The sequence below is a fragment of the Ovis canadensis genome, chromosome 9 (genome assembly GCF_042477335.2).
Source record: "Ovis canadensis isolate MfBH-ARS-UI-01 breed Bighorn chromosome 9, ARS-UI_OviCan_v2, whole genome shotgun sequence".
In the NCBI taxonomy this organism is placed as follows: Eukaryota; Metazoa; Chordata; class Mammalia; order Artiodactyla; family Bovidae; genus Ovis; species Ovis canadensis.
Genome location: NC_091253.1, coordinates 88,903,833 through 89,017,746, shown reverse-complemented (window position 1 = coordinate 89,017,746; position 113,914 = coordinate 88,903,833). Strand labels below are relative to the sequence as shown.

General features: G+C 43.9%; 1 protein-coding gene across 2 annotated transcripts; it reads right to left on the bottom strand.

Annotated features, from left to right (window-relative positions):
* Window positions 1–27,464: 27,464 nt before the first annotated feature.
* On the bottom strand, window positions 27,465–113,560 carry NIPAL2 (NIPA like domain containing 2). Of its 2 annotated transcripts, XM_069600535.1 has the most exons (11): window positions 113,128–113,560; window positions 89,381–89,449; window positions 88,163–88,334; window positions 72,469–72,528; window positions 61,576–61,697; window positions 49,366–49,462; window positions 42,888–43,023; window positions 40,866–40,954; window positions 34,126–34,189; window positions 32,905–32,999; window positions 27,465–30,939 (listed from the first exon to the last, which is right to left on the bottom strand). In XM_069600535.1, the coding sequence occupies exons 1-11, from the start codon at window positions 113,260–113,262 to the stop codon at window positions 30,827–30,829; spliced, it is 1,152 nt and encodes a 383-aa protein (XP_069456636.1). In that variant the 5' UTR covers window positions 113,263–113,560; the 3' UTR covers window positions 27,465–30,826. The 2 variants fall into 2 exon arrangements, with proteins under 2 accessions (XP_069456636.1, XP_069456637.1); XM_069600536.1 differs by lacking the exons at window positions 40,866–40,954; window positions 42,888–43,023 and having other exon boundaries at window positions 113,128–113,551.
* Between the last annotated feature and the right edge of the window lie 354 nt (window positions 113,561–113,914).

Genomic DNA, 113,914 nt, shown 5'->3' with positions numbered 1-113,914 from the left:
GAGTCTAGGTTCGAGCCCTGGGGCTCTTTCATGGGAAGGGGCGGGAGGGGTCTGATTTTCCAGTTGGTATTTCGTTTCCATAAATACTGGATACATAGCTCAAAGTCCACAGTCCGGCCCAAGATGGAGTCCTGCTTTCAAGATGGAGCCTGTTCTGTCTGTTTCCTCCTTCATTACGAGCTCCCAGGCCATTTTGATATGTGACTTGGGTTGAGCCTTTGGCTTCAGGAGTCTGGAGCCCCTGCTCCTTGAGGAACCACAGACCCATTGGTGTGGCAACAGGGCAACCTAAAACCCACTTCCCTTACCAAGCATGTGGTTAATCTCATTTCCCTAGACTTTGTTCCCTTGCTTGTCTCTTCTGACTTCAATCTCTCTTTCTTTCTTTTTTTGGCTACACTGGTCTTTCATTCAGTGCATGGGAATGTGGGATCTTCTCAGACCAGGGACCGAACCCTTGTCCCCTGCATTGGAAGGTGGATTCTTAAACACTGGACCACCAAAGAAGTCCCCTCAATCCCTTTCTTGACTCTTCTGACCTCAGTCCTGAACACTAAGCAACCGGTCAGATGACTGAGGTTGTTATGACTACAATTGCTGCGTTGATAACATAATGGATAACGTCATTAACATACAAACTCTCCAGCTGTGTCTCCCCCGGTCAAGATGAGCTCACAGGCCCCCTAGCCATGGGCCACCTGGTTAGAGAATGTAAACCAGAAACATCCTGAGCCCTGAGGCTGCAGTTGAGAAACTTCGAAAGAAATGACTAATCCTAGCCTCTTTGTTCTTCCCCTTTGAAAATAGCCCTAACGGCAGAGCCCGCAAGGGAGTGGGTCTGAGGCTTGACTTCTACCCCCTTGCTTGGCTGCCGTGCAAATAAAACTCTTGCTGCTGCTGCTAAGTTGCGTCAGTCGTGTCCAACTCTGTGCGACCCCATAGATGGAAGCCCACCAGATTCCCCCATCCCTGGGATTCTCCAGGCAAGAACACTGGAGTGGGTTGCCATTTCCTTCTCCAATGCATGAAAGTGAAAAGTGAAAGGGAAGTCGCTCAGTCGTGTCCGACTCTTCGAGACCCCATGGACTGCAGCCTACCAGCCTCCTCCGTCCATGGAATTTCCCAGGCAAGAGTACTGGAGTGGGGTGCCATTGCCTTCTCCAAAGCTCTTACTTTGCAGCAAACTCCCACCGCCCCAGAGTTCAGCTTTCTGTGCCTCGCACACCAGCCTTTGCTCAGTTAACCAAGTCTTACAACTCTCCTGCCTGTAACTGGCCCAGCTCACAGGTCTGTCTGCCTGTGAAACAGCCAGGTGGGACCTGAAGCCGAGCGGACTGTCGAGGGCTGGGGCCCCAGAGAGGGGGCTTCTGCCTGGGGAGGAGGCTTCCTTGCAAGGAAGAAAACAGCCTGCTTGCTTGTATCAATATAACCTTCACTGCTTGGGGGGCTTCCCTGGGAGCTCTGCTGGTAAAGAATCTGCCTGCAGTACAGGAAACCCCAGTTCAAATCCTGGGTTGGGAAGATCTCCTGGAGAAGGGATAGGCTACCTACTCCAGTATTCTTGGGCTTTCCTGGTGGCTCAGCTGGTAAGGAATCCACCTGCAATGCAGGAGACCTGGGTTTGATCCCTGGGTCGGGATGATACCCTGGAGAAGGGAATAGCTACCCACTCCAGTATTCTGGCCTGGAGAAATCTATGGACAGAGGATCCTGGCAGGCTAAGAGTTGCAAAGAGTCGAACACAATTGAGTGACTTCCACTATCATTAATTGGGAGTCATTTTTCTTTTTTTCTTGGGGCGATCAGATCAGCTGTCCTCAGCCTTGGCTGAGCATTGAAATCACCCAGGGGCTTTCGAAACCCTGGTGCCTGCACCCACCCGCAGACCTGCCAACTTCCCGAGTTGGGGGTGCGGTCTGACTTTGGGATTCTCAGAAGCTCCAGGTGACTTGCAGGCAGGGTTGAGACCCTTGCCCTAGACTTTAATATGCAGTTCAGTGCAGTTATCCCAGGACGCAGAAGCTGCTCAGCTTGTCACGCGGGGTTGGAGCAGATGGCTGTAGGCTGTCTTGAGCGGCGTGTGCACCTGTCCCTGATGGCCCTGGAAGCTGTCCTGCTGCACTGGAACAAATGGCCAAGTTCACATGGTGGCGTTTCCTTTCTTTTTATTTTTCGGGGCTGTGCTGGGTCTCCGATGAGGTGCACGGACTTCTCTTGTTGAGGCAAGGGGGCTTAGCTGACTCGAAGCATAAATCTTAAGTCCCCGACCAGGGATCAAACCGCGATCAAACTGGACCACCAGGGAATTTTTTAAGAATTAAAATTCAACCAGGTACTGTTCTGGAAGAACCCACCCTAAGCACCTGTGTGCTTACGCGGAGGGAAGGGTTTATACACGGAGACCGCTCCTAGGTCCTCTCCCCAGCCTCATCGCACCCCGCTTCGTCCTCCTCACTTCGCAGTGAAGACACTGACCCGTGGGATCCTTGAGGGGCCGGGCTGGCGATGTCACCAGGCATGCGCTGCGCTCTGTCTCCTTGGGATGTTCTCACCTCTCCCCCACGCTCCCTGAACCCCGAACCCGCTCACCCCATCCCGCCAAGCTCGGAAGGTTTCTCAGGGAGGCCTCCTCCTGCCTGGGTGGTTTTCGATCACTCAATGGATTTATTTTCCGATGACATTCCGATGCACGTTGGTGATAATGTACAACGATGCGTTTTGCTGTTTACTCGTTTGCTGTCTATGCCCTTAGGCTGTGAGCCTCATGAAGAACAGCCCACGTCTTCTTCGCTAACTGTTGCACCTCAGATTCTAGCACAGTCCCTCATCCACATCTTTAATTTACTTTTATCGAATTGATGCCTGAATCAAGAGGGTTCAGCTACATTTTATCTTCAATGTATGTTGTAGTGGACGAATGAGCCACTAGGTGGCGCCAAGACCTCAGGAGAAAAAGGTCTGCTCTGGGAAAACACCAGAACTAAAAGACAATTCTAGTCGTGTGTGTGTGTGTGTGTGTGTGTGTGTGTGTGTGTGTGTGCGCGTGCGTGCGTGTGTGTGGTGTGTTGTCGGACTGGGGGAGTTTATGAGGTAACAGATCGATTAATATCCCCTCGTTTGGGGTTGATTCCCTATTCCCACGATCCTAGTTTGAAAAGTTCGTGGTTTTTAAAGAGGGGACTAGAGAAGAAACGGGGCTTCCCTGGTGGCTCAGCTGGTAAAGAATCCGCCTGCAATGCAGGAGACCCCTGTTCATTTCCTGGGCCGGGAAGATCCCCTGGAGAAGGGATAGGCTACCCACTCCAGTATTCTTCCCCGGAGAATCTCCACGGACAGCGGAGCGTGGCGGGCTGTAGTCCACGGGGTCACAAAGAGTGGGTCACAACTGAGTGACTAAGCGCAACACAGCACAGAGAAGAAACAACTTTAAAAGCTCTCATCTGAAGAATAAATCCCATCCATATTCCGCAGTAGGTTTGTCCCCTGCCATGAGCTGAATGCCTTCAATGACGGGCAGTTCATTACTTCACCCGGAGATGACGTTTCTCCACTGGCCACGTGCTGATGGGTGGACTGCCCCCTAACCCCCCTTTCAGCCTGTCTTCCCTCCTCTTTGCTTCTGTCACCTAAAAACTGGGAGTATGTATGTTAGCCTCTCAGTCGTGTCCAGCTCTTTGTGATCCTATGGACTGTAGCTCTCCAGGCTCCTCTGTCCATGGAATTCTTTAGGCAAGAATACTGTAGGAAATGGGTAGCCATTCCCTTCTCCAGGGGATACTCCCCACCCAGGGATTGAACCTGGGTCTCACACACTGCAGGCAGATTCTTTACCATCTGAGCCACCAAAAAGCCAGCCCTTAATTTTTAGGAAGTCAGCGATTTGCTTCCTCTTCTCCAGGCTAAACACGCCTCATTTCTTTCAGCTTCTTTGCTCTTGTTCACCATACCTCACAGAGGACTTTATTTTTTGAACAAGACATAATTTGTTCTCAGAGCACCCCTGCACAGCTGCATGAGCCTCAGGCAGGGGTGCTGGCTTCAGGGAGCACCTCGAACGTCCTGGGTCACTCTGGGCCCTCCCTGCAGTCTCCAGCCTTCTACTCCCTTGCCTGGCAGGATTTAGTTGCTACTGCTGGAGGCGTGTGTGAGCGTGGTTTTCCTCAAAAGCAGAGCCTGGATGGCTTCCATGCAGGTAGTTTATTTTAGGAAGTGACCTAAGGGAACAGGAACACAGAGATGGGGGTCAGGGAAGGCGTGAGAGCCATTAGAAGCTTGCATTATTTAGCTGGTCACACGGGGTTGGGGGGCAAGTGAGGGTGCCCTGCACTGCCCACGGGAGGCCCAGGAGAGGGCAATTTCTTTACCAGCTCTCATTCCTCCTGGGCAAGGGCTGTCCCAGGGAGTCTTCATGTACTCGTGCCTCCGGGTTTGCACAAGGGCTAGAAGGGCCGAGTTTGTGGGCCCTCCAGGAAGGCCAGGGAGAAGCCTGGAGGCAGAAGAGGTGCAAAGAAGTCAGGGCTGCAACCAGCGCTGAACAGAAGCTGAGCCCAGGGGTAGAGCTCTCAGGACAGGGGACTCACTTGTGCTGCCACTTTTGCGAAGCCCAGTTGTGTGTGTGTGTGTGTGTGTGTGTGTGTGTATGTGTGCGTGCGTGCACACACACGCATACTTGTATGGGGGGGGGTGTGGGTGCTGGATGAGCTTTCTGGAATAAGTGAAGCTGATCTTGCCAAGGTGGGGGCAGCTGCAGTCCAGCCTTGCCAGCTCTCAGACGTTGGGAAAGGTGTTCCTGCAAGAGCCTTTCTCCTTTCTTGAGCCCGCCTGGCACGGTTCTGAATATTCTCCATCGTATGCCTGCAACCATCATTAGGCAACAAGTCCCAGGAGTGTTGTCTGGTAAGAAATCTCCCAGCGGAGGTGTTCTGCTGGCTCAAGGGCCACTCTCCCATCATTTTTGCTGAAAGGGCTTCCAGCCTCCTTCTGCTTCATCCCTACCCACTTCATTTTTTTCCCCTAACTCAGTGGTTCCCCTCTCAGCCTCCCCCTATGCCTAGAGCTCAGTTTTTGGGGGACAGAGAAAAGGGCCAAAGTAGGTGGTTAAATAGTTCATCCCGCTAGGGAATGGTAAGTAGATGGCCATATATGGGAGACCCTGTAAGTGAATGATCACTCAAGAAGCAGGCTTGCTTAGCAACCAAACCAAGCAGGCTTGTTTAGCAACAAAACACACAACAGAAGCGTGAAACAGGCACCAAAGCAACAAAACAATGGTAAAATGAGACCCTCGTCCTGCCCAGCGAGATCAGGAAGCCCAGGATTCCTACGACAAGCTCCTCTGCGGACACAAAAAAGAAAATACAAGGAAAGGTGCATTGTACTGAAGTGAAAGTCACTCAGTCGTGTCCAACTCTTAGTGACCCCATAGACTATACGGTCCATGGACTTCTCCAGGCCAGAATACTGCAGTGTGTAGCCTTTCCCTTCTCCAGGGGATCTTCCCAACCCAGGGATCAAACCCAGGTCTCCCACATTGCAGGCGGATTCTTTACCAGCTGAGCCACAAGGGAATCCAAAGAATACCAGAGTGGGTAGCCTATTCCTTCTCCAGCGGATCTTCCCGACCCAGGAATTGAACCAGGGTCTCCTGCACTGCAGGTGGATTCTTTACTAGCTGAGCTCCGATGGAGGCCTGAAATGATTTGAGGTCTTAGTATATGTTAATGCCTTTCAGCTCATTTCCGTTGCATCACGACAGTCCCATTTTGACCCTGTGGGGACAAGAAAACTCCCCCATCCGACATGGAGGAGGAACTGATGATGGAAGTGTGATGTCTACACAGGAATGAGGCGGAAGGTGGTCTTCTTCTTGCTCCCAATTTCCCTGTGATTATAAAACTGCAGCCCAGGACTGCCCTGGTGGTCCAGCGGTTAAGAATCTGCCTTCCAGTGCAGGGGACATGGGTTCCATCCAGGGACACAGGTTTGCTCTCCCATCAAGAAACTAAGACTCCACATGCCTAGGGGCGGCTAAGCCCTCATGCCGCAACTACTGAGCCTGTGAGCTACAACTAGAGAAGCCCGTGAGCCGCAGAAAGAGCCAGGGCATCCAACAAATTAAAATCAAAGCTGTAGCACACGACGTTCTCGGGGCGGAACTCTCGCCTGCCGGCTTCTCCTATACTAACAAACTCTTTCCTTACCTGTCACTCCGCCTCTCACTGAAGTCTTCCTGTACCAAGACGGAAGAACCTGTGTTCTAGCCCCCAGATGTATTCCACCAGTTTCAATAGAGGGGAGGTTGCAAAGAGACCTCTTACTACTTAGAACATGGTCATAAGACCAACAGCATCAACATTAGAAATGCAGGGTTTCAGGCCACACCCCAGACCTCCTGAAACAAGTCTGCGTGTGAACAAGGTTGCTAGGGGATTCGTGTCCACAGGAAAGTTGCAAGAGTGGAGGATCAAAGTGGTTTCTAAACCTGGTTGTCATCAGAAGCATTTGGGCACTTTGATAAAAGCACATGTTTCTGAGCATTGGTGATCCTAAAATCAGTCATTTTTGCTAAGCTCCCTTTGTGATTCCAACACAGGCAGTTTGTGGGATCACGTCTGGGAATCACCAGAACAGGCATCTTTTGGGTCTTTTCCACTTCCAGGATTCTGTTTTTGCCACTCACTGACTTATCACAGATTTGAATGTCACTCTTTCGGGTGTTACAAATTAATGGGGCCTAAGGTTTTTGGTTTGTGTGTATATGTTTTCAACAGGCCTGGTTTCTAATTTCTGAATATTCTGGTCAGGAACTTGTTTTTCTTCCAACATCTAATAGAGGTCCCTTCATAGGTACTTTGCCAGGCCCTGCAAGCTTCCCCTGAGGACACTCCAGTGGTGCCTGGGATGGCATTTTGCCCCAGCTCCCCAGGCGTTAAGTGCTGGATGCTGTGTCTGAGATGCCAAGTCCTGACTGCCTGGTGATGCTGTTGAGAGATGGAGACTGGAGCGGCTACGGAGAGAAGTGAGAGTGTCTGTTTGCATTTGGGCTCATCTCGAATGTCCCGAGTCGGTCCTGTCCACCCACATCACGCCCTTGCAAGCCTGAGCGGCCTTTGACAGGCAGCTGCAGTCCCTCTCCCTGGGCGCCCTGGCGGGGGCATCTGGGTGGCACCCCCAGTGGAGAGGGACTGGTGCTAGCTGGCTGCCCCCAGGGCGCAGAGGAGGAGAAGGCTGAAGACCTCGGGGTACCCCAGCCAGGCTGAGATGCTACAAGGTGGCAGGAAACGCCAAACCCAAAGGAAGATTTCCTTCAAAGGTCCTCCTGGAACTTGGGCTCTCATTTGAAGCCCGAATATCTCATCCCATTACCTTTCCTTTCTGAGCCATTCATGGTTTTCTGCCTCTCTGGGGGCAGGCAGAGCTAACCCTTTGGAACAGAAAGGAGAGAAGGTAGGAATTTTTTTTTTTCCTAAGGGCAGAGGCTGGCTCCCCCCCAAAACTTGCCATTTGTTCAGCTGAGCACACTGGGGGGTGGGGTACCCCGAGAGAGGAGTGGGTGGCTGTTAATGGGGAGCTAGCCTTTTAGCCTAGGGTGAGTGAGGGTTGGGGTCTCGGGTTTGTTTCTCCCGGGCCAGCATCTTCAGAGAGTGCTCTGCCCACCCCGCCCTCCCAGAGGCTGGAGGAAAGGGTGGCAAGGGCTATATGTCTGCCAGTTGGCAGCCTGAATCAGGGGATACCTCCCCAAGCCTGAAGGGGAGTGGAAAGAGGAGGGAGGGGAGGAGGGATGGCCAGGCAACCCCCAACCCTAGCCTGATGCCTCCCTCATCACTGTCACCCCTGGTTCCTCAGCCTGCATCTCCCTGAAGAGGGAAAAAAATTAATCCCACCAGCGTGGCATGTGGGATGGATTTTCAGTTTCCAGTTACTTCCTTCAGTCATTAGCAGCCACAAATCGGGGCTCCAACAGGCTGTGCACTAGATTCTGTGTGCAGTATTTCAGTCACAACTCACGAGCACACCCTTAGCGTGTGGCCGACTCTTTGTGACCCCAAGGACCGTCGCCTGCCAGGCTCCTCTGTCCATGGGATTCTCCAGGCAAGAAGACTGGAGGTTTGCCATGCCCATCTCCACACACTCTTAGTACTGGCTCCATTTTACAGATCAGGAAACTGAGGCTTAGATAAGGTCAGTACGTTGCTGGAAAGACACAGATTTGGGTCAGCTAACTCACAGCCACACTCCAGGCTGGGCAGACCCCCATCCCGCACTCATTTAGACCATCAGGGTTGTGTCTGTTTTGTGGAGGGCACCAGCGGGGTCAGATGCAAGCGTGGATCAGACATGGATCAGATGAAGCCATTTGAGGTCAAAGAATTGCTCCTTTGGTGCCACGTGAGGAGTGTTCAGAATTCTGGCCCTCGGTCTGGCACAAGAATCAAGCCTTTCTCCTCCTGATGTTTTCCTAGAAAGGGTGGCCCCGGAGTCCCAATAGATTTATTTCACTTGCTTTCCTCTCTTTCCTTTTGCCCTGTACGCCACTGTTATTTACGATTCAAGCACCACCCAGACCATTCATCTTGCCATTGATAGGCATGTATGTAAGGCCTGTGATTACGTCTCCCAGTTGGCCCACTCGTATTTGAAACATCAGCCAAAGGCAAAGCAATTAAAAAAAAGGAAAAAACACACAGCCACCCCTCTACCCACAAAGAAGTGGGTACCCAGCATAGCATTGTCTTCTGAACCCAGGGGATGGGGGGGTGGTCTCCAAGTGCTGGCCTCTCCTCCCATTTGGCCCAGTGTGGGTCTTCGAAGCCTCAGCGCATTTAATTCTTTTCATCTTGCCTCCGAGTCGCTGGGCCCAGCTCCCCCCGCCCGCCTCCCTCACAGCCTCCTGCTCCCCTGGCTGCCTGGGTGGGCCTCCTCGGGCCCAGCGCTGCGGGCCCGGCGAGGATTAATGTTAATCTCCTGTTCACGAGAGTGACATGAGTTATTCTTTCCATCTGTCAGCCCCCAGGGCCAGAGTGCTGTGTCCTTTCTTCCTTCCACCCGAGGTCTCAGGGCCATCGGTGACGACTCCCCCATCCTGGACACGTGCAGGGCTGGCAGCATCAGGACAGGCTGGGGGCTGAGAGGCTCAGAGGGGCGTCTTGGCCGACCCCCCTGGCTCATCTTGCCAAGGAGGGGAATTCGCAACGTGGCCCAGTCACAACTGCTGGGTAACGGCCGAGACCAGAGCCCAGGCCTCCTGACGTGGCCAGGTGCTTCTCAGGACCGGGTTTGAAATGAAAACTTCCTCTAGCCAGACTGCAGCATCCAGAAGGAGACGGAGCAGGGCTGCGCTGTGCTCCAGTTCTGAGTTATCTGCTTTCTCCCTCTCCTGCCATCTCCTGACTTGTCTTCAGCAGCTCTGCCCTACTCATCTCTTCTTTCGAGGAGCCGCCTGGGATGCTGCTGGGAGAACAAGAAGGCTTGGGTTCAAGTCCTAACTTCCCTCCCAGAAAGGCCCCAGGCAGGTCCCTTGGGCCAGCAGTCCCCAACCTTTTATTGGCACCAGGACTGGTTTTGTGGAAGACGATTTTTCCACCCACCAGGGTGGGGTGGGGAGTGGTTTTCAGGATGACTCATGTGCATTGCACTTTTTGTGCACTTTATTTCTGTTATTATTACATCAGCTCCCCTGCAGATCATCAGGGGACTTAGATCCAGGGGACCGGGGATCCCGGGCCTAAGTGATCGGAACTTCAGTGCTCCTGTCAACAAAATGGAAAAAATACGAATGTCCACCTCACCGCCTCGAAGGGAGACTCAGGTGGAGTAACAGAAATGCGGTGCTTTGTGTTTATATGTCGAGCCCGTGCCCGCCATAGAGCCTGAGCTCACTTTTTATGGCTTATGGTCTTTAGTCCTTGCAGCCAGCCGTTCTGTGAGCTGTATAATCTGCATTTGATAGAGAGGTAAGCTGAGGCTCGGTGAGGTGAGGCAGTGCCCAGAGTCACACAGCTAGTTGGGATTAGAGCCACTTCTGTTGGCAGCCTTAACGGGGTTGTCACGGCCCCCTCTTAGTGAACAAGGACTTCAGGTATCAAGGGACAAAATAACCCAGGTCAACACTGCCTGTCCGTTCTCAGAGACTTCATAGGGGGAAGGAGGTGGGCCGGAGGATGACCAGCTCAGAAACCCTATTTCCCTCAAAACGGGGGCGGGAGAGAGGGGGCGTGTGGGATGAAGATGACCCTACCAATAAGAGAGAGGACGGAGCCTGTGGTCCGAGACGATGCAGTTCCCAGGCCTGGCCACAGGGTGGCGCCGTGGACCGACACAGACTCCCCCAGGTCCCCGGGAGAGGAAGCTAACACCACCTCTTGAGAGTCCCTTGGACTGCAAGGAGATCCGTCCATCCTAAAGGAAATCAGTCCTGAATACTCATTGGAAGGACTGATGCTGAAGCTGAAACTCCAATACTTTGGCCACCTGATGCAAAGAACTGACTCATTTCAAAAGACCCTGATGCTGGGAAAGATTGAAGGCAGGAGGAGAAGGGGACGACAGAGGATGAGATGGTTGGATGGCATCACCAACTCAATGGACATGAGTTTGAGTAAACTCCGGGAGTTGGCGATGGACATGGAGGCCTGACATGCTGCAGTCCATGGGGTCGCAAAGAGTCAGACATGACTGAGTGACTGAAATGAACTGAACTGAACTGACATCACCAATACCACCCTCACGGAGATTCAGGAAAGCGGACCCTGGAGGGGCATTCCATTTTGCTGTTCAGCTCTGCAGTTCCTTTGGATTCAACAGGGCTTTGAGGAGCTCTGGCTGCAGACCAGGCCCTGGGCTTTGGGGACCCAGTGGCATGTGCGACCAGGCCTGTCCTCGTCCCCTGGGAGCTCACAATCTACCTGCGGAGGCAGACGCAGATGCCATTGGTCCCTTCAATACGAACACAAAGAAAACGGGACAGTTTTCACGGCCTTAAATTTTCTTTCCCACGAATGAATGAGAACTTCATGTGTCCCAGACCCCACACCAGCCCTGCTTGCTCACTGGGAGTGACCCATCCCCATAGGAAGTGGAATCTGGGCTTCCTGGGGCTTAGATGACTCTTCTAGAGACCCGTCAATGGCCCTCCTGTCTAAGCACGTTCTGATCAGGCCCCATCTCACCTGGGGCGGGGCCTCTGTCTCCTCTCTCCTGGCAAGCTCTGGTTCTTCCTCAAATCTTTACCCATCTATCCTTTTGGTGTCATTTTCCCTGAATTCTCCAGAATTAAGCACTGTTTCCTGGGTATTGCATACCCTCCAATAATTGGACATTTGCCACTTAATAGCAGACAGAGGAGCCTGGCAGACTGCAATCCATGGGGTCGCCCAGAGTCGGGCAGGGCTGAAGTGACTGAGTCTGTCTGTTCACAGATCTGCGCTGCTGGACTAACATGGCCCTGAGAGCTGGGTCCCTGGGCTTGCCTTCCTTACACCCAACGCAGCGCCAGGCAGGTAGAATGTGCTCCTTAGGCACTTGCTGAATTTAATTGAGTTACCCGAGAGAGAATGCAGGCAGGATTTTTTTTAACAGTGATTACCTGTTCAGGCCTAATAACACCCTGTGAACTTGCTTTTTTTTCTGCATTATTTTAGAAACGAAGGGATCCTACTTGCTGCAACAGGTCAGCCCTGAAATCTCAAGGCCCAACACACCAGAAGTATCACATCATAGCTACAGTCGTCTTCAACCTCAAAGCTACTTCCTCTAGAATATATCTCCCCAAGACTGCTGCTCGGGTTGCTGTGACAATATATCATAGACGGAGTGGCTTTTACCATAAACATTTATATTTTCAGTTCTGGAGGATGGGAAGCCCAGGATCAAGGTGCCAGGAGACTTGGTTCCTGGTGAGGACTCTTTCTGACTTGCAGAAGGCCACCTTCTTGCTTGCGTCTTCCTATGGCAGAGAGAGATATTAATGAGAATGCTCTGGTCTCTCTTCCTCTTCTTAGAGCACTAACCCCATCATGGGGGCCCTATTCTCATGACTGCATCTAATCCTAATCACCTCCCAAAGGCCCCACCTCCAAATACTATCGTACTCGGGATTAGGGCTTCAACTAGGAGTCGGGGGGTAGAATACAAACGTTTGATTAGTAACAGCCTCCACCACATGGACACATAGGCTGCCTTGGCCCAGAAGTCACTCCTCTTCACAATTCATTGGTCAAAACTAGCATATGACCCCAAAGTACAGCAAGGGGAGCTGAGAAATGGGAGGAGCACATGTGTATATGGTGAGGCTATCGAACTGCTACAAGACCACGCTGTGTAGCTGGGTATGTGCTCACAGAGCGGACTACACATGTGCCCACATTCAGATGCGCATACAGGAATGCACACACCTCTGAATCGTGCCGTGACTCAAGTCCCAGCAGAGCACCTCTACAGACACAGAGAGCCTGCAGAACAGCATGCATGCCCCAAAGAAAGGACTTAAAAGAGTCTGCAAGCTGGAAAACCAAAAGGGCTGCATTTCTTAAAGAAGCCATCTTTCTCACCATTATTTGCTGGCTCAGTTGCTTCCGTCATGTCAGACTCTTTGCCATCCTCTGAAATGTAGCTCTCCTCTTGCCCGTGGGAGTCTCCCGGCAAGAATCCCGGAGTGGGTTGCCATGACCTTCTCCAGGGGATCTTCCTGACCCAGCGATGGAACCCGCATCACCATTATTTAGCAAAGTGTTACACTTACGATGGAAAAGAAAAAGAACTTGGGGAGAAAATTTACAGTGCAGCAGATGAGTGGGTGAAAGCAAGGAGGATGCTGAAAGACGAGGCTGGTCTCTGTGTTTTGAGGATAACAGAGCTCTGGAGACAAGCCTTCCTGCGTGGCTTAAGGAGGGAGCAGAAGGACATCATCTTTGCAAGATTTAGCTTGAGCACCAGAGACAGTGGTCTTATTTCTAACTGTTTCGTGTATATATAGAAACAGGAGAGACGGGAAGACAGGCTAACTACACCACCCCCTCCCAGCGGCTTTGGGCTGTGCCTGCCCCGCAGGTGTTGATGGCTGATGCCAAGGTTAAGAGTGACTTGGGTAGATTACCCGATGACATTTTGACATTATAGAGACTGGGGGTGACATGTCTTTGTGGGAATTAAGATTTTGGAGCAGATTATAACAAGAAACATGGCTTAAAGGGGAAATTTTAAAAAGCCAAGGTTTTAAGTCCACAGTGTTGATTTATCTCTCCTTTCCACTCTCCGAGGAGGCCTGGAGTGAGTGTTTGGGACACAGAGACCTTCCTTCACCCAGGCATTTCTGGCCCTGCTCAGGCGATAATGAGATTCCCTGAGAGCTTTGGATTTCACTCCAACAGCTCAATCCAGTTTGATAAACATTCCTGGAGTGAACGCCAGGGGAGCCTGGCGCATCCCTGGATGCTCAGAACATGATGTTCTCTTAGATTCTGCCTGCAGGGAGCTTGCAGTTTGGTGAGAGAAAGAACACACGTATTCCGGTGACTGGTAGACAAAGAGGAAGGTGGAGACCCCCTGGGGAAGGTGGTGGTGGATGTGTTGGGGGAACCGGGTGATCTGGGGAGTCTTCACACCAGCTCTTGGAATGAGGTTCCACTTAGCTCTGACGGGAAAGGAGCACAGACTCAGGCATGCCGGAGCTCGCTCAGCACCACCCGAGAGGCCGACCCCTGATGGGAAGTGCATGGAAAGGGTGGGGAGGAGGCTGGAGCCCAGCCAAGGCTACGTGCCAGAGCCCTGACTTCCTTGGGTGGCCTGAAGTCCCCACGTCAGCCCCAGTGGAAGAAGCTTTGTCTTGCAGTTGGGCTGCAACTGATGGGAGTGAGGGAAGGTAGAAGGTGACACCACAGTTTGCAGGGGTGGGCACGGCTCAGGGACAGGGGCTTGTCCCTGGGAGATGTCCCTCCATGCCCTTGCAACAGCAGCTGCGTGGCTGCCTGAGAAGGAAACAGTGGTCCCCAGCATTGGCAGCACTTTGCCTGAGTGTCCCGTTCTGTGTCTCTCTGCCGTGTGCTGGGAGCCCACCGAGGCCTCTCCACGTGGACCCTGGAGTCGAGGAACCCGGACGGATGGCCCAGCTCACCTCTCGGGCAAGTTTCTTGTCTTCTTTCAATTCAGTTACCTTATCCATAAACCCCGTGGATGGAGTCAGACACTGAGCAACTTCACGTTATCCATAAAGTAGAGCAAGTGATGGCAAATCAGGGCTGGCCTGCTCTGCGTGTCAGGCAGGTAGTTTCTGAGCAGGGCTGTTAGCCAGGAAGCTGGGCTTTAAGGAGGGTCGAGGGAGGTCATGAGGGTCAGGGATCAGCATTTGGCTCTCAGGGACTCCTCAGTGTACATTACTGCTGTGGACGGAAAGCTTTTTTCCTGCCCCCAACTCTCTCATTAGTATGTTGAAGCCCTAACCCCCGAAATGTGATGGTATTTGGAGATGAGGCCTTTGGGCATTAATTAGGGTTAGATGCAGTCACAAGGGTGGGCCCTTATGATAGGATTGGTGCCCCTCCAAGGAGAGACACTAGAGAGCTTGCTTGATGCTCTCTCTCTCCATGCTCACACAAAGAGCACCAGCAGGATGATGCTACCTACATGCCAAGAGAAGCCTTAGAATAAAACCCACCTCACTGACATCCTGATCTCAGACTCTCCCACCTCTGCAACTATGAGAAATAAGTATTTGTTGTTTAAGTCACCTGAGCAATGATATTTTGTGACGGCAGCCCAAGCCAACAAAGACAGTTACCTAAACTAATCCTTGAATCCCCACGACAGCATCATTAGATCCACATTCCAGATGAGAAACGGAGGCAGAGGAAATTTAAGTGATGATCTGTGGGCTACACAGCTCCAATTCTAACTCAGTCTTGAAACCAGAGGCCCATTTTCTTCAACTCAGGGAGATGACTTGATGTCACAGAAGGCTCACTGGCTTCTGAGAAACTGTGCTCACAGTGTGCTCGCTGGCTTCCGAGAAAGCTCCCAATGACCTTTGCCTTCAGGTATCCGTACCTTGTGTAGCCCCTCTACACTGGATCAGGGCTGGCCTGTGTGAGGACCGGTCCATGGTAGAAATGATGACGGGTGACTTTCAAGGCTATGTCAGAAAGGCATTGCAGCTTCTGCTCTGGCCCTTGGATAGCCTGCTCTGGAGCAAGCCGGCCTCTGTGCCAGGAGGCTCCTGTGCTCCTGTGGAGAGGCCCACATGGCAGGAACAGAGGCTCTAGGCCAACAGCCCAGCACCAGTTTGCCATGTGTGTGGACTGCTTTGGAAGTGGATCCTCCATTCCCAGCCAAGCCTGTAGGTAGCTGCCGCCTTAAAGGGAACCCACTTATAACTTCATGAGAGACTCTGAGACAGAACCGTCTGGCCAAGCTGCTCCTAGATTCCCGATGCACAGAAAGGATAAGAGATAACTGATGGATGTTGGTATTTCTTTCTTTAACAAATAATTAACTCTTTGGCCACCCTGTGCTAGGTCTCCATTGCTGTGCTCGGGCCCTCTCTAGCTGTGGCGAGTGGGGCTGCTCTTGGTTGTGGAGCTGGAGATTCTTGTTGCAGACCTCAGGCTCTAGGGTGTGTGGGTTCAGTTGTGACGCACGGGGTTAGTTGCTCAGCAGCAGGTGGAATCTTCTCGGACCAGGGATTGAAGGTGTGTCCCCTGCACTGGCAGGCTGATTCTTATCCTCTGCACCACCAAGGAAGTCCTACTGGTGTTTGCCTAAGTTTTAGAGTGATTTGTTACACAGCATTAACTAACCAATACAAACAGGGCTGGGCTTCCAATGTGGCTCAGCTAGTAAAGAATCCGCCTGCAATGCAGGAGGCCTGGGTTCAATCCCCGGGTTGGGAAGATCCCCCTGGAGTAAGGAAAAGGCGACCCACTCCAGTATTCTGGCCTGGAGAATTCCATGGACTGTAGAGTCCATGGGGTCACGAAGAGTCGGACACGGCTGAGCGACTTTCACTTTCACAGACAAGACTCAAAGGGTAGGATTTCAGACATGAAGACCCTTTCTAGAACTGAGCTGCCTACTCCTGGAGCGAGGCTGTGGCCACGTGGCCTGGAAGCATTTTAAAGTCGCACGGCGGCCGCATGTGCTCCACGTTGTCGCCCCGCCAGCCCTGCCCTTCACAGCCTCGGTGTTGCTCTGTGATCCCCCCGCCTGGGTGTCGCCAGCATTCCTCAGCGGCTGCCCCCGCGCTCAGCACCACCGGCACGCTGGCTCTGCTTGCTGTCAGCCTTCTACCCCAGCCCCAGGCTGGCTGGTTTGGGCAAAAACCACAAGAGAGCAGACGACTTTCCTCCTGAGTCCTTCAGTGTTTTCATCATGGGCCACAGCTGTTTTGGAATAAAGGGCTGAGATCAATGGGATTTTCTGCCTGGAATCTGGAGGCCAGGGCTGCAAATGCCGACACAGTTTTAAACATCTTACGCGAGAAATGAGCTTATGTTGCTCCTGGAAGGTGGCTCCTGGGTCCTGTTCTCCCCTGTAGGTCCTTCTTGTTCCTCAGCTCCTACCAGCGGACCTGGTGGACCTTCAATTTAACGTTTAATTGAATGTTTGATCTCGGAGTCACAGAATAGGTGCTTGGTCGCTTTTGACATAGCCCGAGACAAATTTGTTGGATCATCATAAACACACTGGGTGTTCTCTTTGTGTGTTTGTGGTTTGCACATCATCCACGGATCTCGATGACAACCCTTTCCTGAGCAATTTTCAGGCTGGGCTGTTATCTTTGTGGCTCTGGTCTTGTTGCCATTGTTTTCTTCTTTATTCCTCGGCCCTCATCTGAGATAAATCTTCAAGCTTTCCACCCCTCCCTGAGATGGTTTATGACTCACCAAGTCCCATCCTTGGGAACAAACAGCCTGTCCCCGCTCGCCCGCCCCCGCCCTCCGTGACCCAGCACTCTCTCCAGCGATCATGGACCTTTACTGGAGCGATGGGTCAGGGTTTGGTCCTGGGTTGGCGACGTTATTAAAACCAGATTTAGTAATGGTCCAAGCAGCGAGTCCCCCTGTCCAGTAACGGTTCATCATAGTCATAAAGCTAAACGGGATGATTAGGGGTCAACTAATCTCTGCTTTTAAAAAGCATGACCACACCTACGTCATTCCAGAGAGAAGGCATTATCTTTTATTTGTTGTTAGTTTTTAAAGACCTCCAGAGAGAGCTCAGCCTCCTTCGGAAACCACTCAGTGATCCAGTGTTTCCTAGGCCACGTTGAACCAAGTGTGTGTGTGAGATGTGCCGGTGCCAGGGTTTTGGCGACCGTTCGGTTCCCAGCACTCCCCCCTGCCCCCTTCTGCAGGCACAAGGTCTGAGACGAGGCGGCCATGGAGCGCAGAGGACAGAGAAGGTGGGAGCAGCTGGGTGTGTGAAAAGTCTGCAGAGTTTGGTGCCTGGATTCAATTCCACCTACCTCTGATTTGCTCTGTGACCTAAGTAAGGCGAGGCTGGTTAGAATCCCTGAGCTTCAGTCCCGCCATTTGTGATGGGAGAGGAATCACAGGTCCTTTGCAAAGCTGTGAGGCTTGGAAGTAATATATACATCAAGTGCTAATCCATAGTAGCTGCTCCATAAATGCCTGCTGGTATCGGGGATAGAGACAAATGATGCCCGGGCAAGGCAGTGGGGACATCTGGAATGTGTGATCTGCGTGGGCACATTTTAGGCAGGGGTGAGTCCTCCCTGGAGTCTCCACTGCTCACAGCACGGGGCTCCCCCCCACCCCCCCAGGGAAATCCCGAGGCCACCCGCTGAGCGGGGTGGGTGCTGGTCCCAGGGGCCATCCTGGGGACCTCCAGCTGACCGGCCACAGTAGCCAAGCCCCTGATTGTGAAGGGCATGGGCACACATCTGTGGGTTCTCTGGGGGGTGATACACGTTGCCTGACTTGATGAGAAGCAACCTGTCCCTGGGCTGTTGGTTTCCATGGCAGCGTAGGGAAGAGCAGCCAAGCAACCAGGCAGTTATGCTTTAAAAAAAAAAAAAAAAGGTAGCATGGTTTGGGATCCTAGTGACTGTCATAGCTCTGTGTGTGCAAAATACAGAGATTCGTTTATGAAACAAATATTTATTCAGCATCTACCACGTACCAGGCACATGGGGTGTATTGGTAAGCATAACAGACATTCTGTTCCCGAGGCACTCACGACGTGGCAGGTGGGGTGGAGAGGTAGGCAATGAAGACGAAGTGTGATCAACACATACATTATACAGTGTTTTAGGAGGCAAGCCATGGTATAAAGAGAAAGAGGTAATGGGAACTATGAGAGCTGGGTGGAGGTGGGGTGGGTTACGAAGGAAATCATGTGGTCAGAGAAGGCCTCCTTGTGGAGGGAACATTTGAGCAAGAGTTAGAGAAGTTTCCAGAACTAGCCTGGCAGAGAGAGAACAGCAGCATGTGCAAAGGCCCTGAGGCAAGAGTGTGCATGTTGTGTTCGAGGAGCAGGGAGGAGGCTGTGAGGCTGGGGAGATGAGAGAAGAAGGCAGGTGGGGCCCTTGGGACATCAGACCACATCCAGTCATCTGACTTGGGCTCTCCTATGGGCTTCCCTGGTAGCTCAGTTGGTAAAGAATCCACCTGTAATGTAGGAGATGAGGGTTCGATCCCTGGGTGGGGAAGATCGCCTGGAGAAGAAAATCACAAGCCACTCTAGTATCCTTGTCTGGGAAATCCCATGGACAGAGGAGCCCGGTGGGCTGCAGTCCATGGGGTCACACGATTTGCACACGGCTTAGCAACAAAACCACCACCATTGCATGACCAGTTACAAGTCTGCGGCCCTCATCCAGTGGGAAATGATGGTGGTGGCACTGGAGACAAGTCCAGGGCAAGCTGCATTCCACAAAAAGCTGACGTTGAATACCAGAAGTCAGATGAGCACAAAGATGACCGTGACTCAAAGTGGAACAATCCAAGTTGCAAACGCACAAAAATAAAAAAATAATGATAAAATGTAGAAGAGAGGGAAGGAGCATATCTGGCTGATGAAAGCATGGAAGTCTTCAAGTGTTCAGGATGGGCTTTGGAGGATGGATAGATTCCAACCAGGAGTAGGGCCGGGAGGGCGATGAGGGCAGGTGTGGCATCCGGGCAAAGTGTGAAGGTGGGAGAGGTAGGGACAGAATCAGGCCTTCTCCATCTATCCTTCGTCTCGGGCTTCCCCCAGCCCACAGTGTGCACCAAGCATGCGGGGCAGCAGAAAAAGTGGAGACAGCTGGGCCGGGCTGACTAGTGGGGAAGCTTAGGCGGGGGGTACTTCAGGTGGGAGGTCAGGAGGATGTGGAACAAAGTCTGCAGCTGGGGGGCCTGGGGAGATGGGGAAGGTGGGATGCTGGCTGTCGGCCAAGGTTGGAGTTGGAGACCGCCCTGAGGCCCAGCCAGGGGTGGGGAGCACAGGGGTACCACTAAGACGGGTTACTGGCAGAAAACAGGAGAGGAGAAAGGCAAAGGCTTTGCCTTTGAACACATTGAGAGCAAGCTGTCAGGAGGCAGCGGTCAGGCAGGAATTGAAACGCCAGTCAAGGAGTTGTGGCACACTTGGCTCTCGGTTGCTTTGCACTAATCTGCTGGGCGCTCCCAGGGTCAGTGGAGAGCCTGCAGGGTCAGGATGGGAAAAAGACAGAATCCCAATGAAACCAAGAGGCCAAGGTCAGGCCTCCGGCAAATGCTGGGTAGAGTCACTGGCACCTTCACAACTGGACGTTGGATGCCACTCCTGCTGGTGGCAAAAAAAGACATTTTTAACAGGCCCTTGCTTTAGACCCAATGTTCTGGAGGAAGTGTCAACTGCCAGAGGTGGGGGACAGGGGGTCTTGCCTTTCAGCTTCCATGGTGGAAGGGTGGGAGGGGTCTGCTCCCCAGCTCTCTCCGTGGTCGATTCCCCAGTCGCAGGGCACAGGGCATGTGCTGGAGGCTGAAGGAGATGAAAGTCCCCGTGTTGGTTTACCAGGGCTGCTGTAACGAGGGACCGCGGGCCAGGGGCGTATGCATCATCTCATAGTCCTGGGGTCTAGGAGTCTGAGGTCAGAGCATGGGGAGAGTTGGCTGCTTCTGAGGGCCCTGAGGAAGGCTCTGGTCTTCGCGTCTCTCCCAGCTCCTGGTGGCTTCAGGCTTTCACTCCTAGGCATGTAGATGGCTGTCTTCTCCCATCTGTGTCTTCACAGTCTTCCTCTGTGTGTCTTCCCTCTTTGTGTCTAAATCCCCTGTTCTTCTAAGGACACCGGTCATATCAGATCAGTGAAAGAAACGTGAAAGTTTAGTCGCTCAGTCGTGTCTGACTCTTTGCAACCCCATGGACTGTATCCCACCAGGCTCCTCCATCCATGGGATTTTCCAGGCAAGAGTACTGGAGTGGGTTGCCATTTCCTTCTCCAGGGGATCTTCCCCAGGTAGGGATCAAGCCTGGGTCTCCCACATTGTAGGCAGATACTTTACCATCTGGGTCACCAGGGAAGTCTATATCAGATCAGGGCCTACCCTAATGACCTCATTTTTAACTTGACTGCCTCTGTCAAGACCTTATTTCTGGGACTTCCCTGGTGGTCCAGGGGTTAAGACTCTGTGCTCCCAATGCAGGGGACCTGGTTTCAACCCCTGGTCAGGGAACTAGATCCCTCATGCTATATCCAAGACCGAGCATGGACAAATAAATTAAAAAATAGACCCTACTTCTAAATGCAGTTCCATTCTGAGATAGTGGGGTGTAGAACTTGAGTGCATTTTCCAGGGGTGACTAGTGTTGGTCGCTCAGTCCTGTCCAACTCTTTGCCACCCCATGGACTGTAGCCCGCCAGGCTCCTCTGTCCATGGGGATTCTCCAGGCAAGAATACTAGAGTGGGTTTTCATGCCCTCCTCCAGGGGATCTTCCCAACCCAGGGATTGAACTCAGGTCTCACGCATTGCAGGTAGATTCTTTCCCATCTGAGCCACCAGGGAATCCCTGGTGGGGCAGTAGGGGGACACAATTCAGCCCATGATGATAGCATGTTGGTTTAGCTTTTTGTAACTTCAATTTACTTCTCCAGAAGCAGATGATTTTTATTCTGATGGTTTTAGGAAGATAAATGTATAATTGTCAATTTTTAAATTATGGAAATGAAATAAATCTGCTCTGCTGTTTCAATCATTCACGAAAGTTGGTTAACAAGCTTGGGTTTGCCTGGAGCAATTTCTGTTGATAGGTTGGAGGGCCAAGGTGCTGCTTGCAGAGCGTCTCTGGCCGTGGGATAGATATTTTTCTGTGATTTTTATTGTGGTGGTGCAGAAACGAAGGAAGTGGAGTTGTTCCATTGCTTTTGGACTGAGAAAACATGTTCAGCATGTGGGCTGTGTCTAGGGGCCAAACACCAGTCGGCGGCAGAGACCTGTCACCCCCGCCCACCTGGGGCAGCTGCCTCGCCAGTCAGACCATCTCCCCACACGTACTTGATGTCCCCATGGTTTCCAGAAAAAACTCAAGTCGCACATGTGTTAGACCCGACGTCTGGGCGCTTCTGCTCAGTCCGTCTGGAAGAGCTTCTCCCATCTTGTCACCTGAGCTGTTGCCATCCACTCCACTCTCTCTCAGGAGCATTTTCCTGAAGGAAGCTATGAGGCCTTGGTGGTGGCAGGCCTCAAGTCCCTTCTTTCTGCCATCCCTTTAGCATCCCTGCTGGTTAAGACAGTAAAGAATCCACCTGCAATTCAGGAGACTCGGGTTCAATCCTTGGAGAAGGGAAGACCTCCTGGAGAAGGGACCAGAAGAATCCCATGAACAGAGAAGCCTGGTGGGCTACAGTCCATGGGGTCGCAAAGAGTCGGACACGACTGAGCAACTAACACTTTGACTTTCTCTGCCATCCGTTTATGTGTCACCTGCTTTTCCTTCCACATCTTCCTTCTAGGCCCAGCAGGCCAGGGAACACGAGCTCTGCTCTGTAGACAGGAAAATGGGGTGTCAGAGGCAGGCAAACACCCAACAGCTCGTTGTTGTTCAGTCGCTCAGTAGTGTCCTACTCTTTGCGACCCCATGGACTGCAGCATGCCAGGCTCCCCTATCCTTCACCATCTCTCAGTTTGCTCAAATGCATTTCCACTGAGTCGGTGATGCCCTCCCAGCATCTCGTCCCAGCAACCGGCATGCCTCTAAACAGGGAGAGAGATGGGAGGTTTGGGACTTAAGCCAGCAGAACCCCCCCCCCCACCAACCCCCCGCCAAAAGAACCCACCTGCCACCAGAGGAAGGCGAATAGAAATATGGGAAGAAAGTTCTCCTCTTTCCAGGGCTTTCTTGAGGGGGGCGCCGGCCGATCGGTCCTAGCGGGCCTCCTGGCCCAGGGCCCAGAGCAGCAGTGCTGAGTAAACAGGAAACACCAGGAATCTGTTTTACTTGGGGCAGTCTTTACTTTCCCTCCTTTCAGTGGAAAATGAGTCTGCATTCCACAGACTCCTGAGTGAACAGCAAATAGACGGGGAGGCAGTGCCAAGGCTGTGGTTCCTCCGCGGTGGTTTTGGAGCCGGTTCTCCTGTGTGGGGAGACCTTGGCCGGCCGGGCGGCCGGGAAGCAGGTGGCTCGCTTTAGAGGAGACTGAGGGGGGCAGACGTCGGTGCTCTGCGGCCGCCTGCTTCCCATCGGTCAGCCGCTGACGGGGGGTCAGCACTGCTCCTGGTCCCACACCAGTCAACTGAGCGGGGGACGAGGTGGGAGGCGCCGTGGGGAAAGGATGCCCGTGGCCGCCTGGTCTGTAAGGAATCCCAAGCCTTCCTGGAGGCCACAAACTTGGCCTAAGGATGCGGCCAGAGGCTGGGCTAGGGTGGGCTGGGGTGTGTGTGATGTGTGGCCAGTTTTGCCCTAAGGCCCACCGGCTCAGATCCGCCTGCCCTGGTGACAGGGTCGAGGAATGAGATAGTTACAGGGCTCTTTTGTGGTCGAGCGCCTCAGCTTTTTTCCTGTCTGTGTGACTTCTCTCTACATTGAGAAGCCTCCACCTACGTCTCCCCTCAGCACCTCTTTTCATCTTCCCCTCTCTCACTCAGTAGATGCCTTGGCCATCCCTTGGTCACCATCTTTCAGGATTACTACACATTTGAAAAAAGAACAAGGTTATGATGGAGAAGACTCTTGAGAGTCCTTCGGACTGCAAGGAGATCCAACCAGTCCATCCTAAAGGAAATCAGTCCTGAATATTCATTGGAAGGACTGATGTTGAAGCTGAAACTCCAATACTTTGGCCACCTGATGCGAAGAACTGACTCATTGGAAAGGACCCTGATGCTGGGAAAGATTGAAGGCAGGAGGAGAAGGGGACGACAGAGGATGAGATGGTTTTTGGCATCACCGATGCGATGGACATGAGTTTGAGCAAATTCCAGGAGTTGGTGATGAATCGGGAGGCCTGGAGTGCTGCGGTTCATGGGGTCACAAAGAGTCGGACACGACTGAGCGACTGAACTGAACTGAAGATGTCATCAAGCCTGGTTGTTTTCTTGGGCCCACCTTCTTCCGCCTCTGGTTTGAAGACTGTACCCTGCCTGCTATGGACTCCCGCGAACAGGTCAGCATTATCATTCGAATACTTGAAAGAATGTTCTCTTGCTTTTAATGAAGTGTTTCTCCAGTGGGCTCACCTTTTCTCTTTCTGTGCTGCAGCAACATCCAATGCACGTCCAGAAGGAAACCCAGCGAGCCCCGGGGAAGTCAGGCTCTGGGAGCAGCCGGCACACGTGTTCTCTGCAGCCAGCTGTGAAGGGCTTGGCTGGTGTTGTAAGTGTGCCCATGAGCACAGGTGGTGAGCCTCACATACCTGGGCCTTCCCAACACAGGTCTGGGCCTCTCCTGGTCGGCCTCTCAGCCTCTAAGTCTTTGCTTCGCTTGTCAGACCCGCTTGACTGCCCTTCCTCTGCTAACAGATTTGGCTCTTAGCTCTTTTACTCTGATGATCCCTTCTCTGCTATAATTTTAATTGGTAACAAGCATGGCTTGCTCATGGCCCTTAGCTGTCTTTTTACCTTTATATCTTTCGAGAAAGTCTTTTTTTTTAATGTATTTATTTTTCATTGAAGGATAATTGCTTTATGGTATTGTGTTGGTTTCTGCCATACTCTAGGAAGCCTTCCAGCTTCAGCTCCCACTCCTGACTCCTCACCTCTCTCCAGGACTTCCAGTTCAGCTTCTGGAGTGCCTGGCTCTGGTTGGCCCAGTTCACCCTCCTCTGGGTACAGCTTTCTTTGCCCCCAGGCCCTCTCAGTGGTCACTGTCCAGCCTACAGCCCTGCTTCACTTGGTCATGTCTCATAAGACCTAAGTGAGTGAGTGAGTGACTCAGTGAAAGTCACTCAGTCGTGTCCAGCTCTTTGCAACTCCATGGACTATATAGTCCATGGAATCCTCCAGGCCAGAATACTGGAGTGGGCAGCCTTTCCCTTCTCCAGGGGATCTTCCCAACCCAGGGATCAAACCCAGGTCTCCCGTATTGCAGGCGGATTCTTTACCAGCTGAGCCACAAGGGAATAAGACCTGGTGTACCACAATTATACCATCTGATATTGCTCACAAGTGACTAAGAAAGATACAGGGAAGATGTCCTCAAATTCTGACAGGTGAGTTTTTGAAGAGACACCAGTGACGTCTACAGGTCCAGCCCACACCTCCCGGAATGAAGGCTAACGACATCGGGTGTCTCCCAAATCGAGTGCAGATTCTCAAGTCTCTGTCAGAGCTGGCCACCAGAGGCTCTCTTAGCTGCCTTTCGAGTCCTGTGGAGCCATCTTCCTCTTCACATGAGCCACGTTCCAGACATTTCCCAAGCTTGCCGTGAGTTAATCAGCTTCTTTTATAGGGCTTCTTGTAACGTCCACTTTCCGCCTGTGCCTCAAAAGCTAGTTCAATGCCTATGTTCCCTTCCTATGGCTGCTGCAACAAACTGCCGTGAATTTGGCGGCTTAAAATGACAGAACTTTCTTCTCCAGCGGTTCCGGAGGCCTGAGCTGAAGTCAAGGTGTCAGCAGGGCTGTGCTCCCTCCAAAGGCTTCAGGGGAGAGCCCTTCCTCGACACTTCAGACTTTTGGAGGCTCTGCGCATTTCTCTGTCTCCGTCTCCAAGTGGCCTCCTGTTCCGTGTGTTTGTGTCTTTTCTGTTTCTTATGAGGATCTATGTCATTAGATTTAGGGACTGTCCAGGAAATCCAGAATGATAGCATCTCATGATTAATTTAATTCCATCTACAAAGGCCCCTTCTTCCAAATAAGGTCCTATTCATAGGTTCTAGGAGTTAGGAGGAGGACATATCTCTTTTAGGGTGTGGGGCATCCTTTAATCTACCACAGTCCCCCGTTCCCTCGAAGACTGTTGCCTGGCCATAAGTGACCCTTTTCACTTTTGGGTTCCAAAGCCCTTTATTCAAGAACCTCAAAGACCCTTTGACATTCTACCATGCAATTTAGATACTTTGGTACTAGTGGTAAGAGTGTGGGTTGCAGAGTTGTCCTGGGTTCAGATCCCAGCTGGGCCACCTGCCAGCTGAATGGCTCGTCAAGTCGTTTAACGTCCTCTAGCCAGGGCCAGGACACAGAGAGGCCCCTAGCGCACACGGCTGAAGGGGGCCTTCCTCTGCAGGCCTGCGGGTGCAGAGTCGGCCCTCTATCCTGGGAGGCAGATTTCCATACGCCTCCTTACATGTTGTGCCCCAGGTGTCTCTCTTGTCTTACCCTTGCCCCTGCCCTGCCTCTCGCCCTGGTCTTTTAATCTGTAAGCTAGGGATAGTGACCTCCCTGAGAGAGAGAGGATAAGGACTAAATGAAGGGCCAAAGTCAAAGACTCACACAGTAAGGGCTCCAGAGATGGGGGCTGTTTGTTCTCAGACCTAAGCTCCCCAAGTCTTCATATCTAATTCGTTTTTATGTTTCTAATAACTTTAAACACATTACACTGAAAGGAGCATGTGATCAATTATGTGTGAGTACATTAATGCGGGTTTGCTGTCTGAGGCATGTAATTTGGGTTAGCATCTATCACCAGGCAGACAAGTCCAGCTCTGAGGGCCTGGATCAAGACTTCTTGAACTGATTCATTTCCTTGTTCATGTTCAGTGTTTAGCAGATATAGGTGAGGTGCTCTGGACAGCGGGAGTAGAGCCCAAAGCCTCAGAAAACCGCTGAGGCTGGTTTTCAAATTAGAGCCTTGAGGGAAGAGGCTCCCAGAGAGGGAAGCTTGCGCCCTGGGAGGATTAGCTCGTGTCTGCAGAGAGGCGGCTCAAACGTGCGAAGTGGCGTGGGTCCATGCGTGCCAGTCGGTCAGGGACGGATGGGCTCCTGCCTCGTCACACACGCTTGCCAGCTCCCTGGGAAGCGGATTCTTTCCTGGAACTCAGAGTCTATCTTGCATCTTGCCTGGAACCCTGTGAAACTCTTGGCGGCATCTGCCCCGGCTGCGTGCCCCCCACACCCCCAAAGCATCACATTTATTTGATATTGGGATTGATATTCCTCTTTTTACACTGTGGTTGGTCCTCATTAACTCAATAAGGACCAGCGTGGAAGGCTGAGTTTCCTTCTCTTCTAGGGAAAAAAAAAAGTTTCTTTGGGCCACAGCTCCTGTAACTGACTTGATCTGCTGGCATGGGACAGCATGTTGTGTGGTACCCTGAGGCTGGTGAGAAAGGGGACAGAGTCAAGAATTCCTGGGTGGAAGGCTCTACCCTGTATTTACCACAATTACTAAAACACCACATTTAATAGTTCAAGACTGGTCTGTATTTGCATGGAAACCGCATATATGTGGAATTCTATTTTATTTTTTAACTTCAAGATGGCCATAATAGGAGCCAGACTGTTGATGAGAGTAACAATTAGAAGCAGCTTCTAAATTTCCCAACATAGTCATCTTGGGTTCAATTCTGAGATCTTGTTCTAAAAGTTCGAACTGTGTGGTGTTTATCTAGCAGCCTCCCTAAAGCACTCACATTGGTTGGTGCCAGACATGTGTATTTGGCTTGCTATTGCCCAGTTCAAGGACGGCTCTATAACCAGCCCTGGAATTTAAATCAAGCAGTCTGGAAGGGTGTTGGAAAGTTTCATTTTAATAACTGGTTGTATTCACATCCATAATATCACTATTAAATTGGCAAGTAGGAGGCAGCCTTCGGTGTGGGCGAGCCTGTATAGTCACCACCCCTGGATGATCTGTGTGCTTTGAAACAGGGAGTGTAAAGAGGGTTCTTGGCTTCAGGAATTTGGCTCAATGGTTCTATCCATCTGAGCCATGTCCACCATTGCACCTGCTTCTTCTGGAGCCAGATGTACATATCACCATCACTCATTCAATAGTCCTGAAATGACATCAGCCTATGAAATCTGTCTTTTTCCTTTCTTTCTCTGCCACAAAACAGAATCTCCAGGAGCTTGTGGGGATGGGTTGAGGGATTGAAAACTACATTCTCAAGTCACTGCTTGAGACAGTTTTTTATTATTTCAAGTGACTCTGGTGACGAAAGTAGTATTGTCCCAGGACAAGCAAACATTTAAACTGAAAACAATCAGATGGTAAGGATCTCTGCTTTAATCCACTACATGAGAGGTGACTGCTACTCGTTTATGAAGCAATTATCCACTTGGAGTATGGGACTGGAGCGCTTCCTCCAGGGCAGTTAGTGGTGCTCACAAAAGAACCACTGCCTTCGAGAGAGAAAAACTCGGGCACCAGTGATGAATTCATTGCTTCTGTTTGTATCTTACACAGGAAACAAGATCCTAATGTAAATATCAACACACGGCTAACACTCCCATTGTACCCAATTTGTTTTTCAAAGTCTTGAATGCTCAAGGAGTAAGAAAGAAGCTGCACAGCAAGGGCAGAGCAGTCTAGACTGAGGGTTGGAAAACAATAGTGCATGAACTAGCCACTTGCTTTTGTCGATAAAGTTTTACTGACACCAGCCATGCTCATTTGTTTATGTCTTGTCTATGGCTGTTTCTGTGCTACAATGAGAGAGCTCAGTGGTTGCAACGGACACCGTATGGCCAACAAAACTCCCAAATATTTACTCTCTGTGTTGCTACAGGAAGAGTTCACAGACCCCTGGTCTAGACAGTCAGTTGAGCCAAGTGTTGGCTAAAGGTCCCCAACTCGCAATGCCAAGAGAAGGACTGGACTGGCTCTGGTTATTGTCACGCAGTGCGTAATTAAAAAAATCTTTACAAGCTGGTACAAGTAAAACTCCTATTCACCTAACTTTAGAGAAGCAATATGGAAAGTAAAATTAAGTCTGACTATATTTTATACGTTACCTAACTATATTTTATATGTTACCTAAACTTCTAAAGCATTTCTGGGTTGCCCAACTGTGCATAAGTCAATGTCATTTCTTACAACTTTTAAAAGATACAAATGTTGGCGACCACTAAGTATTGGCATTAATGCTTGTCTCTGTGCAAAATTCTACAATGTGCAAACCACGTGCTGTAGCTATAAATACAGTCCCACTTCAAGTCAAACTCTTCTGTCTAATTATTTTCCAAATCTTTGAAACCAGTCGTAAGAGTCACCAGAAAGCTGTAGTTTAAGACACCAGACACATTTCTTAGCTGAGCCTTCCAATGCTGACATGCTGGACCAATTCAATGAAGCATGCCATAAATTATATGACTATGTTATTTGAATTAATGGGACACTTTCTACAACGGCAGGAATTGTCACCAGGAGTTCAGAAGCCAGACATGGGCTCTAGGTTATTATTCATACTTCAGTGATAGATTTGAATCTCACCTTTGTGGCCAGGTTTGGTTGGTCTGGTCAGGAGTGTAGGTCGTGACAAAGAACAAAGATTAAAGACCTAAAGCAGCTGAGACTACAGTTTCAATAGCCCTGAGTTAAACAACCAAACAAATGCAAGACAACTGGCTGGACCAGTATTGGCCTGGCGTGTGATCTGAAGGTTTTGAAGTGTCATTAAGGATGGGCCTTATTATTTGATGTTGCTGACAATGAAGGCTAGCTCTTTTTGCCTCATTTCAATATTCGGAGATCATAAATAATCACAGATACAGTTACGGACTCTACCTGCAAATGTGTCTTAGTAGACCTGTGTCTACAGCAGCAGAAGAGCCATTCAGGGTATAGGAGACTCAGGCTGGACCACCTGGCTGTGTGCTATGTCTGCGGATTGAAAATGGCTGAAATTCAGTTCTCTAATGATAACAGTTCTTTCACCTAGAAGGATTTTATTCTAAAACTTGAAGTAATGACTTGAGGAAAAGATGGAGTGTTCGTGAAAATATCACAAAAAATTTAAATCTGATTTTTGAGACAACGTTGAAAGTTAAAAACATTAAAAACCCACTTGATGAATTATAAGATCTAAACAAATAAAGGCATAGGATATGAAGTTTCTCTTCAGTTTCAAGTATAATAGGATCATACGCTGAAGAAAACATCACTGCTCTACACTCTTACTTTAAAAAAATTGATACTGATTCATTTTTTGGTACTAATTCTTAAGTTTTTCCTTTCTTAAGCTTAAAAAGTTCACCAGCCAAGGTCTTCCGGTTTTGGTATACCCCATCATCAAATGGGGTATAAACTGGATCTTGAATCTGTCATACAGAGGGAAGTAAGTCAGGAAAAGGAAAAGAAGTATAGTGCATTAACGCATATATGTGGAATCTAGAAAATGGTACAGACGAAACTATTTCCAGGATAGGAAAGATGCAGATGTAAAGAACAGACATGTGGACCTGGGGCAGGATGGAGGGGAAGAGAAAAGTGGGCTGAACTGGGAGGTTAGGACCAACATAGACATAAAATAGACAGCTGGTGCAAACATGCTGTAAAGCACAGGAAGCTCAGCTTGGTGCTCCGCGATGACCCAGAGGGGTGGGATGGCAGGGTAGGAGTGAGACTCAGGAGGGAGGGGATATATGTATACATATAGTTGGTAAAGAATCCGCCTGCAATGCAGGAGACCCCGGTTCGATTCCCGGGTTGGGAAGATTCCCTGGAGAAGGGAACGGCTACCCACTCCAGTATTCTGGCCTGGAGAATTTCATGGACTGTATAGTCCATGGGGTCACAGAGAGTTGGACACGGCTGAGCGACTTCCACTTTTATAGCTGATTCACTTCATTGTACGGCAGAAGCTAACACATCACTGTATAGCAGTTATACTCCAATAAAAAAAAGGAAACATGAAAATGAAAGAGTGACCCAAGTGTAGTCAAAACACAGATGCTTAATTATGAAAAAAAAAAAAAAAGAACTTTACTGTTCAAAGGATAAATACGATAGGGCTAGTTTTCAGAAAAGATGATTCACCACTCTCATCTGGGAACAGAAAGGTGAAATCTTTATGGGAAGGTTCCTAAAAGATGTCTAAACAAAAATGAATGCTTTCAAATCTTTGGTTTAGGGAGGAGGTTGTGGGACTAAAGTGTCTCTTTAAAGTAAAGCAACTGACCTTGCAAGCTGTATGGGAAAAGCAACCTACGCGTTCTGCAGCCAAATCGTGAAGGCACATTTCTGTGTGACATTCCTGCCTGGGCAGCCAGGCTCTAATTAAGATCTAGTCAGTTAGATGATCACCAGGGAGAGAGGTCCAGGGTGTGGGGAACACTTCAAATTACATTCCATGAAAACCTTAGACTGTCAAAGCTTAGGAAGGCCCTGATCATCCATAGACATGGAGTTGGGGTCAGGGACTGAAACGAAGGTGAGCACATGTCAGCATAAACTAACTGCTGACATAAATTAAACATGTGCAATTTTTTAAAAGGTGGTATTGAATAACAGGCCCGCAGCCATCCCTCTCGGCATCTCAGACCCCTTTCTTCTCTTTACTCGGGCTCTTTATGGAGTCACTTCCATCAGGCAGAGTTCCATAGGATAAGCCGCTTGAATCTGGTTGTATTTTATCCAATATTTGTTTCCCTGTGGAGATAATAATCACAAAGAATCTTTTGAGCTCTTGTAGAATAATAAGTCTTAATAATTTCTCCTCTATCTAGGCCACATTTTATTCCTTTTTTAAAAAGGACAATGTAGTCGCCGTATAAATAGAAGAGAGAAACGTCAGGGAAGAAAGGCCCACAGAGCTCCGTGCCCCTGATGTAAGATCGTGGCTGTCCGCATGAGCAAACTGTCTTCCCACCCGCGGAGCATGTGCTGTCCCCGTGACCGTGCTGGGGACAGAAATCAGGCTGGATCAGTCAGGAGACTAACACGAAGCGTGTACGCATCTCCAAACCTCTCTCCCCATTCTGTCTCCTGGTCCATGTTTAGTCTAATGCATCTAACAACAGAGGAAAACAGACTTTCAGAATGGCTTCTAAAGCTCTTACTGATTCTACATATAGAACTGTGTGAAATGAAAGAGTTAAAAGGAAGTAAACTTCACTTCCTACCAAAGAACCCCTGACCTTAGAAGGCCTCTCTAAGGCACATCCTTGCCACGCATGCCGATTCTTGCGCTGAGTGTTCTTAGCTGATAAGATGGTTCAAATGGGAAAGAGAACACAGAACTCATGGACCATATTTTCTCAGTCATAGGCACAAGGTTTTAATGGTTTTTTGCTTCAAAGACTTGGTCCTAACTGCATGGTGGAGGAAGCTGTGAGAACATAACTACTCCTCGTCTAGAAGCCTATAGGTCACCCCAAACCCCTAGCAAAGCCAGAGATTGTTGGGGGTGGTGAGCAAGGAAGGAAGTGAGGACACAGAAACCTGTTTCCTTTGTTCTGGATATCACTTCTGTTGGGTCTACATGAAACTGAAAGTGTTAGTCGCTCAGTTTTATCTAACTCTTTGTGACCCCATGGACTGTAGCCCACCAGGCTTCTCTGTCCATGCGAGTCTCCAGGCAAGAATACTGGAGTGGATTGCTATGCCCTCCTCCAGGGGACCTCCCGACCCAGGGATTGAACCCAGGTTTCCTGCATTGCAGCTGGATTCTTTACCATCTGAGATACCAGGGAAGCCCAAGAATACTGGAGTAGGCAGCCTATCCCTCTTCCTCCAGGCGATCTTCCTGACCCAGGAATCAAACTGGGGTCTCCTGCATTGCAGGTGGATTCTTTACCACATGAGCTACCAGGGAACACTCCCCCCTCACACAGAGTAGGTAGCCTTCCTCATCTCCAGGGGATCTTCCCAACCCAGAGATCGAGCCTGGGTCTCCTGCATTGCAGGCAGATTCGTTACCACCCGAGACACCAGGGAAGCCCCAAGTCTGCGTCACGGGAGTGGTATTCTCAGTGGGAGTGGAGAGCTGGGATGACGATGCACGTTAAACCCCTCTGGATGAATGAGGGGAGGAACAGGGGAAGAAGCTCTTCATGTTCAGGTGACCAAGAAGAACGTCACTCTTGGGCCCAGTGCAAGGGCCACTTCACGCTTCCCAAGGAATGATGTTCCTAAGCTTCTGCTCTTAGGTGTAGAATCCCCCTCAAAGGTTCTCCAAGCAACAAGGGTCTATGCCTGCCATTCCCACTCCTTTCCCTACCCTTTTCCAATTTGAAAGTGAAAGTGAAAGTGAAGTCGCTCAGTCGTGTCCGACTCTTTGCAACCCCGTGGACTGTAGCCTACCAGGCTTCTCTGTCCGTGGGATTCTCTAGGCAAGAATACTGGAGTGGGTGACCATTTCCTTCTCCAGGAAATCTAAAACAGAAATTCTCACTACCACCCAAATCAAGAAAACAGGGTCAGTTCTTTTCTATCCCCAGTGTTTTGTGCAAAACTGATAATCAAATGATTATTAACATTTACAGTTAAACTATCACCTCTGCTTTCATCATTAAATGTACATTTTCTGAGGGTAAGAATTACATTTTATATTAATTTAACTCCAGAAATCATACCAAAAAATATCTATTATAAATTAAGGAATATACATCTTACCAGGAACATTTCCAAAATCAATGTAAGACTGTGGCAGGTGTTCCTTTTCTCTATTTCTTGTGACCAAAACCACACCAAGGAATGACAGAAAACACCTGTAAGAATAATGTTAATAAAGAACACAAGGTCACTGTATTAAATAACTGAACGCATGGGATTAAGTAACTGAACTCCACCTTCTACATGATGACATACATTCCACTGGTTTTGTTCTTTCTGTTTCTCATGGTAAGCTGCCTAGAAATTGTCTTAATTGCTGCAGCCAATAATATTTGTCCCCAGAACCAAGACCTGGGCTGCTTCCAGTAAGTCTCTGCCCCAGGTTTTTACCATCTGGAGGTTAATTCAGGCTCTAAACCCTTTGGGTAGACACTAAGTCTCATTTTCTATCCATGCATGCTCAGACCCATTACTGGCATGCAACACAAGCAAAAAAATAATTTATTCTTTAATTTTCTAAGAAATTTCGTTGTCCTTGGCCATAAGCATAATCATAGCTTCCAGACCCCAGAAGTTTAGCTTCGCCCAAAAATCTCACAAAAATGAATTTTCAAGATAGATAGCTTTCTATGTTGAAAATAGTCTGGGCTCAAGTTTGCATAACAATGGTCATGCAGAATACCACATCAAGAAGCAACTAAGCATTCAGAGAGTTCCAGGTGGGAGCCAACGGAAAAATCAATACATCGGTGACATTCTGTCAAGGTTCTACTCTCCGTCTGCCGGAACACCAGAAGTAATTGTCCAGCAAATTCCGAGGCAGAGTTAAAGCTGGGCACCTAGACCCAGGAGAGGGATGGCACCAATCTGATGTTAGTAGGTCTCAAGGCAGAGATCTGCCCCAGTCTTGGCCTTGCATCCTAGGTGATTCTAGAGGCATCTGTGGTTCCCAACTGAGATCTAACCTAAGGGTTCCTAAGGCTGGGATAGGTCTGATTGAGCATAAAAAGGTGGAGTAGCTAGAAGGGCCTTTGATTTACCTTGATTTTGGCTGGAACTGAAAATCTCCAGTGTTTCAGATCCCTCACACAGATATTTAAATCACAAAGACACTGAGCTCTGGGTAGGGTGTTAAGTTGAAAAATATGCTTCTTTTAAGAGCTCGGGAAACTGATGTTTCTTATATTATTTTCCAATTTTCCATGCCTCAGGTCCAATGCCAAAAGTCTCACATAAAAGTAATAGTATTTCACATACCTTACCTCTGAGACATTTACTCACCCAAAAAGATATATAAATATAGTGAGAAAAGCTGCACCAAGAAACTCCTGATAAAATATGATACCTACAATAGTAAAGATAAAATTAATTTTAGGGTAAGAATATTTACAATAGCTACATATTGATTTTCAAATTACTGCATTACTTTTTTCGAAGTAAATAGTTACCCTTAAAATGCACATCCAGTCGCTGGTTAGTTGCTAAGTCATGTCCTACTCTTTGCGACCCCATGGGCTGTAGCCCGCCAGGCTTCTCTGTCCATAGAATTCTCCCAGGCAAGAATACTGGAGTGGGTTGCCATTTCCTTCTCCAGGGGACTTTACTCATCCAGGGATCAAACCCACATCTCCTGCCTTGGCAGGTGGGTTCTTTACCACTGAGCTACCAGAGAAGCCCTAAAAAGGCACATTCAGTAGCTTAGTTTAAAAAATATTTGCATGCGATACTAATGCTTTCAATGATTCCAAAGAACACAGATTTGTAGACTTTACATAATGTATGTATCATTATAATAAAATCAGCACAAGTAACATAGCTTTGGCCAACAGAAACTTTTTTGTCCAGTGCAAGATTTGTACCACTGGAACGTGCAAGCAGAGCGACATTTCCCACCCCCAGTTGTTTAAGCCAGGGGTCAGCAAGCCTGGCCTGAGCGTCTGGGTGGACGCTGGGCCTTTCACATAGCACTGGCACTTCAGGCCAGCTGCTCCCCACGCTGTCGGCCTGGGCCTAACCCTGCAGTCTGCGGGTCTGGTCACAGGCTGATGTGTGCACTGGAGCATGCTAACGTGCTGTCCGAGCTCCATTTCTCACTGCCAACCCCTCTCCCATCTCCCTCCGCTGGTCTTTCCTTTCAGGTGAAGGGCAATGTGCATCTGTCCTTTATTCCAGAGAGCCCTCCTTCTTTCCTTCTTAGTATCAATGATTCCCTTTTGGGAATCAAAGCCTTCACAGACTTTTTTTTTTTTTTTTACTAAATAAGTTACCTTTTATGTTTGTTTTAAATTTTATGTATTTATGGTTGCGTGTGGGCTTTCTCAGGTTGTGGTGCACGGGCTTCTCACTGCGGTGGCTGCTCTTGTCGGTGAGCACAGGCGCTAGAGCATGTGGGCTCAGCAGTCGTAGCACGTGGGCCTCGTTGCCCTGTGGAATCTTCCCAGACTAGGGATTGAACCTGTGTCCTCTGCATTGCCAGGTGGATTCTTAATCACAAGACCACCAGGGAAGTCCTAAATAAGTTACCTTGTAATTATCTATTACCTGGAATCACATCTGTGTGTGTGTGTGTGTGGTGTTAGCCTTGCTATCCTGTTGACAAGTATTTACTGAGAGTTGTGAGTGCCGGCTGCTGCTTAGGTGTTGCCGGTGCCAGAGACCAGTCTGAGGTCTGTTGCCTCACTTTCTGCGGGAACAAGCCATGTCCCATTCTGGTGAATATTTGTTGAGTGAATAATGTTGCTGAAGCATTTTCCCCTGTGATTACACACGTCCTTGGAGTCATTTGAATGTTTTCTTGTTATTCTAAGCTGGTGCCCCATAATATTCATTTCTCGAAGGACATTTTAAATTGCTTCAAACGCTTTTGCTTTTGTGATGTTAATAAACTTCTTTGCACACGTTTCTTCCTGGTATTTTAGGATTTTTTTTTTTGTTGTCATCGCTTAAAGAGGAATTTCTGTCTTCAAGAGTAAAAAGTTTTGTAAAATACACATAATACCCACAATAATAGTGGCTTCCCAGGTCATGCAGTGGTAAAGAATCCACCTGCCAATGCAGGAGGTACAAAAGACGCAGGTTCGATCCCTGGGTCAGGAAGATCCCTTGGAGAAGGAAATGGCTACCCACTCCAGTATTCTTCCCTGGAAAATTCCATGGACAGAGAAGCCTGGGAGGGTAGAGTCCATGGAGTCACAAAGAGTTGGACATGACTGAGCATGCAAGCGTGCATGCATATATAGCATAAAATTTACCATCCTAAACATTTTAGAGCATACAGTTCAGTTGTGTTAAGTATACAGTCATCACTCAGTATACAGAGAACTTGGTTGTAGGACTCCTCAGTGGATACTAAAATCTGTATCATTAGTGGATACTAATGCCCAAGTCCCTTATATAAAGTGGCATAATATTTACATGTAACTTATATACATTCTCCAATACCACAGTTCAAAAGCATCCATTCTTCAGCACTCAGCTTTCTTCACAGTCCAACTCACATTCATACATGACCACTGGAAAAACCATAGCCTTGACTAGATGGAACTTTGTTGGCAAAAGAATGGCTCTGCTTTTGAATATGCTATCTAGGTTGGTCATAAATTTCCTTCCAAGGAGTAAGCGTCTTTTAATTTCATGTAATCACCATCTGCAGTGATTTTGGAGCTCAGAAAAATAAAGTCACCCACTGTTTCCCCATCTATTTGCCATGAAGTGATGGGACCAGATGCCATGATCTTTGTTTTCTGAATGTTGAGCTTTAAGTCAACTTTTTCACTCTCCCTTTTTACTTTCATCAAGAGGCTCTTTAGTTCTTCACTTTCTGCCATAAGGGTGGTGTCATCTGCATATCTGAGGTTATTGATATTTCTCCTGGCAATCTTGATTCCAGCGTGTGCTTCTTCCAGCCCAGCATTTCTCATGATGTACTCTGTATATAAGTTAAATAAGCAGGGTGACAATATACAGCCTTGATGTACTCCTTTTCCTATTTGGAACCAGTCTGTTGTTCCATGTCCAGTTCTAACTGTTGCTTCCTGACCTGCATACAGATTTCTCAGGAGGCAGGTCAGATGGTCTGGTATTCCCATCTCTTTCAGAATTTTCCACAGTTTATTGTGATCCACACAGTCAAAGGCTTTGGCATAGTCAATAAAGCAGAAATAGATGTTTTTCTGGAACTCTCTTGCTTTTTCCATGATCCAGCGGATGTTGGCAACTTGATCTCTGGTTCCTCTGCCTTTTCTAAAACCACCTTGAACACCTGGAATTTCACGGTTCATGTATTGCTGAAGCCTGGCTTGGAGAAATTTTGAGCATTACTTTACTAGCATGTGAGATGAGTGCAATTGTGCGGTAGTTTGAGCATTCTTTGGCATTGCCTTTCTTTGGGATTGGAATGAAAACTGACCTTTCCCAGTCCTGCGGCCACTGCTGAGTTTTCCAAATTTGCTGGCATACTGAGTGCAGCACGTTGACAGCATCATCTTTCAGGATTTGAAATAGCTCAACTAGAATTCCATCACCTCCACTAGCTTTGTTTGTAGTGAAGCTTTCTAAGGCCTACTTGACTTCACATTCCAGGATGTCTGGCTTTAGGTGAGTGAGCACACCATCGTGATTATCTGGGTGATGAAGATCTTTTTTGTACAGTTCTGTGTATTTGTGCCACCTCTTCTTAATATCTTCTGCTTCTGTTAGGTCCCTACCAATTCTGTCCTTTATTGAGCCCATCTTTGCATGAAATGTTCCCTTGGTATTTCTAATTATCTTGAAGAGATCTCTAGTCTTTCCCATTCTATTGTTTCCTCTATTTCTTTGTATTGATCACTGAGGAAGGCTTTCTTATCTCTCCTTGCTATTCTTTGGAACTCTGCATTCAAATGGGTATATCTTTCCTTTTCTCCTTTGCTTTTTGCTTCCCTTCTTTTCACAGCTATTTGTAAGGCCTCCTCAACAGCCATTTTGCTGTTTTGCATTTCTTTTTCTTGGGAATGGTCTTGACTCCTATCTCCTGTACAATGTCATGAACCTCCATCCATAGTTCATCAGGCACTCTGTCTGTCAGATCTAGTCCCTTAAATCTATTTCTCATTTCCACTGTGAAGAATTGATGCTTTTCAACTGTGGTGTTGGAGAAGATTCTTGAGAGTCCCTTGGACTGCAAGGAGATCCAACCAGTCCATCCTAAAGGAGATCAGTCCTGGGTGTTCATTGGTAGGACTGATTTTGAAGCTGAATCTCCAATACTTTGGCCACCTGATGAGAAGAGCTGACTCATTTGAAAAGACCCTGATGCTGGGAAAGATTGAGGGCAGGAGGAGAAGGGGATAACAGAGGATGAGATGGTTGGATGGCATCACCAACTCAATGAACATGGGTTTGGGTGAACTCCAGGAGCTGGTGATGGACAGGGAGGCCTGGTGTGCTGCAATTCATGGGGTCACAAAGAGTCGGACATGACTGAGTGAATGAACTGAACTATACAGATTCTCCACAAATATTTTAAATCATCTCTAGATCACTTATAATACCTGATACAATATAAATGCTACGCAAATAGTTGCTATCACTTGGCAAATTAAATTTTTGCTTTCTGGAATATTCTGGAATTTGGGGGGGAGGGGATATAGTCTATCTACTATTGGTGGTATCCACAGATGCAGAAATGTGGATATAGAGGGCCAACTGTATTCACACTGGAGTGCAGCCAATTTTCAGAACTTTTTAATCTTATAAAACAAACTCTATACTCATTAAACAGATCCCCCTCCCCCAGCCCTTGGCAATCACCACTCCACTTTCCATTTCCGTAAGTTTGACTGCTCTGGACACCTCATATAAGTAGAATCATACAGCATTTGGCATTTCATGACTGGCTTGTTTCAGTTAGATAATGTCCTTTTTAAGGTTCACCTGCGTTGTGGCATGTATCAAAGTCCCTTCCTTTCTGATGGCCAAATAATATTCCTCTGTATGTATATACCACATTTTCTTTATCCATGCATTTGTCAATTTAGGTTGCTTCTGCCATCTGGCTACTGTGAATAATGCTGTTATGAACCTAGGTGTACAAATATCTGTTTGAGTCCCTGCTTTCGATTCTTTTGGACATACACCCAGCGGTAGACTTGTTGGATCACATGGTAATTCCATATTTAATTTTTTGAGGGACTGCCACCGAGTCTCCCATAGTGGCTGCACCATGCTACGTTCCCACTAACAGTGTACAAGGGTTCCGATTTCTTCATGTGCTTGCCAACACTTGCTATTTTATGTTTTTGTTTTGTTTTTGCTAGTAGCCATCCTAATGGATGTGTGGTGATTTGTGGTTTCCATTTGAATTTCCCTAATGATTAGGGATGTTGAGCATTTTTCCATGTACTTGTCGGCCAGTTGGACATCTCTGAAGAAATGTCTCAAGTCCTTTGCCCATTTTTTAATTGGGTTGTTTTTTGTTTTTGAGTTGCAGGATCAAAGAGGAGAGACATTTTTAAGGCTCTTGACAAAAACTATGAAACTCAGTTCTAGGAAGGTGGTACCCTGGTACCCGACTCCACAAGAGTGCCTGCAACACTTTAGCCGTGCCAGCATTGCTTATTGTAATAAAAAGAACGAAACAAAAGCTTTACTAATTTAGCAGACAAAAATACGGCATCTCACTTTAATTTTAAGCTATACTTTTTGACGGAGGCAAAGAGGAGAAGTAAGTCAAGAAGCTTCACCTCCATTTCGTACTTTAGTAACATCAGATGAACTGTTATTACTCCTGGAAAGTTCCAGCTTCCTTGACTCATCGATTGTGTGAGTGTGTGCTAAGTACTCATCGGTGTGCTATGTATTCAGATTCTGCCCTGTTGATCCTCTCACAAAACTTTCCTTTCAGGGGTACTATATGTTTTACACATCTTTAGCACAGTAATTTTAACTATTATGTTGTATGTCATGCTTCTAACTGTTTTTGGCCTTGCTTTTTTCCTTTATCAATAATTCCAGGGCACATAAATATACAGTCTTTTGTTACTTTCTTTTGTCAAAAATGCAAAAAAAAATTAGACGTCTTCAGATGTCTTATAACCTTTCTCTTTAAAAGTAAGGTTCAATTTTGGGAAATGAAAAGTTAATTACATTTAAAATTTTCCCATTGGCAGGAACACTGTTTGCCATGAAATAAAAAGGACATATCCATTAGGTAAAAATAATCCCTCATTACCTCCAAAATGCATAAATTTTGCATGAGGAAATGAAGTCCCAATACAACCAGGTAGAAAATACAGCCAATAAGCTAAAGAGCTAGGGCATACTAGTGCCAAACTTAGGAGTGACATTCCTGAATCTACTGTATTTTTGTTTGGACCAAGTTTCGGACTTATGTTTTTGTAATAGTATTGTGTCTAACATATTTAGACATTTCTATGGACATTCTTGTCCATAGAAAGAAAAGAAGTGCAATAGTAGAAAAACAGAGGCCATAACTGCATAGGCAATAGCTCCTGCTCTCATCTGTCTGGCCTTCTGGGCAGCACTGGATTTACTTTAGGACCCCACTCTGATTCAGGAGGTGAGGGCCAGGGAGAGAAGAGTCATGGAACTGGGGATGTCTGACCCAGAGACAGGACACAAGAGGACCTTTCTGCTGCTCTGATTATCAGAAGGACTGACAGAGAAAACTCCAGAAAGCAGGACTAAGAGGAGCATCTTGAATTCACAGGGAGGCTAATTTCAGCCCCAATACAAGGTGATATTTCTAATGATTAGAGCTCTCCAAATAATTCAAGTGATTCACACTGGGACTGAGCTGCCTCCGGGGGGCAGAGAGCTCTGGGGAACATTCACGCAAGTAGGATAACCTCTCCTAGAAGATGCTGTGAAAGAAAGTCAGACACTGGGTGGTGGCTAGGAGGATTTGGGCTATTTATCCCCTCTAACCAAAGATTCTTTGATCTCCTTATTACTCTGAGCAAGACTTCATTTACCCTTGTTGTAGGGGTAGAGTCACCTAAGTGTAGAAGGCCCAAACTCACCTGCGATAATGGCACTGATGGTAAAGAAAATGTGGTTAACAGGCACCACCATTGCTGTGTTGTAGAGTTTTGTGGCTTGATTCAGGAGCCTAGAGCAGAAGACACGTACTGAAGCTCTGTCTTTATGAGATGCTCAACAATAAGTTAACAATAACAATGAGAAATGCATGTTCTTTAGCTGCGACTACAAAGAGAAAGGAAGTGCAGTGAAAGGGCATTTCCAATCAGCAGTCATAGCTTACATGCATCTGATGTATGAGATCAGATGTCAGGTTTTACGGTCTGTTTAAACCAACAACAGTAACAATGAAAAGCAATTAATCATCTTTGGAGGCCACAGAAGTTTGAGTTGGAAGCGATTCAAGCTGCTGGACCGGTATCACACTGGGGCTGATTCATTAGGATAGACCCTAGAATCTGTTAAATATCATATCTGGGGAATGGTCTAGCTATCCCTTGACATGCCACGTGCCAAGAGAGAAGATGGAGAAGCAAAGGAATGTTTAAGGTTTCAAAAACAATGCTCAGCCCTCCAGCTGCAGAGCACATGTGGGAGCTTGGCTTCCCACTCTGGTTGCCAACAGGGTTCAGGCTCCCACAATGGCAAGCTGTGGCCTTGCCAGGGACTACACCTTTTCCAAAGCAGTGCACCAGATTGGTATCACCTGGACACTCAAAACAGCACTAATGCTTAGGTTGTATTCTAGAGCAATTGGGAGATAAAATTTGTGGGTAGAACCCAAGTGCTCCTTTGTGGGTGTGTGTGTGTGTATACATGCATGCAGGAGTACACACATATGCATGTATACAGGCATGTAAGTATATACATACATGTACAAACAAACCTCCTGGGCAATATAATTGTAATGGGCAGGCAGGGCTGAGAACCACGGTTGCACAGTCCTACTGCGGTCACAGAGTTCTAGTGTGAAGGTTGTGGGGACTGAAACAAAGGAGACAGGAATGTAGTTTACCTTCAGTTGTATCTGGCTTTTAAATTCATGAAGCAAGAGTTTCAAGCTAAGGATGCTAATCACTCAATTCTGAAAGCTATTATAACAGTACTGATTAATTCAGAAGAAGGGAGATGAAGCAAAATAGCAAGACGCAAGTAATAGAAACACGCTTGATCTTATAAACAAATGAAAGAAACAGTTTGTTTATGACATACAAAACAGTGACAGGACATTGGAGTTCTCCAGTAACACACTCCTTGTAACAGGGTCCATAGTCAACCCATAACAATTAGACTTGACTTCCAGCACCTTAAGGCAGGAACCACTCTCTTTGAGGTTTGGGCTCTGATTTCCCGGCTGGTGCGCTTGCATAGCACTTCAGAGTAAACAAAAAACTTAGGGGGCAGACTCAGGATAATCGAGCAGCTGAAAGCAAAATCACAATGTGAAATGGACGGGAAGTAATTGGAGCCGATGGAGGTGAGGGAAGAGCAGAGCAGAAATTAGAAATTTTCCATGTTGCCACTGTGAGGCCCCAAGAGAAACATAAAACAATCATTCTGCAATCCCATGGGTGCAAAGAAAATTCTGGCTAAAGATGCAAAGTTTTGGAGAAAGGATTTCCCTCCCAGCCAAACGTCTGGTTTTGTCCATCTCTGGGCAATTAATGAGAATGAGCTAAGAGATGAAGGTGAAGGGTTCATGCATTTTCCATATTTAGAATGAAATCCTCGATGTGGACCTGCCCCTTTGATTTATTGCTAATGACAACCTGTGTACGATGGATATTAATTACAAGCAGAAGAGCATCAGGAAAGTATCAAAGTGCACTTAGCTGGATTAGGGCCACACTTTAGAACTCACAAAATGTGGAGGCAATGCTTCCCCAAAACTTATTGGATGTGAAGTATAAAGCCAGGCATATTGGCTGAGGATAAGCTTAGACCCCTCACCCTTAGAAATCAGTTGCAGCTAATTTTAATTATCATCTGAAGCCAATACGAATTACTGCTCAGAGAAGCACAGGAATGTTGAAAGATCAGTGAGTGTGCAGGAGCTAACTTACTTGACTTGGAAAACACAAGATGCAATCATGATGATACACATGATATAGAAGATGGGATAAGTTAGTTGCATTTTATCCGTCACAGAAAAAGTGATCATGCCTGAGACGGCTTTTACGGAAATAACAGTCACCGAGGCTGAAAAAGAAAACACAAAACACAAATAAAATTCATAATTGAGAGAGAACTGCAAATAAATATCTTAAATTTATATGGTCGAGTAGTAAATACTCCTGGTATGCTTTAAGAATGAAGACTGCTATGAGAGGTGTAGGGAGGAACGAGACGCAGGCCAAGCAGTAGCCTTGTTGCTCAAGCTCTGCTGGGCTTTCCATTTCCTTAAATCAATGTGCTTCTTATCTTTGGAGCAAGATGCTTATTTTCCAGCTCTCACTGTTGAAAGGATGCTGCGGAGGTTATAATTACTAGTAAACAGAAAGGAGAAAAACAATGAAGGGAGGAGATAAGAAAAGGCAGACTGCCCATGTGACGTTAATGGGAAAATAACCACGAAACTATACTGAAAAGACTGCAAGCCAAATAGATAAGAAGACTAGAAGGTGAAAAGCAACTCACTCAGTGACTTTATTAAGAGCTGCACTGAAGTCTACACGTGAGCCCTTTTATTAAACCTTCTCTTAATTTTTTAATTGGAAGATAATTGCCTTACAATGTTGCATTGTATTCTACTGTACAACCATGCTTGTTGAACCCTTTTGTTAGTAAAGGCTTGGAAGTTTCACTAAAAATATTCTTTGACAGACAAGACACACAGTACAGCACAGAGCTGAGTATTCATTTCTCAGAGTCAACCAGAAGTCTAAGATTTACATAAGCAATGTCCATTTATTTTCCACGTTGAAGAGAAACCTATCTCTATGAGACCATAGGTTCCAAATATCAATCAAGAAAAAGTGACTTGATGAGGTTCAATCAATATGATAGCAAGGAAGCATTTTCTGGAAACATAGTTTTTCTGCAGGAAGAAGAAAGTGTTCTCTTTTTGTCTTTGGTTCAGTTCGGTCGCTCAGTCGTGTCCAACTCTTTGCAACCCCATGAATCGCAGCACACCAGGCCTCTCTGTCCATCACCATCTCCCAGAGTTCACTCACACTCACGTCCATCGAGTCAGTGATGCCATCCAGCCATCTCATCCTCTGTCGTCCCCTTCTCCTCCTGCCCTCAATCCCTCCCAGCATCAGAGTCTTTTCCAATGAGTCAACTCTTCACATGAGGTGGCCAAAGTACTGGAGTTTCAGCTTTGGCATCAGTCCTTCCAATGAAAACCCAGGACTGATCTCCTTTAGGATGGACTGGTTGGATGTCCTTGCAGTCCAATGGACTCTCAAGAGTCTTCTCCAACACCACAGTTCAAAAGCATCAATTCTTCTATGCTCAGCTTTCTTCACAGTCCAACTCTCATATCCATACATGACCACTGGAAAAACCATAGCCTTGACTAGACAGACCTTTGTTGGCAAAGTAATGTCTCTGCTTTTTAATATGCTATCTAGGTTGGTTATAACTTTCCTTTCAAGGAGTAAGTGTCTTTTAATTTCATGGCTGCAATCACCATCTGCAGTGATTTTAGAGCTCCCCAAAATAAAGTCTGATACTGTTTCCACTGTTTCCCCATCTATTTCCCATGAAATGATGGGACCAGATGTCATGATCTTAGTTTTCTGAACGTTGAGCTTTAAGCCAACTTTTTCACTCTCCTCTTTCACTTTCATCAAGAGGCTTTTTAGTTTCTCTTCACTTTCTGCCATAAGGGTGGTGTCATCTGCATATCTGAGGTTATTGATATTTCTCCCGGCTTTTGTCTTAGGTCCCTTGAAATTACTGTTGCATATAATTCTACAATTTAGCTGAAACCCACAGAAAGCTTAAAAATAATTTTTACCTGATATCAAATATCTATAAGTCAAAGGCAATGTGATGAAGAAATACTACCTTTGATTTACTTGGGCATAATATATCTGAGCTTTATTCCTTTTAGCTCTTGAAAAGTATATGTATGTGTGTGTGTGTGTGTGTGTGTGTGAGAGTGTGAGTGTCTGTGTATACAGTGTTTAAAATAACAGGTGGTGGCCAACTAGAAAAAGCCTAATTGTCAAAAAACTAAAACTATACTTTGACTTGAAGGGTACCAGGGCATACTTCCAAATCAGGCATTTTCTCTCTGTTAAAAGTCATGATTAACAGAAGAGACCAGGTGATAAATTCTAAAAATAAACCCTCTGTCTAAACAAAGAGGCCCTTACAGCTGGGCCTGTCTTCACCTTAAACATTTTCGACCCAATCATTTTACATATTTTCTATAGATTATGAAAATAGTCATACTTTAGCTAATCCAGAAATTTACAATATCTATAGACATGTATGCCACTTGATGGTTTCAGTTTATAAGGTTAGCTCTTGAGGGCCCTAGATTTCCTCTTAAACACTCGGCTTGAAGCTAGAGCATGCTGCGGTGAGGGGCTTGTGGTCCGAAGAGCCAGGTTTCCCAAACAGATCATTAACCGAGAAAGAGTTGAACACACTGTTCCTTCCTCTCAGAACCTCAGAATTGTAAAGGCCACCTAATTCAGTCACCATCTGATGTTAAATTATACTTAAATACAAAACAAAAACAATTCTTTAGCAAAACCAACTATCAGTTGCTAGAATTAATCATTATATTTTCAAAGCATGCACCATCGCCCCCGGATTAATCACTGTTTATTGTAACTCTCCAAGTTATTTCTAGGCTGGTGTTGAGTTCTAAATGAGAGAGGGTAGTGGCTGGGGAGCATGGTTAATGAGGATGGGTGGGAATACCGAATTGTAGTGCAGTATCATTCTAATGCTGTAGATATAAAAATAGAAAGTACTTACATATGCCCAGAAAAAAAAATGAAGAAACTACATCAAGATACTATCAGTGATTATCTCTAGGCACTAGGATTATGAATAAACTTTAAACTCATTTTTTCAAACTATAAAAGTATACATGCTCATTCAAAGAAAAAAGGAAGATACAGAGAAGTCTAGAAAGAAAAATAAAAATCACCTGCCATCTCAACAGTCATCCTCAGATCATTTTTAACATTTGAGACTTGTAGTTATTTTTCTATTGCTAAGCACAAATATATCATAACATGTGAACCATACAATATATATTACTTAGGAACCTGTTTTCCATTGCCATTAAGTATTTTCTGTGCCAGTAAGTATTCTTCTAACACGTGATTTTTATTGGCTGGAGAGTATGCCTTTGTACAAATGTATACTATATTTTGGTAATTCCATGTTCTTGGATATTTAGATTGTATCCATTTTTTTTGGTATTAAAAATGAAGCTGTGATGAATATCTTTGAATACAAATCTTTGTATATCATTCTTCCAGTATCTGTAGGAAAACACTTAAAGGGCAACAATTACTGTTCTTCTGAAATCTATTGGCAAACTATCTTCTACAGGGGAACAGACACACTTCCATCATGTCATGCTGCAGTGCTCAACTACATGGATTTTTATGTTTTACATGAAAACATTTTATATTTTCTTGGTATCTTTCTCTGTTTTCTTAATTCTCAACAATAGATATGTGTTACTTTCATCATTATAACAGTACCATTTTTTGCCCGACATTACACTGAGCCATGTTTGAAAGTCAGCCTTCTCAGTTTATGCCTAGTTTTCCACCAGAACTGATTCTTGGGCTTATTTACCTGTCCATTGTTTTCTATTTCATTAACATTTGCCTTTACCTTTATTAATCGATCTTTTCTGCTGGCCTCAGCTTTATTTCGGGGCTTTCTCCCTGACTTCTTACTAATTTATTTATTGAACTCCTGGCTGCGCTGGCTCTCCGTTGCTGTTCTCAGGCTTTCTCCAGTCGTGGCCAGCGGAGGCTGTTTTACAGCTGCGTCATATTGCAGTGGCTTCTCTTGTTGTAGGGCCTGGGCTCTAGGCACACGGCTTCAGTAGTTGTGCACGTGAGCTCAGCAGTTGTGACTTGATGCCTCTAGCGTGGGCTTAATGGTTGTGGTTCATGGGTTTAGTTGCCCCACGACATGTGGGATCTTTCCCCACCAGGGATTGAACCAGCACCCCCTGCTTTGCAAGGAGAATGCCAAACCACTGGGTCACCAGGGAAGCCCTCCCCTGATTTCTTGAGTTGAGTGCTTAACTGACTTACATTTAAAGCCATGAATTTCCTTCTGAATACAGCATTAGTCATAAACTATAGGTTTAATATTGTTTTCACAATAATTTAAGAAATAAATGTTGTAATGAAATTGAGGTTTCTGCTTCAGCCCAGCTGCAGTTTAAGTGTAGTGTTTAACATTCCCAGGTGGTATGGCTCTACTGGTTTCTATTTTTGTTATTATTTTCGGCTTTTCTTTCACTGTGATCTGAAAATGTGGTCTGTACTATTTCAACTTCCTGGAATTTATCAAAAATTTCTTTGTGGCCAATTATAAGATCAGCTTTTGTAAATGTTACACAGGCCCTTGAAAGAAGGTGTATTCTCTGCTTTCTGGATTTAGAGTTCAACAACAGAACTGCCAGATCAAAATTAAGCATTCAGTTTCTCTAATTTTACATATTTTTCTGTCTACTTATTTCCATGAGCTAAGAGCAATATTCTACTTATATTTCTGTTAATGTACTTTCTGAAATAGCTGCTGCCCAGTCTACTGAAGGCCTCAGTCCCCTAGGGCCTCCCCTTCTAAGTTCCAGTTCTACCCTGATTGGGCTTCCCAGGCAGCTCAGAGGGTTAAGAATCCTCCTGCAATTTAGGAGACGTGGATTTGATCCCTGGGTCGGGAAGATCCCCAAGAGGAGGACATGGCAGCCTACTCCAGTGTTCTTGCCTGGAGAATCCCGTGGACAGAGGAGCCTGGCGGGCTGCAGTCCACAGGGTCGCAAACAGCCAGACGCAACTGAGTACACTTGAACCAAGAGGGGGTGCCTCCTGGATCCTCCACTGCACTTAGCGCTTCTGCCTTGATTTTAACTTACATGGTAATCTCACAACCTTCTGCTTTCTTTTACTTCCAATCTGAGTTACCTTGCTTTAGATGAAATTATATATGAAGTCAAAATATTTCACAACCAGCAAGGGCCAATCAGGATGCTATTTCAATAACCCTTATGGAGCTGAACCAGAGCAAATGGGCTGAATCCAATTTTAGAATCTTTTTCAAAATCAATAGGGGAATTTTTCTGAAGTCCGATTTGGAAATCTTTCTTTTTCACTTGGTAAACTTAGCCCATTTATTTTTATGATCAAAGCTGATATGTATGGTCTTAATTCTGTTACTTCATTTTTTTCAAGAAAATTTAAAATTCCCTTTATTTTCAATATTTTCTGGGTAATGTACATCTTCTCAGCTTGCTTTTGTTCGCCCTGTCTGGTAATTTGGAAGAAAACAAAGTTTCTTTTCTGTTCTTTTGATCAACTGCATACTTGAATGTGTTCTAGAGTAAATTTGTTTCTATAAGTAACTGCCACAAATGCCAATCTTCCAATTCAAAGTCAGGGCAGACAACACAGGATAGATGGGTCATCTTACTGGCAAAGAAGAGGCAAGGGAGGATTACAAATAAAACCTTTAAAAAGGGAATTTCCCAAATGATTAGTGAGATTTCCTAGTGTTGAGATATATATATATGAGAGAGAGACAGAGAGAGTCGGGGGAGTGGGGAAGGAAAATAGGTTTTAAAATATTGAGAGGGCTTATGTAGGCATCAGTTTTCAAATCTTATAAGGTATATCTGGAAAAAAGGGAATGGGTAGTGAGTGAGAGAAATGTTGTATTTAAGAAAATCACTGACGTGCCTGGTGGTCCAGTGGTTAAGAATCTGCCTTCCGATGCAAGGGACATGGGTTCGATTCCCTGGTTGGGGAATAAGATCCCACACACCGTGGGGCAGCTAAGCCCGTGTGCCTCAACCCCTGAGCTTGCAGGCATCAGCTAGACAACCCACGTGTTCTGAGCCTGCATACCACAATGAAAAATCCCGCATGCCTCAACTAGAGGCATGATGCAGCCAAAAATAAATAACAACAAAAAAAGAAAATCACACTGCTCACATTTGTGTTTCATATTAGCCATGTTTTAAAATTTTCTTAAAAAATGTAAACAGGATAGGCTTTGATAGATCATTTCTGATATAAAGGTTTCAATTGGGTAGATTCAGTTGTTTCTTTAATTACTTACTGCAAAATAACTCCTCAAATTGTCAGAGAGCAGGGAGAATTATCAAGAAGTAAAATTCCTTTAATATATTAAAAAAATAAACACATATCCATTGTAGCAATGGACATACAAAGTATAATTGGCGTAACTGAGAGTTTCTTTCTATAGATCAGAACTGAAAAGTAGAAACAATGAGAAAAAACAGAATGCTCAGATATTTCTCCTCTAAACTCCTTTATGACTTAGCATGGCTAGATTAGAGAATTAGAAAATAAAACACATCCTTACCTAGGAGTGCCACCAGGGTTAGCAGAATCACGATGTGTTTCATTCCTTTTCTTTTATGGAAATACAGGAGAATGCAGAAAACTAATATTTCTAAAATCTAGAAAGGGAAATAGGAAGAGTAAAGTTTAAATTATTCTACACAAAGTCTTCAGAATGCCACACTTTTTGATTTTGCGATGAGTATCATATGAGGGTTGAGGGTGACCAGAGTTCCCAAGGACAATTCTAAATATATGAGAACAACATAAGGAGCCTCAGCCACCCAGACTCAAGAGTTCTACCACCACCTACACGGCAATGACACCCAGCTCTAGATCTCCAGTTCTCCCTGCAGCTCCAGTCTCATTTACCCAGGTGTCGACCAGACATTCCCACGGGCATGTTCAACAGCCATATCATATGAATATGGGCAACACTTAACTCTTTGTGAGGGGGAGGGGCTGTACCATGGGGCATGTAGGATCTTAGTTCCCTGACCAGGGATGGAACCCATATGCCGTGCAGTAGAAGTGTGGAGTCTTAGCCACTGGACTGCCAGAGAAGTCCCAGCACTTAACTCTTTTTTCCCCCCTCTCCATCAGCAAGGTTGAATTGTTATGGCTCATTCCAGTGATAACAAAAATAAAGAATCAATGGTACAACATTTAGAAGACTTTTTTTTTTTTTGTGGTTCTGGAAACAAGGTGTTTTTTTTTAATATATTTAATTTATTTATTTGGCTGTGTGGGGTCTTAGCGGCAGCATGCTGGATCTTTCATTGCAGCAAGTGGGGTCTAGATCCCTGACCAGGGACTGAACTCCGTCCCCTGCACTAAGCGCAGAGTCTCAGCCACTGGACCACTAGGGAAGCCCCTGGAAACACAGTTTGACCCTTATTATAAAAATAATATACCACTATCTGTAATACTTTACTTATGCCCAAGGGGTAGCTGACGGTATGGAAACCAGGACTTTTTCTTCACTGGTTTGGCCAACACTTAATTCATGATTGCCTAGCTTCTCTGTCTGTTCCTCCTGAGCCTCCACCCTCTTAGGAGGTGCCCTGTTGCACAAGCTGAAAAGTCCTCTCTTTCCCTCCCTCCCCCGACCCTTTCTGACTATTGCAACAGCTTCTACTTTGTCTTTGACTTGACTCCTGTCTCTTAATCATCCAGCCATTGAACAACAAGAGGAGTCACTTAAAAATGCAATTTGGATAATGAACTATTTCATTCATAGAGACTCATTACTTGTCTGATATACAGATTAGGTATTTACAGTACTATGACAAGTACCACTATGCCCTCTACCCAATCTGAGAACTAGAACCCATCAATCTCTGTGAAGTCTTCCCTTCACAGTTGCTCTCCCCTTCTTCTGTGACCTCCCCAGGAAGCACTACATTGAATTTTGTGTTTCCCATTCATTTTCTTTAATTATGTTTCTATGTATTCTCAAATGATACCATTTATTTTGGCACATTTGTTGTTTATACAAGTGGAGTCATATACTTGCCTTCACTCATTTGCTTTTTTTCACTGTGTATTATAAGATTCATCCAGGACGACACATATAGTAAAAATATAAATTAGACCTAGTCATTCCTTGCTTAAGACTCCTGGGTCCTCATCATCGTGCATGGCTGGCTCATGGATGGTCCACCTGCAGTAGCTACAACGGCTTCCCCACTGCCCTACTTTGGTTCTCTGTGGTTCTCACGCTGCTCCTGCCTTTGGGCCTTTGCATTGACGGTTTGCCCTGCTTGGAATGAGCTTTCCCTGAGCTTTTGTTTGCACAATGACTCCTAGTCACTCAGACCCTTGGAGAGGTCTTCGTAGATCACTCTGTTCTAACAGAGGCACCTAGTCATCCTGTCACAACCTCAACTTCAGGTGGCAACTGTAGAGTGTCTTAACCATGACCTGTCCTCGTGTTTACGTTTCTTGTCTGTCCCCACCAGCACATCAGCTCTGTAAGAACAGGAACCTTTACTGCCTCCAGTGCCTGGCACTCAGTTAGTCACTCAATAAGTATTTTTAGAATTAGTGAGTCAGTTACACATCAAATTTATTATCAACAGTTTGCCAAAAAGCAGACCTTGGAAGAAAAGTTATGACCAACCTAGATAGTATATTCAAAAGCAGAGACATTACTTTGACGACTAAGGTCCATCTAGTCAAGGCTATGGTTTTTCCAGTGGTCATGTATGGATGTGAGAGTTGGACTGTGAAGAAGGCTGAGCACTGAAGAATTGATGCTTTTGAACTGTGATGTTGGAGGAGACTCTTGAGAGTTCCTTGGACTGCAAGGAGATCCAACCAGTCCATTCTGAAGGAGATCAGCCCTGGGATTTCTTTGGAAGCAATGATGCTAAAGCTGAAACTCCAGTACTTTGGCCACCTCATGGGAAGAGTTGACTCATTGGAAAAGACTCTGATGCTGGGAAGGATTGGGGGCAGGAGGAGAAGGGGATGACAGAGGATGAGATGGCTGGATGGCATCACTGACTCGATGGACGTGAATCTGAGTGAACTCTGGGAGTTGGTGATGGACAGGGAGGCCTGGCATGCTGCAATTCATGGGGTCGCAAAGAGTCGGACACGACTGAGTGACTGAACTGAACTGAACTGAATGTCTAATAAACTGAGTATTCAATAAGTATTAATTGACTGAATGTTTAAAATTTTCCTTCCTTTAAGAAAATGAGTGTACTTTTGAACCCTCAATTTTATTTTTTAGTTTTTTTTTCTTTTTTGAGGTCCTTAAGATAACCCAAAATTTGTCTGAGAAGACCTTACAAACACCTGAGAAAAGAAGAGAAGTAAAAGGCAAAGAAGAAATGGAAAGATATACCCTACTGAATGCAGAGTTCCAGAGAGTAGCAAGGAGAGAGAAGAAAGACTTCTTAAGTGAACAATGCAAAGAAATAGAGGAAAACAACAGAATGGGAAGGACTAGAAATCGCTTCAAGAAAATTAGAGATACCAAGGGAACAATGCAAGGATGGCACAATAAAAGACAGAAATGGCAAAGACTTAACAGAAGCAGAAGAGATTAAGAGGGGGCAAGAATACATAGAACTATACAAAAAAGATCTTAATGAACCAGATAGTCATGATGGTGTGGTCACTCACCTAGAGCATCCTGGAGCATGAAGTCAAGTGGGCCTTAGGAAGTATTACTAGGAACAAAGCTAGTGGAGGTGATGGAATTCCAGCTGAACTATTCCTTAAAGATGATGCTGTTAAAGTGCTGCACTCAATATGTCAGGAAATTTGGAAAACTCAGCAGTGGCCACAGGACTAGGAAAGGTCAGTTTTCATTCTAATCCCGAAGAAGGCCAATGCCAAAGAATGTTCAAGCTACCCGTACAATTACACTCATGTCACATGCTAGAAAGGCAATGGTCAAAATCCTTCAAGCTAAGTTTCAGCAATAAGTGAATCAAGAACTTCCATATGTACAAGCTGGATTTAGAAAAGGCAGAGGAACCAGAAATTAAATTGCCATCATCCATTGGGTCATAAAGAAAGCAAGGGAATTCTAGAAAAACATCTACCTTCACTGACTATGTGTGGATCACAGCAAACTGTGGAAAATTTTTAAAGAGATGGGACTACCAGACCACCTTACCTGTCTTCTTAGAGACCTGTATGTACATCAAGAAGTAACAGAACCAGACATGGAACAATGGACTGGTTCAAAATTGGGAAAGAAGTTCATCAAGGCTGTATATTGTCATCCTGCTTATTTAACTTATATGCAGAGTACATCATGTGAAATGCCAGGCTGGGTGAAGCACAAGTTGGAATCAAGACTGCCAGGAGAAATATCAACAACCTCAGATATGCAGATGATACCACTCTAATGGGAGAAACTGAAGAGGAGCTAAATAGCCTCTTGAGGAGGTTGAAAGAAGAGAGTGAAAAAACTGGCTTAAAACTCAACATTCAAAAAGCTAAGATCATGGCATCCTGTCCCATCACTTCATGGCAAATAGATGGGGAAAAAGTGGAAACAGTGACAGACTTTTATCTTCTGTGGCCCCAAAATCACTGTGAATGGTGACCGCTCCTTGGAAGGAAAGCTATGACAAAACTAGACAGCATATTAAAAAGCAGAGACATCACTTTGCCAACAAAGGTGCTTACAGTCAAAGCTATGGTTTTTCCAGTAGTCATGTACCAGTATGACAGCCGGATCATAAAGGTGGCTGAGTACTGAAGAATTGATGCTTTTGAGCTGTGGTGTTGGAGAGGACTCTTGGGATTCCCTTGGACAACAAGGAGATCAAATCAGTCAATCCTAAAGGAAATAAATCCAGAATATTCATTGGAAGGACTGATGTTGAAGCGCCAATAGTTGGCCACCTGATGCGAAGAGCTGACTCACTGAAAAGACCATGAGGCTGGGAAAGATTGAGAGCAGGAGGAAAAGGGGGTGACAGAGAATGAGATGGTTGGATGGCATCACTGACACAATTTGAGCAAACTCAGGGAGATAGTGAAGGGCAGGGAAACCTGGAGTGCTGCAGCCCATGAGGTCACGAAGAGTCAGATATGACTTAGCGACTGATCAACCACAACAAGATATCTGAAGCAAAGCTCTTTTCTTCCCCCCAAAGTGACAGCATCTCTGGACTGAAATTTAATATGAATGTTTACATTGGACACATAAAAATATTGGCACTAGTTTTTTTTTTTTTTTTTCTTAAAAATGATGAGAGTTGGGGACTTCACTACTTTCAGGATTTCATTTTACTCATGGAGCCTTTTCTAAATAAACACAAATGTCTCCTGTTCCAACTCAAGCTTTAACCCATTGCTTTGTTTCTCCCTTTAATCCTCTGTGGATATGGAAAGCAGCAGGACCATATCTTTCTCACTTAAAACATTTTCATCTAATATGGAAGAATAACTCATCCCTTAGTCTTGTCTTTTCTTGGCAAATGAAACCAATTATTTTAACTTTTTCTTATAGGACTTATTTGCCAGACCTTTAATTTAATCAGGTTGTGCTACAGAATCTTTTCAACTCCTATCTTTTCACCTTCCCGAGAGCTGCCATCAAAACCAAAGCCATCCCTCTCAGCTTGGTCTCCCCTCAACCAGAGGAGTCCATTTCTCATGTGACACAGTTACAGACAGCTCCCAGCAGGCTTTGGGATCATGGTATTTGTGGCTGGGAGGAAGGAAGCCATTCCTGCACCAAGGCATAGAGCATGTTAGCTTAACCTGTTAGCATGCCGATTATTTTTTTGGCGGGGGGGGGGGGGGGATGGTGGTAGCTATCAGTCTAAAAAATCATATGTGACTTTTTTTTGCAAACTTCATCTCTATGATTTCAGATCAATAAAATATGAGTTTCTGTTATTCACAGAATGACTGTTATTTGCCCTTGGGTTCTGTCCTGTGGCAAGAGATCACAGAGCTCCCCGGGGTAAGATATCCAAGCCGCGTGAGTTAATGTTAATTTTTTTCCTAGTAACATTTTCCTACCTTTCTGAACAAAAATTCAGTATTAAAGAAGCTGTGACTTCTGCAGGTTGCTGCAACCCGGAAGAAGCAGCTTTGCTCACTGCTGTCTCAGAGGCCAGAAGTAATATCAGCACAGGGTGCATGCTCTGCACATGATTCACTTGTACTAATTCATTAAATTCTCACAACCATCTCAGGAGGTGGGTGCTATTATTATCCTCATTTTACAGATAAGGAAACCAAGGCTCAGAGGGGTTTCCGCTGGTAGGCAGGATAATGCCCCACCCCACCTCAAGATGTCCACGGTCTATTCTCTGGAACTTGTGTGCATGTTACATTACACAGCAACGGGGCTTCCCAGACATGATTAAGGCTATGGATCTTGAGATGCAGAGATTATCCTGGATTGTCCAAGTGGGCCCAGTGTAGTCACAAGGGTCCTTAAAAGCAGAGAACCTTCCCAGCTGTGGTCAGAGAGAGATGTAACATGAGAAAGACCCAAGTCAAGGAATGCTGGCTGCCTCTAGAAGTTGGAAAAGGCAAGGAAACAGATTCTTCCCCAGGGGCACTAGCAAGGAATACAGCTCTGCCAATATCTTGATTTTAGTCCATGAGACCCATGTTGAATCTCTGACTTTCAAAACTGTTGAGAAAATAAAATCGCATTGTTTTAAGCCACTAAGTGTGTGACAGTTGGTTATAGGAAAAATAGGAAACGAATTCAGATTTGGGTACTTGAAGTCTTTCCAGAGGAAAAAAATCTTCAGGATGAGTTTTCTGAATCGATTCCGGGTTTTCTGGATTCACTCTCTAATTGAATTTAAAGGTACTCCTCACCCTGTTTTCGGCAGAGGATGAGGTGGTTAGCTAACATCACCAACTCAATGGACATGAATTTGAGCAAACTTTGGGAGGATAGTGAAAGACAGAGGACTCTGGTGTGCTGCAACCCATGGGGTCACAAAGAGTCAGACACAACTTAACGACTCAACAACAACAATAACAATCACTTCGTTTTAAGTGGCAAAAAGAGCACTGGCAGTCCGTGGGATGATGTGACAAGAGACACAAAATTTCACCACTGGAAACCCCAGTCCCGGTACCAAATTCCGAGCCTGCACTCATTTCCTCTTCTCTTGTCAAGTTCTCTCTGAAAGCGTAGCTTTTGATATAGTGTCCTTGTCCAAAAGCAATGGGCTCTGCAAAGATTCTCTCTAAAGCCAAGTCTGGACAAAGATCTGATGCTTGGAGGTCAGCCTGTATCGATTCTGCATGGAGAGGTGGGTGGGGAAATGAACTGGAGCGTGTACCCCAGAAGTGGTCCACCTGGTTTTGAATTCTGGCTCTTTCACTTAGTTTCTATGTGACTTCAGATAAGTTACTGAACCTCGCTACTTGGGCTTCCCCATCTGCCAGTGTCTAGGACTGCTTGCTGCCCAGGTGAAGGACACAACATGGTCGGAGTGGGCACGGGGCTCAACCTGCTCAGTGAGGTTGCTGACCTCAGCTGTAGAAGTGGGTCCGAGTGCAGACCTGTGAGTACTACTTACATTCAGACGACCGAGCAGATGAACCTCATGCACCAGACAGAGAGGGCTTACGCAAGCATAGTTTTCGCCTTTCAGGTTTTAACACCTGCTGGTGGGTGTTGAGGCAGCTTTTGCCAGAAAGGCTGACTTAGTAATGGGGCTTTGGGGTAGAAAATCACACCAAACGACAGGCTAGGCCCCTGCTTCTGCTTATTTAATTTTTTTTCTGGTGGAGAGAAAATGAGCACCATGCAGATTATTTTGTGAAGGAGAATGGTCTGTGGGGAAATCTGGGTATGCAAAAAAAAAAAAAAACAACAAAAAAAAAACCCAACAAACGCAGCCACAATCAAGCCTGCCAAAGAACACAGAGTAACTGAGACTCAGAGCCACAGCCCCTCGTGTGGGTTCTGCCGAGGTGTTCACAGCTGCTATTCCACAAAAGGCCCTTCAAGAAAAGGGCCTCATGGTCACAAAAGCCTGGGCAGGGCAGGATTAACAAGGTTAAGCCTAACTCTTCCCTAAAGGACTTCTAGTTTTTAACATGCTAACGGAAATGATGAATTTCTCAGGGGGCCATGTATGTTTCACAGCATCTCTCCAAGCTAGTTTGACCTTGAAAACCTGATTGTGTTTTGCTTTTTGGTAAGCACCAGGTGGGAAAGTATGTTTTAGTGGATGAGCACAGGACACTTCATTCCTCTCTGACTAGTAGACACCAGGCTTCTCAAATCCTCTTTTTTTCCCAAAGAGTCCCAGCTCAGAGCTTGGGCCTTGTTTCTGAGGCTTCCACTTCATGTAATCCTTAAAGGGAAGATGGATATTGACCTGAGACAGCTGAGACAGCTAAACACATGATGAAAGGAGATGCTCTTAGCTAGTCTATAATATGACTTTACAATCCCCTTTTGAGATATGTAAAATTTATTTAGATTTTAAAATATTTTTATGCATTTTACTGTTTATTTGATCAGTTTTAAAAGGCAGTTCAGGTGTTATATTTACACTTGGTGTAATATATAAATACGAGATATAATACAAATACTGTATAAATCATATGTAATATAAAAACAGTTAGATGAACGATTCTTCAAAGAATTGCCTTAATTACTATAATCATGATCTCTGCAATCATGGTTTGCAGAAAAAGTACAGAACCTGGCACGATGAAGGATTAAATATTAATTATGCACATGTTAACAGACTTAAAACCAAACTTCAAGTCAAGATCTTGGTATATAATTGATAACTTCTGAGTCTTTAGAGATGTAACATATAATGGATTAAATTCCAAACTGAGATAAACTAAGATAATATAGATCTGTTCCCCTAAGAGTCTAATGCCAATAGTGTTATTCAAATGTGACTCTATTAAAGGCTCATTTTATGCTGTCATATAAACATCTGGAATTATTTGCATTTTTGGTGACACTTATTTTCAAATATACTTTCACTGTTTCACAGGAATATGAGTCTCCCCAGGACTGTAAAATTCCCGCTTCAGGAATTCTCCTCTATATTCTAGGTGACTAAATTAGTCGGATGAACTTGTGAATAAATTAACTTAAGATTTACCTTTGGAAAATAGAAAAATGCAATTATTTCAGTGTACATTTTTGTGGGATTATAAGGCTTAAAAAGTAGTTTTGTTCTTTTAAAATGTTTTCTCTGGTATTAAAACAATATAAAATACATCATCATCAAACAATGCTGTTTATTCCAGGAAATAAGCCTTGATGCATCTTTAATCTCCAAAGGATTCAGTGCAGGCTTTTAATTTTCTGGTTACAGACTCTGTGACCCTTTTCTTACCGGATGAAGAATTCGTTTTGCCTGTAGGCAAAGAATAATAATGTGTTGGTAGGACTTCAAGTCTAGACTATCATGAAATGCTCAAAGAGTCCTTCTAGTGCTTAGATTTGATTGATGAAAGCTTTAATAGTTAAAGGACTGGGTACAGTGGACAAGTAGGAAGATAAAAGAGGGAAGAGGGGGACAAAGTACGACAGACCTGAGGAAGCCTACTCTGAATTGGAAAGCCCACTCCTAAACTCTGGAGTGGAGGATGAGGGTAAGAGGAACCTTCCAAATTAAGCGAGGAGGGAGTTTAGGGGAGAAGATATTGAGTTCAGTTTTTGAGATGTTAGTCCTGCAGACTCTATGGGATATCCAAGCAGGAATAAGGAATAAGTTGCTGTTGTTGTTCAGCCCCTCAGTCATGTCTGACTCTTTGAGACCCCTTGGAGTATAGCATGCCAGGCTTCCCTGTCCTTCACTTTCTCCTGGAGTTTGCTCAAACTCATTGAGTCGGTGGGAATAAGTGGACAGATGAAAACACAGCTTTGGTGTTAGGAGAGATCTGGGAAGGAGATGCAAGTCTGGATTTGAAAGTCTTTCTAAAGAATGATGGTGGTGGAGTAGGCAATGAGATCACTCCAGAAAACCTTGGGAGAGTTGTACAGCAGGGAAAGATAAGAGTGGATGCAGAAGGGGAGGAGGTGCTCACCAAGAGCCTGGGATGGACGGATCAGACTGGAGGAAGAGGAACAGGGAAAACAAACTGAAGAAGCCTGGGACAAGAGCGCTGCCAAGAGAAGAGAGTGGGCTGTCAGAAAACGGCGCACAAGAGGCGAGGAGGATCAGGACCAAAGCAGCACCTCCATCCGGCAATTCTTGGGGAGGGGTTTACTACCTTATGATGAGTGAGGAGAGACTGGGAGCTGAGGGAATGGAGGGGAATACGTTTTCGGTGGTGTTTGGAGGGGAAATCGGTGAGTTTATTAAAGGGTGTATAGTGTATGAGGAATTTATTTTTTTTTTAACAGATCTTAGGAGTGGGAGATGTAAACAGAAAAGCCCTGTAAACACTTGTGTTCCAGTGGTCAGAACTATGTATCAGAGATGGTAAGATATACAGGCTTCTGGTCACCTGGCTAGAAATGACCACACAATAGTGTAGTACTGTATGGTTCCTGCGGTAAGATCCTGAATCACATCACACTGAGAGCAGAGTTTGCCATGTCCCTGCAAACGCCAGGTATAAATAATAGGTATAAAGCAGGAGTAAACTATTTTACAAAGCCAAAGCCAAAGAATGCTCAAATTACCGCACAGTTGCACTCATCTCACATGCTAGTAAAGGAATGCTCAAAATTCTCCAAGCCAGGCTGCAGCAATACGTGAACCATGAACTTCCAGATGTTCAAGCTGGTTTTAGAAAAGGCAGAAGAACCAGAGATCAAGTTGCCAACATCCGCCGGATCATTGAAAAAGCAAGAGAGTTCCAGAAAAACATCTATTTCTGCTTTATTGACTATGCCAAAGCCTTTGACTGTGTGGATCACAATAAACTGTGGAAAATTCTGAAAGAGATGGGACTACCAGACCACCTAACCTGCCTCCTGAGAAATCTGTATGCAGGTCAGGAAGCAACAGTTAGAACTGGACATGGAACAACAGACTGGTTCCGAATAGGAAAAGGAGTACATCAAGGCTGTATCTTGTCACCCTGCTTATTTAACTTACATGCAGAGTACATCATGAGAAACGCTGGGCTGAAAGAAGCACAAGCTGGAATCAAGATTGCTGGGAGAAATATCAATAACCTCAGATATGCAGATGACACCACCCTTATGGCAGAAAGTGAAGAGGAACTAAAAAGCCTCTTGATGAAAGTGAAAGAGGAGAGTGAAAAAGTTAGCTTAAAACTCAACATTCAGAAAACTAAGATCATGGCATCCAGTCCCATCACTTCATGGCAAATAGATGAGGAAACAGTGGAAACAGTGGCTGACTTTATTTTTCTGGGCTCCAAAATCACTGCAGATGGTGATTGCAGCCATGAAATTAAAAGACACTTACTCCTTGGAAGGAAAGTTATGACCAACTTAGACAGCATACTAAAAAGCAGAGACATTACTTTGTCAACAAAGGTCCATCTAGTCAAGGGTATAGTTTTTTCAGTAGTCATGTATGGATGTGAGAGTTGGCCTATAAAGAAAGCTGAGCACCAAAGAATTGATGCTTTTGAACTGTGGTGTTGGAGAAGACCCTTGGGAGGCCCTTGGACTGCAAGGATATCCAACCAGGCCATCCTAAAGGAGATCAGTCCTGAGTGTTCATCAGAAGGACTAATGCTGAAGCTGAAACTTCAATACTTTTGCCACCTGATGTGAAGAGCTGACTCATTTGAAAAGATCCTGATTCTAGGAAAGATTGAAGGCAGGAGGGGAAGCAGATGACAGAGGATGAGATGGTTGGATGGCATCACCGACTCAATGGACATGAGTTTGAGTAAAGTAATCATCTGGTAGTTGATGATGGACAGGGAGGCCTGGCGTGCTGCAGTCCATGGGGTTGCAAAGAGTCGGACATGACTGAGCGACTGAACTGAACTGAACTGAACCTGTTTTAAAGGCAGCGCACTGGGCCTGATAGCTTTTTGAGGTCACTTCTAACCCTAAAAATGTATGACTCTGTGTGCCTTGATTCTTTTCATTGAATTCACAACTATTTTACCAATTCAGTTCTTGGTTAAATGCTGATCTAGACAACCCCATTTTTCTTCTTCCTGCCTGCCTTTCCTAGAATATGCTTATTTTCCAATCTAAACTGACTTCCATAACAAGTTATATGCCAACTATTTCAATCACATTCTCTCTTAATACTCACCATACCTAGTCACTGCATCAAATTAAAAAAAAAATCACAATTAGTGGCTTCCAATTTCTACATCAGCTCATTCTGTGTTTTCTTTTCCCCATCTCTCAGTATTGCCCTATTTCTCTTCAGACAGGCTATTGCATGGGTCTCTATAAGTGCTTTTTTGAGGAGAATACCTACCTTAAATAAAATTCAGTGAAGTAAAATATGTCTTCAGGTACTTTCCTTTGACTTGGGAAGAGAGGGGTTTTTTTTGTTTTTTGTTTTTTTGTTTGTTTGTTTTTGAGTTGTCCTAAAATACGTGACTCTGGGCTTTGCTGGATTAAATTCCATTAAATTGTGGAAACTGTTCCAGTGATAAGTCATCCCCAAGGACAGAATACCCAGGGAACAGGGATACTTCTATTGTTGATTTAGTGTTTCAAATATTGGTCAAATATATTTACATTTCAATGAATTATTAACACTGAGAAGAAAAGATTATCCTAGCTCTCCAACGTCTCCATGTACCAGTGGTCTAGACAATATTGCTTCTGGGATAGTAAAATTTTTAGAGTTCTTACCATGTAGATCATGAACTGCCAGCCGACAAAGTAATACTGAACTGTTCTTGCGGAGATAGCCTGAGTTATATTTGGAGCAAAGTTCACCAATAGATAAGTTCCCACCAATGCCAACGTCATACCTTTTAAATTGAAAAGACAAACCATGTTGAAAAGGGCCATTCAAGCCTTTTTGTTTACGTAAACATTTCCTATACGCTGAGCATTACTTGCAAAAGTCGTGAAAGTGAACGTCGTTCAGTTGTGTCCGACTCTTTGTGACCTCATGGGCTATAGTCCATGGAATTCTCCAGGCCGGAATACTGGAGTGAGGAGCCCTTCCCTTCTCCAAGGGATGCCTATGAAAATACAATCTATCAAACCATCCCAAGAACATCGCGCATTTACCTGACAGCATTACCTTTAGAAGGGGATAAGATAAGGGCCATGGGATGGATGGGGTAGCACATAACTTTCGATTTTTCTCTGTCATTCAAGATGAATTCTGACCTCTACAGCGAAGCTTTCCTCAGAGATGGGGACGATCAGAACACGTGCACATGGAGACGTGGAAACACATCCAACCTGGCTGCTTGTTTCCATGTGGACCAGGAAGTGCATGGCGACTCTAGAGCCACCTAGATCTAGATGGCAGGGCCCACAGAATGGGGAAATCCATCACCTGATGGCCCCCTCTGCACTTACTCACCTTGGATCCTTTACACACACATACTTGGCTATTTTACACTTTGAAACTCTTGTAAATGAATACCATAATCACTGTCATTTTTTGGAGTCCTTTTAGGAGAAATAACAAAGTGAATGCTGACTCTGAGTCAGATTGACTTGATCTGATTTAAAATCTAGAATTCCAGGGATAGCTTGGTAAAATATCACATTATAAACCTATGTAGGAATGTGTTACTGTCATCACTTTAACATTACTTACAATAACGGAGGAACGGAAAATGTGGGGGAGAAGTGGCCACAGAGAAGCGGATTTGGCTTTCCGAATAACACTGGAAACTGCTTATTTATTAATAATTAGCAGCCTGAGAAAAACTGATTTATGTAGCATTTTTTGGGTAGCACAACTTGAAAACATAATTCAACCTGTTTCACCACTGAGGTCAGCATTGTTGTGTATATAATTTACAACCAGCATACACTCCAACCTGAAACAATTTGGTTTGTCTATACAACCTCATAATTTGAAGACATCAATTTCCTATTGTTCTCAACCTAATGATTTAGAGTTTTGAACTCTAGTTTCTGAGAATCCATTTGATTTTTTATATAAGCTAGACAATAGCTATTCATGGTATAGTACAAGCTATAAAATAAGCTTACTCTAATGTAACAATTTATTCAGTACTACTTTGCAAAGGCAGAAATTATACACACAATTTTAAAAGCTATTTTCTAATGAGAATTTTTAAAAAGAAAACAATATACTTTATTAAGCATTGTAATAAAAGGAAACAATAAAAACCATATATAAGAACTTGGGCAAAATTATTGGTCAGGTCTGTCCTTTCTTTGACCAAAAAAATAATAAAAAAAGGAAACCAAAGATCTTATAAGATAATTGTTCAATATTACATTCCTCGGAAGAAGCAATATTTTAAAAACCCAGCTTTCTAACTTAGTAAAGCAGAATAAATGCATTGAATACAATTTCACAATCTCAGAGTCTTCCAACCTATTCTTGTGAAATCTAAATTTCTTGTTTATATTGAGTTCCTCTGCCAGTTATTTATCTCATCTAACTGTATCTAGTGTCAAACTTCATTTTTCAGGAATTTGGTTTTTATTTATCTGTCTTTGGCTGCGCTGGGTCTTCATAGCTGCGTGAGCTTTTCTTCCATCGAGGCAAGCGAGGGCTACTCTTTAGCGGCAGTGCATGGGTTTCTCGTTGCGGCGACTTCTCTTGCTGCAAGAGGAGGGGCCCTGGGGCACGTGGGCTTCAATAGTTGTGGCCAGTGGCTCAGTAGTTGTGGCTCCCAGGCTCTAGGGCACGGGCTCAATAGTTGTGGCACGGCATGTGTGAGCTTCCCAGATTAGGGATCAAACCCGTGTCCCCTGCATTGGCAGGTGGATTCTTCACCGCTGAGCCAGCAGGGAAAACCTTGAAAATTTAGCTTTGAATGGATAACACATGCATACAGTAAAAAACTCAAAAGCCATACAAGAGGGATCAGTGAAAGGAAACTCTTTCTCACATCCTTGTGGCCCACGAGGTCCCCCCCTCAAAGTGAGCGACTGCTGCTGGTGCTTGAGATTTTCTTTCCAGAGATGCTGTAGGCAGGCGTGGGTGAGAGTGCATGCATTTTGATTTTTTTACACAGAATGATGTTAGCATATTATACACACTTTTCTGCATCTTGCTTTTTTCCCACTTAACAGAACATCTTTATCTACTCCAAGAACATCTCGGAAAATGTTTCACGTTGTATGTCGGGCAGCCTCATTCTTTCAGAGTCTGCAGAGTGTTCCATTTATGGAGGTGGCATTATTTCCAACACGGTCCCTGTTTCACATCCTGACACACCCCTCCCTGTTCCACCTCTGCTCTCTATGTGCGGCCTGTGCCCATCTCCACCAGTGCAGATCTTCACTGCCTTCCAAAGCTTGTTAAAAACAGATACAACGACTGATGGTTTTGTGAGTACCCTTTAAAGTAATTTTTCACACATCTTATCTCACGTGAACATCACATCACTGCAAGTCTAGTGAGCAACTCTATGGCAGCTCAGGAGGTCACACACTCTTTCTTGCTAATAATTTTAATTTCAGCAACATCCTACATTTATGAAGGCAGTTCTGGATAACTGCTCTTATTTTCTTGTTTCTTTGGTGTCATTGTATGTGATTTACTGTCTCCATAAGTCATGTGCGCATTTTTCATAAGTGTTTAAAAGTGCTGCAGACAGCCACTAGCAGTTGGTTCAATAAATTTCTGCAAAATATTTTTATATTCCACCTTTTCCTAAAAGTGGCATGAAACATCACGTTATTGTTGCTGTTTAGTCGTTAAATCGTGTCTGACTCTTTGTGACCCCCATAGACTGTAGCCCACTAGGCTCCTCTGTCCATGGGATTTCCCAGGCAAGAATACTGGAGTGGGTTGCCATTTCCTTCTCCAGGGGATCTTCCCAACCCAGGGATCGAACCTGATCGAATCCAGGGATCTCCAGCTTGGTAGGCAGATTCTTTACCACTGAGCCACCTGGGAAGCTAATATGAAACATCACAGTTTCTGCTATTTTTATTTCAGTAAAGCCACCAATCTTTGGAAAGGTACAAATTTCTGACTTAGAAAACTTGCTAGTTTACCTTCTGTTGGCCCATTTGCCCAGAGGAGTGCTCTGGAAGTGTAAGATACTAAAAGAAGGAAAGCAGCACTTGACATGCCCTTGGCCCAGGGACGTGGTTAAATTTCAAGTCCAGACTTGGACAGTGAAGTCTAATCTGAACTGAGACTGGCTCCCTAGAGTTAAAATCTCACTGCTACTGCTAGCTGCACAAGCCAGGTGAGTTGTTTATCCCTCTGTGACAGAGTCTCCTCATTTCTAGGCACAAATTAACTTATCATACTTGCTAGACTCCAGGACTTTGGCTCTGCAAGAGGCCATCCTGGGGAGCAGAATATGTTTGAAAGCTTATCTGGAGGCCTGTGACAAAGGGCCCCGGGACAAATGCAACTTAGGATGCTGACTGCCAAGGGTCAAAGGCCATCTGAGTCAAACTTCAAAATTAATCCAAACTTGTATCTCTAATATTGGTCTAGAGATGACTAGGGACTGTCCCTGGGGCTGTCTGTACAGGGATAACAACTCAATTTGAAAATTAAAGGACAGGGCAGGAAGGACTCAGCACTTTCTGATTATCTAGTGAAGACTTCTCTCCACTAGTCTTAAAAAAACAGAGCAGAAACGAAATGATGTAACTGACAGAACACAGAGAGGAAAAAACACCAGCAGCACTGTTTGCTACTCACTGCTGACCTCAGGGAGTGAGGTCGCTCAGTCAAGCCCGACTCTTTGTGACCCCTTGGACTGTAGCCTACCAGGCTCCTCTGTCCATGGGATTTTCCAGGCAAGAGTACTGGAGTGGGTTGTCATTTCCTTCTCCAGGGGATCTTCCCAACCCAGGGATCGAACCCAGGTCTCCCACATTGCAGGTAGACGCTTTACCATCTGAGCCACCAGGGAAGCCCTAACCGTCTGTTCAGTACACAAAGCACTGAGAGCTGAATATTGACGGGGTCCAAAGGTGGAGCAGTCAGGCAGCAGAGAGTAAGCTGCAGGTGGTCATCAACCACAGGACACTGGATACAACCCATGATAGAGGGGTGTGGGCTCATCTGCCACCCTTATGCCCAGACCTGCACCAAATACATTTCCTCATCAAATACAACTGAAGTTACATAAAAATCTACAGTGATCTGGTGGGCGTTTCAGATTCAGCTTGATACAAGTATTAATAAAATCTCTTCCTATAAACTTGTCATACGTACAAAACAGGGAAACAGGCTCATCCCTGCTCTTTGGAGTAAACGGACTAGGTGTACTGGGAGGGCATATGCCAAGGGAAGTAATCATTCTTTTTAAGCAGTGTGCCCAAAGCTATAGATTTCATAGACAATTGTGGCTGACATGAGAGTCACATTATGATCACCACCACACACAAATGTGATGATAATAAGAACTATAATAGTAATAGCTAATACTTAGCATAATCTAAATGCTTTATACAAACATAACTAATATTTCTTACAAAAAGCCTGCAAAACTATACTGCATGTTACTATACTAACATATAGTATATGTATATTGTATAATATATAACATTGGATACTATTAAACTATTACTAGCCATATTTGACATATGAGAAAATTGAGTCACAGAGGGAATAATTATCCTGGCTGGGCTAAGTGAAGAGCTTGAATTGGAACCTAGGTAACCTACTCTTTATATATATATATTTATTTATCTACTTGGCTGTGCTGGGTCTTAACTGTGGCATGTGGGATCTAGTTCCCTGACCAGGGATCAAACCCGGGCCCCCCTGCATTGGGAGCATGGAGTCTTAGCCACTGGACCACCAGGGAGTCCCTAGGTAAGCTGTTCTTAATGATTACACTCTTCTGCCTCTTGTGTGCATAATGGACCGGGGCTGATAACTGGACTACACAAGTCTGTCATTCACCTTGTAGTCTCAGTGAGTGGCACCCCAGGAACTGTACTGAACACAACATGAGGCTGGATAAAGCATCTCCACAGGGGACAGAAGGAATGGACTCCTTCTGGCAGTGGTTCCTGAAGGCCCCGACTGGCCCTGAAGTTCCTTGAGAAGAGCATCTCCAAACTGGTGTTCCCTAGAACCCAGTTTCATAAGAGGGATACACCACCAAAAAAAGTTTCAACTCAAATCTATTTGGAAAGAGGTGAGTTAAACAAATTTAAATCGCTATTTTACTGGAAGACCCCTGAGAGCCTGTATGTGTTAGTGTTCATTGTCAATCTCCTTGGGGAGGATATGGTTATAATATTTTCTAAACATATTTGACCATTTATATCATCCTGAAGTAGTGTTTGGAGGAATATTTTATACTCTGAGAAATGCTTGACATTTAACTGGATCCAGCTGTGAGAATACAGCCTCTGTTTCAAGAGGCTACTGAAGCTCTGTTGCAAAAGTCTCCTATAGATGCTTGTGGATGGAGGCTGACATATAAAGATGGAGGAAGGGAAAACAGCCTATAGTCAAGTTCCTTCTGATGCATCTGTTCATCAGCATCTACAGCCTGCTAAGTTCCTCACCTGTGCAAGCCTTGGCTTCTAGAATCCATTTGCACAGTTCTTCCTCAAAAGACATCCAGTTTCCCAGCCCACCCTCCTCAAGTAAAACCTGAAATCGCTTTTAATTTTGTCCCCACTCTCCAGCTCACTGCCAGCTAGTGTTAACTGCTGTTTAGCTAGCTTCTGGAATCTGGCTTGATCTGACTTCTGATAGCCTCAAGAGTTGAAAAATTCAGCTAACCTGACCTTACCCTACATTGCTGTCTGGTTTTCTTAGAGCTTGCGATATGCCGCCTGATCAATGGTGGTCCAGCTATTGCTTCAGAGGTGGTATACCACTAAACACAGCAGCATAAACTGGATTCCTTCACACCAAAGGGTGCCTTCTCCTCAGTATAGTGTCTCCAGATTCCTCAGGCTTAAGTCATCCAAGTCCTGAAGAAGCCCTGGATTGGCAAGTCTCAAAAGTATTGTTGTTCAGTCACTCAGTCATGTCTGACTCTTTGTGACCCCCGTGGACTGCAGCATGCCAGGCTTCCCTGTGCTTCACAATTTCTTGGAGTTTACTCAAACTCATGTCCATTGAGTCAGTGATGCTATCTAACCATCTCATCCTCTGTCATCCCCTTCTCCTTTTGCCTTCAATCTCTCTCGGCGTCAGGGTCTTTTCCAATGAGTCAGCTCTTCACGTCAGGTGGCCAAAGTATTGGAGCTTCAGCTTCAGCGTCAGTCCTTTCAATAACTTAACTAAGTAGGGTGTATATTGTCACCCTGCTTATTTATCTAAATAATATAATGAATTTAAATAGTTCTGAATCAACCATCATAAAGTCTCCCATTCTTGAGGCAATTTTAAAACCAAATAGCCAATTTGTCCTCTCAACCAGAAATGATTTTTGTTTGGCTAGATTAGTATTCTAGGTCCTGGCTTCAAACCAAGCTGACCTCTGGTGTGGGAGAAGGAAGGAAGGAAGTGGTCTTTGTCTCACTATTAATCTCTTGACATTCTATCAATGGGGAAGCCATGTATAGGTGACTTGAAATAATCAAGTTACTGGTCTCTGGAGAGTGCTGATGTAATTTTTATTTTTATGATGACAATATTTGGACTTAAGTCAACTAGGATCTCACAGACTATTAGATTCAGTATTTTTGATGACTAAGGGAGGAGAGGGGGAAATACTATAGTTTTGGCTGATTGAAGTGGAGAGAATTTTGGTGCATTTTAGAGGAAAAATAATCATTACAATAATTTAAAGTTATTAATCCACTAAGAATCAGAGCACAGTCCAAAGCCTGTCATTGAATTAATAATAGTTGGTGATTTCTTTCAGACATAGCTTTTGTGAGGTCATTTTTTTGAAGTTAGTGGTGAAAAGCTTCATAGCCACAGATCAACATTTGGCAATAAATTAGTTCAGCTTGTTTCCACATGGTCCAAAAAAATCTTCATTTGTTCCATCATGAAAAACAAACTTTCATTTGCTTGAAGCAGGGAAAAATAAGTGATTTTCTTTTACACATTTTGACAATTTAATTTTTAGCATGCTTATATGTTAATCTTGTGCAAAATGCCACTAACTACTCTTTTCCCTGTTTGGTTTTAGTCCCTGTAAAGAAAAAACAATGCATTTTTAGCTTTTAACAGAAAGAGCCAAGTTCTCTCAAGGCAACAACAATATAGGTCCCAAGAAAATACATGTGACCTAACACACTCTGAGGATGGTTGGGGAAAAGTCCTTCCCTAAGCCTGAAAAGGGTTATTCCATCTCAGATCATGATAATCATATGGTATTGCTGTCGGAGGCCCGGGTACGGAATTGGTGACTATATCCTTTCTTATTCCTGTGGCATTAATCAAGAATTCATCACTTTTAACTACAGTCTGATACAAATATGATAACAGATAAATTTCTGCTCAAAAAGCATTCAGTTCAGTTCAGTCATTCAGTCGTGTCTGACTCTTTGTGACCCCATGAACCACAGCACGCCAGGCCTCCCTGTTCATCACCAGCTCCAGGAGTCCACCCAAACCCATGTCCATCGAGTCGGTGATGCCATCCAACCATTTCATCCTCTGTCATCCCCTTCTCCTCCTGCCCTCAATCTTTCCCAAGCATTCAGGTAAAAGGCAAAAAAAACTCAATCAGAGTTGTGGGAAATGTTAACTTTAATGTTATTAAAGTTCACTAAAATATCCTAATCAAGGTTTTCTCTCATGAAGAAACAGCACAAGGTGGTGGGCGGTGGTATTAATAGCTATGATAATAATAGCAGCCATTATTGAGGACATATTACATGACAGACCCTCTTCCAAGAGTCCTACGTGCACAAGTTTCATATACTTGATGAATCCTATGATATAGGTAATACTGTCTTCATTTTAAGGATGAGGAAATTTGGGGCTTAAAGGGATTAAGTAATTTAGTAAAAGTCACATAACTCTTTGAGTGGGAAATGGCAACCCACTCCAGTATTCTTGCCTGGGAAATCCCACGGACAGAGAAGCCTAGTGGGCTACAGTCCATGGAGTTGCAAAAGAGTTGGACACGACTTAGCGACTAAACAACAGCAAAGCAGATTTATAAATGAATGTTCCTGCATTTAAATGAGACGGCTCATGCAAAACACTTATAGCACCTGAGAGAAGTAGATATTTAATAAATCTTGGCTATTTTTAAAGTAAGAAAAATTAGCAAAGAATCAAAGAATCAATAGAGGGTTTTTTTTTGTTACCTGTGTATGCGAGTGTATTTCCTATTTCTTACGTTTTTAGTATTACCTCTTAGGAATGAAGTTAATCATAGAAATAATAATTTTATTATTAATAACAGGGCTTTCCATGTCTCAAAGTGCTTGTATCAATTATCCAATTTGACCCTTAAAATAGTCTTCTATATTTGTCAGCAAATTGGCTTAGAGAATACGTTGGCCACACAGTTGATAGCAGAAGTTGAATCCAGCTTTGAACCCTTGAGAGTGAGTTTATTTTATATCCTTTGATGTTGAACTAGTTTACTGCTTTTAGTAATGTTCAGTTGACCTTGGGTTTTCTAAGAATATAATCAAATCACTGGCACATATTGCTGTTTCTACCTCTTTCCTTCCTATAGCTATGACTTCCATTGATTTTTCTCCTAATCCTCACTGGCAGTGCTTGTAGCACAGTAAACTCGTCTTATCTTTTCGTACGTTTGTCAACAGTGCTCAGGTTATTCCCTCTGTTTGCCATCCTCCAAATGCCTGGAGGTGGTCCATGCCTGTCCTATTCAGCTGTCAGAACTAATTCAAATTGTATCTGTGCTACAGAAAATCCTCTCTAAGCTTTCTAACTAGAGTAATCTCTCTTTATTCTAAACCAGTGGTTCTCAACCGGAGGCAATTTTGCCTGCCCTCCGCCCCCCAAGGGAGATTTGACGATGTTTGAAGTTATTTTTGGTGGTCATAACTGGGGCAGAGTGTGCTACTGGCAGCTAATGGGTAAAGGCCAAAAGGGATACTGCTAAACACACTACAAGGCACAGGACATCCCCCTATGATGAATAAGCCAACCTAAAATGTTAGCAGTGCTGAGGTTGAGAAACTCTGTTTTAAACTAATGGTTCAGGCATTATAATACATATTATTTTCTACTTTTAAAAATGTATTTTTGTATACATTTGATCATTGACCATATTACTTGAAGGCAGGGATTCTGTCTTAATCATTGTTTTATCACAAGGGTTCATAATAATTGGCAAGACTTCCTCTATATCCATCTGTATTACTTCATTAAATACCTTACATTTATTTAAACATTAATCAGCCATTAATTACAAAAGATGACATACATAAGATTAAACGACTTAAAAGTTTCCATAAGACTTTTGATAAATGAGAAACATAATGTAGGACCTAATTGCTTTAATCTATAAAACTCAGGCATTGCTCATTCTTATTTCTGATTCCATACAACGTCCCCAAATGAGGCCATAACCATAGTACAAAAAAAGAGTATAGAAAAATAATGTATTTGAAAAGCCACAGTTCACATATGAATGCATTTGGAAAAACATTTTAACCATGAAAATTTGACAGTGTTGACTAAAAAACTCTACTAGCAGAATCAAATCAAGGAGAAAAAAGAAAAAGTGAAAACTCCTTCAAGACACTAGGCTCAAGGGAAACACGATCAGGGAAACAAATGTTCAACATACCAACACTGGTGTCACATTTAAACTCAAACAGTTTTTTCTTTAATATGATCTCTTTGGAACTGAGTAGACGTGGCTTTATTTAAAGTGCCTAAAATCTCATACTCATTATCATATGTCGGCAGTAATTCAGACAGGATTTTGTCAAGGAAGAAAATATGAATTTTTATAATTCTTCTCACCAGTGATATTTCCAATAAGAGGTAGAAGATACAATCAATATGTGATGGCTTTGCTGTGCAGCAGAAACATTTTTTTACAGCCAGTAAGGCTACTGTGATTTTTCATTAATAGCTGTATTTCTAAATTAAAAAGAATTTTTTTTTTTGGCTATACTGCATGGCTTATGAGATCTTAAGTTTCCTGACCGGGAATTGAACCCATATCCTTAGCAGTGAGTACGTGGAGTCCTCACCACTGGATTGCCAGGGAATTCCCTGTAAATAAAAATTTGAAGATCAATATTCTATGTTACTTTTGGAAAAGCCTAACAAAAAATTAGGTAGTTAATTGGTACATCTAATTTTTGGATGTGGTTTTCATTTTCATGCAGTCCCTTCATGCAACAATCTATCAAATATGTCCTTTGAAGTGGAATACTCTATTAGGTAACACAGATGTTTTCTTGGATTTTATTACGTTCATAAAACTTTCATAACATCCACAATAGTAATAATACTGTAATAATGATCTGCTGTGGTCAATAGCTTGGGCAGCAGCCTCAATGAAGATGCACGTATTTTATGTCAAAGAGCAGATGGCAACTCCAAGGCAGAATAGCGTTCGCCTCTAGATGACACTATATCCATTTCAGTAATTTGTTCCTTGCTTTTAAAGCACACATTTTCAATGGATAGGATTAGTTATTTCCTCATCAAACAGAGCTTTAATTATCTGAATTAAATAATTAACTTACCTAGTAAATCCGAGGCTCTCAAATTTTCTCTCAGAAACATAACAGAAATAATAGCACTACCTAGAAAGAAAATGGCCATTAGAGGTGTTTCCAAGTATAAAAACACATATTATGCAACACCATTTGAAAGGAGTCAAGTAGTCTCCGGTCTCACTAGCTGTGTCCTGGTCAGAGACACCCGGCAACTATGGCCGTGGAAACGGCCTCTGTCCCCCTCATGGCTGAGGATTCATGGAAATGGGCCTGCTTCATAATGAACCTACAGCAGTGACCGGGATGGTGCACGGTATACAGTGAGGGCTTAATAAAGGCTGACTGAATGACTAAATGCCTGAGTGAAAAGAAAAGAATGAAAGAAAGAGGTAGGGAGGGAGTAAGGAAGGAAGAAGGAAGGGAGAGACAGAAGGGAAGGATGGAAAGGCAGAAAGAGACAGAAGGGAAGGAAAAAAAGAAAGGACAAAGAAAACCCCCCTAACTTCATATCTCCAACTGACACGTACTTCCCCTCACTTCCTCCCATAATCCCTCTTCCAAGGATACCTCCATTGAGCACCAGGACCCGAGGGCTCCTCCCGGTCTCCCCTCTCCTTCACACGACTCATCCAACAGCCTACTGGGTCAGTTAGGTTGGGATTTCACTGTCTCTCAAGTCCAGCCCTGCCTCTTCATTCCCTCTGTCACAGTTCCAGCCAGCTTCACCTCAGGCTTAGACGGTGGTAACAGCTCCCCTCTGGAGCCTCCCATTTCACTACCCCTTCCCCACAGCACTACAGGCATCTTTCTAAAAGGCAAATCAAATGAAAATCCACAGCTTAAAACCTCTTAATGGCTTCCTGTCATACAGAGGACAAAGGCCAAACTGCTAAGCATAACATTCAAAAACAGCCACAGTTTTACTCCTGACAATTTCCTTGCCGTGTTTGCTCTTTATCTCTTCTATATTCAGTGCCCACTGTCACTAAATTAATCATAATCCCCAGAAGCACCACTGAGTTTCATGCTAAAGGATTTTTCTACAAGTGGTTCCCTGTACATCTCTGCCTCCATCTTTTAACCCAGCTCTAGACTCAAGCATCACCTCTGGATTCTCCCAGACTGAGTTGACCACTCCACCCATATGTGTCATTACCCCTCATACAGCTTTCTCATTACATAAGACTTTTTTTTTTTTTTTCGGCTTGTTTTCCGCAAAAGATATTTAGGCTTTTTTATTGTGGTGTTGGAGAAGACTCTTGAGAGTCCTTTGGACTGCAAGGAGATCCAATCAGTCCACTCTGAAGGAGATTAGCCCTGGGATTTCTTTGGAAGGAATGATGCTAAGGTTGAAACTCCAGTACTTTGGCCACCTCATGCGAAGAGTTGACTCATTGGAAAAGACTGATGCTGGGAGGGATTGGGGGCAGGAGGAGAAGGGGACGACAGAGGATGAGATGGCTGGATGGCATCACTGACTCGAGGGACGTGAGTGTTAGTGAACTCCGGGAGTTGGTGATGGACAGGGAGGCCTGGCGTGCTGCGATTCATGGGGTCGCAAAGAGTCAGACACGACTGAACGACTGAACTGAACAGAACTGACTGATTCTAAGATATGTCTTTTTGAAAACTATTTATTCGGCTGTGTTGGGTCTTAGTTGTGGCATGCCCTGTAGTGAGTGCAATCTCAGTTCCCTGACCAGGGACTGAACTCACAACCCCTGCATTGGAAGGCAGATTCTCAACTACTGGACCTGAGATACGTTTTATGAGATAGGACCTGGAAGTCCTGAGATATGTCTCACTTTTTGAAGATCTCTTGTATGTAGTTAGTGTATGTGTGTGTGTTAGTTGCTCAGTCATGTCCAACTCTTTGGGATCCCATGGACTGTAGCCCACCAGGCTCCTCCATCCATGGAGTTCTCTAGGCATGAATATTGGAGTGGGTAGCCATTCCCTTCTCCAGGGGATCTTCCTGACCCAGGGATTGAACCCAGGACTCCTGAATTAAAGACGGATTCTTAACCATCTGAGCCACCAGGGAAGCCCAAGGAGTTAGTACCCAGCACATAAATAAAAGGGTTGGTGCGATCTCCTGCATTTGTTGACCCTTGTGATGTTTGGAACCCTCTTTTCCATTACTGATGCTAATGAACCCTCAACCTTACAACCGAACCATGACCTACTAAGATGTGTGGGGTAAGCTGAATCTGACTTGTTCTTCCTCTGGAATCATGAGACAATGGGAACATCCAAATTTGCAATAATACAAACACAAAAACCAAAACTTCACAACATAACTTGCATTTAAAATTTTTTAAAAAACCATTGGCTGAACTTTTTGTTTTCTTAAACCAAAAATACAGAAAGAAAAATCACCACAAAATAATATGATCATCTAGAAAAAAACCCACAGTTAATATACTTGTGTGTTTACTTCCTTTTTGTTGAGATGAAATTATAATGCAAAATTTCTTTTTTTAGTTACTGTACTGAAAACAATTTGCCATATCATTAAAAATTCTTCATAGATATAATTTTAATGAATCTGAATTATAATCCACCAAATCAGTTACATTTGAATGTAACTCTATCTGGTGTTGGGGTTTCCCTAGTGGCTCAGATGGTAAAGAATCTGCTTGCAATACAGGAAATCTGGGTTCAATCCCTGGGTCAGGATGATCCTCTGGAGAAGTGATTGGCAACCCACTCCAGTATTCTTGACTAGAGAATTCTATGGGCAAAGGAGCCTGGCGGGCTACAGTCCATGGGATCACAAAGAGTTGGAAATGACTGAGCGACTAACACACACACATATCTGGTATTCTGGCAACTGATTTAAAATAAAAGCACAAATCTACACCAGAAACCTTCACTCAAGACAAGCTGGGATCTCCATATGCTTCCTCCATCTTTTTCTCAACCCAGCTCTCTCTCATTCAAGGGAGACACGTTCTTGCAGAGCTTTCCTGGGCAAGTTATTTATAGGAACAGAGGTTTCACACAAAATAAACAGAGCATGGGAAACAACCACCAAGCATGAGTTTGACTGTGTGGCACGGCCACTCTTCAGAAGAAGAGTTATGACAAACCTAGATAGCATATTAAAAACCAGAGACATCACTTTGCCAACAAAGGTCTGTATAGTCAAAGCTGTGGTTTTTCCAGTAGTCATGTATGGATGTGAGAGCTGGACCACAGAGAAGGCTGAGTGCTGAAGAATCAATGCTTTTGAACTGTGGTGCTAGAGAAGACTCTTGAGAGTCCCTTGGACAGCAAGGAGATCAAACCAGTCCATCCTAAAGGAAATCAACCCTGAATATTCATTGGAAGACCTGATGCTGAAGCTGAAACTCCACTACTTTGGCCATATGATGCAAAGAGCTGACACACTGGAAAAGACCCTGAAATTGGGAAAGATTGAGGGCAGGAGGAGAAGTGGGTAACAGGATGAAGTGGTTGGATGGCATCACTGACTCAGTGGACATGAGTTTGGGCAAACTCCGGGAGATAGTGAAGGACAGGGAAGCCTGGTGTGCTGTAGTCCATGGGGTCACAAAGAGTTGGATACAACTTAGCAACTGAACAACAACAGTGGCTTTAGAACATGAAAGCAATATTTTCTACAGATAAGTTAATGTATAGATACATAGCTTATTGCCATAAGAACTGAGTTTGGGACTAGCATAAAAATGTATGAAAAATTTCTATTTCAGATTTGGACCAAATAATTCAAGGAAACTAATTTCACACTTTAGAGCATTAGAAAAAGTATATAAAAAAAATCAAGATCTTATTCCCAACTCCCATTACTAATGTCCTATGTATATGGAAGGAATCTTTCCAAGCAGCCCTTCTCCAGGGGATCTTCTCCACCAAGGAATCAAACCAGGGTCTCCTGCATTGCAGGTAGATTCTTTACCAGCTAAGCTACCAGGAAACCCCTTCCAAGCAGAGGGAGATGGATTAACAATAGGTAACAATAAAAAAAATAGGTAAAGTATCATTACACTACTGCTGCTGCTGCTGCTGCTACGTCGCTTCAGTCGTGTCCAACTCTGTGTGATCCCAGAGACGGCAGTCCACCAGGCTCCCTCGTCCCTGGGATTCTCCAGGCAAGAACACTGGAGTGGGTTGCCATTTCCTTCTCCAATGCATGAAAGTGAAAAGTGAAAGTGAAGTCGCTCAGTCATGTCCGACTCCTATCGACCCCATGGACTGCAGCCTACCGGGCTCCCCGTCCATGGGATATTCCAGGCAAGAGTACTGGAGCAGGGTGCGATTGCCTTCTCTGATCATTACACTAACACATACTAAATGCATTCCATTATAACAATCCTTGAGAAGTCTATTTCACAGTGAAGGATTCCATCAGGAAGGGAGACATTGCTTACATGGAATAAGGAGATTTTAGAGCTAGCAGGAGATAGAGATAATCGACTCTAGGTTCTAACCTTTACAGTTGGGAAACTGAGGTCCAAAGGTCTCCTATTTATTGATCTTTTCATTTAACAAACATTTTTATTACAGCACAGCTGGAACCGGCAACCATATTTCCTTGTCCCACTTCAGAGCCCTTTCTAGCATACTATACTCCATTTCCTTCCTTACAGTAAGAAAGGCATCATTTTCCTTCCCATTGCTAAGCCACAGTTTCAGAAATAATGTCACTTTCAGAAGGAAGACAGAAGAACACTATGTAGTAGACAATTTCATTGCTAAAAGCAAAAGGACATGATTGGTAACAATAAACTTGAAATATACTATATACATCAAATTATATCAATTGCCATAAAATAGTTATCAGAGTCTTATGAAACACAAATATACTACTTTTACCTTCTGAAAGAATTTATGTGCCTGATGTATTTTCCATAAGTTTTGAGAGAACATGTAATTTGCTACAAAATTTTAGCTAAGATAAGGGAATGAGATTTTTAAAAAATTTATCTAGCAAAGAAAGTAATGAAAAAGAACATTCTATTAAGATACATCTACTTATAACTAATTTATCTTGCAAAACATGATTAAAATGAGATCTGTATTGAGCAAAAAGACAGTTTCTGAGCAACAGCTAATAACATGATTTCTAAGAACAGCAGTAAATTTTAATTTTATTTATATTTAATTGGAAGATGATTGCTTTACAATGTTGTGTTGGTTTCTGCCGTACAACAAATTAGATATACACATCCTCCCTCTTGAGCCACCCTCCCCACTCCCATCCCACCCTTTCAGGTTGTCAAGAACAGTAGTAAATTTTTTAAATGATAAAAAAATAAGCAAACTGAACTGTTCCCATATACATCTGCAATCAGAGATCTGTCAAACTCAGCCCTGTCTAATTGTTGCTATAACAACAACCTTGCCTTCTAAACATGTACAAGGAAGGGAAAACTATTACCCTTTTATTTCTATAGTAAAAATTAATATTTAAAAATACAGCATCTTAAGATCAATAGTTTAAAAAGCATTGAAACAGATGATACTGGTAACTGAACAGATTTTTACTAAGCATATTAAACTAAAGTTACTACGGAGCCCTAACTTCAGCACTCACAGTTTTATGTACATTTTTGACTAAAGGCATCATTGAGCTGAGGCTCATAAATCCTTTTCCATGCTGGCTTTCACAGGTTATGCTTCTATACAGAGAATGCTCCCAGACACAGGCCTACACAGAGTGCTCCTGGCACAGGAGTTAATTCATTGCATGGTGAACACAGTGACTCCAGACGCACTGTGGACCACAATGATTAAATGCATTTTAAAAAAAAGGTAGCCTATGAAAGATAACACGCCCAAATTCAAACAGTGGTTATGTAGGAATCGTGGGAAAAAAATACAGCGGGAATACTACGTAAGAGAAAAGGACAAAAAAGCATCTTCTTGTATTTTCTTTGGTCCAAAAGAGTGCCCCCACGGTGCCGTTTATTAACGTATTCACACAGCCTTGATCATAATACCTCATGGTCAGGAGAACCAACGACAGTTATAAGGGACCGACTCCTGTTGGGAAGCCATCTGTGCTCTTTTTGGTGATGGAGCGTCCCCTGGCTTGCAGGCAGAATGGAAACGATCTCCTGTCAGGGCTGTGTACAAGGGTGAGATACATGGACATTCTGACTTGGATTTCCAGATGGAAACAGACAGAGGCCAAGCCAAGATCCCCGTGCTCCAGCTGCACCAGGCGTATGAGGAGCTGTCAGCCCCACGCGTAGACGTGCTTTGGTTTGCAGCGTGATGATATATGTGCACTCTTTACCTAAATTCTCTCCTCTAACACAAACAATAATTTCTTTTTTATTAAGGGTTTAAGAACACAAAAGAGGCTTCAGTAACTATTCAAATGTGTTATGGTATAGCTATTTTTTCGTTCACATTTATTTACTTTTCTCCACTTTTTTACCCTTTTATGACCACCGCTATAAAGATAGATTTAACCCAAAGTTTTAAAAAATCAATTACACTTTATTTAAATGTGAGTATGTATATGACATTCTTAACTGATTCAGCTGGAAAGGAAAAAATCTTTGGTTCCAGGGTCACAAACCCAAACTGGCCTACAGGGGCGAGTTGGGTAATCCTCTAAAGAAGAAGGAACAATGGGCGTGGTGGGCTGTGTTGATCAGGGGCTGTGGGCCTGTGGTGACCTGGCATACACAAGATCAATGAAAGGCGGTAGCCAGAACTCAAGTCCTAGCCAACTTTAAGTTCAGTGTTACCGGATCTGATTCTTTAAGACAAAAATCCAGTTTTTGTGCATCACTGTCCAATTTTTAAACATGGGAAATTAATTTGTATTCTTAAAAAGCATTCTTTGAGCCAAACAAATACAGCAGAGGCCCAATCTGGTCTACAGGCTAACCCTTTGTAAACTCTGATCTAGTCCGCAAATGAAAATTCCATCAGCTCGCCTGCCTAGATATTCAATTTATTGTTTAACCTCTATAATCTGAAGAGAAACCAGGGTATATGTTTATAATACAGGGAAGCAGAACACAAAATACTAAAGAAAACACTCTTATATTAAAAAAAAAAGATCCCATGACATGAAAAGAACATATTTATACAATAATGCTACAAACAGTTCCTCACATGTAAATATCTGGCTTGTGGTTTCTGACCGCTTAAAATGGCAACTTTATTGTGCTGCTAAAAAGCAAACCACAGAAGCACTTTCATGTCGGTCACAATCAAACTTCAAATACGTGGGCATGTTGAGTGCACTCACAGGCTCAAGCAACTCTAACCATTTTGAGGTACTGACTTCTCCAAAAGGATCACTCCTCTTTAGTTGCAGAATTGGAGGAGAGAAGTATGTCAATTACAGTGAATTCCAAGGAATTAGGATTCAAAAGTCTGAGGATGTGACACTGAAAAATGTTTCTTGGCAGAAAAGGAAGTTGTCCCACCACCTATACTGGCAGAAAAGTATCCGATAATTCATGTTAGTGAAGATCACTAAAGGGTGTGGAGAAAACGGAACCTTCCTACACCATTGGTGGGAAGGTAAATTGGTACAGCCACTGTGGAGAACAGTATGGAAGTTCCCTAAAAAACTAAAAATAGACTTACCATATGATCTGGAATTCCACTCCTGAGCACACATCCAGACAAAACTATAATTCAGAGAGATACATGCACCCCTATATTCATAGCAGCACTATTCACAACAGTCAGGACATGCCAGCAACCTAAATGTTCACTGAGATGAGTTGACAGGTGAGTGGATAAAGAAGGTGCGGCCCACACACACGATGGAGTATTGCTCGGCCATGAAAAGAATGACACAGTGCCATTTGCAGCAACATGGACCTAGAGATTTTCATATTAAGTAAAGTAAGGCCGACAGGGAAAGACAACTATTGTGTTATCACTTATTTGTGGAATCTAAGAAAATGATACAAATGAATTTATTTGCAACCCAGAAAGAAACTCACAGACATAGAATATAAACTTATGGTTACACTCCAGATGTAAATATAAAGCAGGAAAACAAGGACCTACTGCATAGCGCAGGGAGGCACACTCAATATTTTTATAACACTCTATCACGGAAAAGAGTCTGAAAAACACGCACACATATAACTAAATCACTTTGCTGTATACATGAAATTGACACAATATTGTAAGTTAACTACACCTCTGTTTTCTAAAAAAGAGAAAAAATTTCTATTGTCATTTATTGAAGATAATGAAATTATAGGTAACATGCATAATTTCAAATGAGGAAAGTTACCTGGATTAAGAACGAACATCTTTTCTACATTTTTCTTGATATACATTAGTGATTAAATTGAATGAAAGGACTCCAAAAATGTAAAAATACTATCACTGACAGGATTAACTCTGTATTATACATGTAATAGCACAATATATCATCAGCAGCAATTTCTTAGAAATACTCTGTGGTGCCCTCAAAAAGTAAGGATGGGTGGAAAAGATGTTTCAAATAAAGGTTTCTGGGTTTTAGGAATGCTTTCAGCTCAGAGTGCATGAGCAGACATGAAATGAGGACTTTGGGGATTTATTCCACGCATTTTATTTAGGCAGGTTTTTGGGACAAATGTGCTAAGGCAGACAACCCAGCAAGCCACCGAGAAAAGGGATATTTTACGCATATTTTCAGGGCAAAAACAAGCGTCCGTGTAAAGTGCCACCATCACAGGCAGCCCATGAGCCCTGGCAGCCTCATTCAGGCTGGCGCTGAGCACAGGGCATTAAAGGACAGAGAATCCGCCGCATCGAGGTTTGTGGGATGCTACAGGTCACTCGCTCATGGGCCTGTTTGTGTTTTCCTTCATTTGTTTCTAATAAAAATCTTGGAGACCAAAGTTACTGCTTGAGATGACTTCTCTGGAATTCCAAAAGGCCTCACCAGGGTTTTCTGGCTGTGCTAGGACCATTGTTTAATGGAATACAGACACATTGCAGCTTACAGCTTCATAATGGCACACAGAAATACATGAAACAACATATATTTCCACATCATGAATCTCAATTTGAACAAAAGCCAGCATGCTAGGGAAAATGCACGGTGGAAAAGACTTACCAGTCATCTGCTTCATTCTCGCCTCATTTTCTCAGTGCAGTTCAGATCTCCAGACTTAATTCAAATTAGCTGAGTCACAGGGTGACTACTTCTCTCAGGAAATTTTCCCAGGGCCAAGGAGACCTCACTGCTATTAATTTTATCATTCCATATAAAATTCCAAGTGTTTGATCTCATAAAACTCATCGTGAATTTAATCTACTTATTACTCACTTATACTCACTTGGGCAGTAATTAAGTAAAATAACAAGGTTATTTTGTACCATACAGTACCCGGCACAGTGGATGCTCATTCAGCATTAGTTTCCTACCTTTAACTATTTCTAAACTGTTACCTGAATTTAATTTTGGAAAAGTTGATCTATTCTCTGAACTCTAATTACTTTCAATCAATACACTCAGAGGTATAGAACTGAAAAATGTCCATCATGTTTTATTTCCCCCACCCTTCCTGCCCCCACAACAACATCCCTTCATATCCCACTCCCTAGCTACCCCTAGACAAGTCAATTTTATACTGAGAGAAGTCTACCATGAACCTCCTTCATTCTCTGTGGCTTCAACTCTTCAGTTTATTGATAACTTTATTATTTTCACTCATCTCTCAATGGTTATGCATAGTATAGATCACCATCGGTGGATAAACAGAAAAAAGAAAACATGAAATGTAAGGGCACATTTTGTATTAATAGATGCACAAATACTCTAACTCAACCCCCCAAAGGACAGGCTTATAAACCTGTAAGTATTTACAGAAGTGAATATTCACAAGTTCTTTGCAATAAATGTTTAACCATTGCACTTCATCAGGAATTGAAATCTTTTAAATAACACCTTGGAGAAGGAAATGGCAACCCACTCCAGTATTCTTGCCTGGAGAATCCCATAGACAGAGGAGCCTGGCAGGCTACAGTTTATGGGATTGCAAAGAGTCAGACACAACTGAAGTGAGAGAGCAAACAAACAACACCCTGGAACAGAACAGAACACTTCTCTTTCAATATCCTAGAACAGGACATCCTAGAACACTCAATCCTCACTTTATCAAAATTCAAATTCAAACCAATTCTGTGAGGCTGTATTGTATGATTTCTTGTATCACGCTGTCCTGAAAAAATCAGATAGCCGGCAACATGACACATAGTCCCAATCTCCTGGTCTCAGCTGAATGGCCAAGATGAACATTAAGCAGGTCATTCGGAGCATGATGAGCGTTGCCAAAGGGGAAGTAAGGGCCAAAGCTTCTACACGCAGTTGAACAGGTTGCGCACTGCACAAAGACATTTGAGGGGGCACCATCCACATCTCAGATCTTGGTGCTTTGTATATTTCTCAGGACAATTTTCTGACAGATGGCACTAGCGTGGCCTGTTCCAATCACATTATTGTATTAAGATAATCTGCACACCAAAATAAAGTATTATGAGAAAGGCTGCCTTTTTCTAATTCACAAAAGGGCACCAAATAGATGAGAGGAGGGCCCATGCAGGGTTCTAAGGGAGCAAAGAAGCCAGTTTAATTTAGCACAGAAGCAAAAAAAAAAAAAAAAAAAAGGCCTCCTGGGGAAGAGGGACAGGAAAGATTAGCAGCAGTTTAAAATTTTATTACAAACTGCACAGAATACCCAACTTATTTCTCTTTATTGGATTTCTGGTGTAATAGTTTCTCAGAAAAACACTTTCTCAAATTACAGTTAGATCTGAATGTCTCTCTGAAGTTAATTAGCAAGTGAACAAAAGTGCTCTGAAGCCAGAGCAAGAAGACAGAGAGTTGCACGCACATTTCAGACTGTTTCCCCTTGGACAAAATTCTGTGTCTGTTTTTTATATGTATTTTGTTTTGCTAGGTTATTTGGAAATTCTGGTATTTTCCAACAAATTTTGGTGGGGAATATGTGGAGGAGTCAAAAGATAATTGCTGCTTAATGGCTGAACAAATGAGCTGTGAGGAGCCTACCCTTCTTCTCCCTGAGAATTAATTAATTAGTGGAGGACCGACGCTGAAGCTGAAGCTCCAATACTTCGGTATCCTGATGTGAACAACCGACTCATTGGAAAAGATTCTGGTGCTGGGAAAGATTGAGGGGAGGAGGTGTAGGGGGCAACAGAGGATGAGATGGTTGGATGGCATCACTGACTCAGGGAACATGAGTCTGAGCAAACTCTGGGAAATAGTGAAGGACAGGGAAGCCTGGTGTGCTTCAGTCCCAGGGGTTGCAAAGAGTCGGACATGACTTTTGTGACTAAACAACAATGGTAAGGACAATAAAAGGCACTTCTTGAAGTGGTTCATTCATTTTTGAGAATTTAACAACCAGGCATCTTCAGAAGCACGGAAGTAAACTCCCTTATAAAGAATAACATACTGTGTTTCTAGTTAATTAAAAATATAAATCACAGTGATGATAGCCAGATTTGTCACTGTGTCAAACACTGCACTGTGTATCCAACACTGTTCTTAAGTGTTTGTGTTTGCTCAGTTCTTTCCCATGACAACTTCTGAGGGAAGAACTGTTTCTATTCCCATTTTATAGATGATGGAACTGAGGCATAAACCCATCTAAGCAACTCGCCTGACGTCACAGATCTTTCCAGGCGCAGGTCCTAGAGCTTGTATTCCTCACCATTCTATTGCCCTGTCTTATTGGGAAGAGTATCCAGCCAAAGCTTTAGATGAAATTGAAACACCAACTCTTAAGATTTCTTAATTACTGGAAAAACAAACTCCTAGAATGAACCATGAAACAAAGTGAAACTGGTAGTCACTCAGTCATGTCTGACTCTTTGCGGCCCCATGGATTGTAGCCCACCAGACTCCTCTGTCCATGGGATTCTCCAGGCAAGAATACTGGAGTGGGTTGCCATTCCCTTCTCCAGGGAATGGAGGTAGCCATTTCCTTCTCCCAACCCAGGGATCGAACCCAGGTCTCCTGCATTGTGGGCGGATTCTTGACTGTCTGGGCCACCAGGGAAGCCTGCCAGCATATAATCAGCATTTTAGCCAGAATAAGCTTTTGTACTTATTATTCATTGAGAAAAGGAAGGTAAAAGTATAAGGTGATACAAGAATATGAGGGCTCTGAGCTTCTTTCTCCAAAAGAGGACCCAGGCCTGGGCATTCAGATCTGTCTGTGTATCAAGATTACTCCCATTATCCACCTCCCCGTCGTGCTGTAGGTACCGGCCAGGTATCTATCCTATCTGAGTCTCTAGAACGCTCTGATTGCTTGTGAGCGTTGCCATAAGGACTCTCTAGAGGGTTTTCTGCAGAACTGTTGTCCCTTGAGATGTTTCTTATAAAGGCATCTTGTAGACAATAGATTTGGAAAGCTGCTGCTGCTGCTCTTAAGTCGCTTCAGTTGTGTCCGACTCTGTGCGACCCCATAGACGGCAGCCCACCAGGCTCCGCCATCCCTGGGATTCTCCAGGCAAGAACACTGGAGTGGGTTGCCATTTCCTTCTACGATTGGAAAGCTGGCTTACTGCATTTGCTTCTGAAAAACTGACAGCGTGCCTGGGCCTATCCCAGAGCCTCAAGAAATCCTCCACTCAGGAAACCTTTGTACTGTTTTAAATCCAATATTGTAGAAACCTGCTTGATTACAGAATTCTTTGTTTCTTAGAACGCCTATGAAACCATCAGTAAAACTCGTGCCTGAGAAAATGCCACCTCCAGGTAAGCATGTCAGTGTAGAGCAGCAGGACACACAGAGAGAAGGAAAGAAAGACTAGAAAGGAAGATGGTTCAAGGCGAGAACGTGGGTGGAGTACAAACTGAAATATCCCTGGTGGTTACTGTAGTGCTTCTTACGTGCTAGTCCTAAAAAAAAAATCTGTTGCATTGAAGTGTACAAAGGGAGGAGGAATTTTGATTATGTAAGACAAAGCAGTGGGACTGACATATTAGCAGCCTGGGCTTAGTGACCCACACAGTATCGCCTTACTTCTGGAGAGGAGGAAAAGGAACACAGTGTATTGGTATGAACCAGGCTACCCAAGGAAAATGAAGAAGATGGAAGAAAGTTCCTTCACTTGGACTTAAGAGCTAAAACTTCAAAAAAAAAAAAAAAAACTGTTTGGACTTCAGTTTTCTTTCTTATTTTTTTTCTTTTCAAACTTTGAAAGCCACAAAAGACAGCAGAAAAGCCAGAAAAGAATCAGCAGTCTCTCATGCAACATTGCAACAAATATTACCTTTTAAAAAAAAATCATAGGAAGGTTTGATTTCCTTCTTGAAGCTCCCAAGAAATAATAGCGAAAATGAAATTAGTAAAGTGTAGACGCTTTTCTGCCTCAGCTGTAGACACAGCCATAGGATAACATATTTATTAAAAAATACTGTCCCCTTCGCTTCACATTTTTCTAGAGTTTCTAGAACATTTATAAAGAATTATAAAAGTGGTCGGGGGTTGGTCTGGGGAAAATCCTCCATCTCCAGCATCCCTTGTCCACCCACAACACTGCACAGTGACCTGAATTCAACGCAAGAGTGCTGTGGGAATATTATTTATGAGCATATATTACCGTGTGCAAAGACTGTAAAGCAAGAAACAATTTGTGTCTGAGGCTACAGTTTTACTTCTTGGAATCATTTTAAATGGGTAGAGAGGGAGGTTGCTAAAAATGCTCTAAAGTTGAAACATTAATCCAGGCTAGGGGTAGACGAAGACAAACGAAGGAGAGCATGGAGAAGAGTCCATCTCCAAGTCTGAAGGTGGGTGGACTGCCCCGCCCGCTCCAGGAAAGCTGGGAGGACACTGTCCGGGGTGGGGGGAAGGCGGTTAAACTTAAAACCTCCCGTTATTAACGAGAGCTTCAAGCAAGTCATGCCGAGATGAGCAGCTTCACAGGCGGCTTCACTGAAGGTCTGTGAGGAGTTTATCAGGGCTGGCCCTTCATCTCCGATAATTTCCGACTTCTCACTTCGGGTCCCAAGAGGCCTGGCTTATCTTCATTTCTGTGAGATCTCTGGTCTTTATAATAAATCCAGCACATCCCCCTTCCTTTGTACTAGTTGGAATGGCTCTTTTCTTGTTCCCAGATAAAAGCTTCCCAGGACCAGGGGATTCAAGATAAACGGAGAATTTTAGCACAATGTGGTGCACTCAAGCCTCCCCCAGGCCTCTGTTTGATATGCCTGGGTACTTCTGTTTTAGGCTCTTGCACCAAAACAGCATGAAGCAGAATAAGAAACGAAACTAGAGATAAGCTCTAAACAGACAGTCGCTATGAAAAATAATACAACATTTTCAGATCAACGGGGGCCTATAGAAGTCTCAAGGTGACAATATAACTACGTGTGCATGCTAAGTCACTTCAGTCATGTGCAACTCTTTGCGACCCTATAGACCACAGTCCTCCAGGCTCCTACGTCCATGGAATTCTCCAAACAAGAATACTGGAGTGGGTTGCCATGCCTTCCTCCAGGAGATCTTCCCGACCCAGGGATAGAACCTGCATCTCTTATGACTCCTGCATTGGCAGGCAGGTTCTTTACCACTAGTGCCAGTGGGGAAGCACAGTATAACTATATCTTTTTATCTATTATTTCTCAGATTTTGGGAAGGAAAAAATATAAAGAATGTCCCTATACACAGTATATGCAGTAGTAAATAGAAGATAAGATACCTTCAAATTGCTGATTTTATCTGAATGTTAAACATGTCAAATGATTACATAAATTGTGTGCCTATTCAGACTAGGGTGATTTTAACTGAACAATTTCTAGAAAGCCAAAAAAGCATTCTTTGCTAACCATTCTATTATTGTACATTATGAAATTATTTTAAATAAGATACTTTAAATGATTAAGAAGGGAAAACTGCTTTCAAAATGAAACAAACTTCCCTTTGAGTATACATTATTTCAGTTTAAATTATGTTTTTAAAAAGGATTTCATATAATTTTTTGGAAAATATTACACTTGGGATAATACGCTTGATCTAGTTGTTACCAGACAATAACCATCAACTCGTTTCTATTTCAATGAAGATTCCAAGTTCACAGAAACTTAGAAACATGCTGTTTCCATAGCAGCAGATAAAGGGTGAAACTCAAAAGATTTTATTGATTTTAACACAGCTTAGAGAATTTGCTCTCTTTTTTAGCAGTAATTTTTGCTTTTTCTTTAGTCTTTAGCAACATCTCATATTCTCTTGTCTAAATGTATCTAGCAAGTCATAAAAAATTTTGAAAGTAGGTTAATTATGATATTACTGCAAAATTATACATTCTTATAGATAGTAATGTATCTAATTCTTAATGTAAAAAAGATGCTAAACTATGGATCAGGCATCAAGGACTCTACATGTCATGTCAGTTTAACATATGAATAAAATATGTCATTCTATTACAAATGTTTTAAGATAATTCATTAATGATTAAAAAGCATGTATAACATTTGCTGTGGCTATTGATTTATTGACTCAGACACCGGGAATCAGGCTTTTCAACATAAACGTTATAGCTACAAAATGCCAGTTTCTTCATGGTTAATGGGGCACCGAGACAATGAATAACTGAAATTAGGAGTATAATTGTTCCAAATGAGCATGCTAAGAAAACAGGAAACAGACTTTTTTCTTTCGGGCCTGTGTTGTATGTTTTTTCACCGATTATTCTGATCTCTTGAAATTTCTATTTATCAAAACACAGAAAAATGACCCACCTGTAACAGACATACAGCCTAATGGAGCGATGAGAGTAATGGGGGCGAATCCATAGGCCGCGAAGTTTCCCGTCTCTCCCAGGGCCATCAGTATGATTCCGCTCCACCACAACACGCTCCTGAAGTATGGCCTTGGGTGTTCTTGCTGTGCCGACCGAAGATGTGAATACTTCTAGAAGTCAAACAGAATGTAAATAAGAAACATTTACACGCAACTAAACATTGCCTTGAAAATTTTGCTCCTATAAAATTGCTTCATGGCTCTGAAACTTATTTGCAGATTATAATAGAGCAATTATTATGATTTTCTGTTTTGTTCCAAACATATTAAAAGTGACTCATACTGACACAGTATTTTATAGTTTAAAGGGCATTCTTCATATTAATTAATTCTCATAGCTCTGCAAATAAATATCATTATTACTATCAAAGGTGGGATGTATGTTAAGGAGTTAGGTGACTTTTTATTCTACCACACCAAAATACTTCTTTTATTAGATTGTCAAAAAAAATCAGGTTCCCAAAATAAACATCGTTGAAATAAATATAATAAATTATTAAAGAAACACCTTTGGAAAAGGGATTTAAAGAAAGCATATCTTAGGATGAGTCAAAGTAGCTACCACAATAAATGTAACAGGGCAGAAAGCTCTGGTAGCAGAGGGTTGGGATAGAGGAACTCATTCATATCTGCTTTGAATATATTCTTTTATTGCAAACATGTGAATTCCTGAAAAACTGGCCATTAAATAAAGCCCTATTTCCCTCTTGTATTTTATGATAACTGAACTCACTTCTTTAAGACGTATGTACAATTTTAGATGACTTTAAAATTTTTTCTTTAAAAATTTTTTAAAAGCTTCAGAAGTCATTCAGAAAATAATAAAAGTACTATAAGAAAATATAGAACATTCAAATAAATCTTGGTTTATGCCAACATTATGAACATCTTTTCTCAGTGTGATACCAATTCACATGAAATTTGACTGGGGTATACAATACTAATAAGAGGTTCATAAAAACATTTAACTTCTTTTAAAATCAGAAGAAAAAAACATGAGTACAATCCAGTCAGTACTACATCTGTCTTTGTATCAATAAGGACATAAGATACACTTTCTTTAATGGAGGAAGAAGGCAAGAGTGTCTGAGACTTATTAAAGTCATAATGTGTCCCTGGATCAAACTATAGAGTTAGAAAAATAAGCTTCTTCTTACCTGAATATTTAGGGAAATGCTGATTACCAGGTTTCCTAAAATGGCCAGCAAAACTCCAAAAAGGTGAATCTATAAAAGAAAATGCTTTCTTTAAATAACACTTGTAAGATATTTACCAGAAAAAAAAACTACAAAAATTTAAGTTGATACATTTATTCCTTTGTTCATTCATTCTGCAAATATTTCCATAGCACCCCTTTGCCAGGGCCATTTGGAATATGGATAACAGTTTTATTAGGATTAATTTCTCACTTTAGTCAAATATTATATTTTAGAACTAGTTCAGTCTATATTTAATTCTCTAGGTACTTGCTCCATTTAATAAAATAAATAGTCATCAGGTTCTCACTTTTTCAAACTAAGATGCTTCTGCTGCTGCTGCTGCTAAGTCGCTTCAGTCATGTCCAACTCTGTGGGACCCCGTAGACGGCAGCCCACCAGGCTCCCCCGTCCCTGAGATTCTCCAGGCAAGAACACTGGAGTGGGTTGCCATTTCCTTCTCTAATGCATGAAAGTGAAAAGTGAAAGGGAAGTCGCTCAGTCGTGTCTGACTCTTTGTGACCCCATGGACTGCAGCCCACCAGGCTCCTCCGTCCATGGGATTTTCCAGGCAAGAGTACTGGAGTGAGATGCTTCTACTTATCCTGTTTTCAGTTTTCCTCAGCAACCCCTCTGATTGGGGTGTTCACTGCCTCAAGTATGTGAGTGCTTTTCTCCCTCTTTTCTTTTTCTTAAGACATTCTGGTAGACAGGAAGACATTCTAGAAAACTGTGGTATGAAAGAAAGACTTTGGCTTTGGAGTTAAAGGATAAATCTGAAATTCAGATCTGCTGTTTTCTGATGGGCAACTTTGAGCAAGCTATTTCAGCTCCCTGGATCCAGTAGACAGGGGTTGTTGGATAAGATGTTTCCAAAATCCCTTTATCTCTAAAGTGTTATGAACTCTACTGGAGACAGACTCAATTTCCCACTGCTCTCCTGGTCAAGAACCCACAATCCCTCTCTACAGTCAACTACATCGAATATAAAACTACTATTCCAGCTCCCCATAATCCATCCTCATCCACTGTCCACAGTGGAACACCCGCTGTCCACAGCACACTCAAGGTGCTCTCTCTGCCTTGGGTAACCTGGTTCTTGTCTTCTCCAGTCAGATGTCATACCCTGCTCATGTCATTCCTCTCACCCAGGCAGTATCTCCTTCCCTCAGCCCATTCCAAACAGACCTCGCCCTCCTGGCCTTACAACCATCTCAGACCCCACAGCCCGTCCTTACTGTCTCAGAGTCTAAACGGTGCACATCCCTATCTCTTCTTTTATATTGTCATGCGTATCATCAGGCTCTATCAAGAGATGGCAAATTCTCCAAGGGAAGAGGATCGTGTCTTAGGCTTCCACTAAGGCTTTCACATCATCTACTATACACAATGAGCGGCTTAAAAAAACACTTGCTTGAAAAAGTATATAGTGGTTTAAAACAAGAACTACAGAGGTTAAAAAAATAAGTCCTGACATATTGCCCAAGATGTTTACTATAGATCGCATATGTATTATTTGATAACTTTAAAAGATGCATTTACTGCTACTGTCTAGGTACAAAGATGTAATATCTGCTAGTAGTAAAAACTAGTAATGATAGAAGGGCTCTTCCCCCTTCTTCTTCTTTGGTACAGAACTTTTAACTAGCTTCAAATTCCAAAGCATTATTTGAATTTCAAATGAACATTACAAGCACAAGGAACCCTTTTCAGAATGCAAAATGTCTTTGAAGTTTTAGAACTTTATTATGCGTGCTGAAGTGAAATTCAGTATTTTTTTTAAAAAATGAAGCAGAGAAGCTGAAAACCCATTTAATAGCTGACATATAATATCCATAGTCTTTAATCAGTTAAGAATTTTCTTTTCCTAATAAAGGCAGTTGGCAACAATTTTGATCACTGTTCCTCATGGGGAACAATTGTATCATAATATAATGTGCTATTTCCATGCTTTCGATTTACAATTGAGTACATTTGGCAGTAATCAGCAAAATAAAAATTCAGAAGAAGTTTGAGATTGAATGAGTAATTATGAAAATCTTCTGTAATTATAAAAGTAAATTGGGGAATAGAAATAACTTACTTCAAAATTCTTTAAATGATTCACTGAGTAGTTTAAACACCACCAGGCCCAGTGTTTAGAAACTGGTTAGCAGGATTTGGCAATGATTTCTTGGATATGACATGAAAAGCACAGGCAACAGAAGAAAAAACAGATAAGCTGGACTTTATCAACAGTGAAATATTTTGTGCATCAAAGGACACTATTAGTACAGTGAAAGGCAACCCACACAATGGGAGGAAATATTTGCAAATCCTATATCTGATAAAGATTGGTATCTAAAATATACGAAGAACTCCCACAACTGAACAACAACAAAATAAACAATGCCGCTGAAAAATGGTCAAAGAACTTGAACAGACTTTTCTCCAAAGAAGATACATAATTGGCCAATAGGCACATGAAAAAATGCTCAATTGCACTAGTCATTAGCAAAAGGCAAATAAAAAACAATTTAAAAAAATAGCAAGCTTTGGTAAGGATGTGGAGAAACGGAAATTCTTGTTCACTGCTGGTGGAGATGTAAAATGGTATGGCTGCCGATCTCATACCATATACGAAAAATTCAGCTCAAAATCAACCAAAGACCTAAATGCAAGAGCCGATACTACAAAATTCTCGGAATAAAACACAAGGGTAGATCTTTGTGACTTTAGATTTGGCCGTGGATTCCCGTAGATAAGACATCAAAAGCATAAACAACAAAGAAAAAAATAACTGGACTCATTAATATTAAAAAATTATGTATTTCAAAAGATACGATCAAGAAAGTGAAAAGATAATCTACAAAATGGGAGACAATATTTGGAAATCATACATCTGATCATACATCTGATCAGGGACTTATACCTAGAATCTATAAAGAACTCATACAATGCAGTAATAATGACAAATGCCCCAATTAAAAATGGGCAAAGGATCTGAATGGACATGTCTCTAAAAAAGACAAATGGCTAATAAGCACATTGAAAAGATGTTCAACATTAGGGATTGCAAATCAAAACCATGGTGATAAACCACTTCATAACAAATGAGATAGCTATAATAAAAAGTCAGATAAGAAGCATTAGTAAGGAGGTAGATAAATCAATCAGAACTCTCACATGTGCTTATGGAAATATAAAATGGTGCAACCACTTTGGAAAACAGTCCGGCAGTGCTTCAAAAAGTTAAGCACAGAATTTACATTTGACTCAGCAATTCCATTCCTAGGTATAAGTCCAATAGAAATGAAAATGTGTCCACACAAAAACTTGTACACAAATCTCCATACCAGTATTGCTCAGATTAGTCAAAAGCGGAAGTAACTCAAATGTTCATCAACTAATGAACAGACAAGCAAAATGTGGTATATTCAGACAATGGGAATGTGGTATATTCAGACAATGGGAATGTGGTATATTCATACATATATTCATACAATCTTCATTTTGTTTACTCGATTTTTCCTTTTTTGTCTTCTCCATTTGAACTCTTAACTCATTCACTTTTTCTGCTTCTTTCTATCCAGTAATATATGCAAATGAAAGTGAAAGTGAAGTCACTCAGTGCTGTCCGACTCTTTGCAACCCCATGGACTGTAGCCTATCAGGCTCCTCCATCCATGGGATTTTCCAGGCAAGAGTGCTGGAGTGGATTGCCATTTCCTTCTCCAGGGGATCTTCCCAACCCAGGAATCGAACCCAGGTCTCCCACACTGCAGGCAGACACTTTACTGTCTGAGCCACCAGGGAATAGGGATACTCATTTCTAAGTATACCTTCTGTTTTAGCTGCCTGCATAGCTTTGGCATCCAGTTTTCACTGGCATTTAGTTCTAAATCTTTTATGATCAACTTATTTTAGTCTGAGCCTATATTATCCAAAGGTGTGTTTTTCAATATTTCTAAATGAATGGGGTGTTGATGATCACTTTATTGCTAATTTCTAATTTTACTGAGTTGTGGGCTGTGTATAAATTAACATTTGCCTTTCACCTATTATACTGTGTAAATTAAAATCTGTGACTGGCTGGTGCAGGGTCAACAAGTGCTCCATGCATATTTGAAAAAAAAAAGTACTTAATAGTTGAGTTAATATATTTTATATATTCTATCTATCTATTCATCTATCTCCATTAATTCATTGCTCAAATTTTTGCTATTCTTACTAAATTTTAGATTGTTTATTAAGTACCTAGGGAGGTATGTTAAAAATACACTCAAATGTGTGTACTTACCCATTTTCCCTCTTAAATCTATTGAGCTTTGCTTATATTTTTAAGACCATAGTGCCAGCTGTATACAGGTTCAGGACTGTTTTACTGTCCCAGCTAATTATTCCTTTTATCATTAAGTATCAATCTCAATGTTTTTTCTTTAAAATCTATTTTAGGTGATTTAATGTAGTTACTTTCTTTTGATACTTGCCATTTTCCACATCACTTTAACATTTCTGTGTCATATTTTAGTCGTCTCTAATACCTAGAAAATAACTGGATTAAAAAAAAAAAACCCTGACACTTTCTGTGAAATGGGGAGGTGAGTCCATTTTGTTTATTGTGACTATAAACATATTTTCATATATTTCGACTTCATTTTTGTTTTTGCAGTTATCTTACTTTTTAAACCTTGCTTTCTAATTTCTCTTTTCCTGAATCCCATTGAAATGACTGAGTTTTCTTTATTCTTTTCTTTCCCCTACTCTTCTGGCCAGGGAAGTTACATATGTTATTTATATTCTGTTAGTAACTACTGTTAAATGTTTTTAACTTTCGATTTTGAAATAGTTATGGATTCACAGTAGGCTACAAAGAAATGTCGAGGTAGGTCTACACACTCTTCCTCCAGCCTTCCCCTCGATGTTAACATTTTACACAATTATAATCCAGTATCTATGGTTCTCTCTATCCTTTCCATGTGGAACTCCTCTTACAAGTATGTTGGACTTTTTAATTCTTTTTCCCCTAAAATAGCTCTCATATTTTCCAACTCTTATCTCTTTGTACTGAATTATGGAGAAGTTCCTCAGATCTATCTTCAAGTTCAGCATTTCTGACCTCCCTTTGAGGTCAGAATATACACACCCATCAGTACATATATTAAACTGTATATAATCATTATCTTTAAAAAATATTTATTTGGTGATATTTTTGGACTATTAAGAAAGCTGAGTGCTGAAGAATTGATGTTTTTGAACGGTGGTGTTGCAGAAGACTCTTGAGAGTCCCTTGGACTGAAAGGAGATCCAACCAGTCCATCCTAAAGGAAATCAGTCCTGGGTGTTCACTGGAAGGACTTACATTGACGCTGAAACGCCAATACTTTGGCCACCTGATGCGAAGAACTGACTCATTTGAAAAGACCCTGATGCTGGGTAAGACTGAAGGTGGGAGGAGAAGGGGATGACAGAGGATGAGATGGTTGGATGGCATCACTGACTCAATGGACATAAGTTTGGGTAAACTCTGAGAGTTGGTGATGGACAGGGAGGCCTGGCGTGCTGCAGTCCATGGGGTTGCAAAGAGTCAGACAAGACTGAGTGACATAACTGGACTGAATGGATTGGGTCTTAGTTGCATCATGTGGGATCTTTTGTTGCAGCACGTAGACTCTCTAGCTGTGGCGTGGGCTTAGTCGCTCCATGGCAGGTGGGATCTTAGTTCCTGACCAAGGACTGAAACCCCCTCCCCTACACTGCAAGGCAGACTCTTAACCACTGGACCAGCAGGGAAGCCCCTATAATTATTCTTTACAGGTGTATTTCCCCTCAAGACTATAAGCTCCTTGAGGGCAGAGCTGTGACTTACCAACTCATCTTTGTAACCCTAATGACTAGCATAAGTGTCTGGCACAGAGAAGTTGTTTATTAAAGGCTATTTGAACTTAACTACTCTCAGATTAATTAAAAACTGTCTAGGAATAGTAAACTTTGACCTTTGGCCTTAGGAAGATCTCAAAGGAGTACTTTATAATCAACTGGGGTTGGAACTCAGGAAACACTCTGTTTCATGAGAAAACAAACTTGTCCCAGAATTCAGATTTCAACAATGAAGGGTCCACTTGTGTGCAATAGAAAGCTGCCTGCTGTCTTCTAAAGTCTAGTTATTTGATATCTACTGAAATATATAGGTATAAAGCAGGTGTCAGAAAGAGTTTCCAGCTAATAGAGACACACTTCATTTATTGGGCTTCACTTCATTGTGCCTCACAGATAAGCATTTTATACAAGTTGAAGGTGGGTAGCAACCCTGCATTGAGGCCTTTCAGCACCTCTTTTTCAACAGTATTTGCTTACTTCGTGTCTGTGTATCACATTTTGGTAATTCTTGCAATATTTCAAACTTTTTCATTATCATAGTATTTATTATGATTCTCTGTGATCAGTGATATTTGATGTTACTATTGCAAAAAGATTATGACTTACTGAAGGCTCAGATGATGGCTGGCATTTCCTAGCAATTATATATATATATATATATATATATATATTTTTTTTTTTTTTTTTAATTTAGTTGGTTGTGCCAGGTCTTAGTTATAACATGCAGGATCTAGTTCCTTGACCAGGGATTGAGCCCAGGCCCTCTGCATTGGAAGCATGGCATCGTAACCAATGGAACACCAGGGAAGTCTCAGCAATAAATTATTAAGGTAGGTACACTGTTTTTCTAAGACACAATGCAAAATGCAACATAATTGCACGTTTGATAGACTATGCAAGTGTAAACATTACTTTTACATGCTGCTGCTGCTAAGTCGCTTCAGTCGTGTCTAACTGTGTGTGACCCTATAGACGGCAGCCCACCAGGCTTCCCCGTCCCTGGGATTCTCCAGGCAAGAATACTGGAGTGGGTTGCCATTTCCTTCTCCAATGCATGAAAGTGAAAAGTGAAAGTGAATTCGCTCAGTTGTGTCTGACTCCTAGCGACCCCATGGACTGCAGCCCACCAGGCTCCTCCGTCCATGGGACTTCCCAGGCAAGAGTACTGGAGTGGGTTGCCATTGCCTTCTCCCTTTTACATACTAGGAAACCAAAAATTCATGTGACTTACTTTGTTGCAATACTTGCTCTATTACAGTGGCCTAGAACTGAAACTGCAATATCTCAGACGTATGCCTGTGCACAGTATAAACTGGTATATCTTATTGTTTTTCTGAAATGTTACCTAGTTACTGAAGGTTAATTGCATACTCATTAAATTCATTTGACACATACATGTAAATAGTAATAATTCAGTAAATCCTCATTAATGTCCCTAATTGGTTGAGATGGGGAGGTTCAAATTTGCAATGTTTTCCCAGAAAAGATGGTTTAATTACCTCCAAGGACATATAATAACTTGAGGTAAGAGTCCCTTGGACTTCAAGGAGATCCAACCAGTCCATTCTAAAGGAGATCAGTCCTGGGTGTTCACTGGAAGGACTGATGTTGAAGCTGAAACTCCAATACCTGGGCCATCTGATGAGAAGAGCTGACTCATTTGAAAAGACCCTGGTGCTGGGAAAGATTGAGGGCAGAAGGAGAAGGGCACGACAGAGGATGAGATGGTTAGATGGCATCACTGACTTGATGGACATGGGTTTGGGTGGACTCTGGGAGTTGGTGATGGACAGGGAGGCCTGGCGTGCTACAGTTCATGGGGTCGCAAAGAGTCAGACACGAGTGAGTGACTGAACTGAACTGAATTGAAGCACTACTAAATCCTGTTTCCAATTAGAGGCTCTGGTAAATGTGCTTTAATGATTACAGAATCCTCATCAGAAATCAGTGGTGTCATTTGCATATAGCAAGCAGCCCTTATAAACTTGCCACTTAAATTAAGAGACATCTAGTTTGCTTCATTACTTTATTCAGAGTGCTCTCTGCCTTCCAGCATACAGAATTAGTGGAAGCTTAGGTTCCTCTCCTCCCCCTACCCCTTTTCTCCCCTCCCTATTGATCTGGAGACTGGTGGTCAGGAAAGAGAACAGAGCTGGAGAAGGAAAGTGACTTGTGCAAAGTCACACAGCTAGATAGATACCAGGCCAATTTTGGCCCCAGGAACCCAGCTCACGTCTGAATCACCGTTTCTTCATAGACTGCAATAGGTAACTGTCTGGCTAGTCAATGTTCATTTTCCACAATTTTAAACTTAGCAGGATCTGTTTCTTTTTCCCAGTATACATAAACTAAAGCAAAGATAATAGAAGCAAAGGTGGCTCGGCATCTTCATAACGCGATTACAAGTGCAGACCAGAAACACAGAAAGATGCCCTTTATTTTTGTAGGGTTCACTCCTGTCACTACTGCAGCTTAAGGTCTGGCTTTTCCAGGATGTCTTGGCAAACAGATGGTGGTAGCCACAGCAAAAATTTCTGGAGAATGAGCTTGAAAATATCAGCACTAATAAGTACTCAGGATGTTTTTGTTTTATTTGGAATAACAATCTTCTATCCCACTTTTTGGTGCCAGAATGGTCTTTAGATATTTCACATAAAGTTATTGACCTATAACCATGGGTGGAGGAGTTTGGCCAGATTGTGATGGGATATGATAATAGGGACGTGTGGAATTGGTCATAGTCTGTTCCAGTCTCTGGCTCTGCCTTCAAAACATAAATTTGGAATCAGACCCTGGTGGAGCCAGTATATGGTTCAAAAGAACCATAGATTCAGAGCTAGTTTTGAACACTGTAATAGTCATATTCAACTCACAGCTAGAATAATGCTGTCTCCTGTTCCAGGCAGTAAAATACCCCTGAACATGGAAATGAGAGATCCAGTTTTTAGTATGGGAAATATCACAGGTTAAGTGATTTAGGTCAACTCATCACTGAAGGAGTGATCTTATAGAACCTGAACCTAAAAGGGGATGATATGCCTGAGAAATGAGTACTCAGTTCATCTCATCTCACGGGAAACTCTCAGGAATGAGCTGAGGTGGTTTTGTATTTACACCTAGTAAACAGGTGCAACCTCACTTTCAGAAAGTTGGGAGGGGATAGGAGGACATCCAAAGTCTTTGCAATACATCCTTAAATTTGTAGGAGTAAAGATTCATAATGTGTGCAATTTACTTTCAAATGATACATGACAATATAAATAAAACATAGGAAGGGAGAGGGAGAGACAAAGAGAATGAGCAAGAACAAACAAACGTTGGTATAGTGTTAACAAGTGAATCTCCAGATGAAGACATGTGGTGTTTACTGTATTATTCTTCTGAGTTTTCTATAGGTTGGAAAAATTCCAAACTAAGAAGTTAAAAAATCTGCTTTAGAGGCTCAATGAATTTTTTAAGACAATATGGGTTCATTTTAAAAGAGTTCAAAGAGGAGATGATAACAAGGAAAGAAAAAAAAGCGAGAAATAAATAGGAAGCTGGCTGAACTAAGGAAAGAGATTAATGAGAAAAATAAGACCACTGCACAACTTAAAACCACATGTAGACACTGGTTGGGAAAAATATGCAAGGTGGAGGAAAAGGACATAAAATGTAAGTGACCACAGAGAAGATGGTGGATATGGGAGACAGACAAAGTCCACATCAGAGGCTGTTTGCTCAGTCATGAGCCCATTTGGTATTTATTTAGCAACTAATAAATATTAGGTCCTATTTCAGGAACAAAGGATGCAAAGAATCCTCGAGAAGCTCAGAAGAGGTAGAAAAAGTGACCAATAACAGACGGCTGCTGCTGCTAAGTCGCTCAGTCGTGTCCGACTCTTTGTGACCTTGTGGACTGTAGCTCCTCTGTCCATGGGATTCTCCAGGCAAGAAAACTGGAGTAGAGTGCCATGCCCTCCTCCAGAGGGATCTTCCTGACCGAGGGATTGAACCCGCATCTCACGTCTCCTGCATTGGCAGGCGCGTTCTTTACCACTAGCACCACGTGGGAAGCCCAGTAACAGCCTGGTAGTGGTTTGGTTGCTCAACCGTGTCTGGCTCTTGGGACCCCACAGACTGTAGCCTGCCAGGCTCCTCTGTCCATGGGATTCTCCAGGCAAGAACATTGGAGTGGGTTGCCATTTCCTTCTCCAGGGGATCTTCCTGACACAGGAATCAAACCCAGGTCTCCTGCATTGCAGGCAGATTCTTTACTGACTGAGCTACGAGGGAAGCCCCCCGCCTACCACTTGTGAAATCTATAATAGAGGTACGCTCTATAGAACCCATGCAAACAGAAGGGACAGAGCTCAAGTCTGCCTAGACTGGAGAGTATATTAGCTTCCTGAGGCTGCTGTAACAAATCAACATAAACCTGGTAGCTTAAAACAACAGAAGTTTATTCTCTCACGGTTCTGGAGCCTGGAAGCTCCAAATCAACTTCATTGGGCTGAAACCAAGGCGGCAGGGCCACACTCCCTCTGGAGTTTCTAGCAAAGAATCTATTCCGTGCCTCCCCCAGTTTCTGGTGGCTGCTGGCACATCCTTGGTTTATGGTTGCATCACTCTCTGCATTGCCTTCCTCTTCCATGTGAAATCTCCCTGTGTCTCCCTCTCATAAAAAAAGAAAAAAGATAACATGTGATGGCATTTAGGGTCCATCCAGATACTCCAGGATAATCTTCTTGTCTCGAGATCTTTATCTTAATTACATTGGCATGACTCCAGTATAGCTGGACTGGAGGGGCAGGCAGCAGCCTTTTGATGCCATGGGTCTGCAGGTGGTACTACAACATGAAGGATGCTAAACCAGAGAAGGATAGGTTCAAGGGAGACATTTAGAAGACATCCTGGTGCAGTGTGGAGGATGGACTGGGAGGGAGCAAGGCCAGGGAACAGGAAAACCAGTTAGGAGACACTTTGGGATCTCAGAAGAAGGAGGGTAAATGTGGAGAGTTAACTACAACAGGGCCACGAAGAAACAATATTCATATTCATTTCGGCAAACGTTGGAAATATGTAATACTTTTTAGAATGCTGAATGGGTTCGACTATTCTTACCCCTAATCTCCTTTGCCCTTGTAGATAATTGCATTGTCTGCAATACTAACCCAAACTAAGTTAAAGCTATAATCCCATACGTAAAAATGAAGAAAGAAAAAATGTCATTCCAGAAGAGATTTTTGTTATCTTGGTTTTTGTATGCCATAAGGTTATTGCCTTTCTATCCTGAGAAAGTCTCATAGCATTGGATCCAACTCTGGTGATTTAAAGCCAACAGAGAAGGTCAGGATTACAAAACACACTGTATGGTTGCTATTCTACAAGCTATTCTATGCCAATTTTTAATCAACCTTAAAAACCTAGGCAGAAAAGCCCAACATACTGCCTTCCCATACAATTAAGCACTGTTACATTTTGTCTTTTACTTGGGAACACATTTACTTACATAATTGTACATCCCTTATCTTAAAAAACTGAGCTCCATTAACGATAAGCCTTACTTAGCTTACTAAGCCACCATGTTTGTTGTTTTTGAGAAATTTAAGTTGTAGCAGAACAAATTTATGGGAAAAATGTAATAAGACATCCTTTGGGAGCTTTTAACACTTTATTAAAAGGAGAACAACAATAGTCAAGAAAGGTGAGATATCACTTAAGGAAATCTTAAACTTGGGTCTATTACAAAACAAATCAATCCTGTTTAACACTGGAAAGGGGATCTTTGAAACAAGGACTGACATGCTGAACACAAAGAATGCTATTGTTTGCATCCAGATCAATATGAGGTCCCATAACTTTCAAATTTTGCAAGAATATATTCTTAATAATAATTTAACAAAACTGGTCATTCTTTGTTGTCATAGAAGCAGGATTGCCGGCTGCCTTTTGCAGGGAAATCCCAGGATGTGTGACAGGCTTCCTCCCTTGAGCTGGAAAACCTGGGAGCTCGCTGAATTATAGCTCTTTCCCCCACACCTGCTTGGGTTTCAAGAGTACATGACTCTTTTGAGAGCGATGCCGGCCTTGAACTTGGGCTGTATTTTGCCAGCTCCATCCTCCTGGAGACAACTCCACTGTGTATGTCAGGCCCCAGCCCCTGGGTGAGTTTTTGCCTCAATATAGGGGAGGGATCGTGACTCTGCCTCTTACTGACACGCATCTGCCTGAGACTCCTGCAGCCCTCTCCACCCACCAGACCAGATCTTTCTGACATCAAGGCAGGAATCAAGTGCAGATTTTCTCCTCTGGGACACTGTGACCTGGACACTCCATTGCCTCTAAAGGGCCAGTACTCATAACCAAATAAATTCCCCTAACCCCAAGCTCCCCCTTTCCTGGCAAAATTCTCACATCCCACTGGTCCAGCAACCAGGTCCCAACCCACCTTATGGTCAACCCACCTCTGATACCCAAAGAACTCATTGATGGTGACTGTGATTTGGGTCTGCAAGTACATACAGTTCAGAAGTCTAATAAAATGCTATGCATGTAACTCAGGAGTATTCTCGACTTTGTGGCTGTGGCCGCCGCTTGTAAGAGGAGGTCCACTTGCACCTTGTTCACAAAGAACCACTCGTTTCTCCACTGCTGCGGCTCAGGCAGTCACATCCAAAGGCACATCACACTGTCTCCTCTTCTGCTTTGGCTCTCTTTACTTGCAGTTATGTAACTGTACTATGCTGGTCCTGGAAACACAACGGAAGCAGTCCATCAGATTGTATAAGCAAGGGCAGCTTCACACCAGTCCTTCCACTGTGATTTTCCAAGTATTTCTAATGCATTCTCGTTCTCTGTCTATATCTTTCACACACACACACTGTGCATTGTATAATGTACACCTGCGTGTGTGCACTCTTTGCGACCCTAGGGACTGTAACTCTCCAGGCTCCTCTGTCCATGGGATTCTCCTGTCAAGAATACTGGAGTGGGTTGCCACGCCCCCCTCCAGGGGACCTTTCTGCCCAGGGCTCAAACCTGTGCCTCTGTCTCCTACATTGGCAGGCGGGTTCTTTACCACTAATACCACCTGGGAAGCCCCCGTATAAAGTATGTGCTGTGCTGCGCTTAGTTGCCCAGTCACATCCGACTCTTTGCGACCCCATGGACTGCAGCCCACCAGGCTCCTCTGTCCATGGGGATTCTCCTGGCAAGAATACTGCAGTGGGTTGCCATGCCCTCCTCCAGGGGATCTTTCTGACCCAGGAATCGAACTGGGGTCTCCCACATTGCAGGCGGATTCTTTACCAGCTGAGCTACCGGGAAAGCCCTGGATAATGGATATATGGTCTAATTGACGTGTATCACACCCCATATATGGCTACAGTTTGAGGACAGAGTCCATGTTCCCGATTTCTCTGGTATTACTGCCCAACGCTCTTGAGAAGGGCTCTCTACTTGTGATTTTTACTGAGTGGAATGTTGGCTGCATTTCGGCCGTCACTGTTGATTAGCTGATCAAACTCAGTGTGGGCTGTAATGATGGAAAAGAGTATCACTGTCTCCCAAATAGCCCCGGAACAATCAGAGCCCTGCAAGTCCAGAGGTTGAAGAGGAAAGAAAGACCTCCCAGGATTCACAGGACTGACCTCAACCTTGAATGACATTATTGGCAATGCTGACCTGGCTTCTAGGACTCCGTACAACGTTGCACTCACATACCACACCTATTTCACTTAAATCCACTAAACTTTTAGGAGGCTCCTCCCTTCTGAAGAGGTGGTTGTTGACGGTAAAGACATCACTAAGCAGGTAGAGGTAAGACTGAGATGCTGCTTTTGCCAGCGGGTACCCTCTGACTTTTCTGTCTGCAGAAAGACAAGAGGCTTTTCTAGAAGTCCCTCTTGAGGGAGAAAACATGAGTGGGGGTGGTAAGTCTCGAATTTAGAGATAAGTCACAGCTTAGAGTTGATGCTAAGAAAAATATTTCAGAAATTGATCCTATAACTAAGCTTTTAAGGAGATTACTGCTATGGTTCACCCATAATGGCAAGGCGGGCTTCACTGGGATGACTTTGCTGGGGCTGCTCCTCTGAGGCAGGATGTAGAAAGTGAAGGTCTCTGATGAGCTGGGGGGAGAGGTGGCTGCCCAAGAAGACAGTGAACCAGAGGAGGAGGACTCCAGCCTACCCAGTGGTCACCGCTGTTAGGACTACGTAGTACCTCTCATCCTGGCTACAGGACTTGTCTTTCACCAGCCCTTCCCAAGGGCTCATGTTCTTTGGGCCTTGGCAACTGGTTCAGGAAAGGACATGGACCTAACCTCGTCCAGTCAGACTAAAGGCAATGGATTTTCATTGGTGGAGAAAGTCAAGCTTTCCTTCCTGAAAATGAAAAGGGAGGATGAAGGCTACGGGGGTGAGCCTGCAAAAAGTGGGATCAACAGTCCCGAGGAACAGAAGTGGAGGAGGAGAGGGATAGCCTGCGTTTGCCATGTGACTGCAGTGTGTGCATCAAGGCTGGTGTGGACCCGGAGTTCTTCCGGCCTTCCATGTCATCCATACTGATTAAGTTCCTCTATTATTTAAGCCAGTTAAAGTTAGGTTTCCTGGGACTCACCAACCAAAGCCTCTTAACTTACAAAGCGTTCTTGGTCGGGAAGCCAAGTGCCAAAGCCAGAAGAGAGAACAGACCCCTGTTGCAAGCCACAGAGGTCAGGCGGGGGGCCCAAGTTACTGAAACCATTTGAGAGGTGCTGAGAAGGTGAGGGGGTGGCTTAGGGAACCACAGTGTTGAGGCTGCTGGCAGACCTCAGAATGACCTGCCAAGACCAGGGTGGGTCTCTGAAGGAGGCATGCCAGGACAAATATAATATTTGTTGAGGTGTGGAGCTCATGACTAAACATAAGCTAGCCCGTGTTTACACAAGCCTGTGTTTACTCTGCATCTCCTGACATGTGCCAAAGACGACAGGAGAACACGCTGGGAGTGGCCATGGTCCAGGCCAAGCGACAAGATGAAGTAAACGCACAGGTGTGCACATGAGAACTAGGTGGAGGGCAAAGTGGTAAGCCTCCGGGCAATGAAGACTCCAGTGGACCAGGGCAGAGTAAGAAGAGCTCTGACTTTATGTAAAGTGCAATTCTCTTGGAACAGAGAATCACATCCAAGAGAAAGGGCAGGTTATGAGGGTGTAAACGGAGTGGAGGAATACTGGACCTTTAGGAAAAAAAAAACAAAGCCAAAACAAATAAACAAAAACACCCCTAAAATAAACAGCATTTAGGTCTCAATGTTGACACAGCATGAGCTTTCCCAAGCTGGGGTGCTGGTCCTTAGTTGGTTAAACTACCGTCAGCATCTGGAGATGTCATCACACTTCTGACACCAAATCCTGTCAGCTGTTCCCAGAGCCACACATCCATCCTTCCCCAATCCAGAAGCCTGGAAAGAAGCAGAAGACATGGGGGAAATCCTTGCCTTAGTACACTTGCCTTAGATGACAAGTGTTTCAGCTAAGAAATTACTACAATCAAGAAGTGTTCTGTAATGTGACTATGTCTGGAGAGTGAAGGGGAGGCAAACATCAAATGGAGTGAGGAAGGCAGTGGAGGCAAAGAAATAGTTGGTTCTGGATTAAAGAAAAGAGAGTTGCATCAAATAACTGACAGAATTTCTTATTTCCATTTGCGATGAGTTAAATGCTCAAAATTCTCCAAGCCAGGCTTCAACAGTACATGAACTGTGAACTTCCAGATGTTCAAGTTGGATTTAGAAAAGGAGGAACCAGAGATCAAATTGCCAACATCCGTTGGATCATTGAAAAAGCAGGAGAGTTCCAGAAAAACACCTACTTCTGCTTTATTGACTACTCCAAAGCCTTTGACTGTGTGCATCACAACAAACTGTGGAAAATTCTTCAAGAGATGGGAAGACCAGACCACCTTACCTGCCTCCTGAGAAACCTGTATGCAGGTCAAGAAGCAATAGTTAGAACCAGACATAGAACCACAGACTGGTTCCAAATTGGGAAAAGAGTCCGTCAAGGCTGCATATTCCCACCCTGCTTATGTATCTTACATGCAAAGTACATCATGTGAAATGCCAGGCTGGATGAAACACAAGCCAGAATTAAGACTGCTGGGAGAAATAACAATAACCTCAGATAGGCAAGTGACACCACCCTTATGGCAGAAAGCAAAGAAGAACTAAAGAGCCTCCTGATGAAAGTGAAAGAGGAGAATGAAAAACTTGCCTTAAGACTCAACATTCAAAAAATGAAGATCATGGCATCTGGTCCCTTCATTTCATGACAAATAGATGGGGAAACAATGGAAACAGTGAGAGACTTTATTTTGGGGGGCTCCAAAATCACTGCAGATGGTGATTGCAGTCATGAAATTAAAAGATGCTTGCTACTTGGAAGAAAAGCTACCTAGACAGCATATTAAAAAAAAGGAGACATTACTTTGCCAACAAAGGTCCATTTAGTCAAAGCTATGGTTTTTCCAGTAGTCATGTATGGATGTGAAAGTTGGACTATAAAGAAAGCTGAGCACCAAAGAATTAACGTTTTTGAACTGTGGTGTTGGAGAAGACTCTTGAGAGTTCCTTGGACTGCAAGGAGATCCAACCAGTCGATCCTAAAGGAATCAGTCCTGAATATTCATTGAAAGGACTGATGCTGAAGCTGAAACTCCAATACTTTTGCCACCTGATGCAAAGAACTGACTCTTTCCCTGATGCTGGGAAAGATTGAAGGCAGGAAGAGAAGGGGATGACAGAGGATAAGATGGTTGGATGGTGTCACTGACTCGATGGACATGAGTTTGAGTGAGCTCCACAAGTTGGTGATGTACAGGGAAGCTTGGAGTGCTGCAGCCCATGGGGCTGCAAAGAGTCGGACACGACTGAGTGACTGAACTGACTGAAGTTCAATAATGACTAATCATTAGAAATATATATTTTATGATACTTCCTATAACATAGGTTGGCTTAATACTTCTAATAATAGCTAGTTTTAAAAAACAGTTTTGCAGATTACCTTTAATTGGTTGGGCCGGGTCTTAGTTGTCTTTGAGCTGTGGCATGTGAGATCTAGTTCCCTGATCAGGGATTGAACCTGGGCCTTGGGAGCAAGGAGTCTTAGCCACTGGACTACCAGGGAAGTCCCTAGCTAGTGTTTATTCTGTGCTTTCTATGTGTCTGGCCCTGCTAACTATTTGATAGATATTATCTTATTTTATTCCTACATCAACCCTATAAGGTATATAGTGTTATTAGTGTTATTGCTATTACCATTTTGATAGAGAAAGTCAAGATTTGGAGAAATTTAGAAAATTGCCAACACATCTAGTAAAGAGGCCAAGCTTTTTAAAGCACCCTATCCTAGAACAAAAAGGATAGCTTAGGGAAAAGTCATCTTTTCCATAGTAAACTCTCAAATGCCAATTTGAACAATCACCAACACTTTAAAAAGAAATTGTTTAAATAATTCTCCTAAACAAACAAAATGAATCCAGCGTACCATTTCCCACGCTATCTGAGTAAAACATGCAAGTTGAACAGTCACAGCATTGATAATATTTAAAAAATTTTTTTAATTGTAGAATATAATAGATACAGGCAATTGCAAAGAAAATGATACAGATGAATAAATTACTAAAATGAATTATTATAAGGCAAACACTCTCCTAACAGCATCCAGATCACGAAACAGTAACTGGGTGCCCACCCAAAGCCCTCCCTTTGCTTCATCCCATCACAGCCTCTTCATACCCCAAGGAAACCCCGGTCTGACTTCATGGTGATCCCTTCCTTCCTTTTGCTTATGGTTTCACCACAGAAGCGTGCTCCCTGAACACCGTGAAGGGAGGCTGTCATTTTTGTCTAATACATCTTCTAGTTGTATTTTAATCTGCAAGGAGAATCTCTATCCTTGCTCTCCCCTTTTTTCCCCCTGTAAAAGTGATTTGCAAAGAAACTGAGCCACATAAACCTGTAAACCGGTGAAGTTTCCCACAGCCTGAACTTAGCTGATTGCATGAATGCAACTTTATAACCAGTTAGTAGGAATCGGCTTCCCTGGTGGCTCAGTGGTAGAGAATTCACCTGCAATGCAGGAGAAGCAGAAGATACAGGTTCAGTCCCTGGGTTGGGAAAATCCTCTGGAGGAGGAAATGGCAACCTACTTCAGCATTCTTGCCTGGAGAATCCTGTGGGCAGAGGAACCTGGTGGGCTACAGCCTGTGGGGTCACAAAGAGTGGGAATGACAGGTAGATTTAAATGCAAACATGTGGTGTGACAAATTCACGATAGCATTAAGAATCTGTTGCTCAATTAAGGACCATGGGATGACTATGATGATGATAATGGTTACAAAAGCTTTGATACAGTTGCTTTGAGGTAATTGATTTCTTCCTTCCTCCTTTTTGCTGCCTTATACTGTACATACATCTTGAAGAAAACCTGGTAAAGAGGAAATGCCACATTGGCTATATAAGGAAGGCTAAAAAAACAAAGGTCAATAAGTATAAACAAAATTTAAAAAGAGGCTTTTCTTGGGAAGGAAATGGAAAGGACCAGTAACCTCCACCTCGCCCTTTGGTTATTTGTAAGTTTTGACACTTTTCTGTCTCCAAGAGGCAATCAGATGCAGTGACCAGCAGAAAAGAGATAAATGGTAGCAAAGCAAAATCAATAAAAGGGCACTATAAAACCCAATGTGATTTTTCTTTAGTCCAGCGAGACAAGCCATATTCATTTTCCCTTACCACATTCTTTTCAAGCTTTAGTTTCTAAGCAATGGCCTTCAGGCATGGAATAAAAATAGCTCTGCAGTTAAACCTACTTGCTGTAAGATCTGGGGGCAACTGATTTAACACAAATTTCCTTACATGAACAGTGAGGATAATATGTATCTTACAAGGTTGTTGGGGGGCTAGAATGAGATAATAGCTATAAAGTGTCACATAGCAAATGCATAACAAATGTCAGTCTCTTCCATTCCCCTCTTCCCTGCCAAGATGTATCAATTTTCCTTTAAATATGTTGACTTTAAAAATCCAAGCCATTGAAAATCAAAAGTTCAAACAAAGGACATTAAAAAATCTGAATTCTTCATTTTACCCGATGCAGAAGAAACCTTTCTGACAGTATCTTTGCGAATTTAGATATTTCGCAATGTGCATAAACTTAAAGAAACAGCCACGAAACCCCTCCTTTACAATATTTCCCACATTCATCCTTTCCTGTCCAGTCCCTCTACAGCCTTGCTGGATTGGCACTTATTCATTCAACCAGATAACATGAAAAAGACTGTGGGTCTTTCATTCTAAGCATAAGTTTACCAGCAAGGAAAACTGAAGCCCAGTGTGACTTGCCTACACGCACTGAGCTAGTTGACAGCAGGAACTAGACAACAGCCTCTGACGCTTGTTGCAAATTAAATGCCTACAGGGGTCAGTAGGTAAAAGAGAAGACAGCAGGGGTGGGGAGCCCAAGTGGGGAGCACAGATGTTCTGAGCTGTGAGCTCCCCCTCACAGTTATCATGCGGGGAAGAGGGCCAAGTTGCTAGCACTTCTGATGTTTAAAAAGATCATGGAAATTTGAAACCTTACATACTCATTTTTTAAATGTTGGCAATGTATTAAACATTTTTAAACCTCTGTGCAGTTTGACACAAGACACATCTACAGGCTGGATTCGGTCCACAGTTGGCCTGTTTGAGGCTCCTTCACACTGCTAACCCCAATTCAAATGCCTTTCATTTGCTTTGGGAGAAGGAAATGGCAACCCACTCCAGTATTCTTGCCTGGAGAATCCCAGGGACAGAGGAGCCTGATGGGCTGCCGTCTATGGGATCGCACAGTCAGACACGTCTGAAGCGACTTAGCAGCAGCAGCAGCAGCAGCATTTGTTTTGATTGCCTCACTCTCTGTTCACAAAAAAACCTTCAATGGCTCCCCACTGTCTAGCAGTTAGAGTCCAAACATCTTAACCCGTTGCCCTTCAAGGCAACTCACGTCAATATCTAAGACCTGAAACTGTACTCACACTTTCTGGTCACTGTCAGTTTTCTACTGCAACCAGAATGGCCACTGACTTCTATTCTACATACAAAAACGTTCAGAAGGGCACCTGTCCAGACCATGTGGGCTGCTCCTTGGTCTCCAGACTTTCTCCTTTCTTGCAATGCCTTCCATCTGTGCACTCTCATTAATGAAACTCTGTCTTTAAGTGTCCAGCTCAAATAGCACCTCTCTGGAAAACATCCCTGATGGCCCCTGCTAAAAGCCACTTTATTCTGAATTCCCAAAGGACTTTATATTCCTCATATGACACTTAAAACATACTGCCTTGCTTTAGAGTTACCTACATAGCTTGTTTCCCCAAGCATCTAATAACAAGAAGGAAGGAAGAATTTGCGTCTAAAGACTATGTTGAATATTCCATAGTGCTTTGTACTATGGGGAGTTCAATAATCATCTTAGAAGCATTATCTTTTTATACTGAAAACTTGTGGATCAAACATAAAGAAAATACCTTTGCAGAACTTAATTGCATTTATACTTGTATAGGCAGATGCCTAAGTGATGCAGGTTGGACAAAAGCCTTGCTTCCCTGATTCCCTAGAACACTTTCCCCACTGAACTCCCACTTATTACTTGTTTGGGGATTTCTTCCTCTAAAACCACTCACTTCTTTGCCTTAGATGTCACTGATTCTAAGAAGGCACTGTTAAATATTCATCTGTCACCTGAAATGTGTTTCAGGGAAGTTGCTCTTTTTCTGTGAGTAAGGTGGTGCAGGTGGTACAGATGGTGACTGCAGCCATGAAATTAAAAGACGCTTACTCCTTGGAAGAAAAGTTATAACCAACCTAGATAGCATATTCAAAAGCAGAGACATGACTTTGACAACTAAGGTCCGTCTAGTCAAGGCTATGGTTTTTCCTGTGGTCATGTATGGATGTGAGAGTTGGACTGTGAAGGCGGCTGAGTGCTGAAGAATTGATGCTTTTGAACTGTGGTGTTGGAGAAGACTCTTGAGAGTCCCCTGGACTGCAAGGAGATCCAAGCAGTCCATTCTGAAAGAGGTCAGCCCTGGGATTTCTTTGGAAGGAATGATGCTAAAGCTGAAACTCCAGTACTTTGGCCACCTCATGCGAAGAACTGACTCATTGGAAAAGACTCTGATGCTGGGAGGGATTGGGGGCAGGAGGAGAAGGGAACGACAGAGGATGAGATGGCTGGATGGCATCACTGACTCGATGGATGTGAGTCTGAGTGAACTCCGGGAGTTGGTGATGGACAGGGAGGCCTAGCGTGCTGCGATTCATGGGGTCGAAAAGAGTTGGACACGACTGAGCAACTGAACTGAACTGAACTGAAGGTTAATTTATCAGATCTGATGGTTATCTCTTGAAAAAACACAGAGAGCTGAGCTATTACCGAACAGACACTGTCCAAATATTTCAGTAGTGATAAAATTTATTAAACTCTGGCTATCTAGTAATCAGGGCTTCCCTGGTGGCTTACTCAGTAAAGAATCTGCCAGCAGTGCAGGAGTACTGCTTGCAATGCAGGAGACCGGAGTTCAATCCCTGGGTTGGGAAGATCCCCCGGAGTAGGAAATGGCAACCCAGTCTAGTATTCTCGCCTGGGAAATCCCATGAAGGGAGGAGCTTGGTGGGCTATAGTCCATGGGATTGCCAGAGTCGGACATGACTTAGCTACTAAACCACCACCCAGTAATCATGGTTAACTTTGAGTGTGGAAGTCCTAAACTTATATCTCTTATTTTGTTTTCTTGAAGCCACTCCCATTTGCAGCTATCTATAATCAATTAGGGCTTCCCTCCTGGCTCAGATAGTAAAGAATCCACCTGCAATGTGGGAGACCTGGGTTCAGTCCCTGGGTTGGGAAGATCCCCTGAAGGAGGGCATGACAACCCACTCCAGTATTCTTGCCTGGAGAATCCCCATGGACAGAGGAACTTGGTGGCTACAGTCCATGGGGTAACAAAGAGTTGGACACGACTGAGAGACTTAAGCACGGTACATAATCAGTTAATGTCCAAAAAGAAAAGAAAAATTAGATTCCATTTTATTTCTACTGGCCTGCTCAGCACAAGAGGCACTCAATAAAATGTTTGCTGAATGAATTTTTAAAAATCAAGTTTTACTTTTGCTTAAAAACAAATGCAATCAATGAAAAGTTAAAATACCACAATCTTATAAGATAGTTTAAATCTGCATAATAATGGGAAAAGTTGATACAGTCTTACCTCAAACTAGCTATGGTTTGGGTGTCAGCTGAGTAGTTTCGATTAGCATATTCCTGATACACTCTTTCTAACCTGTACAAACCTATACTGTCAAAGGCAAGTTAAGCCTTGCAAACATAAAGTTAAGTTTTCACATTTACGTCACATAATAAGCTATGTTTGGTGTCAGAGAGCCAAGACAATCTTGAATTCCAGGAAGCATTAAAGAAAACTAATGTCTACAGAGGTTTCCGCTCTGCAAACAATGTTTTCACCTGTTTTGGATGATGCCATCTCAGGTCACATTTACTAACTCTTTAATTCCTTTACCAAAAAGACAAAAAATCAGTCAACTTTTATTGGGACTGTTCCTAGCATTAGCATATTATAATATGTTTTATAACATAAGCTAGCATAAGCATAGTATAACAGATATGCTCAAAGAACTTCCCATGAAAAGCAGTCTTTGTAACTCTTCTTGGTAGAAGGAAGGAGAAATGGAATCTAATAGGCTCAGTGTCCTCTCATTTTTCCTGTTTTAGTATGTTTTGTGGTAAAACACACTCACAGTGACATTCTCTCCTCTGTTGAAAACTAACAAGGTGGTTTTCTGTCTTTATATAAATAAATTATCTTCTGAGCTACATTTTTGAAAACAAAATTCTAACATTTCAGAAACTAACATTCAAAACACTTGGCAAGCATAAAGGCTTCCAGGTGTTTGATTATTGGTTAAAGCCCTTGATTTAGACCAACAACAGATATTTTATAATTACACTGTTGTAAAATTAAAAGACCTATTGATTTGTTAAAGTACAAGAACAAAGTAACACATTATGAAAATAGAAGGGAGCCTGGAATCCACCATACCAAGATCACTTGCTCATTTTTTGAAAGAATATAAGAGGAAGGGCTTTTTCCGCGCGCCCCCACCCCCAACTCCTGCTCTTAAACCAAGCCTGAAATAAATGGGCAGCTCCAATCCCCTTTGATCTTGTTAAATGTGTGTTTCCAGCGTACATGGGCGTTGTTGAGGCTGACGACGTTTTCCCACTGGGCCGGTGAGCAAGCAGAGTCTGGCAACTGCAACCTGAGAATGTCAGCGTTCCTGGTGAGGAAATGGAAGGAGCTGAGCTGACACACTGGGGACACACACACACACACACACACACACACACAGAGTCACGCTCAGAGCATCTGCACAGAGGTGCTATCTGGTGGCCTTGAACCAGTTCTCTGATTCTGAGAATACAGTGTCACTCATGTTTTTAACTGTAAAATGATCCTGGGGGCGAATACGGGTGGAGGAGGTTTGCCCCCACACGCCTTAGAGTCCATCTGGGAGAAGAGGGCGGATTCAGGCTGGAGAGGTGGGATGTCTGGGGACACAGAGGCCCAGAACCGCCGGCCTGTGCGACCCACTCCCGGGGGCGGCTGCCCAGGGCGTCCCCGCTCTCCCGAACGCCGGGCAGTGAGGTCCACGTGTGGAAACTGCGTGTCAGCTCCGCCCACGTGGGCAGCCCGGTGTCCTCGGGACCGTCCGGCCGGAGGGCGGCCCCAACCCGGCCCCCACCGGGCGGCGGGGCGGCCGGCCCTTACCTGGTTCCGGCGGTACCACGCGCCCGACAGGGAGCCGTTGCCGGCGCCCCGCGCCCCGTACGTGAAGTTCCGAGCCAGCTCGTCCAGGACGGCCGAGGCGGCGGCCCCGGGGTCCCCCGGCGCCGGCGCCGCCATGAGCACTCGCTGCCCGCTCGCCGGGGCTCGGGCTCCGGCCGCCTCCCGGCCCGGCCGCACCCGCCAGACGCCGCGAAGGAGGCGCGCCCTGCGGAGGCCGCGCCCGGGCCGCGCCGGAGCCACTTCCTGCTCGGTGTCCGGGCAAAGCGGGCGCGCCCGGGCCACCTGGTTCCCGCCCCCGCGCGGCGCCAGGTGCCCCGGGGGCCTTCCCGCGCTGCGGCCTCCAGGGGCGGCTCGGCCCGGCCCGCAGCTCCGCGTGGCCCGGCCTGGGCGCGCAGATGCCTCACGACGGGCCCCACTCTGCGCGCGGGGTCGGGATGCGCTCAAGACCAAAGGACTTCCAACCCCAGGGGCGCAGAGTCAACACTTAAAACTAAAGTGAACAGGAGTGAAAGGAGACATTCAATTCAGTTCCGTCGCTCAGTCCTGTCCGACTCTGCGACCCCACGGACTGCAGCGCGCCAGGCCTCCCTGTCCATCACCAACTCCCGGAGTTTATTCAAACTCATGTCCATTGAGTCGGTGATGCCATCCAGCCATCTGATCCTCTGTCATCCCCTTCTCCTCCTGCCTTCAATCTTTCCTAGCATCTGGGTCTTTTCCAATGAGTCAGTTCTTCCCATCAGGTGGTCAAAGTATTGGAGTTTCAGCT

Bases quoted from the DNA above. Each gene is read 5' to 3' on its own strand.
- NIPAL2 (XM_069600535.1), bottom strand. From the start codon at position 113,262: ATGGCGGCGCCGGCGCCGGGGGACCCCGGGGCCGCCGCCTCGGCCGTC. The intron at 88,335-89,380 runs GTAAGAAGAAGC...TTTGACTTCTAG, and splicing joins GCATTTCCCTAAATATTCAG to AAGTATTCACATCTTCGGTC. The intron at 33,000-34,125 runs GTGAGTAAATGT...TTATTCTTACAG, and splicing joins ATATTTATATATCTTTTTGG to GTGTTTTCTGTCATTCCTTG.